At 37.0% G+C, this 144,179-nt stretch overlaps 7 protein-coding genes across 21 annotated transcripts in view; 5 read left to right on the top strand and 2 right to left on the bottom strand.

The window, feature by feature from the left end:
* The window catches only part of tspan12 (tetraspanin 12), a 16,322-nt gene extending 15,045 nt beyond the window's left edge, over positions 1-1,277 (bottom strand). Inside the window, exon 1 of one of the 2 annotated variants that reach the window (XM_084111068.1) lies at positions 743-1,277. The gene's annotated coding sequence lies outside the window, so the exon portion shown is untranslated. The remainder of the gene's footprint in view (positions 1-742) is intronic. The other variant, XM_084111069.1, reaches the window with a different exon arrangement.
* Positions 1,278-5,519: 4,242 nt separating this feature from the next.
* On the top strand, positions 5,520-14,462 carry ing3 (inhibitor of growth family, member 3). Its single transcript, XM_084112704.1, has 12 exons — positions 5,520-5,650; positions 5,783-5,854; positions 7,185-7,285; positions 8,595-8,660; positions 8,909-9,005; positions 9,238-9,309; positions 9,391-9,507; positions 10,556-10,716; positions 11,313-11,503; positions 11,693-11,879; positions 13,062-13,100; positions 13,569-14,462. Exons 1-12 carry the CDS (start codon positions 5,623-5,625, stop codon positions 13,683-13,685), a joined length of 1,248 nt encoding a protein of 415 aa, XP_083968830.1. The 5' UTR covers positions 5,520-5,622; the 3' UTR covers positions 13,686-14,462.
* Positions 14,463-15,413: 951 nt separating this feature from the next.
* On the top strand, positions 15,414-66,576 carry cped1 (cadherin-like and PC-esterase domain containing 1). Its single transcript, XM_084112702.1, has 21 exons — positions 15,414-16,046; positions 22,623-22,794; positions 26,925-27,019; positions 27,615-27,696; positions 31,794-31,878; positions 31,956-32,106; positions 36,025-36,155; positions 36,778-36,850; positions 36,943-37,098; positions 37,605-37,709; positions 37,935-38,086; positions 38,884-38,933; positions 39,847-40,033; positions 41,433-41,601; positions 56,327-56,444; positions 57,549-57,685; positions 60,772-60,992; positions 61,596-61,697; positions 62,684-62,771; positions 62,870-63,016; positions 64,994-66,576. Exons 1-21 carry the CDS (start codon positions 15,762-15,764, stop codon positions 65,231-65,233), a joined length of 2,946 nt encoding a protein of 981 aa, XP_083968828.1. The 5' UTR covers positions 15,414-15,761; the 3' UTR covers positions 65,234-66,576.
* Positions 66,577-67,604: 1,028 nt separating this feature from the next.
* Positions 67,605-72,574, top strand: wnt16 (wingless-type MMTV integration site family, member 16). The gene is made up of 4 exons (XM_084113112.1): positions 67,605-67,891; positions 68,055-68,281; positions 69,634-69,920; positions 71,541-72,574. Exons 1-4 carry the CDS (start codon positions 67,800-67,802, stop codon positions 72,003-72,005), a joined length of 1,071 nt encoding a protein of 356 aa, XP_083969238.1. The 5' UTR covers positions 67,605-67,799; the 3' UTR covers positions 72,006-72,574.
* A 4,599-nt stretch (positions 72,575-77,173) lies between these two features.
* On the top strand, positions 77,174-108,011 carry stab2 (stabilin 2). The gene is made up of 68 exons (XM_084110922.1): positions 77,174-77,330; positions 78,064-78,191; positions 79,048-79,154; positions 81,593-81,678; positions 81,769-81,835; positions 81,937-82,032; positions 82,125-82,247; positions 82,870-83,066; positions 83,184-83,314; positions 83,411-83,544; positions 84,328-84,410; positions 84,497-84,640; positions 84,848-84,991; positions 85,126-85,188; positions 85,629-85,745; positions 85,832-85,885; positions 85,974-86,054; positions 86,574-86,726; positions 87,466-87,525; positions 87,701-87,796; positions 87,918-88,004; positions 88,091-88,202; positions 88,289-88,466; positions 89,270-89,363; positions 89,441-89,599; positions 90,043-90,138; positions 90,248-90,343; positions 90,563-90,610; positions 91,372-91,508; positions 91,630-91,738; positions 91,850-91,927; positions 92,183-92,272; positions 92,383-92,490; positions 92,603-92,734; positions 92,834-92,962; positions 93,044-93,106; positions 93,517-93,612; positions 93,742-93,937; positions 94,016-94,111; positions 94,459-94,504; positions 95,102-95,181; positions 95,280-95,405; positions 95,592-95,668; positions 96,350-96,421; positions 96,706-96,825; positions 96,905-96,949; positions 97,036-97,113; positions 99,138-99,290; positions 99,364-99,504; positions 99,645-99,704; positions 99,895-100,071; positions 100,214-100,303; positions 100,414-100,560; positions 101,180-101,239; positions 102,151-102,274; positions 102,460-102,609; positions 102,698-102,802; positions 102,920-103,027; positions 103,106-103,299; positions 103,404-103,545; positions 104,504-104,637; positions 104,729-104,894; positions 104,987-105,093; positions 105,313-105,429; positions 105,600-105,749; positions 105,840-106,088; positions 106,638-106,751; positions 107,326-108,011. Exons 1-68 carry the CDS (start codon positions 77,256-77,258, stop codon positions 107,383-107,385), a joined length of 7,635 nt encoding a protein of 2,544 aa, XP_083967048.1. The 5' UTR covers positions 77,174-77,255; the 3' UTR covers positions 107,386-108,011.
* Positions 108,012-109,789: 1,778 nt separating this feature from the next.
* On the top strand, positions 109,790-130,081 carry LOC311081338 (uncharacterized protein). 14 transcript variants are annotated; one of them, XR_014605857.1, is made up of 12 exons: positions 109,790-109,903; positions 110,964-111,030; positions 112,143-112,206; positions 112,955-113,032; positions 115,709-115,806; positions 117,208-117,271; positions 117,661-117,734; positions 120,804-120,901; positions 125,810-125,906; positions 126,835-126,929; positions 127,570-127,639; positions 127,708-127,855. XR_014605857.1 is itself a non-coding variant. In XM_084111879.1 (5 exons), exons 1-4 carry the CDS (start codon positions 119,808-119,810, stop codon positions 126,923-126,925), a joined length of 306 nt encoding a protein of 101 aa, XP_083968005.1. In that variant the 5' UTR covers positions 119,459-119,807; the 3' UTR covers positions 126,926-126,929; positions 127,570-127,846. The 14 variants fall into 14 exon arrangements, 1 of the variants encoding a protein (XP_083968005.1); XR_014605858.1 differs by having other exon boundaries at positions 110,964-111,046; XR_014605859.1 differs by having other exon boundaries at positions 110,964-111,422; positions 112,955-113,025.
* ppfibp1a (PPFIA binding protein 1a) lies at positions 126,938-143,733 on the bottom strand. Its single transcript, XM_084111878.1, has 25 exons — positions 143,590-143,733; positions 137,889-137,970; positions 136,673-136,878; positions 135,589-135,678; positions 135,298-135,411; positions 135,045-135,155; positions 134,367-134,459; positions 133,804-133,921; positions 132,855-132,916; positions 132,552-132,636; positions 131,788-131,864; positions 131,405-131,481; positions 131,057-131,108; positions 130,344-130,500; positions 130,077-130,206; positions 129,851-129,982; positions 129,610-129,760; positions 129,383-129,491; positions 129,129-129,217; positions 128,615-128,734; positions 128,390-128,515; positions 128,122-128,310; positions 127,849-128,007; positions 127,706-127,771; positions 126,938-127,618 (listed from the first exon to the last, which is right to left on the bottom strand). The coding sequence occupies exons 2-25, from the start codon at positions 137,950-137,952 to the stop codon at positions 127,541-127,543; spliced, it is 2,655 nt and encodes an 884-aa protein (XP_083968004.1). The 5' UTR covers positions 137,953-137,970; positions 143,590-143,733; the 3' UTR covers positions 126,938-127,540.
* Between the last annotated feature and the right edge of the window lie 446 nt (positions 143,734-144,179).

The raw sequence follows: 144,179 nt of genomic DNA, 5'->3' as shown, positions 1-144,179 counted from the left end.
CTGCTGGAGAAACCATTCAAAGTTGGTTGCTGGTCTTTGTTGGTCTCATAGCCTGGTGAGGCTGGGCTCTTGGTTGGTTGTAAATGGGTTTTGGCCTCCTCATCACATTACAACCTGCTAAACTACCTAAATACCAGTTTGATCACACCGGGAAACCATCTCAAACCACCCAAGGCCAGCTGGCCAGGTGGGGAGACCATCCTAAACCACCAAAGAAAAGTTTCTTCCCCCAGGCAATCTACATCACAAACAGTTAAATGTTCTCCCCACTGTGCAATGATAACTAAATGCAAAATCACTTATTTATTTGACAATATTTTACCTTTAATACTTGACAATTCCATAAAGACAATACTTTAATGGAATTTTTTATTCCATTCCCTGTTAATTCTACTTTATTTTATTTGTATATAGCACACCTGCACATACAAATTTGTCTATTTTGTATACGTATGTCTTATCCACGTATATCTTTTTTTTAATTATCTGTGCACTGTTGTTGTCTCTGTTTACTGGAAGCTTATCCTGTCACCGAAACAAATTCCCTGTGTGTGCAAACTTGGCAATAAAACTTTTTCTGATTCTGAAGACCAGCTTGGTCAGGCTGGGAGACCATCATAGATCAGCTAAGTGCATCTTAAACCAGCTAAAACCATCTGAAGACCACTTTGGACAGGCTGGGGGACCAGTAAATGATCTAAGGCTATTTAAGGTGTTTTTAGGGAGGTTTTTGAAATCCTACCATGTCATAAGTCCTTGTGCGTGTTCAGTGCGCATCCAGAATGTCTTGATATAAGGTTGTAAATATCCGTGGGAGGTTTAAAAAGCAACATGTGATTTTAAAAAGACCAACAGGTTGCAACTTTCTTTACTTGAAGGGTGATTAAATTAACCTGGATCACTCAGGACACTTTTCTACACCAAAAAATAAAAAAATAAAAAAAAAAAGAAAGAAAAAATAGTCTCCAAAAGAGAACAAGAAAAACAAGTTTGGAAAGTACTGCACAGACAAGCCCTTTATATTCTGTCCAGCATGAAGTTGTAGGAAACTCCTCAAACTTAGTTGCGCCTGCAATGTAAAATCATATTGATATTCCTAACGGAGCTGCGCGCAACAGTCGGGCGTGTTCGCTGCGATCCATTCACTGCTACTGTCATTCCAGGCGTTATATGCTCCATTCAGGACCAGCTGTGTGCACCTCGCCTTTCCACAAGTGTTTAACTTCTGCATGTAAGAGACTTTCACTCCAAACGCGCTGAGTGTCATCCGGAGCAGCGGTGCCTCCGGGTCCTAAAGGCAAACTCTGGGTCATCCCGATTATGGCAAGCCAATTAAACATTTATTTATTTTTATGTTTTTATTATTTATTTAAATGACTAATGTCTATGTTGATACTACATGGCACAATAAACTTGTGCCATGTAGTTAACTATGTAAATGTCATAAGGTTGCGTAAAGGACCATCATCTCGCGCCATCTGTTTCATGACAGAACTTGGTATTTTTACTAATATTACATAGTAGCGCACTAGAATCTATTCTAGTGTTTATATGAAAATGACATTTAAAATGATTATGCCATTTCAAATAAATAAATATTTAGTTATTTGTGCTGAACAGAGTATATCTGAGAAGAAAACAAATCCCTGGATGTCTTTGTCTTATTGGATACACTTGTACATTACAAAGTAATTTAGGATCTTTACGTCGTATCTGACCGGTTAGGGTCAACCCCTGGGTCGGCTAATTTTTGGGTGCCTCATATCATGGGCGAGGCTAGCCCCTTTTTAGGGGTGCTTCAGCACCCCTAAAAAGGAGCTCAGCACCCCTAAAACTTGGAGTAAGAAATGTTGTTATTCTAAAAAAAAATATATATATTTTTTTTGTCTTTGACAAGGTTAAATAATGTTCTTCATCTTCAATCCGCAGCAGCGCCAAGCAGAGCGCAGGTCAGAAACAGAGGCGCGCGTGTGTGTGTGTGTGTGTGTTTGTTCATCTGAGCCTCATTGGTCTTTCACTTCTCGTCAATGTCAGAATATTTGAGATGACCAATCAAATCAAAGTAGGCGGGCTTTATGTTCACAGAAGCTGCTGAGCGCGAATTTTATCAGCACGACTGACGCTTCAGTTTACGGTCAAGTGCGAGTTAAGAAGATGTAAGTAGCTAAACTAAACATTTTATATTTGACAGTTTTTTAGGTCATAAATGTTAAACGAATGACAAAAATAATTAGAAAACTAATAAACCTTTGTCTAATTTCGCCATTTTGAGCTGAAAATAGGCCTATAACGTGTAATTATGTCATTGTGAGGGGACAAGAAACATTAACAAAGCCGTTTTCATAGGCACAAGATTAATAATGCATGTGTACATGTTGAGAATTAATATAATACAATTTGTAGCCTTCAGTAAATTAAAAAAGTTCAGCTTTAGAGGGGAAGAGACAGGGCAAGATGAGGAGACTGAGAGAAAAAGACAGAGTAATGGAGATGAGGAGAGAGCAGGTTTTAAATCTATTTCTTATCCTTTTTTGGCCTCAAACGTCTTGAAATGCACATATCAGAGAAATAAAAATGTTTAACCCCATAACAACCTCAAATTTATGACCTCTTTGATTATAAAGCCCTGTCTACGGCCATGTATTAGGCCTAGATCAATAATGAATGTGTACATATTGTGAATGAATTTAATAAACTTAGTTATCTAGCTTTCCTGGTAGCTTTGTCTGAGAAAATGATTCATGAATCAACCTATCAGTTGACCCTATGTTTACTTTCTTCACTGACAGACAAAAATGAAAAGCCTATATCAGTCAAAGCTCAGCTTTAGGAGGGGAAAAGACAGAGCAAGAGAAAAACAAAGAGAAAAAGAGTGTGATGCTGATGAGGTGAGAAAAATAAACAGCTGCCCGCACATGGTTTTAAAGCTGTTGTTATTCAATTTTTTTGGCCTTCAAAACATCTTAAAATGCACATATGTAGATCAGAGAAATCAAAATTTTCTCGGGGGAGCATGCCCCCGAACCCCCCTAAATACCTCACATTCGGTACCTCAGTGATTATAAAACCCTGCCATATCCATGTTAATGGATGAATGAATGAAACTAGTTAATAATGCGCATTAGACCATAAACTAACTTTTTTTTTTTTTTAAATCATACCCTCATTGGGGGCTGAGCACCCCTAAAATGAAAATCCTAGAATCGCCCCTGCCTCATATTATTAGCCATTCTACCTGCTTAACCAGTTTCTGTGGTCATTACATGCTTCCCAATCGCATGCATCAACAGTGCTTGGCATGTATCCAGATCCCCGCCCCTGAGATATCGTATGCCCGGGTGAAGAGGTCACATCTGATGGACGTATTATTGTCTTGAGAGAGACCCAATCTGCTGTTATCTGGGAATGTGTGTTGATTAATTTTACTGTGCTGCAGCTGTCCTGGTCATTTATATTGGCTACAAGTATGTTACACAGGCAAATATTAATTTACAAAAGCAGTAATAATTACAACAGTTTTTTAAGTTGTAATATGAGTCCATATTAATCATCCAGTCATGTAATGACTTTGAGCAAGGAAAAGACAGAAATTAAAGTGATTCCTTTAAGTGATTTTGCTTGCAAAAAATAATAGACTTGCTCACTTGCATGCAATATTACTTAATATTATTACTCAACTCCCTCATTTAATTATCTTACATCAGAGCGGCCTGTTCTAACACTTATTTTAAATATTTCATTTTGTTAATAGTTGGTTTTTTAAATATATTTATTGTTCAGCACTAAAAGAAAAAAGAAAAGAAAAATCAAAACAAAATTATTATTATTTTTTAGAAAACTGTTCAGAAAAATACATAGGTTGCTACAGTATGCATATATGCAAAACCAATATGCTATATGCAAAACCAATATTGCACTGATTTATTTTGAGCATCCTAACTGTTTACTGACTGATATTATTTGATATTCTACTGTGCAAATATAGCACCAGGAAACTCGAGAATAAATATAAAGACAACTAGCTTTCAAACGGCCACAATGGATGGAACAGTCATCAGAAAAGCCACATTTCCTGTTTATGTTCTCAGGCATATTTTTATTTGATCCAAATTGAGAGCTGAGGTGCATTGTCACTTTGCAGAACATTTCATGTCTACAGCTGTGAGGTAATTTTGTCTTGGAAATAAAATATTTTAATGGGATGTTTTATAAAAGCCTCTTCCACCACAACTGCACCAAATCATAACTGTCTACAATAAACGTGGGGTCAAGCTGAGGTTTCTTCCTCTCAAGAGACAGCTGGGTAGTTACATTGTCTTCCACTGGCAAATTTCTAGCGGTATGTTTTACAAAAGCCTCTTACACACAGACAGCGCCAAAATTGCAACTGTCTAGAGCAAACGTCTGAATTGTCATCCCACATTACAGTCAGTGCTGCCCTCCAAAGGCCAAAACTGCATAAAACCTGCTGTCTACTAAAAGCTTATGTGTGACTGTACATTGTGTGTGTCTCACAGGGGCGCCACCAGAAATTTTGGGCCCTATGAAAAAATATGAGGTCGGGATCCATACCTCACCCATTCCGTTAATAAAATCGATCTCTGGGGCCTCTAAAAGTGTGTGGGCCCTTAGAATCGTCCTAACTTTAGCGGCGCCCCTGGTCTCTCATAACCATGATGATGTCAAATTTAAAGAAACTAAGGGTAATTTTCATACTATTTTTCATTTTAAGTTTTAATTTTATTTAGTAACTGAATAAAACAGACAATTTCAAAGACAAACTTCACAGATAAAAAAATAAATAAATCAAATTAAACTGAGCAGGAGAAAGATGTAATAGTCTCTCTCTCTCTCTCTCTCTCTCTCTCTCTATATATATATATATACAATTATGTTGTCATAAAATAGTTTTATATAATTTTACATTTCAATTTATTATTATACACACAAATTATGTATATATATGATTATATATATATGACATGTATATACATGTATATATGTTTATGATATACATGATTATATGGTACAATATGGACAAAATGCAAATGTCCTGTTAAACAAAAATGTGTTTTATTTATAAGTGTTTATGTTGATGTCAAGCACATATTTTTGTGAACTCTTCCCTCAAAGGTGTGAGGAAAGGGGGTATTTGAAATTCAAAAGAAGGACGACGTTCCAGTTCAAAATGTAAAGCTTTCCATTCTATTCATTCATATATATATATATATATATTTATTTTTAGGGCAGAATTCACAAAAAAATATTTGCTTGACACCAATATAAACACTTCCAGAGAAAACACTCATTTGTGTAACTGGACATTTGCATATTGTCCATATGTAACACACATAAATAATCCATATTACATCCCACAATTTGCAGCGGTGGATGTAGTTTCAAATAGCGCAATTACAGAACTACAAATCCCATGAAAGCAATCACAAAAAGTCAACTTCCGCGCAACTCCATCAGCGTCCAATCAAATCCCACGTCCTTCACGTAAGCCCCTCCCCTATCAACTTGTGTTTTTTCCTCCCCTTCAGTTCTCCGCTGTCTCCGACGCCATATTGACGAAAAACACCCTTTCTCTAAAACGCCTGAAACACTCTCTCCGCCAGAATGTTGTACCTTGAGGACTACCTCGAGAGTGAGTATATGAATTCTTTTAATGGTTCACGTTCGAATGAAAGCGTTTAAGTGTCTGGGAGGTCTGTTTTCGGACGTGTGAAGGCGTCGCAGCCGTTAGCTTGTAACGCGTTTCTGTTCTTCTCCCCGGCAGTGATCGAGCAGCTACCCATGGATCTCCGCGACAGGTTTACGGAAATGAGAGAGATGGACCTGCAAGTGCAGAGTACGAATACAGTTTAAACTCACTCTTCTCCCGTAAAACATCACATCTGACCTTGACTAATGCAGAAAATCCTTCATAACAGTGGGGATTTGTTTGGTTATTTTGCATGCATAATGAGCATGTACGTGTTTGTGTTATGATGTTGCATACTGATGTGAAGTGCATAAAATCATGTGGAAGTTGAGCAACATGAGTGTAACTCAGATAAGGAAAAACTTATGATTAGCGATAGCATGCATTATTAATTTTAATGCTTTTTATTTTTTACCCTTCACAAACTCTGTTGACATCGTCAATGTCCTTGCTGATATGAATATTCTCCTAATATTCTTCATCACTCTGATCATATGTAAGGGTTATAGTACATGCATTTATTTGTTGACCATTATAGGTTTTGCAAGGAGCATAAACCATCAGCATTTGACATACCCAGTAACTCATTTTATTTAGTAATTTGAACTACTTATTTAGCCATGTTTACAGTAGAACTATTACAGCGACACAAGGTTAGAGAAATATGTCCATTTCACACCAATATCAAAAGAAAAACTTTTAATTTTAACTTTAACATTTATAAAGTAAAGTAAACCTAAATAACAACTGTAAAAGGAAATATATATATATATATATATATATATCATTTTTATTGTTCAGATAAAAACACTGATGTCTACAGTAGTGGCCAAAATACAGTAAATCACTATTTGCAAGTAGCTTGACTCTTCAAATAAAGATTGTATAATTTATATCGATAGACCAGTAGGTGGCGATAAGTGACTGTTAAAAATCTGTTGTCATTAAGAGTTTTGTTCAAAAACGCGATTCATCCAGTAATGATTAATGATGACTCTATGAGTGAGTCATTTTTTTTTATTTTTTTTATTTTTTTTTAAATGAAATTACATAAAATAAAAATTAGCCTACTTGTTTTAAATAAATTGCAGAAATTAACATTTTGTCAGAACCTCTAGTAAATGACTCATTATTTTGTTTAGTTGTCTATTCAGAATTGTGGGAGAATCTCTGTTTTAAACAACAACAAAGTCATGATTCTCAATTTATCCAGAATTGTGCAGCTCTATTTTGAGGTGAATGTGACCAGGACATTTTTTTTTCTTCCTTCAAATGTGATGGTTCATGGATCACCCTTTGTGGGGGTTGAACCTACAACCTTTTAATGATCTTACCCAAATCACTAGGCTACACCACCTCCTCCATCAAAAGATTTATTTTAGTGATCTGACCATAGACTTCCACAGTAGCCAATCAGTGTGAGTGTGAACTGAGTGTTGGGCTCTTGACTTACTCCTGCCTCTGTTCCTTTGTTCAGATGCGATGGATCAGCTAGAGCAGCGGGTTAATGAGTTCTTTACTAATGCCAAGAAGAACAAGCCTGAATGGAGGGAAGAACAGATGGAAATCATTAAAAAGGTAAAGAACAGATGCTATGCACCTCAGTTGTTCCAAGTAATGCAAATTGTATTCAGAATAATATTGATACTGACAGGTCTTTTTGTCCTAGTAGGAAATACAAATGTGAAAATTCAGTATTTTCAACAAGAGACATAAAATGAATGTAAAAAGACACTAAATTAGCATTTGTTTTAACATGATAACAGAGATATCAAGAGAAGATCAGACAAAAGTATTTCTTACTCACTTAATTTGGTCACAAAGTACAATTATTTACGCTCACTCCAAGACAAACAATTATATCAATTATATATCTTCGGTCAAAGATGTCCATTTACAACATGTTTGTCCCATCAATGGTATAAAAGCCGAAGTGCGTCCAGACTTGGCTGGGGCATCTATTATTTTACTCACATCCCTTTAAAAACCTCTTTGTTTTAGGTTAGTTAACTTATGTTCACTTTTTTCTCGTGGAGCCATGAAGTAGCGACGCTGGGAGCCAGGAAATCTATTTAGAGCGCCTTATATTATTAATGAAAATATCGATATCTGGCGCCAGCGCATCGATTCTCGTATCGCATGGAGAAGGACAGCGATATATCGCCTTATCGATATTTTGTCGATATTTATTATTTTCAGGTATATTAGGCTTCTGTCACTTTAAGACCTGAAGCACGGATCCATTATACTGTTACACATGCGTTTTCTTTCTCAACTGTTTACAATCACTTAAAACATAACTGACTGTTTACTTTTTGACTTCATTTTGTCTGTATTTGACTGTTTAAGCGCAATAAGCAGTGAAAAAGAACTCAATTTAGTACTGAGAGACGGATTTATGTGTAAGTACAAAGTATGCAGGAGGGAGTAAAATTATGCACAATCCCACGCCGAAATTCAAGCCCTGTAACACCAACAATATTCATCCGGAGCAAATGAAACGAGTGAGTGAGGAGAGGCAGGTTTGTGTGTCAACTCGCTGTCGGAGAGATGAGCGAGAAAGCGCAGCTGGTATCGTGTATATTTTCTGTGGAAAATGATTATTGGAAGCGTTTAAGATATTTCAGTATCGATATGTAATGAAAAATCTATATTTTTGACAACACTACATTGCACTTTGTTCATTATTTCACATGCCTTTTTAAAGACTACAATTGACACTGTATGTATTTAATAACAATAGTAACATAAATACTGAGAATGAAGAGTGAAGCAAATGAAAGAGAGAGAGAAGAAAAATAAAAAAAACAGTATTTTTTGATGGATAAGTTCCCAGTGGGGGATCATATGCACAGTTTTTAAAAAACAATCTCTTTCTCTTTATCAGGACTACTATAAGGCTTTGGAAGATGCAGATGAAAAGGTCCAATTAGCCAATCAAATTTATGATCTGGTGAGTACCACTACAGAATGAGATGTGATGGTACTTTGTGTCAATACTTCATGTTTCCAGTAGGTGGCGGCACATCATTGATAGTGAATGTGCAGTGACTCACAGGGCTGCCGTTTACTTCATTGATCAACACTGATGCCTTTTCAAGTGCTTTAATTCAAGTCTGTCTTGATTTACCCTGGAGAGGGTTTATGGGAAACCTGCTGCCTGAGGCTTGAAGTTTTTGTGATGTTGGGGTCTCTATGTAGGTTGATAGACACTTGCGGAAGTTGGATCAGGAGTTGGCGAAGTTCAAAATGGAGTTGGAGGCGGATAATGCTGGTATCACAGAGATCCTGGAGAGACGTGGGTGGCACCTGTCAATCACCTTCTTTGTAGTTTTAATTAAAGGGCTAATTTAAAATAAATAAATAATAATTGGTAGAAATTCAATTTCTACTTCCTAAGTCTTTGTAAAGGTACCTGATAGGAAAAATAAAGCTAGTCTGAAAATGTTTGGACACATTTAGTAAACTGACCATGTTGTGGTTTTGTGCTGATTTGAAATTGTTTGTAAAGTCAGTTTTACCTGTTCTAGGGTCGCTGGAGATGGACAGTCCCTCCCAACCTGTCAATAACCACCATGTACATTCACACGCCACTGTGGAGAGTAAGCCTGCTTCAAGAGACTGTCCGATTTCCATTTTTCTGTTCCAGTCTACTGACCTGCTTTGTGTGTTTTTTTTGACAGAGAGGAAGTACAGTGCGCCAGCCCATCACACTACTGAACACGTACCAGAAAAGAAGTTTAAGTCAGAGGCCCTGCTCTCCACACTCACGTCAGACGCTTCTAAAGAAAACACACCAGGTAAAACACACACTCTCACTCCTCTTGAGTCGCCCTATAAAAACGTCAGGCACAAACATACACTGACATTCTTTAGAGAAAAGAAACCGTTTCAGCTGATATTCAGTATATATTTCAACAAAGCTGAATTTTCAGCATCATTACTCCAGTTCTCAGTGTCACATGATCCTTCAGAAATCATTCTAATATGTTGATTTGGTGCTCAAGATACATTTCTTCTTATTATTATTATTAATGGTGAAAACCTACTATTTTTATAACGTTTTTTTGTTGTTGTTGAAACTCATAAAACAATTTTTTAGTGTTCTTTGACGAATAAAAAGAACAGCATTTATTTTAAATAGATATCTTTTGTAACATTGTATGTACTTACTGTCACTTTTGATCAATTAAATGCATCCTTGCTATTTAAAAAAAAAAAAAATCCTAATGACCCCAAACCTATTAATCTTAGTGTGTTTGGTTTTAAATTACTTAAAAGGGTGATTTATTTCTTTATTTATTTTTCCTGTCAGAGGAACCTTCATTAAAGCTGAAAAGCCATTGTTTCCAAATGCCAGTTCAAAATTATTTCTGTGAGAACTAAAACAATCTAAAAATGTCTAGTTAAAAAAAACTGTTCATAGTTGTTTTTTTGTTTTTTTTTTCATAAAAAAACCCCCACAAGAAATAATCAATATTTCATTTTTTTTTTTTTTTTTGTATTCCTCTATATTTTTATGTAAACGTTTTGACAATGTGTAGGGAACATAATGGCTAAATAAAAAGTGTGTTAAAGTCATTTGTAATGTTATATTGCCAACAAAATGATTGCAAAGCATCAGTATAACTGCAGCCCTAATCCGAATGACAGTGTCAAGGGAAATAAACAACAGTTATGATTTGTCATAATCATGCCACCCTACGGGCACATATATATTTGTGATAACTATTGAATGGTTCAGAAGAAATATTTTTTATGATGTAATGAGATAACTTATCACTTATGTTGTACTGTTCCTCACAAGTGTTTCTGGTTATAAAGTTAATGTGATTTTGTGTGTTTCAGGCTGCAGAGTGAACAGCACGTCCACCTCTAACAGCATGTATAACGTAAACTCCTCCCAATCGCTTTCCTCATACAACCTGAGCCCACTTCCTGCCGGGCCGGCTGCAGGGGCGGGGGCTATTTCCATGGCAGCAGCACAGGCAGTGCAAGCCACCGCACAGGTAAAACCACCATCCTCCCTCTAAATCTGGAGCTATTTGTCCCCCGCTCTCCTCCCTTCACTTCCTGTTTCAACTATTTTTGGCTTCTTGGGGGTCTTTCTCATACTTTTCTTCCCCTTTCTGTTATTTCTGTGTAAGATTGTTATCCTGGCACTCAGCCCTTGTTAATTGCAGCGTTCACTACTCAGAGGCACTTTGATATTGTTCTTCGAGGGAAGTCACGTCACCACACCCTGTCCTGTAATTTTGGGTTTATCATTAAGCTTATTTAGGTCCAGTGAAACTGCATCAGTTATTGTTTATATATATATCAGGATACAATTCTGAGAAAAAAATAAAATTTCTCACTTTTTTTCTTGCAATTGTGACTTTATATATATCGCATTTCAGTCTTTTTTTTCTCAGAATTGTAAGATATAAACTTAGAAATTGTGAGTTATAAAGTTGAAATTGTGTAATATAAACAATGTTTTATCACAACAATGCGTTATCTTAATTCTGAGGGAATAAAAGGTGAAATTAGTGAGGGGAAAAAAACATTCTTCATTCTGGTTTCTTCATTCTCTTTAATGTGTGTGTGTGTGTCTGTTTTTCAGATGAAAGAGGGCAGGAGAACGTCCAGTCTCAAGGCCAGTTATGAAGCGGTCAAGAACAACGATTTCTTGGGACGGGAGTTTGCTCTGAGTCGGGACTCCAGCGCTTACTCTTCTTCTGCGCTGGCTAACACGCTCACACAGCCCCTCACGTCCAGCAACAGCTCAGACTCCCGCACAGGGCGCAAGACCAAGTAAGCATCACACTTGTTTCTGTACTCACCTAAATGGTTCCTGAATGAACCCACCAAAGATATGTTTGTTGCTTTTGTTCATTGTTTCCTCCGCTATAAGCACAAAATCCCTTCCCAATTCATATACATTGGATTTTGTTTAATTTTGTTTAACCGCTTTCTTGCTGTTTGTCTTTTTTTTTTTTTCAGAGGCAACACTAAGTCTTCCAACCACCAGTCCTCTTCATCCTCCTCTTCCTCTTCACTGTCATCCTGCTCGTCGTCTTCAGCATTAGCTCATGAGCTGGTGCAGACCACAGTCACAGAAACTGACACCAGCAGTCAGGTGGACTGGACCTACGACCCCAACGAACCCAGATACTGCATTTGCAACCAGGTGTGTTCACGTCACACCTCTCTCATGCAGCGTACTGATTCTAGTGTCACTACTATTAGTGATTCTAATATTGGATTGAGCTACCATTGCATTGATTGGCTCGTACTAATTAATTGGTACCACTATCTGCTAATTTCAAAGCTTTGGTATGGCAGTAAAGATCCACACATTAAAGCTGTTGTATGTCTCCTTTTATTCGTCACTGTTTCTAATTAATGGAAAAAGCCTAAAAATAAAAGAAACAAATATTTTTAAATGGAAAAAAAAAAATTACACTGATTAAAAATTTTTTTTTTATATATATATATATATATATATATATATATATATATATATATATATATATATATATATATATATATATATATATATAAATACTACTAAAAAATCCTATTACACCCAGTATCATATTTTGTAGATTTTTTTCAGTTTTGTAGTTATTTATATTTATTATTATTATTATTATTATTATTATTCATCTAATTTATCAGTTTAGTCACTTAAAATTAAAATCTCTTCTTTTTTTTTTTTTACACAATTTTACACAATAGATTTTTAAGCACAGCGATGATGTTTTGTGGGCGGAGCCTACCTGGTGTCTCTAAATTACAGTAAATTCTTCTCACAATTCTGAGAAGAAAAATCTGAAATTCAAGTTTATATCCCACATTGCTGACCTTTTTTTCCTCAAAATTGTGTTAAAAAGCTTATAGTTCTAAATATTTTTTGACATCTGTTCCTAAATGGTCTATAAAACAAGCATTAAACAATTGACAAATATGACCAGAACAAGGAAAAACATCTCTTTTGAGCCATTTTTAATCATTGCCACTAGAGCGAGATCATACAGGAAAGTCAAAGATCTTGTCTGGGAGGTGAGGTGTGTGACTCCAATAACAGTTTGCAGAAGGAGTGTGTGTGTGTGTGTGTTTTTAGGTTATGTATGAGTGCAAAAGAATTGTCTCCCCCTGAATGCATTTGTTTTATGGCCTCAGTAATATTGCTTTTGTAAGAGTATATCAAAAATAGAATGTGTGTGTGCGTGTCTCTGAATAGACATCAAAGACCAAACTTGCACATTCTTTGTTCGCAGGTGCACGCATTGGTGACACTCGGCTGCAGGTGTGCGTGTGCGCGTTTGTCCCTAATGCTCTGTCTCATTCTCTCTCTGTCTTTGTGCAGGTGTCATACGGAGAGATGGTCGGCTGTGATAACCAAGATGTAAGTCAACCCTTCATCTCCAGAGATATACAGACACATTTCCTCTTCAAACAACACACTATCTGTGCTCTGACAGCTATTGTGACCCTTGGGCAGCCACGATTTTATAGAGATGACAGCAAACAATAATCAGTATTATTTTTTCAGGGATCAGCGGTACACTGTTATTGATATCAGAGTTGTATCATGATGATAAAAAAAAAAAAATAAAAAAAAATAATATATATATATATATATATATATATATATATATATATATATAATTTTTTTTTATTTTTTTTTATTATTTATTTATCATCATGATATGTATGTATAATGATGTGTATATGTATTTTTTTATCATTATTATTTTTATTTTTTCTATTTTATTATTTTTTCATATATCATTATTTGTTGATTGATTTTATGATGTTTTAAATGATGCACAGTTGGAGAAATTGTTCATTTGACCCTCGTCTCTTCCTTCAGTGTCCGATCGAGTGGTTCCACTACGGCTGTGTGGGTTTGACCGAGGCACCCAAAGGGAAGTGGTATTGCCCACAGTGTACAGCAGCCATGAAGAGGAGGGGAAGCCGGCACAAATAAATGCCAGATCACCTGGGCCACCCTCTCTGAAATGACTGTCCCCCTCGACTGAGAGTGTACATGTTACATCACCATGTGATCGGGGTGTGTAGATGTGAGAGAGAGAGATCTTTGCCTGAAAGATGGTGTGGCTGCTGTGTGTGTGTGTTTGTGTAAATCACAACCAAGTTGAGTGTTTTTAGCTGGTGAATCTTAAGCACACACTGCCCTCAACTTTTCCTATTTTATGTTTTTCTCTTCATCTCCATTAATCTTTATGGAGGCGGATGGGCAAGATGATATTGGAAGGCCCATTTATTTTATCATTCAAGACATTCCTCGGCTTGCCATGCGTGATGACCCTTCGCATCTGGCAGCTCCTGCTAATCCATATCAGCATAGTATGGATTGACATGATGCAGACTGGGAATTGTAGTGCTGAACTGTTTGATGAACTACACATTCAGCTCTATAAAAAAAAAAAATCTTAAAGGATCCTGATATGAACAGATTACAACGGCAACAGTGACGCCCCTTTGCTTGACCAGTGAAAATGTTGTTTTGCTGGATTATTTGTGTGTAATGGATAGATGATGTATTTTGCTCCGCTTAAAGGACATGACTTTTTTTTATTTTAGCGAGGAGCTCTTAAGATATATAATAGAACAAATGAACAACTGTGACCTGTGTGTATGTTTGTGTGTCTGTGTTTCTAGCCTGTACTGCACTGATGTGGTGATACATTTTGAGAGATGTGGGGGGGTGGGGGAACAATAAAATGATCAAGAACTTTTGGTACACGCTGTCTTAAAGTGCATTGTCGATGATCGAATACATTTTACAGTTTATTTTCTGGATCAATGACCTTTCAGTCCTGGAACAACACTCCTATCAACCAATCAGTGCCCTCTGGTTTTAGTTAGGGCGAGAAAGATGCTGTTCTCTTCATATGGCCTAATTTAATTTGTGGACAACATTTACTTTGTTATTGTGAACTTTAAAGTTCAGACTTGTGAACATTTAGCATGGCAAGTGTAAATTATAAAAAATATTTAAGGGTCCTTTTTAATTTATTTATTATTAAAATTGCTGTCTCATAAATCATGACCACAATACATGTAATCATGTCAGCGGTCACTAATTTTTTTTTTTTTTGTAAATGGTAAATTGGAGTGTTGCTCCTTTAAATAAAATAAAAATAAACATTCCTATTTGCACACAACTGAGATGTGTGTGTATATACATATATATATATCAGAATAGCAATGTATTTTGTTTCATTAAGCTATTCAAAGAGTAAAATGCATGTGCACACTTATCTGGGAAAATGTTGGGAATAAATGGGTTAACGCAAACCAGGTGTGCACTTAACAAATCAAAAGGAAAAACACAAACACTCTTTTTTTCTTTTTTTTTTTGCTGGATTTAACTTTAACAGTATCTCCTACCGTTGTTTCCATTTCAACAGCTGGATGAAAATGTGATCATGAGACGCGTTTTTAAAAGTTAGGGTGATTTAACTATTTTTTAAAAACCGTATGCGCGCGCGAGACCTAAAAATAGTGAGAAGCGACGCAACGGTCATTGATGTCAGTAAGACGCTCGTCTACACTGACCAACAATTAAAAAAAAAAACATACTGTAAAATGACCGTTTACACACGTCCAGGAACGGATAGGCCTTTAAGTTCAATATGTTTGAGACACCTATTCGAAGTTTAATTACAGCGGTTTGGTAAAGGAAGGCAATAAGGCAGGCGCGCGCTCAGCGTGAAGGAGGCGTATCATTACTCCCAGTCATGAGGTTCCGCTGCTCGGGAGTGTTTTTAATCAACCGTGGGGCTACGCAGCTTTGAGAAGAAAAAAAAAGAAGACTTCAGAGAAACTTTTCACTGCCTGGACACCCGGACCGTTGAAACGAGACTTTACCACCAGCTCTGACGCGCGTCGAATTAGTTCAAGATTTTCCATGATCATGTCATGAAGCGTCTTCAGATAATGCGCGCTTCGGATTCCTGAACTGCGCGTTTGAGCGCTTGTCGTTTGACAGCGCACCGTGATCCTTAAGGATGATGAGGGGACCAAACGCACATTCCCAATGGTATGTCTCTTGACTCTATCCAGGAACGTTTGTGCAGAAGTGGGAATGCTTTTCCGTGGGATCTGGACGCTCCGCCGGAGGTGCTGCACGGGTCCCGTTCTGCTGTTGGGGATAGCGGTCGGGCTGTTTTACCACACTGTGACTATGGACCGGGACAGATCCGAGTTCAAGTCCAGTCAACGGGACCAAAGGAACAAATCAGCGGTGTTTGAGTATAAACTACTACTCAAAAACCCGGAGAGACTCATATCTCTACTAGAAGCATCACAGACAAATGGTTTTGTAAGTAAACCAAAAGTTCATTATTTCATCATTGCCTATAATAAAAGCAACAGCAACAATATTATTAGTATTATTATTATTATGTAATTAAGATTACAAAATAATTTTACAAAATATAAAAATACAAATATTTAAGATAGCCTATAATTCTTAATAATACTGAAAATATTTATATTATGTAGTATTACTGCATTGTTTTTAAATGTATTGTATTATTCATGTATTGAATTTTTTTTTAATCGTTAATCATTTATAATAGCCTACAGAAAAAAATACTCATAACAGCATTTAAATGTAATTCTTTAATGTATTATTTATGTATTTAAAATGTGATATTTTTTAATTAGCCTTTTTTCATACTGGATGCATTTAGTTTGATATATAGCCTTGAAATATAGAAACTTGAAATTTTATTTCCAGTGCTGTTGAATGGATGTCACTGGACTTCAGCTGTGTTACAAATGTTGTTCAAATCAAAAACTTTACTTCAAAGATCTCATCACTAGCAGCAAAGCTGTTGCATTGGGATACTTGTCTTCCCCACTGAAACCCCTGGTTAAAAATAATCAGTGGGTATTGTTTATTTATGATGGGTGTCTTTGTTGGTGGTATTTTAGGAGGAGAAACTCAAGGCTGGACATTCATTGGTTTAAGAGAGCTCATGAAGGAGGGGTTATTTATGAGTGCATTCATGCTTTTTGTCCAAGCAGGGATGATTGACTTGTGCGGGGAAGTGTTACGTCAGTATGGGATAGAAAGATCTGAGGAGAGATGCCAGGAATAAAGAACGTCTGTCATGTTGGATGCCCAGCCAGTGGTTTATTTATGACTTTTGTATTATGAGGAAGAGGGTGGAGCATTTGTGCATGAGAGAGAGAAAGAATGCGCAAAACATGGAAAAGTGTGTGAGAGAGAGAAAATAGGGTCAGTGAGGCAGAAGATGAGGGCAGGAAAGCAATGAGAGGTGAGAGAGGTTTAGTTTTAAGCCATGGATGCGGGAGTATGCCTTCCGATAATCCCGCACTAACTAACTCCGAGCAGGAAGTATACACTGAGAACCATGACAGCTGTCCTCAATGTGTGTGTGTGTGTGTGTGTGTCTTCAGTCAGATAGAGTTATCAGTTTGTCTTGTCGAATTAAGGATTCTGGGCATTTGTTTTGTGTTTAGAAGTTTTTACACAAGAATAAGCAACACTATAATGTTTGTATGAATGACCATAATGTCATATTACATTATTCATAATGTTCATTTGAACTAAGTGCCTATTCCCATGGTTGCTGTGCATACTCTGAAAAGTGAAAAATTCCCATCCCATAAACCACTGCTGTCTCGTCGCCCCTAGAAACTAATGGCGGACGGACATTCATGTAAGCGAAGTCACTTCTGTCTGTGCTTTTGGACCGGAGTCCGCCTGGTTGTGATCCAGAATCGCACAATTGCATTCACTCTCTGCTGATTAACTCCTAGTGTTTACACACACACACACACACACACACACACACACACACACACACACACATACACACACACACACACATACAGAGTGAATGTGAATAACTGCTTTGACTGCTGCCATATGTCAGGATAATATGAACCACACTATGTAGTGTTTAGACATCACACTTTAGCAGCCAGTTGGACGGTTGTAATCACATAATAATCACATAGAATGTACACTTTATTTTTTATATAAAATAAAATATAATATAATAATAGTCATATAATAAAATAATATAATATAATATAATATAATATAATATAATATAATATAATATAATATAATATAATATAATATAATATAATATAAATACAGCATTATTTATTTTAAATATTTAATTTTTTAATGTATTATTCAAAATGTAATTTTAAATTTAATGCATAATTAAAATATGTAATACTGAAAAATATTTAGAATATTTAATACTCATTATTTTACAGCGTTAATGTATATCAATTGAATGAATTACTAATATATTATTCATGAATGCAGTATAAAAGGCACAAGTCAAACCTCTGCTGTGACTTTGCTGTCAGGAGACAGTGTTAACCTACTGTCTAGCACATGCTATTCATGTTATAGTCTATATTAGGCCTGTGGTTTGCACGAACAACTGCACTCCATCTCTGTTGGCCTGAATGCTCCCCAAAGAGACCGTGTAAGTGCGCGTTCAAGTATGTTGAGAGTTTATTGTCTGCCTTTTTGACTGTGTGGGGAGAGGACAAGTACAGGAGGTCAGCAAGTAGCGCGCACTTCTTTTCTACACCATGCGTCGCATTGTTTTGAGGGTCTTGATGTGGCATAGAGGCGTGTTTGGTATGTCATGTGTTTGATGTGGTTTGCGTTCGAATACGTTTCTAGGAGAGAGAGTAAAAAAGGGTTATTTTTATATATAGGGGCCTCTCGACAGCCATGATTAACCTCTGAACCTTATCCACGGAGCCAGTGGTAACAGAAACCCTCATCCAGAGTGGCACAGAGAGAGAGAGAGAGGTATTTGTGGAGGGGGAGGAAGAAACGAGGAAAGCGCAGAAAAACAGGGAGAAGTAGTTTGTGGTCGGGGGGGGAAGCTTGAATAAAATCTTGAGCCAATGCCAAATGTTTAGCCAAGTAAACCATTCACTTTGCATGGACAAGCAGAGTTTGAGGTCTCCTTTGAATACTAACAGAACCCACATTTTGTTTTCTCTCTCCTTTCCACATCTCAAGCGGCCTCTTGAAGTCTAGGACACGTTAACCCAACCCAGCTGGGCTTCGCACTGTTTATAAATATTGAATATGGATTACGGGGGCTTTTTCTCTGTAGAAAGTTTTTTAGAAGAATAAAAGTAACACTAACACTAATAAGGTAATACTTAATTTCAATAGTCCACTTTAGACATTCTACTGACTATAAGTAACTTTGCAACTACATGTCAACTTGTTCTACTAACCCGAACCCTAAACCTAACAGTCCACTAGCAGTGTACTAGTCTAATACTCCAATGAGAGTTAGTTGACATGTAGATGCAAAGTTACTTGTAGTTAGTAGAGTGTCTGTGTAACCAAAAATAACATTGAATCCAAATGTGACATCCAATCGGATTTTTATAGGCATGATTACAGATAATTTTCTATTTCGACATAAATGTTTACATACTACAGTTTATTGTGAGAAAACCACTGTTTGTGCAAGTTAATTTTTGAAATGCCATTGCTCTGATGCGTGTGAGCACTTTAATAATGATAAAATGGCAATTTTGTTTGGCTTGCCTGTCCACATTGAGTATAAGGAAACAGAGAAGAGTTTGAGATGATGATGGTATTTTGGCAAGGACATTAACTCCCAAAGTGTTATCCTGACCACTCAAAAACGTTTGGGTGATTTACTCTGGCTTGACTACACTGGTTGTCTTCACAACTAAAAATGTAGCATCTGATACCGTCAGTAGTACCAGCACACTTTCGTGTAAGGGTCATGTGTTGGATTTCTGCATAGTATCTATCAGGGTGGTCTGTTCTTTATCATGTTTATTGTGTCAGGGGGCATGTGCGGATTGAGTTGTTTGAATTTGAGTGCAGATGTTGAGCTGCTTAGATTTGCTTCTTTGTAGTGTACACAGCACTTGTGACCCTTTTGCATAAGTGTGAGCATACATGTGATTTGTTTCAGCATTGCATGTGTGCACGCATGTCTTTGCGTGTTTTTCTGCATGTGGGCCATAAAAGTCGTGACCCTTTGGAGACAGTAGGATGGCCTCTAAAGATAGAAGCATTATTTTTAGTCCAAACACTTTTGGAGTTTAGTTGCACATACCAACAACACCATCCCACATATGATATCCCTTAAAAAATAAAACCTCTCATACGTTTTCATTCAAGACTCGTGGACTTGTCTGGTTCCTGTTTAAAATGACCTCTGCTTGTTCATCATCTCCAAGTTAGCAAGCAAAAGCGGATGCTTTCCCACGAAAGAGCAATTTCAGCTGTGACTGTGTTTTCACAGATCCCTGCACCAGAGGACTAAATTAATATTTATGTGTATATTCATCTCCTGTTTTTATGTGGAGGGAATTAAAGCAAGATTTCCCTGAGAGGATTTAATGTTTTGTGTATAGCTGATTTAATTTCAGATCTTATTAAAGTTAATGTATCATTCTGCTCTCTCAGCTCTTTGGTTTATATATATATATATATATATATATATATATATATATATATATATATATATATATATATATATATATATATATATATATATATATATATATATATATAATATATATATTCATTTCCCTCCCAGCTTCCTTCTTATTTCCCTCTTTCTTCATGAGACGTTTCTTATTGGTTGTTATTACTTCCTTTGAGCGCTGGGCTGTTTTAGGCAGCGCTTTAATGAAGTAATGATGTTTGTGTCTTGGGCCGCAGACACGGTGGGTGAAATGAATGCAGTCCAGTAATTGCATGTTTTAGATTAGCGTCTGCAGCCTGAGGTCTCACAGAGGGGGAAGAGAGAGGGAGCAGATTGGAGGAGGAGAGACAGACTGGGAGACGTGGGGAAGAAAGAGTAGGAAACTAAGTATGAATGGAAATGAGGTGCCTCTTGTTTCTTTTAAGTTAATGATGAAGTTGGAATTCTAGTGGGTGAAATAAAATAAAAAAACTCGATTTAGTGGTGTCGTCCCATGCAAAACTAGCGTGTTCAGTTATTAGGCATTTGCCTGGGTGTGTTTTTTTTTTTAGATGGTTAGCCTACTTAATGGTCAAAGTCTCTAGATATGGCATAGTGTAAATATGGATTTTTTTCACTATTTTTGTTCACCAGGTGTCTAATTGCTTAAAATAATATTATCCAATATATTGCATAAAATAATATGTGAAGGTGAAAAATTAATAAATAATGAATAATTTAAATGAAAAAAAATAATAAAAAAAAATAAAAAAAAAAATATATATATATATATATATATATATATATATATAAATATATAAATAATAAATATATTACTATAGAAATGTATAACTTTAATTTAATTATTATTAATATTTTTATTTTTATTTATTATTATTAGTAGTAGTAGTAGTAATATTGTTGAAAAAAGGGTTAGTTATACATTTCTAGTTATTATAATTATAAGCATTGTATTTACAAATAATAATAATAATATAAAAATAATAACAATAATGTTATTGTTATTATGATTATATGTAAATATAATTCTTCAATCTAATTAGAACATATTAAATTTTTAAATATTACTTAATGTATAACTAACTCTTTTATATTATTATTATTATTATTATACACAATATTCTCCTATAATGATTTGTCAAGGTTGTTTAGGGTTTTTTATTTAATCCTTAATTTGTGCATGAGCAATAGTAAACTAAATGAGCAAATAATGGGGTGCAGGGTTTGACTTGGCCATTTAGGACCCTTTCATTAATGTGGCTGAGCTCCCAGATGGAAACAGTTACAAGCAGAGGAGGAGTGGACCACTGAGAGAGAGCGAGAAAGATCAGCACAGCACGACTGCAGAAAAAGATGAACACATACGGAGAGCAAAGAAAAGGAATCGGTATCATCCATGCTGAAGGAGAGGAAACGCTCCCCTCCCTTCCTCAGTCACACACTCTGCTGAAGCTCTGCCCAAATAACGCTGTGTTCCTCTGAATCTGTTACGCAACATGGAACTAGATGATCGTGTGCTATGTTTAATGACATTTAATCAGACTCATGCTGTCAAACTTTCCTCTGATGCTAAACTAAACTGAATGCCACAGTTCTCCCGTGCAGTTGCCATCACCTGAAATCTGTCCTTCACATGTCCAGGCATCTAAAGTCTTCTCTGATCTAATCCTGCTCTCAGAGAAAACAGGGTTCAGCCCTCCTCCCTACCTGACGGCCCACAGAGGTCATTACCACGCTACACTGCATTATGGGTACTTTTGAAATGCTCGGCTGCCTTTCTGATTAGCCCCTGGGGTTGTGATCCTCACATGTGACACTGTTGAGACCTGTTATATGGAGTAAAATCCATGCCACAAAGATTTGCGAAACAATAAAGTTCTGCAAAAGAAAAATAAAGTATCGAGATAAAAAAGTCTTTAATTTAAAAGTTTTGCGAACAAAAATAAAGATTCACAAAATAAAAATAAAACAGAGCACAATTAAAGATATAATTAATTGCAAAAATCAATGACAGCTATAAAAGAAGCTTAAGAACTTTGTTCCAATTTTATCTCCGCAACAGATTTTGCAACACAGATTTTCCATGGCCATATCTACTAAAACATTTTCAGTGCTCCTTTTATTCTGCATTTCAGTTAAGTGTGAGCTCTTGAGACCCTCGAGGTTATGTCTTCAGATCCAGATGCAGATCACAACAGATCAAGGCACCATACTTTGCAATGCTTTAGTTTTTTGCAAATATATGTAGCATGGATTTGACTCCATACTGTTATGAACTTCATGGAGAATTTGTAACTTACAAATCAAGTTTATTGTACATTTTACAAGTTGTAAAGGAAGTAACCATATATATTCAAATGTAAAAGTGTAGTTGCTAATCGGCTCCTCTTTTCTTTCTCTCCCAGGTGCATCATTCTAAACACAGCTGTGCGGGAAAAGCCATTATTCTGACAGGCCAGCACGCTCCGACGGACACTGAGGTCCAGTTGTACCAGAGAGTCCTACAGCAGCAGGGTTATCGAGTGGATCAGGCCCGTTATGCAGAGACCAGCGCCTCTCTCAGACAGGACAGAAGAGGTGAGAGAGCGACATCCTGCCCTTTTGTGTGTAAATCCAGACACAGTAAACAGTACACTGAATGCTGCCTAGTTTTGTCTTCTAGTGCAACAGTGAATACCTCAAACTATAGTAATCTACATGGTTGTCACATGACCTCATTTAGCTAGTAACATCTATTTGTCATCTCTAATATGCTGTTCTGTAAATATGTAAATGTAGCATTTTTAATTCAATTGTCTGTTAAATCGTGGCTGAATGTACTTGTTTTTTTTTGCCGACCTGAAAATGTAAGCTTAAGAAAGTGCATTTGCATTATGGGATATATTATTCTATTGAGTTTATTGTCACATATATGTAATAGGATATCTATGTTTAATTATGCATACTGAACATCTTGTGCATATTATGCACAGAATACATAATGCTTACTTAAAATGGTAAGAGTATGATGTTAATATGCTGTTCAGAACATATGCATGCATAAACTGTATGGGCTCAGGACAGATTGGGTATGTTTGGACTGGCATGCTACCAGCTTCTATTTTTGAACCTCGTGTGACAGTATGCAAATTTTGTGGATGCATGGAATGTCTGCAGTGAACAACTACATTCACAAATATGTGTAGTATACAACCAAAACACGATACAAAAGCAATGCACTTGACTTTTTCCATTTCTAATGTGAAGAATGAACTGGAATTAATGTCAATTGTTTTGTTTTTTTATTATATATATATATATATATATTTTTTTTTAAATATAATCAATTGTTGTTGTCTTACTTTCTTTGATTGAACTGAATATTTGTTTTACGCAAAAAAATGAAAAGTAATTGTACATTTTCAAGATTGACACTTGTCATGTGACAACAATTGCTACTGTTTGAAATGTTTATTTTTGAATACTGCATAGTGTTTAAATTTTTTTTTAGTACGCAGTGCACAGCACATATTGTATAGTATGTAGTATGCGAGTATTCCAACCTAGCCAACCGTCACTTGACTGCTGTGTGTGTGTCTTCATGTTGTGTGTTTATTGTGTTGAGGTATCATTGATTGGTATCCAGGGACACAGTCAAATATAGTTAAGTGGTCATTATACAAAAATATTTGACCGCAGAATGCTACGATTGACCAATCAGAATCAAGTATTCCAGAGAGTCATGTAATAAACTGCACTGTTGTATGAGCTGCTAGCTCATGATCATAATCTCAGAGGTTTGTTGTTCCCGTCCACCATCAGGTGATTCAGGGGTTAATTTGGTCTCTTTATGTTCCCAGCTGGGGTCCTAAAACCCTCCTCTCCATCTCCTCCAGGCCATGGCCGCACACAGAGAGGTGATTGAGATGGAGGCCTCTCTAGCGAACTGAGCCGTTTCGTTTCTGTAAATGTCTTTCACGTACATAGCGTCGACCATTGATACTTGGTTATGTCATAATTCATCCTGATGTTTATATTGATGCATAAACTAGTATTATGCAACTTTATTAACACAAATTGAGGTAGTTAAATGTGATTTCGAGCCCTTTCTTAAAAAATAAATAATATTTTTTTTTACATAACTGTTTTTTAAGTCCTTTCGAAAACCACATTTGCTGAATGAATGATGTAATGACACATTATTGTGGGTGAATAAATACAAACAATATACAGGGAGGCCCAAATGTCAGTCTACTAATGAAAATGCCTCTATTTTCCATTTTTCCAATTTAGTTTACATTATATGTTATACTTTGAATTATGGTATCAGCATGAATGAGATGTTTTGCCTAGACCTAGAATTTTTACAGGATTCTTTGATTTATAGAAAGTTCAAAGGAACAGCATTTATTTGATAGAGAAATCTTTTGTAACGTTATAAATGCATTTACCTTTATTATTCAAACTTTATTTTTTTGGATGCCACTTCATTATTTTATTTTATTTTATTTTATTTTATTTTATTTTATTTTATTTTATTTTATTTTATTTTATTTTATTTTATTTTATTTTATTTTATTTTATTTTATTTTATTTTATTTTATTTTATTTATTTTATTTTATTTTATTTTATTTTATTTTATTTTATTTTATTTTATTTTATGAGGCCATGCAAGTACATGTGTATTATGTGAGGAACTGAGCAGGTGTTTGTTTGCCGCTGTGGACTAAGACAGGTTGTCAGCAGCTGTCAGTGAGATTTACGGCCAGGCCTGCCAACCACATCAAAAACTTTGAGGTCATCAGGCCAACAGCTCCACCCAAACAACTTTACCAGAAACATACACAGATGTGCTACTGATACATACACTCATCTTAATGCCAAGAACGCTGGAGGCATCAGTGTCCTTTCCAGTGCTATTCCATTACTGGCACATTAAACATCTAAGATAGTGTATGTGTGCAAAGTGTCTGATCATAGATTCACATGTGGTGACAGTTATATAGTCACTACAGTTATATAGTCAGTACAGTTATATAGTCAGTACAGATTAACGGAGATGCTAATTTAACTATAGGCTGTTTAGTATGCAGCAGCCACAGGCTGTTGTCTAGGCTTTGGCCTGGAACTCCACTGGAAACCATGGGAAAACCGTGAAGCAGAAGAATTCAAATGTATGGAATTGATTAGAAATGATGTGTTGTTAACAGCATTATTTGTATAGAATGAGCTGAAATTATCATGATCATATCAGGAGGGACAAGAGGGCTGATTTGGCTATAAACAGTACTTCCTGTTGTTTGGGCTGGGACGGCACTCAGGCACAAATGTTTGGACTTTATGCCAAATACACACCAGCCCATTTCCTGGAGCACTGCTGACTACCACAATAACTACCAGATGTGCTTTTTCCAGTCTCTCTCTTAAAGAATTTAAAGAAGTTTTATTAGCTCAATAAACAATGGTTCAAATTTCTAAAGCATTTATAAACATTACAAATGCACAATCGACTTGATTTAACCAAGTTGAAGGTTCCTGGATCAACATCCTTTTGGACTTGGAACAACATTCCTATTAATCAGTCCTATCCCTATAATTGTTCGTAATCCTAACATTAACCCTTAATCTGATTGGTTGGTTTCAATTTATTATTATTATTATTATTATTATTATTAACAATAACAACAATAATAATTATATATATATTTATTTTATTTATTTATTTTTGGTCGGTTCATTAAGCTGTAATGTAATGAAGCTCAGGATATGACCCATTATGTGCCTTAATATATCCTGTTTCAAATGGACCGACCATGTTGTGCTTTCTAGATGGCTAATTGGACATCTGAACCTCTGGTCTAGCATTTGGTGAATTAAAAACGCCACTCATAAATCATATATGTTTGCATGCAGAGAGATTGCGTACACCGTATTTGGGGGCTACATGTCTTTGATGTCTTGATCGAAACCATGAGCGTCCCTCTTTTCATTCAAAGCTGTACAAAAGAAATAAAAAAGTTAAAAGAATGTCAAGTATACACAAAGGCAATCTTATTCCAAATGGAAAATTGGCTGTCTCATTTTGTTCCTGACTGCGCTTAGTGTTGCCACAGCGTTATGTAATCCACTTTTGTCCTCATTTTTAAGACTGCAAAAGGACTTCACAACTATTGGCCGCCTTTATTATTAGAACGAAGATTTTTCCAAGCCTTAAGCTTTCTTCCTTATCTCAATATTACGAAAATACAGACAGCTTCACTTAAGTTTTTGTGTTCTCTTTCAGTGTTTACTCAGCTATACTTGGGGGACCATTGTCCCTAGAAGTGAGCTAAATATGACAAAACCTCCCTTTAGGGACATTCAGGGATGTTCTCTTTCCTCAATAAAATTATGGTATTTCGACATTTTACTGTTGAAACAGAAATGTATAAATTGGGCCACACAATTTTGAATTCATGGCCTTTAAATTATAATAAAAAGTTGTTTAGGAATAGGGTTTGGATTCATCTACAGTAGTGATAAATGATAATATTGAACTTTATTTTAAAAAACAATAGAAATGTACGTCCTTATTTAGATTTAGCCAAAAAAAAGTGTGTGCTGAACTGCCTTAATCATATCTTTTTGGCAAACTGTCATCAGCATATATCAGTGCTGATCTTACCATTTTTTTTTTCTTACTTCATTTCTTCATCTAAATGCTAAATACACTCTCTCTTGAACACAGATGGAAGAGACTGGTCTGTCTTGATATGTCTAAAGGGCTCTGAAAAAAGTTGCCTGCGAAAAATCAACTTTGCCCATCCGCATCACCACCAGAGGGTAAGACCACCCACTCCCTATAGCTGACCGAAATCACATCCAGCGCTCTTCAAGAGATTCCTGTTTATGATCAAATGTAATGCACAATCATTTAAAAAATATGGCCTGTTATAGATCTGAAACTGAGAAGGAAAATCAAACACAAAAGCCAAGTGCTTATGCCAAATGCTTTTTGTTTGAAATGCATGTGAAATAAGATCTGGTCCAGAGGTTCAAAGGGAATGTTTATAGAAACCAGGACGCAGTAAAATATTCCAACATCTCGACGACTCTGAGCTCACTCTCTAAATGCAGAAAATATAAGAGCTTGAGCTATTCTTGTATTTTTACTTACAATTCATTTTAAACCTGTATTTAGTAATGCTAATATAATGATCAGATTTGCTTAAATATCCCAGCTGTTGCGAGTTTCTTGGGTCAGTTACAGTTCTGGAATTGATCCAAGAACAACTGCTACTTACTGTGTCAGTTATTAAATCTCTCTCACTCGTAGGCCATTAGTCATCTCGCAGGATCTTAAGGCATTACAGAAAGACTGTTTTAAATGTTTTTAAACTCAGGGTGGTCTTGGTTAAACTCTGACCTCTTCACACAGGTTAACATAATACCAGCCTTTGCCGGAGCGTTTCTGGACATGGGCGGAGTCTGCCGTTTTTTGACGGACAGCCAGTTGTCAGGTGAGCTGGAATGTTCCAGGCATTTTAGTTTTTAACACTGATACTGAGACATTAATATTCGCAGCCACAACATGATATGAGTAGTTTTTAAAGTGTTGACTGAGTTTGTTCTGTGGAACACAAAAGGAGACGTTTTGCATATTCATGTTTCTCTTTTCTGTATGACAAAAGCAGTCCAGTGATCTGGGGTTTTAAAAAAATAAATAAAATGACCATAAAAGTAGTGACATATAGTCTTCTAAAACAATATGACATATTTTTGCAAGAAGTTGACATTTTGCAAGAAACTAAAAGGGATATGTTCTCATAAAAAATAAATTTCTGTCATCATTTACTCAACTTAATGTTGTTCCAAACCTGTATGACTTTCTTTCATCTGTGGAACACAAAAAATATTTATATTTTAAAGAGTTTGAACCATTTTTTTCCATCTAAGTCAGTATTAATTATATACTATTGTTGAATTTATTTCTATTTTGAATTATATATTTTTCATCTTTTCATTTTAATTTGAATTTAAGTTTTAGTAATTGTATGTGCTTTTGTTATTTTTATAAGTTTTCGTAATATTTATTTTTACATTTAATTTAGTACTTCATCTTAAACTTATCAGTTAGTGACCAAGGCAACATTTCAATTTTTTTTTTTTTTTTTAAAGGGGTCATATAATGTATGCACTTTTACAAGTTGATTGTAATGAAATGTGTGTTGGCAGTGCCTGTACACAACCATCATAAAATGATAAAAATCCATCCAGTGTTTTTTATTTTTTTTTAATCTTCTTATATGTTTTCCCCTGTCTCAAATCAAGCCGTTCGATTTTGTGACGTCACAAAATCGACGCCCCTCCCACGATTGTTGACTGTCAATCATAGTCCGCGCGGTCATTGTTGATACGCTGGAGCACTGTCTATGAGCAGAATGGCGTCTAAGCGATTGTGGTGTTCTGTTCTTGGGTGTAATAACGAACACAGCATCATTTTGATGTTCCTAAATCCGAACCGCTGAAGACGCAGTGGCTGAGTTTTGTTTTTCGAAGGGAATATTCCCCACGATCAACGTCAATGCTTTCATGTTTGCGCGAATCATTTCACCAGACTGCTTTATAAACGAGGGTCAGTATAAAGCTGGTTTTGCTAAGAAGCTGCTCCTGAAAAAAGGATCGGTACCAACTATTCGTGTTCCTGCTGCACCTCCAGAAGAAGAAGTGAGTGTAACGTTTTATTAACCTTTATATTAATATTTATATTAATCTTTGCAAATCGCTAGCACGCTTCACGATGAATGCGGCTAAGGTTTACACTCAGGGTACATTACGGCATGTTTTCTATGTACGATGTTCTCAATATAATTCATAATCCCACGTTTATAATGAACAACGCGTTATGGTTATTGTGTTACAAACGGTGTACGCACAGAACAGAGGGGCGGGGTGAGCAAAGCTCATTATCATTTAAAGACACATGCACTTAAACGGTGTGCTGAAAACAGAGCTGTTTTTGACCAGGTAAAATTAGTGTTTTCTTACAGTACTAATGAGAATTTTTAATTAACGTATATTACAAACTTTTAATTTAGACCCTAAAGAATCATATTAGCTTGTACAAAAAATGGCATTATATTGACCCCTTTAAGTTTGTTTTTCAAATTATTATTATTTATTTTTTTGGTCATATTATGTTATATTTTTTATATTTTATTTTATTTCAGCTTTATATAAATTGCCAAAGTTAACAAAAACAACACTGGGTCAAAAACAACCCCTTTGGAGCCCTTTGGCTTTCATTAGGATTTCAAATTCCTTTATAATAAAGCTTCATCATTTAAATTGGTTGGAAAAACAAAGTCCATTCTCAATTTAACTGACATCTCTGACAGTGGTGTGTGTGTGTGTGTGTGTGTGTGTGTGTGTGTGTGTGTGTGTGTGAGTGACGCACTTCTGTCAGCAGTGTATTGGAGTGTTTTAAGGTTTTCTCTATAATTGCTTATAAAAGTCAGTGTCAAGGGTGATATGTTGCATGGCTATTAAAAGGTAAGTGCAAATAATAAATGACATTTAATTTCAGCAATAGTGAATTTTCTTAAATGTCAGAGGAACGCCGTATTTACGAAGCTCTTTGAACTTGATCATGCTTAATTTAACTACTTTAAACCAATTATGGGCATCACCACTGAAAGACCTCAAAGGAGGAGGATAACAGCCTATGTTTTGTGACAATAATGACCGATTTTTCACCCGCTGCCCCGTGGCATCAAGACCGCCCAGCTTCAGAAAAGGAGGCTTTGTCTCCGGCTCTGAAACAATATTGTCCTTCCTGTTGGCCCGTCGCCCACAGAAACAAGAACGATTGAGTCCTGGTGTTTGGGGTTTGGCTAGGCAAGGTTGTGTCCTCTTTATAATCATATCTGAAGGCAGGAGTACAGTAGGGTGCACAAATATACACATGACATGGACGGGTCAGTCATGGACGGGTCAAGTTAACTCAGCATAGCTCACACACTTGGGTTGGGAGTGACCAGGACTTTGGCAGAAGCACGAATTACAGAGATCCTGATGTTTCATAAGGGTTTGGGGTTTGAAACGGGGCCCAAGGCTGGTGTGGTGTGGGTTAACAGAACAAGGTTTGGAGATGTGTAATGTAGAGATGTTTGAGGGGCTTAAGCATTGCTTCAGTTGTGTGGTATGGTGGCATCCTTTCTCACGTGTGTGTTTCTGATTAAATGGTGACACAGGGACTGGAATCAGTGAAGGAATTTACATTCGCACAGCAGTGCCAAATCACTCTCTCACTCAGAAATGCTGAGTGCATGTGTTGATATGAAGCCTATAAACACACATTTGCACACTGCACACACTTTGATTTCTATTGGTCTTTAAGTTAGTTATAATTGCAGTCAAATGATCCTATATAATGCAAATGGCCTCACAGGACCGTGATCTGGCTCTAGCAATGAAGCCTTGTGCACCACCGCAGAAATACGAACTGAAGAGACTGACAAAATGAGCTGAGACTCATCATTTGTTGCGAATGTGGCTGCTTTGAAGAGGAAGCTTTTATCGCTAGTTGTTTTGTCGTGTCACGTCTGGTGCATGTCACTCTAAAATGCAACTTCTGGCAGTTTCAGTGAATGAAGATATGTAGTCTCTTTGTTAACAATGTTTCCATTGAGAATGTGTCCATATTGCAAAACATATACTACCGTTCAAATTCAGCAAGGATGTATTACATTTATCATAGTCTTTTGCACTGTTACAAACAACATATTTCAGATAAATGCTGCACTTTTGAACTTTTTATTCATCAAAGTATCATGAAAAAAATGTATCATGGTTTCCACAAAAATATAAAGCAGCAAAATGTTTAACATTGATAATAATAATAGGAAGAAGAAATGTTTTTTGAGCATTGAATCAGCATATTGGAATGATTTCTGAAGTTATTCATTTATTTTAAATTGTAATATTCACAGTATTACTGTTTTTACTGTATTTTTGATTGAATAAATTCAGCCTTGGTGACCATAAGAGACCTACCTTGTTTTAACCAAATTCTGAGGCAGAATTGCACACCTTTTCATGGAGAAAGGAATGCATTGCGACATTGAAAGTCATTCTAACATGGCAGATGAGGCGAGGAAAACGTCAATTACTTTTTAAAAATGAACTTTTTTACCTAATATTTGTGTGCAGTGAAATTGTATGACTAGCTTGCTGTTAGCTTAGCACCATGCTAATGTCAAATTCTATTTAAATAATCTGAGATTAAAGTCTCTTGTGCGCTTCATGTTTGTTTTGCACTTTCTGCCTATGTAGTGCGTCCAAAATCAAACACTTATGAGGTTATGAGGCTGCTTTGTGTCGACGGTTAGCAGTAAGACAGGCAGCTCAGTTTATTTATCACAGAAGCAAAACCTGCATGTGAGAAACGTGGTGAGACTCAATGATTCGCTAACGTGGGATCTCTAGACAGATGTCTGGAGGTCTTTGTGGAAAGAATTAAAGTAGTTTTGGCCTTCATGTGCTATGTGTCTTCCTCACAGAGGAAATCAATGTGCCTGACTCCATTCTCCTCTGCCTTCTGTTTTTCTTTTCTCAGGAGTGACATTACCCATACACCCTTCAGCCTGTGCTTTTTCCACATCTCCACAAGAGGGAACCCCAAACACTGCTGAAGATCAACAGTAAGTCATGCCACATCTGAGGGAAATGGCCAACCAAAAATGTTTTTCTTCAGAGTTGTTGTGATTGTGTCCTACAGGAGGCAGCCAATCACACGCTCAGACAATCAGGGCCTGAATGCTACTGTAAATGTATACGTCCTGGTTACCTCTGCAACACCGCTGACCGCTTTCGTCCACCGCACAGCCTTGGTCAAAACCCACCTGGATAAAACTAGTTATGCTATTGAGGTAAGGAAACATTTTCCTTTCCATTTTCCATTACAGTTTAAATAAAACAATATCTGCATGTCAATACTCAAATGAGCTTAGAAATCATTATTAGGTGCCTTTTGGCTATTTTGATAAACATTTATATTTTTTAAATCAGATCAGATGAGATTTCTCTAGTCTTAATATTGCAGTGTGTGTCCCTGTGCTGCAGTTTACTGATGATGAAGGCTTGGCTAAGCATTTATTCCTCATGTGATGTTTATTAGGCCTCCACGCAGCTGTGAAACACTGCTCTCATTGCTGTGTGTGTGTGTGATGCCAGATTACTTAAGAGGCTTCAATCAGAGTCTTGTAAACAGCTGGAGGGCACATTGAGATCTAATATGAGACGGATCATGTTTACTGAGTTTCAATGGTTGATAAAAGAGTCCTGACAAACAAGCAGATCACTATAAAGCCTTGGTCTGCTCGTTCCCCTCTGGTCCTGTGTGTGTGTGTCTGTGTGTGTGTGTGCACCATGTGATATAGATCACGATCTTATGCAAAACTGTGTGTGCAACAATGTGTCCTTGTGACAAAATCTCCCCTTAGTGTCATCTTCATTAAAAATAATGTTAGAGTTATGTATATGGTAGCTCCTAATTAAGATGGTTTAGTGCAGGTTTTGTGTGGTCTAGTAATGTTATTTCACAAGCATAAACAATTGTTCTTCTTCTGCCCTCTAACGGTACTGCTCTGTCATTACTCTTCAGGTGGGTTCATCAACTTCCTCTGTCTGTTGTACTGCTGTGTACAGTGGAATGGTTTCTCTCATGTCACATGTACTGTACTGAACATTTACAAAGTTAGCATGCCAAATACACATTTAAGATTTTTACTGTTCACAAAGATGTTCTTGAAAACTCTGGGATTTATTAAAGTTAATATTAAAGGGATGGTTCACCCAAAAATGAAAGTTGTCATTATTTACTCACCCTCAAGTTGTTCCAAACCTGCATGAAGTTCTTTCTTCTGTTGAATATAAAGGAAGATATTTTGAAGAATGTTGGTAAACAAACAGTTTCTGGTCCCCATTGACTTCCATAGTATTTTTATTTCTATACTATAGAAGTCAGTGGGGACCAGAATATTTGGTTACCCACATTCTTCAGAATCTTGAAATGAATATAGATTTGGAACAACTTGAGGGTGAGTAAATGATGTCAGAACTAGAGATGCGCGGTTGGCGGTTACAGCCGCGGACTCCGCGGATAAACCGCGGATCGGGCGGATGACGTGACAAAAAATAAAAATTTAATTAAATTCGGACGGCTGGCGGGCGGTTGAACCATCAAATGAAAAATATATGTAGCCTATACATTGTTAAATATTGTTATCTGACTATAGCCTACCTACATCCAAAAAAAGGCATTGTCTGATAGAGATATCAATAAAGCATGGGCGTCAGTTTGGTTTGAAATGTGCTGGGGAGTGGGGACAGAGACGCATTCGGAAGTGCATTTTCAGAAGTGCTGGGTACAATGATGCATTCATTTTTTTTTCTCTTTCGCGCAGGTTATGTTTTAAAAGACGATGTCCTGTAGCTCAGGCATGGCTCCGCTTTTCAACAGGCCCACCCAAAACTAAAAAGAAAAAAAAAACTTTACTAGGCTATATTCTAATTTTGTCAATAATTATAAAAAATCGCCAATAAGCTCATAATTTGTGCTAAAATAGTGTTTAGTTTTTAAAAAACATTTTAAAAAGCTGGTTATATTTTGATGTTCTGCGCAAGTTCAGCAGACAGTGAGGTTTGGGTTTGTTCCGATCAGAGCTCGTAAATGGAGAGCGCATTTCTGAATATTTCGCTCGTTCATTCCGCAGGGTCGCTCTCTCAAACCAGATGTCCTGATGCCTGGCCCTGGTTCGAAAATATGTGGAATAAGGGCTGCTTCCGACCAAAAGTTTTTTTTTTTTTCTAGTCGACTAGAAGGCTGTTAATTTAAGTCATTCGTTGAGAAATCGCCCCTTTACTTATATAGCCTACAGGATAATGAACGTTTACGTATAGCCGCACTCAAGCGCACGACCACACGCATAAAGCTTGCCACAAAGAACCGGTAAAAGTAATGATTATGAATGCGTCTAAATGTGTCTATACGCCGTGAATGTGAATGTGCATTAGGCTATACGCTGAGTTTCGGTTCATTTATATTCGTTTATATTTTGGGGATATTTAATTTTATTTTATCAATCAATAAATTCCAGAAACAAACCTTGTTGTATTATTTTATTTTAATTTAATACTGTGAAGCTGCTTTGATACAATCTGTATTGTGAAAAGCGCTATACAAATATACTTGATTTGATTTGATTTATGAGACTAACTCCAGTTCACTCGCCGGCGCCTCCATGTCGTGATTATCTATTGTCTGATATTTACTTCTTATTTAGGCTATTAAATCCAGGCAATTGGTTCATTAAACATTGATTAAAATTAAGATATAATTAATACAAAACGAAATTCAATTTAAAGAAAGGCAGCTGTTCTGTTTGAGGTCTCTGTGAAAGTTTTAAAGCAGTCATGCCGCTTTCAGAGCGCTCACGTCCGTTTTGGGGTTGTTATGGACAATTAGCCACATGTGAACGTGCACTGTTGTGCGGTGGAATTTAATCGAATTTCGGAATGAATAGAGTCGGCGTTTCTTTAATATCGAGGCTCTATAGTTTACTATATGATTGTTAGGTCTGTTGTTGGTATATAAAATGAATTGCACTGTGCCTGAAAAAGACGCCCTCTCTCTTCCCGTGCATTCAAAATTAACGGGAGTCTTCAGAGCAGGCTAGTCCTAGTCGTCACCCTGACATGAAAGTGCATAGAGTTAATTAGCCTATAATGTAAATGACTTATTTTATTCGAGCTTTCTATCTATTTGCTAAAAAATAAAGTGAAATAGGCATTCATTAGTAGACTAAATAGCAGCATGTTGAAATGATGTGCAAAAATGCGTTTTCTATTAGGCTACATACAATGAAAATATTGTAGGCTACAGTAGCCTATCAGATAAGGTCAGGTTCACAGCTGATATTCTGAGGTAAGAGCTTTCTAGTCTCGCGGCTGTCATCAGCAGCGCCTTGCATCGCCCAATCAGCGGATGGCGGGCGGGTGCGGTTTTGAAAATTGGTTAGAAACGTTAGTGCGGATGGATGGCGGACGGATGATGAGTTTTGTGATGCGGTTGCGGATGAAATAATAGCCCATCCGCGCATCTCTAGTCAGAACTTTCATTTTTGGGTGAACTATCCCTTTAACTGCATAGGCTAAACACTATGCAACATTATAAAAAAATGACACAAGCTGAATTGGTTCACCCAGAAAAATGAATTTGTACTGTAAATATCCTTTATAACTCGATCTCCACTAGGTGGTGACAACTCGTACTAAAACTTGTTGACAGTTAAAGGGATATTTCACTGGTTTTTATCGTGAGATCCCATCCCCTATGGGCGGATTGAAAACATGTGGAACGAGCTCCTACTACTGGCTGTAGTCTCTAGCTTCTGGCCAAAAAAGCATCCGATGACGCAAAATTACGATTTTTGCATCATCTGAGGTTTTTTCCAGACACACAATACAGAAATCTCTCGTCTCAGGGGGATATGAGGGAGGAAAGCATGGTCATTTGAAAATACTACCGGGTTTCTACTGATACAAAGCTTAATGATAATCGATGAAAGTCTGTTTTCCACGTGGGGGAGTTTTTGTCTTAGTTGCTGTGGCAGTTATGCATGTCACTGGTAAATCAGTATTGATGAACAGGTTTTGTAGTGTAGAATTTGCAGTGTTCTGCTCAATTTGTTTAGAGAGACTGAACGACTGAATGAGATCTCTCTCTGTTATTGATGCTCTTCATCTTTGGGTTTATGTACTGTGTCAGACCTCTCTCTCTCTTTCAGTTGCAGGTATTCTTTAGAGAAAGACTGGGTCTTTTGCTCTCTCTTCAAGCCATTGATCACATGAATCATGTTATCAGCGACATCCTGAAAGCTGCTCTATTATCCACAAAGGAGAGCAGCTCTTCACCAAGGTCATAAACACACATCATCCAGAAAGTGCCCACATAGGCTACTTTAATCTTAAAAAAGTGTCTTTTGTTGTTATATAACAACAGATTATGAAAATACTGGTTACACTTTACAGTAATAAAATAAAATCATATAATGCGTTGGGCAATATATTTGTTATCAGTGTTGAGGAAAGTTACATTTAAAATGACCTAGTTTCTTTTTATGGAAGGTAATGTTGCTTTACTTTTGCATTACTTTTTCTCATCTGGGCTGGGCATGCTTGTTAGTTTTTAATAAACTAATAAATAATATTAAAATAATAATAAAAAGCCTCAGGTTGAAGGAACTGTAAATTCACACCTACAGTAGAGGGCACAGCTCAAACAAACCTGGATTGCAGAAGAATAGGACAAATACTGATGTTGACCTTATTTTAAAGCGTTACCAAAATATTTCAACCTGATAAATGTTTTTTTAATGCATGACTAAAACTGTGTTTTTCCTGTATTTAACTTAAAAACCATTGATTTAATCATTTGTTTTATTAATAATACCTTTGGCTATACTGTATATATCATTTTATAATATATATGTTGATCAGCTCAATGTATAAAATCTTGATTATTTATTTTTTTCTTATAGGTGTAAGCTGTGTTTTCAGTTAATGACCTTCTCATTGTACTATAACGCTTCTCTTCGTCCAGTGGTGGTGAAGGTAAGAATGAACACCCATCCATGATCTCCCATGCAAGCTCTCGATATGACCACTAGATGGCAGCATATCAACACACACACTTTCTGTCACAGCTTCAGACTGATCTACACTTTGATGGAATGAAGGACCCTCACTTTGACGGACAGATAGCCAAAGAGTATATGCTGGAGGATGTGCTGAAACTGCTTTTCCCAGTATGCAACAGTGAGCCCAGTTCACCTCTTAGAATGCAGGAAGAGACCCAAAAGGTAAAACGGACATCCGTGTGTCCTTATGTTTTCAAAGTTAATTAATAAACACAGTTCTCTTCTTTTTATGTGTCCTGACTCACTCCTTTTGGAGTGGATGTAGGCACATCCAAAAAATGTTTTCAGAACATTTATTCTGTGAGAGGAAATAAAATGTCCAATAACAGGTTTTACCATATTTTTCTTAAAACCGCCACTGAGTTTGTGATTTTAAACATATGTATGTATGTATTTATGAACCCATTCTTGCAAAAATCAGTGCATTCAGTTCAGTCCAAAATATTTTTTTTCTGCTTGTGTTTCATGAATGAGGCCTATTTAATAAAAAGGGAATTAAAATATCAAATAAGTCATTTCCCATGCCTTACAAACAGTCAATTTTTTATTTAGTTAAATTTCCTTGTCGTCTTTGTTGCTTTGTAAAAAAATCTTTTTTCCCCATGCACATCAATAGTTTTTATCATTAATCATTAATTGTGGCCTAATTATTTGAACTCGTGCTGCAGTACGGTGACTGTGAGGGGCCAAACGGTCTGTGTCTGCCTCCAGATGAGATGCATTTACTGCGGCAGTTTAATCAGCACCTCAAAAGAACAGGACCCTTCCAGCTGGTAAAGACACATTTTATGTACTTTTAAATATGCTCATATTAGCTATAGTATGTATGCTTATTAATATGGACTAACAGGCATAAATGTAATTGAATTTGACATGCAAACATGCATAATGTTTGAAGGAGCTTTCCATGTAAACTTATCGCATAATAAACCTGTATGTCCCTGTTGTGCATTTTTGTCTGTTAAATAAATCAAGTGTGTGTGTGTGTGTGTTGGCAGCTGTACCCTATATCTTCTCCTCCTGATGATCTCCACCATGATCTAATCCAGGGAGAGTCCCTCTGCGCACATGATTATGGATGGAGACCAGCTCTCATGGCCCTGCTCCAAGAACTCAGTCTTTACTACATGAGAAGACATCAGACTGAAAGGTTACACACATACTTGCACATCATGACACATTTGCAGATTCCCCGGGTTATATCATCAAGACTTATCCTTTCTCCAACGATGAGATGAGTTATGCTGCAGACGTGCAAAATTCTGCAAGGGTCCGGAGATAATTTGTATTCAATCATTCTTAGTGATGTCCTGTTTTAAGCCTGTGGTGCATTAGGTCATCTGCAGTCAAGTCAAAATATTTGTTTTTACAGTATTTCTCACACAATATCTCCCAAACCTCCTTATGTCTTACTTTTATATATTCCCTTTTTTTCCTTTTAATTTACTCACTCTCGCACACCATCTGTCACTGTAAAGAAACTTGAGAAAATCCAAAGCCCTATTGAGTGAATTATTCTCTTTTAGTTAATATTATTATTATTATGTAATGGCAATAATTCATTTGAAATGGTTTACAATAAAAAAAAAACTGTCAAATACACTTTTGCATTTTCAGAATAGCATAATTTCACATATTCCTTCATTTAAAAATGGTTAAAAAAATCTCTATTGTACAAAGTTATAACAGTCTTTGAGCATCTTACTACATTGAGGAATAATTGCAGCAATGTCATGTCCTTCAAACAAGTTAAGACACTTTTTCTGAACACTGATTGTTTTTATATGTTAAAATGAGGAGGGGAAGTCATAAAATGCTTGCTTTTGCTATTCCTGGAAAACAATCTGCTAACGTTCCATTCTTCCAATCACCTGCATTAATAAAGCATTTTAGAGCACTTGTTGAGTTTTCTACTTAAAATCGCTGTACTTTCTATAATTCCAACAGCTTGGATGAGCCAAAGAGCCCAGAGGCATCAGATTCACTGTCAAGAAAAGGCAAGTACCATGTGGTAACATATTAACCTGACTATAAGAATTACAAATAAACATTTGTTTTTATAAAGCACCTACTGTTTTTACTTAATAAATATAATTTTTTTTACAACTGCACTGTAAACCCGAAGTTGGCAAAACTGAAAAAAAAAAGGCAATCAGTTACATCAAAATTTTAAGTGAAGAAATTAAAAGTTTAAGTAAGCAGAACTGGCAGATTTTTATTTTGTATTCTTACATTTTATTTGCTCTTAACTTGAAATATTTGAGTAAGTTAAATCATACATTTAATACATACATGTCTCAACTTAAATATTTTCAGTAGTAGCAATGTGGCTACTAGCTTTAATTATTATTCAGTAAATTCTAACTTTCTAATTGGTACCACAATACTTTGATAGTATTGGCATGGCATAGCAATTGCTAGAGTACAGCGAAAGAGAACAATTATCATATTTCTGTTCTCAAACTAAGCTCATGTTCCACTCGTCAACATGATGCTAACCCCCACCCCTGAAAAAATTAGCATAGCAAAAAAATAAACACTACTAAAACTCCCACTTAACATTAATCTTGAAAAAAAAAAATATATAACACTTAATTTTAGCATTTACTCACCCTTTCGAGTGTCATGGCAAAGCATGCTGGGAAATAGAAATCCCCAGCCCTGTTTCAGTCATATTTAACTGTCTAAATTAAATGAAACAATTAATGTGTTAAAATGTGTTAGTTTTGTGGACTTAAAAGAAAAAGAAAGTGTTAAATACTCATAAAAGTTAATTTGATTGAACTAATTTGTTTAATTGAAGTTTACCCTACTCAAAACAATTAATTATTTTGACATTATTTTTACAGTTATTTTTTACAGTGCACTGGTAATCAGTATAAAACCATTAAATGCGTCTTCTGTTTTAAGGGAGGTGTGTTGATCCTCACCTGAGGCAGTTGTACACAGACCCTCCGATGGCCCTGATGCCGACGTTTAACGCATGGATGAAGGAATATCGAGCCGAGGTTCCATTTGATGTGATCACCATTCATATCCGGCCAGAACCAGTCAGCCCACACTGTCACATTCACCTGGACGAACATCGTGGACCCAGGTAGACCAAACCTATATGGCATAACCACAAACTCAATGGCCAGATTGTAGAATTAATTATTGTGGCATTCAAATGTACATTTAAGAGATTAATTTTATGTGCATAAATTCACGGAAACTTTACTGTGTGGACTGAGCAGCCATGCAGTCAGTGTTGTAAAACACAGCAGCTTGAGCTGGGAAACAATGAACAAAGGGTATGCGGTACGGTTAGTGCCGTCGCTGCTTTTTTCTTGGTAATCAGATCTAGCTTCTTATGTGTCAGCTCAAACTCACTTCACCGTTTGATTGATTTATCAGATTAATTTCTGAATTTGCTTTCCCATGCATGGCGAGTCACACACACACACACACACACACACACACACACATTTAAATTCCCTGATTACTGTCTACTGGACTCCATTACAGCCTGTAATCTCTAATACCCACAGAGGGGGAAAAAGTGCTTTTACACATTTAAAGCTGACCCTGACCCAAGATTATAATAAGTAGCTATTGGGCTTTTAATTGGTATTTAATAAAGAAATGTTTAATGATAATAATAAATAACACAGTCAACAAATAACATGGATATGAATGCTTTTTATAATGTTCAATAATGTATATTTTAATAATAATGTTTATGTAATATTTTATATATATATATATATATATACACACACACACACACACACACACACAGTAGTCAACATTTGAAGTGCATCAAAAAAGTTCATCAAAGTTGTCCTAAGACAAGAACGGTTATTGTTCAAAATTAATGTATAACTTTGATGAAAGGTTTTGATCCACTTCAAATGTTGACTACTGTGTGTGTGTGTATATATATATATATATATACATACATATGAACAATATATGAACCATATATATATATGAACAATATATATATGAACAATAACCGTTCTTGTCTTAGGACAACTTTGATTAACTTTTTTGATGCACTTCAAATGTTGACTACTGTGTGTGTGTATACATATATATCTCAACCTGACTTCATTAGATTATATCAATGAAAATAATTCTATTGGTTAGATTACATATAAATAACTTCTTAATATAATAACTGCAAGTTCCCACTTTTTACAGTGAAGCCTTTCGGAGAAAGACTCAATTGTAAGGTTATTAGTTCTACTCATAGAAAGCAAAGGGTTGATGGATCCGTCTGAAAGCAGTCTGGGCTGTCTCTTTTCTCAAGGTTTTGTGAAAGCACAGACTTATTTGTCCACGAGTGAGGGGTCACCTGTTGACTGGGACCTAGTTTTAATCCACAGTAATCCTCCTCCCCTGTCGCAGCAAGAATAACCCCAAAAGTGAAGGGTGTGTGTGTTTGTGAGTGTGTGTGCGCATAAGTGATCGGGTACACTGAGTTCCTCTGAACTTTCCTCTGTTTCCTTCAGAATGGCAAACTATCCAGTTGGCCTGGGCAACAGCAGAATCAACATTCTGGTGATGGACGAATCAGAGGCCGAGCCTGTCGTCATGACGATATACACTCTGCACATATACCGCGAAAGCAGGCCCAGTCTGCCAATGTTTGATGAGTATGTGATGTGCAGCTTTGTGCAGGTATGCAGGACAAACACACACACTCTCACCAACTCCTGCCCTAAACTCAGCAGCAGACACTAATACACACATCTGTCTAAGCGGAATTTGTCGGCTTACATTCCTACACTCTCAGAAAAAAGGTACTGTCACTGGGGTGGTACCCTTTCAAAAGGTACACCTTTGTTCCATATTTACCCCTAAACGGTGCATATTAGTATCTTAAAGGTACATATTAGTACCTAAATGGTACATACCGCCCCAGTGACAGATTTTATACCTTTTTTTCAGTAGTCTTGAATCTTTAGAACTGGTTTTCAACTAAGAAACTCTCAATTTGAGGATGTTTACTTCCATCTTGGATTCAGTCCATCCAACACTCAGTCACTTTCTTTCTTGTGGATGTTCAGGTTTCAGTGCAAGCTGATAGTGCTGATCGTAGACTCAGTTATACTGGATCACAGCAGGTTTCTGTCACACAGTGTTGACTCATGCTTGTGTGTGCGTGTGTGTGTGTGTGTGTGTGTGTGTGGGGGGGGGGGTATTAACACATCGATAAATTATTTAATCATTGCTATTTATATGCAACAACATTAACCTACATGTATTATTTTTTTTACCAAATTATTGTAAAATGTAAAAGCCCACACAGCGAAATCTATGAACATTTTGAGTGGGATGCAACAATAAAACACTATTTTTGTTACTGAATTAGATATGTTTTAAATATTATTCCAAAATGTGTTTTAAATCGTCACTACTTCTCAATGGTTTCTTTGTATGTCATGCTTCTCTGGATCAAAGTGATGCAACAGAATGGGGGAAAAAAGCCAAATGAGTGAAGAAGAAAGAAAAAGAGAGAGCGACAGTGTTCGTGACTCTGTGGATCTCTAGCTCATTATGAAAGTGTTTTATGGTGTATGTCTAGTGATAATGAGCTGATGACAGCATAATCCTTAGGGATTCCTGTTTGGTTGGAGCTTCAGTGAGCATCAACCACTTTCGGATTCAGGCATCATAAGTTAAGCGTAAGTTCTCTGAAAAGATTCAGGACTTCAAAACTTACCAAGTGATGAGCTGTGAGTTTTCTTAATGGGTCAATCTCATTCTCTAGCTGTGTTTTTGTAAAATTAACATAGGAGATTAAACAAATTCCTCTGTATGTTCTCAATACTTCAGTTCTATTCTATCCAACTATTGAACACCAGAGACTTGATGTTAACATGCACAAAGTGTGCATAATGTGTTTGGGCTGACCACTTGTGATCGGATCAGCCAAGACTAATATTATTGTCAGGTGTAAACCGGGCTTTTGACTGAATATTTGGGATAGTTGTTACCAATCGGACCAATTGGTAAGACTGTGTCCTGTGTTGGAGGACTTATTTTGATCTCCGATCTTCAGTGTGTATGAGAATTGCAACAGCTCCTTTCTTACATATGACATTCCTTCATTTATCCCTTTATCCCTGGAGGGGAGAATGGGCTGGAAATCGAGCATTTTATCACTTTCCCCTTCAAAGACAAATCAAAAGGTTGTCTGAGGCTTTATTTACAGCGAGACAAACATATTCATAACTCTTCTCTTTGTGTGTCAGGGACACAATCCTAAAACCATAAGCAGCATCAGAATTTACTGACTAGCGTTCACATGGGTGTATTCAGAAAACAACATTCTGTTGATGGAGTGACCAAAAGATATCCATATGTGTCAAAAGATAATTCACCATGTGTACCTCATTAATACGCACATGACTTCCTGACCTCATCCAGCATATAAATACGAGCACTAAGCTTGATGAATTGTCTGCTGTTTTACATCCAGCTGGAAAAGTTTGGTTTGCAACACATCATCTCCTTTATTCATTCACTTATTTAAGGGTGACATGAAGCATTACCCAACATCCCTGATGATGATTTAGGGTTTTAGGAAATTTATGTAGTATAGTTTTCATTAAAATGAACAAAAGTTGTTTGTGTGTGTGTGAAAACTGAACCTTTTCTTCACTGTAAAAAAAATCCTGTTGTTTTTACGGAAAAAAACTGGCAGCTGTGGTTACCAGAACAATACTGTAAAAAACACATCAACAATCACAGCAGCAATGAGAGTCACATGATTAATCAAAGTTCATCACAAGCAGTTAATATTAATATATAAAGAAGCTGCACAGTGTCATTCACAAAAACATTAAACACCATCATGGTAACACGCATGACATTTTAAAAATACAATAAACATTAATTTAACAACATTAAATGTAACATAAAACCCTAATGTACATAACTGATTATAAAAAAACGAAGAAAACTATGACGAAACATAGTTATTTCAACAAAAATACATCAAATGTGAAGTGTCACGCAGGGAATTGTGGGAATGTCAATTTACGTTTTTTCACTGTAAATTCTACAATGACTATGTAAATTTAAATTTAACGGTATTTTACAGTAAAATTACATTAAATGTACCATTAGATCTATCACAGTTATTTACCGTATATAGTACGGAAACTATCTGTTAACCAATTAACAGTTTTTCACTGTAGCATTTTTACAGTCTTTTACTGTTAAAATCACGATCATTTTTTACAGTGTTCAATAAAACTTAATTGTGTGGTTTGTAAAATATTACAGACATTAGTTTCTTCAGCACAAATTAAAGACACAGTTCACCCAAAACTACAAATCGTTATTTACTCTCCTTGTCATTCCAAAACGATGACTTTCTTTCTTCTGTTGAACAGAAAGGAACATATTTTAATAATGTTTAATAGTGTTTTTGTCTCTGTTTGTCTCTGTCTCTCTCATCATTAGTCTAAACTGTTAAAAGCGATTTTTTTAAATGAAAGTGGGTGCTGTTTTCTGACTTTCAGGGAACGCTCTCCCCATCTCTGTGTTGACATATGGCTTGTGATTGAATGGGTTTTGACTAGGAAGCATTTTTTTTTCTGAGCAGAAGCCACAATGTGGTTTTATAATTCTGGAGCTGTTCCCCTGCATATGATGGGTGTTTTTCAAGCTTCGAGGTGACATTCAGACATAACGGATAAGATTGGCTTGTTGGCGTCTGTTCTGTTGATTTACATCGATATTTTTATTTATGAACTTTTCAAATGTTGGCACAATCTAAAGTCAACTCTTTCGTTTTCCATTTTTTTTGTATTTGTATCTCACGCCAAGACACATAGGGTGGTCTTGAGGGAAAACGATGCAAGAGATTTTAATTCTTTCCAACTGCATATGCGCATCTTTTTACACCACAATCCTTCTATGGAGCGGTTCACACAAGCGTTAAGACAGCAGTGGAACAGAACGCATGGGTCTCGTTTTAACTTGACACGCCGTCATATAAACATGCCGCGAGATGTTACACAACTGCAAAGACATTCGTATTCAGACACTCAGAGCGTCTCTTTGTCCTGCTTTAGGTGGATTACTGTGGAAAACATTAGCGCAGAAGGGACAGGGGAGGCAAGGTGGCAGCGCACAGGAATTCTTTTGAAGCTACAGCATGTCGACATCCACGTCCACCATCTGCCCTCCCTCTCCTCTTCTCAACGCTCTCTCTGTTTGTCATTACAACCCTCATCATCCATCAAAGCTCTGCGGTGGCAAAAAATCACCCCTTTTTGACTCTGATGCTAAAGCAATTAGTTTAGCATAGATTGGACTAGTAAAGGAAAATTTCACTCAAAAAAGGGAAATCATTTGCTAATCCTCTTGTCTTTAAAACCCAAGCCCAAAGTCTTTTGTTGTTGTTGTTGTTGTTGTTGTTGTCGGTCATATAATGAAAGTCAATGGGGTCCAAAGTTTTTTGACTTCAAGATGTCATCTTTTGTGTTCTGAAGAAGAAAGAAAGAGTCGTACAGGTTTGGAGCAATAAGGGTGAGTAAATGATGCCACAATTTTTATTTTTGGGTGATCTATCCCATTAAATTATTGACCCTATATTCCAAATTCTTCAGAATACTTGAAAATCCATTACATGTGGATGACCTTTATGATACATTTATGGTGTTTTTGAAACCATATTTAAATCTTGAAACCTTCTGAAGATCTCTTCTCTGAAACATGAACCTCGGCTTATTAGATATGGTGGATTGTTACTTCATTCTCTCCATTCTGTGGCAGTTAAAGTGAGTTTGTCTGTCTCTCGTTCCTTCGTCTGGTGTTGTCGTTAGTCAACTGACCCTTGCTTCCTAAAGCCCACTCCAGCTGAGAAGTGTACCACAGTGTGTTTGGCACACTGGTGTGTGTATGGAGTCTTCTGGGTTTATGGAGTCGGTAATTAGGAGAAGGGACGTATTCTGTGTCACCCTGGCACTGTAAACATACAGATGAGGTCTTTTTAAAATAGTGTGACCTTTTCAATGCTGTATGGCTTATAAAACCAATGAAGTGCTAAAGAATGTAATGGTCTGTTAGGAGTGAGATTATTTCTGTAGGGAAACTGGCATGTGTTGGACAATCAGATGAATGTGTTTTTTTTTTAAACCATGATTTGTCTGACTTCAACTTAAGGATGAAGAGAAAACCAGTAAAAATGTGTTTATAGTTTAAATTTTCGGTAGGGATCCCGAGTTAGGACGTTCAATTACGAAATTATCAAAAAAGCAAACTTTTTAGCACATTTATCTGATTTATATCATACAATCATTTGAATCTCTCTTGTTAGTATAAGATGTTGAAATGAGATGTTCTTTGCAGATCATTTGTCTAAATCAAATTCAGTGCAGCTTTTAACGTAAATAATTTGAGGTCTTTGTATGGAGGAATTTATTAATCATTTTGGTTCACCTATTCATACCTGGTGATTTAGGAAACAAAAACACTCATCTATGTACCTATGTTTTTTTATTTACCTGTTTTTACATTTCCTTAAAGGAGATACTGAATAAATTGTTTAATATATATATTAACATATAGCATATACACAACAGTTCAATGGTTTTATTAACATCTTACTGGCCCAAAAACAGTCTGGGAACTGAATTTTCAGTGTATGAATGTTGCTTCAGTCCATTTAACTAACTCCCCAAAAACCACCTGGACTCTTTTCCTATACCAAGTGCTCTCTCATCTGTTCTCTTTTCATGTTTTTCTCTCATTTCTTCCCCCTTCACCTCAATGGGTCAGCGAGAGTACCATGATGGTCATAGCTGGATGTCTGTAAAATGGGCGGGGGGTTTGAGGACCACCAGCACCCCCTACCAAACACAAGCTCCATTCACCCTGCTGGGCTTTGAAGTCCTCTCGAGTGTCTCTGGCCACTGTATTGTCAGGCTAATGCAGAATGCTGCCCGATTGTTGGGGCAATTTGATTTTTAATTAGTTGAAGATGACACAGGCAGGATGGCAGGTATGCAAACAGTTATTACTCCCACCCACAATGGGTTGCATCAATGTATCGACTCCCATATACACGCATCTTCCTCCTCAGGCTTCCTTTATTTCTGTGTGAACACCTGCTTTCATCTTGTAGTGAAAACAAACACACCAAAGACAATTATGAAGCACTATTGTAATGGTGCCAGTGAACATGAACATAGACGTTTTATTCTCAAAACCCAAAGGAGCCATAGGTTAATCTGCCTTGTTAATATTTTCTCCTTTTGTTTTGTTTAGTTTTTTTGTTCAAATACTTGCACAATCCTGCAGTAATACCGAAAGGAACTGTAGCCTAGCGGTTAATGCATGTGTCCCAGACGTGGTTCTCTCACCTTTTTTATCGTCCACTAGGGGAAAATATGTGAAAGTGTGAATAAAGCAGTTTAAAACCCAGGTTAGCACTACTAATAAAATGTGGTAACGTGTTTTCAGCTACCTTTGACCCAAGTGTGAGTCATTTTAAACCGCATTTAAACCAGTCTTTAGCGCTGTCCACTTATAAACAGATCACCCGAAACTGATCTTAATGCCAGCTGTAAAGAGACTCAAGGAACAGTTAATGAGGCATGGATGATTTCCTAGGCTTTTTTGTAATGTAGTATTTTTATACTTGGCCATCTTGTTTCTCACAGATTGTGTCTGACCGCCAGTTCACCTGCTAATGTGACGCTGCCCTCCTCACTTCAAAACTCAAAATAAAAAATACTCATTCCACATGCTTTGCCGGTCGGTATGGCGATATAGAGTAATGTGCTCATTTCTTTAAATTGTCAGGAGCTCTTAATCCTTTTTGAAGTGCAGCAGCTTGGAGGATCCTCCACCGGGAGCCTCAATCCTATTTCTTAGAGAAAACTGCCTCTTGTTTGCCCAGAGAGAGCTATTGGCTTGCTTACCCGCAGTCTGTTCGCGCACATCTGGACTGGCCAGCTCACCACAGAGAGCGAATGACCACAATGACAGACTTCATTGGCCTTATTAGTGCCGGACTGAGTTAGAACCAGACAGGGGAAATGCCAATTTGACACAGTGTGCCACATTCACACAATCTTAATAAGATACAGCTGTTTTCTTGCTGATCTGATTAGGGTAAGACGTCTTATTTTTTTGTCTGAGGGTCACAAACAGCTGTTGGTCATATGCGACTTAGCAAAATTCAGGTGATGATGTTTTACATTTTATTTACCAAGCTAGCTATGGTGTATGCCAATTACATTAAAATGACAAAAGATTTACGTTAGCTATATTGATAACATTGTTGTTTTAATGTAGTGACAATAAATGTCCTTTGAAAAAAACTTTTTTGGCTGAAACTTCTATGGTAAATGTTTTTAAGGGCTAAAATGTGTCCTGATTCATCAATACTTGTTATTCTAAAGAAAAAAAAGTTAGAAGTCCTGTTTTTTTTTTAATCTTTTCATTTATTTATTTTTATTTTATATTATATTTTGTATTTTTATTTTTACAGTTTATTTTCATTGAATATTCTGTTTAACAATGAAATACATCACTTTTTTTTTTCATTTCAAAAGCAGATTTTGTTACCATTTTATAGTCATTCTTAGTCGTGTATTCATAAAGAAGGCTATTTATTATTATTTATTTATTTATTTATTTTTATACTTGCAGAATCCTGAGCTGTGGCCTATAGATGTTAGTGTGCATGATCCATATATATATATATATATATAAGGATTCTAACTAAATATCCTGTTCCACAAAAGTAAAACTCCTGCTATGTCTTTCTAATCCTACACTCCTAGAACAAACTTGCTCTTTTTTTTCTAATCCTTCATCCTTCAGTTTTTCTTCTGCATTATTGGTCTTGAGTTTCAATCAGGTGATGACAGAAGGGTTTGATTGGGATGATTGACGGAGGTAGATATATGGAGAGAGACAGGAGAGACCTCCTGAACCCCCCCACACCTTTCATCTTTCTCTTTCCCTCTCCTGCACTATAACCTCTTCTTTTTTTCACTCTCTCCAGCTCAGGCTCTCACAGTGGGTCTTGAGGCATTTATTTGCCCCATCAGGATCCGTGGTTGAATCGAAGCGATTATGTAGCGGTCCACATGCGCGCGTGATCGGGAGCTCTGCTTTTGAAGTCTGTCAGATCAGACCCACTCACACACGGATTAAGCTCTTACAGCACCGTCTGGGTCAGAGCGGGGCGCAGGACAGTGAATGCGCATGCATGGTCTCCCACCGGTGCACTTCTCCAAAATGTTGGTTTCAATGCTACTTCTTACTTCTGTGTGTGTGAGAGAAAAATAGCTGGATTTTAGGCCAGGGATAAATCAGAAAACAAGCCTCCTGACAATTGATACAGATAATTATGTTTGGTCATTTACATCTGGTATCTGATCGCTGAGTCAGGGCGTTTTTTAAATCAAGGAGAAAAGAAAGACTTTTTAACACTTGCAGTGCCTGTTCTCCCCCCTTTTTGTTATACACCTGTGTAAGCATGAGGGGAATTGACTTCATTCATCCACTTAAAATTGGTTAAAAGTCAATGCAGAAGTGGTTCAGTTAGTTCTGGGAAAAAACAACAACTCTACACTATTAAAAAAATAAAGGTTCCAAAAGGCCAATGTTATAGAAGAACCACTTTTGGGTTCCCCAAAGAACCTTTCAGGGAACCATTTTTTCTTAATGTAAAGAAAATTTTAAAGAACCTATTTCCACTATAAAGAAACGTTTGTGCAACAGTTTCCATGAATGTGAAAGTTTTTTTATGGAACCTTCAATGCCAATAAAATCACCTTATTTTTAAGTGTTTAGCATCATTTCTTTGCAGATGCCTCATTGATTAATGTTTTATTATCTAATGCTATTGCATTCAGACATGTTTAAGTTTAACTTAAGTGTCCAAATACAGTTGTGAGCAGTAGAAGTCTGGTAACAGAAACGAGCAAGATGGGGGAAACTGGTTTAGGGTCTGAGAAATATTCCCCATGCATTCTACATTATAACAGAAATATGAACCCATGTGGTAACTTTATGACCTGACTGCTGGTTTTCATTGAACATTTCTGCGGTCTGGCCATAGCCCACTTTTTGCTTTGTACCTAATCAGCTCACTTGTACCAGAGAATTGAGTAAATGTATCCGTTCTGTTCTTAATCAGTCCCTGTTAAAGAAGGGATCGAGCTAAAAGCTGTTTGCCGAACACTCAGAAGCTGACTGCTTCCTGCTCTGCCTTGTGTTTTTGTGGTCCAGCAGTACAATTATTTCACAATAACAATATGCTGGTGGTCCACTATTAGCAGTCAGGCTTCGGCATATGCTTCAGTCAGTTTGTGTGCTGTGTCATGGATTATACAGTGTTGACTGTACATTGTTTTTTCATATTTTATTATATATATATATATTTTTTTTTTTTTTGCTTGCTTATTGTTGCTTTTTTGAAAGGAAATTGTGCTACACTTTATTTTTAATAGTCCACTTTAGACATTCTAACTATAAGTAACTTCACAACTATGTCAACTAACTGTCATTAATTTGCAAATACACGTCAACTAACTCATTGAATTTGTAGACAGGTTAGAGTTCGGGTTATTAGAATAAGTTGAAATCCTGGAAAAAAAAGATTACCATTCCACAAAAATTTTAAGCAACTGTTTTCAACATTGATAATAAAAAAATTTCTTGAGCAGCAAATCAGAAGGGTTTCTGAAGGATCATGTGACTCTGACGACTGGAGTAATGATGCTGAAAATTCAGCTTTGTTAAAACACTTGTTAAATATATTAAAACAGAAAATCATACACTAAATTTTTATAATATTTCACAATATTACTGTTTTTACTGTATTTTTTATCAAATAATTGTAGCCTTGGTGAGCATAAAAACATTTTGAACAAACTTTTGAATGGTAGCGTATATGCATATTTATTTTTTTGTATATAGATGTGTATTTATATGCACAAAAAAGCATGCATGGATGTATTCTGTGAAATTCCTGCCATTGAGATGAATGAGAATGCTGACAGATAGCTCAAGTTTTACAGACCTCCTTGCCCCAGGCAGTTAAAGAAAGATCTGCTTTGGCGGTGCTTCATTCTGGCCAAAGTAAAGATGCAACATTTTTGACCTCAGTCCAGTTTGTCTTCAAGAAATGGAAATTTAGTGCTGTTAAATCTCACACTTACGTTCCTGAATGACTCAGGCCTGTTTTCATTCTTCAGCTCTCCTACAGAGAGACCGATCAGGGAAGTAAGAGCAGCTGTGAGTGAGTGTGTCCAACTGAGTCTTTTTGCCTCTGCTTCTAACAGGACTGGAAGATCTCTTGATTAAAGCCAAGCTGTGTGCTTTTGACTTTAATGCCCGTGTGTGTGTTTGGTGGGGAAACGAGGGCCATGAGTGTGTATCACAGGTGGTACAGGGCTGTATCGTATTACAGAGGAAGTTAGTGTGTGTGTTCTGAAAAGATGAGACTGGCAGCTTTGACTTCTGCTCATTTCCTCACTGTAATTAGTAAATGCTTATCTGATGCCATGTTTAGCCTGGGAAAGAGAAAAAGAAGGGAGACATGCATGCAGCAAACTCGGGGCAGACCGGGGCAATTGTAATGGACACAATTATAACACTACATTTCAGTAATATACAGAGTAAGTGTCATGACTCAGTGTAATTAGCAAGAAATTAATAAAAAATATTATTATTATTATTCAGCTATTTTATTGCATATAATATTATTATTATTATTATTATTAATAATAATAATAATAATAATAATAATAAAGAAATATAAATATATATTTATTCTTGTTAATGATTTATAAATTATATTGATAAAAATAATAATAGTAACAAGGAAATAAAAATAAATAAAAATACTATTATCATTATTTATATATTTTATAAAAAAATAACTGAATAATAATAATAATGGTATTTGTATATTTATATTTCTTTGCTATTATTACTATTATTATTAATAATATATTTTATAAAAATAACTGAATAATATAAATAGTATTTACATATTTGTATTTTGTTGTTATTATTATTATTATTCATATATTTTTATATAGATATATTAATAAAAATAACAATAATAACACTAAAAATAAATATAAATAACTATTATTCAGTTATATATTCAGTTATTTTTATAAAACGTATAATTAATAATGTTAATAATAAAAACAATAACAGTAACAAAGAAATATAAATATAACATTTATAAATGGCAAAAATTATATTACACATGCATGTTTAATTAATGTTTAAGAAAAAGATTTTTGAGGTTTCTATTTTATATTATTTTATTCCATTTGTGTGTGTGTGCGCGTGTGTGCATGCATGTGTGTGTGTGTGTGTGTTTTGCAAAGTCCGTTGTCTTCCTGCAGAATTGGGCAACTTTTAGATTGTTGCCGCAATTTGATTTAAAAAAAAGAATCCAGAGGTTAAAAGACGTACAAATTCGGCTTTCCGACCCATGCTCTGGCTGGTATAGCCAGTAGATTTGTATTAGTTGGAGTTTGTACAAGAATTTTTTTAAAAAAATGCTTCCTTTGCCCCCAATCCCAAGACTCGTCATGCCATCAGTTATTATGACTGACACAAAAAGGAAAGGAAGAGATACAGAATTTTACTTTCTTCTCATTGCATCCTGGTTGTATTTTCTAGATGATGGATCCCTATTTGTATTGCTCAGATCCTTTTATAGAGCTTGACTAGACAACAGATTCCATCTGTCATCTTCCATTACAGCTAAAATTTGTCAGAACCGCAGCTGTCGAACACCACTTCAGTATGACTCAGAAAAAAACCAAGCCTGCGATGGCAGCGTTCAAACACGTGAACTCCAAAGCAAACCATGTGAGCTTAGATCGGACCCCCACAACAGATGATGCTATCAGAGGTCATGAACCCCTGAACCCAGCATGTACAGTGAGCATACCAAATAAGTATTCGGAAGATTGTTACAAATATCAGTAGATATACTGTATGTTTGTGTGTGTACTCATGTGGTTTGTATTAACAGTCCACAGATCTCATGTCAGATACAGACTTATTCACTATTAGCAGTGGCATTGGGTCTTAGACCAATATTAAATGGATCACCAGAGGTTCGCAGGAAAAGGCTATGGCTGTTTGCAAATGTAATACCTGTATATTACTCATTTTGTACTGTGCATTACTTTTTATATTGCAAATATTTTTTTTTATTTGCTCTTTATTAATTTATATGGCTATTATTTATTTATTTATTTTCCAATTTTGTTTAAAAGTTAGGATGTATTAATTTTCACACAGACAAACACTGTGCTGCTGTATGAAAAAATGTGCATGCTCTGCTCTTTATAGCACAATACTAAAATATTATGAGTACTGTTAGTAGTATAGTGTCATGCCACTTTATTTTTATTAATTGAATGCAAAGAGAAGGACATGAGCAGACTTCCGTGGATCTGAGTAACATCCTCCTGCTTTTTTATGTTGCCTCAGATTTATCTGCTCAAGTGTGCGTGTTTGTTGCGTGTTTTAGTGTATAGCTGGCAGTAGCTCTGCATTCATCTCTAATAGAGATCTACTGTATGAAAACAGAGAACAGATGTGGCGTAAAGCTCCTCTTCAGATAACCTGACCTTATAAGAGCAAGTCTATAACTTTTTTCCAAAAGCTTATATGAGCTTTTTGGCTTGGGCCGGCTACAGATGATTGCATCCATGTGTTTGTTCATGTATGTTGTGTAATTATGTTTGGAGACAAAGAACTTCAGAACAGAGACAGTTTGACAAACAATCATATACTATGAATATAAAGTATATCAAATTGCTTCTTGATTCTGTTTCTTAGTAAATGATTAAGTGACTGTTCATCTATGACTAAGACACATTCCGAGGAAACCATGCGATTTATTTATTATTTTCCTACTCTTTTCTTATTCCTTCATCCAGAATATTCTCCCTCGTAGTCTGTGATCTTTCACTTGCTAAATGCGAATGCTAGAATTGAACTTTCAAAGTTACTCTAACTAAAACCTCTCTTTCTGTTCTCTTAGCCGATTAAAGGATTCAGACAGAATACCTCTTTTATATTCTTTCAGATAAAACTTTTTGATGCCTGCTGCATATGCTACTTCTGTTTTCACCACCCTAATTGAAAAGAAACCCAATAGCCCATCTTATAGTGTGAGGGATTTTCTGACAGCATGACAGTTCTATATAGGATTACAATCCACAATCCACAGGATTACATTAAACACTCTCAGTAAAGCCACTTCAGGCTTTCATAACAAAGGCCGTATTTCATTGAGCAGATGGGACATCTGTACGGCACTTCTCACAATGCACCCAGTTTAATTACACTTTCCTTTTCGCATTGATCAGTGGTGAAGAAAGCATGGCACAAATGCATCAGCTTATCTGCCACTTCTAAGTCTCTTTGTTGGTTGGACACTCACACTGACCTGTAATACAACATCTGTTCTCATCTGACAAAACATCATGTTTTTTTCAGGCCAACAGAAGAAAGGGATATATTTGAGAAGAGCCTTTAAAAGTGGACTTATTTGCAAGGTTTCACAATAATAAATGTTTTTAAGAAAAGTAAATAAATTCCTCATGATGCAGTCTATGCTACTAATATCTAATGAATAAAATGGGCAAATTGTTAGATAAACTTTCTTTTATCTCAACTTTTTCTGTCAAAGTTTCATTTTGATTGTCAACTGCTTTACTTTCATCCAATATAGAGCGAGACTTGATCCCGCTGGAATGGTTTTACATGTTTGATCCTCTACAGAAAGCTGCTAATCTCCTGCTTGTAATTTTTTATGTCTTTTAGTGCACTACAGCTGAGGGCTTTGTCTCCAATGTCGGCTTATTAAAACAGCCCTGTTAAGTATGTGTCTTTCCTCTCAAAGGGCTTAAGACTCTCACTTGAAACAAACTTTTAATGATAAAAGCTAAGCAGAGAGTTCTTGTGGAATCTGAAAGGGTTTGTCAGAGCCGGTATAAGGCGGAGACTTGACCGTGTTGGTCGCTGAGAGTAGGATCTGATTTACGGCAATAATCCTGGCTTTTCTATCAGCGCGGGTTATTCACTTTGATCAGCGGAGATTACACTGCCGTTTCTGTTGGTCTCTCTGCACTTTGTAACCAACACTAATGGTTCAGTAAAGCTTTCAAGCTTAAATGTTCACACACTCCCTGAAAACATGCACACATGCAGTGCATGCATGGCAAAATTATATAGCAATACCACTTACATCCCTACATTTGAAGTATAATTTATCTGTAACATAAATGGTGCACACAAATTTTAATTCGAAGAGTTAGGTGTCTCTGGGTATGAAATATCACCAATGAGTTTCACAGAACCTGTAAAATGACTTAAGAGAATGAATAAATACTGTCAAATTCCCTTTCATCGACTTTAAATTGTTCTCATTTTTATTCTACTCCCCAGTTCCTCATGTTCCTCTCATTCATTCTGGTTTTGTGAAATCGTTATTAACCAGGTCTCTGGTGATATGAAGGCAGAAGGATTCACCCACTGACTCCCCTGCTAAACCATCACTGTAAAATCCTGAGAGTACCTGACCTTGGAAGAAACTCTTTAGTCCATCATTTTCTTCTCCAGGGAATGGAAAAATGACAGATGAGAGAGATAAAATGAAGGGTTTTTGTTCTTTCATGTTTTCTTTGCCCTCCGAATGTGAATTAATTACACGCATTTTCCTTTCCGGAGGGATGCTACATTTTCGCCGGCTCTGATGCATAAAGCGCTAGATGGTTTCCGCCAGGCTCGGATGAGCCTTCTGATTTATGCTGGGCTGCTCAGAATCAAAAGCCCGCTCGTGTTTGCACGCACGCACTGTGTGCAGGTACGAACAAGAAAATCCCTGTTAAGTTGTCTTGTGGCACTTTGTCGAGAACAGCGGCAGGAACTTGGGGAATGTTACGTGGCCTCGAGAAGCCCCTGTGCAAAGTGTTAAGGAAGGGGGCAAGCAAAAGAGTCAACAGAGAGCCGGTCTTCTGAAGTGGAGCCAGACCCGATGGCTCCCGTGAGGGACTTCAGGGGTCGGCGGAGCAGGCTCGCTGCTGTCATTTAGCCTGTTTGGTTTGTTCGACCCTTGACCCATAACAAGGGGCAAGGCCGCAGGGCAGGCGTCAGGCGGCGCGCCTGCTTTAATTTGTCCATGAGGAACCTTGTGTATGCAGACACATGAAAGCGAAGGGGAAAGCTATGGAAACTTCAAAACAACTCAATCTTTATCCATCAAAGGATGATTTTATTGTCTTGAGTGCTTACATTTTTAACACAGGAGTGCAACCAGCATCTCAGAATATCTTTCCAGACTCAAAACTCACCTGTTTCTCTTTCTTTTTCCACTGTATTTCTGCAGGACTGTGGCCTGGTGGTCAGACCAGATCAGCCCTGCGGTTTGGAGCCCATTCCAGGGTCGAGATCTTCAGGAGAGGCCCAGGTCTCGCCTCGGCCTTGCCTCTCAGGAGATGAACCTGGTAGGTTTCTTCCAGGTTTTGAACATTGGGCTTGTAGTAAAGTATCTGAAATTTGAATCCGAAACTTGCTGTAAGATTTACAGTCCTGTTTTTTACATATAAGGTAGTAACTCAAAAACTCATACCGGTCGCAGATTGTCTGTTTTGTTGACAGATGATTCATTTTCCACCTATTTTTCCTCTGAATGACAGTGTTGGCCCTAAAACCACATAGTTAATCGTGTGTTTGGCCATATAAGCACGAGATTCACGGTTTATTAGCCGCTCCACTCGAGGATGGGAAAGGTTTGCTAGTGAACTCAGCGTTTGGTAATTTATGTCTGCTTTTACAGTGTGATAATGTGATTCATTGCTTGAGTTGAATCATAGCTCAATTATAAGGTTAGGGCCTCAATGATGACTTTATGGGGGAAAATAATCGTTTCATACAGGTTTTTTGAGTGAGCTGTCCTTCTGCAGGTTTCGCTTCAGTGAGTGTATGTTCAGCTGCTAGGCCTTTTAGATGTAAAGCCACCAGGTTAGAGTTCAGAGGAGGTTTTCAGTCAGTGCTATAAAAGTAAAAAGACCGTCCTCAGCAGGGTAGTGCATCAAAGACAGCGGGGAACTACTTTAACTAACTGTTCGAGATGGAGTTATAAACTTTGTTTGTGTGTGAGAACCCATCTAATTACATTTTCTTCTGAAACTAAAGTTAAAGTTTTTAAATCACTTTTTCTGAAATTAATTTGCACACTGAAGTTAAATCAAGGTGTATTTATCAAATGCACAACAATACAGAATGCAACCGTAATCTCCAAATAAATGACAATGAAATTATGCGAGCTAAATACATTTTATGGATAAAAGGTCCAATGAAAAAGAGCAATTAAAGAGAAAAATATGTGATTTATATAACCGGCACAATGAAGTAATCATGTCTATCTGCAAAGTTTCCCACCTAATTCAGCATTTTATGGTCAACTTTTGATATGCAGCTGTAGAAGACTTAAAACTTCAAAGAGATTCACTCCACTGTGAATCACATGCGAACACTGTAATTTGAGTAGATGTTGTCATAGAAATTTAGTATAGTGCACTATAAAGAATGTTTTACATCTCTGTCAGGTCGTTGGGTCGTCCCTTGCCTGAGCTGCTCCGATAACAGGACTTGTGATTGGAGAGAGGTTGCCTGGCAACCCGACAGATGTTATCACCCCTTGCTGGACCAACTTCAGTTGCAAACCTGCATGATGGACCGGAAGGTGAGGAACCAGGAACCAAAAACAGATTTGTGTGTGTGTGTGTTTGAAAGAAGTCTCTTATTCTCACCAATGCTACATTTATTTGATCATAGTACAGTAATATTGGGAAATATTATTACAATTTAAAATAACTGTTTTCTGTTTTAATATAATTGAAAATATAATGTATTTCTGTGATGGCAACGCTGAATTTTCAGCATCATTACTCCAGTCTTCAGTGTCACATGATCCTTCAGAAATCATTCTAATACGCTGATTTGCTGCTCAATAAACATTTCTTATTATTATCCATGTTGAAAACGAATATTTCTGTGGAAACCATGATACATTTTTTTCAGGATTCTTTTTCAGGATGAAAAAAAGTTCAAATGAACAGCATTTATTTGAAATAATAGAATTTGAAATCTTTTCTAACATTATAAATGTCTTTACAGTCATTTTTGATAATTTAACAATTTCTTAAAAAAATAAAATAAAAAATCTTACTGACCCCAAAATACCCCGGTAGTGTAAAGGCCCATTCACACCAAGGATGATAACTATAAAGATTACGATAAATATATATTCTAAATATCGTTCTCAGTATTGAAGAATAGCAGAATTCACACCACAGCTATAGCGATAACACCACAAATAAACAATATTGTTGGAATCACTTTTAGAACGATTTTATCTAGCCGATGAACAATAAAAACTTTGACAGCCAATCAGAGCTCAAGCATTTAAAGTGGCAGACAAGCATGCGCTTAGAATAAACAGAATGGTATCATCCGCAGGAATGGATGCTTCTATAGTTATTGTTATAGTTATCGTTGTTGGTGTAAACGGGACAATATTTGAATGAGTCGTTAATGGAAGTTATTATAAAGTGTTTACAGTGCTCAGTTTAAATCAACTGTTTGAAATTGCTCTCTTTCTTGATGTTAAAATACATTTCACTGGTTCTTCTGCAGCTGACAGCTTTGCCATATGTGTGTATATACCGTACTGAAGAATAAATTGTGGAAGGCAAATAGCATTGAAGTTCCATTGGCAGAGAGCAGCTGTTTATCAGAGACTAACAGCAGGTGCTGAGCTCACATCAGCCGCATGATTCAATTACACTGCTGCTTTTAAATATGTGTGTATAAGTATGCTGTAAATTCCTCAGAAAGAAGAGGGGAAAGGATTCTGGGAAAGAAAACCATACTCTCTTGTGTTCTACATTTTATTTTTATTTTTTATTTTATTTTTTAGCTTAATGTGATCTGCTCACCTCCTGTGTTTTGGGTTGTTTTTTTTTAAATTATTGCCTAAAGCCCAGCAGGGGTTTTCAGAGCCGTGAGCCAAACCTACAGTCTGTTCCCCCTTCAAACACTCCCTCAGCGCTCATCTTGACAGCATGACTCTTTCCACTTTTCTCGATATAAGACTCACAAGATCAGATCTGACACAAGAAATAGCCACATTACACAAGGGCCCAAGCTCTCGCTATACAGACAAACCACAACCTTCTGACTGCGAGCCCTTCCAACAGGAAAACAGTGACTCTTCAGGAAAGATTGTTTCAAATAAAAGAGCTTTAGATTGTCAAGGACTAGAGTTATACTCATGAATTTGTTTCATGTTAAATCCATTTCTGCAGTCTCAAGGCAGCCCTGTGCTTCGTTTTGAGTTCACAGTGTCATTTCAAATTTGTATGCTATTCATTTTCCTGTACAAAATGCATTTATCTTATTTACAGCCTATGGACACTGTTTGAACTGTTGTTGTATGCCACAAGTGAAAAAAACAACTTCTTATTTTGTATTCCACTGGGGAAAAAATACAGAATACAGGTTTGCAACTTCTGACTTCTTGCTGAAAGTATTTGTCCTTAATCTTGTAAGTATGTCTCCAATGCCCGCTCCCTGAGATCTTGTGATTTAGACTGGCATTCCTGCCAACTTCACTCCAGAAGCGCACACACAGACGAACATCCAAGCTTATCAGACTCTTTTGAAGTGCTTTGTGGCGACTGTGATGCTCAGCAGAGCATATTGTAATTATTACCCTTATAATGACATTATTTATTCACTTCCTTGCATTTGGGTTGGTTGACTGCAGTCTGGTGCTCACAAGGGACTTTTTAATCATTTTAATAATCATAATTATGTAGGCCTATTTATTTAGCATTCATTAAATAATATATATTTTTTTATTTTGCATTAATCCTTTCTTTCAATGATTTAAATTAAATAAAAAAATCAGTTTTTGAATTGGTAAGATTTATGCCAGTCTAATACTATAAATATGCCGTATTCATTACACAAATATACTTGAAGTACTTGAAGCTTCCTGAAAAAAGAAGTTAGTAATATGTTGGACCAATGTGTTTGGAAACATAAATCCTCACGTGAGATAAAGAGACTAAAATCAGTGGCTTAGAAAAAGCTGTTTCATTTTTACACAGGAGTGGGCCCAGTGTTGGGTGTAATTACTGTAATTTAATGCAATACTTTTTAGAATAGAATAGAATAGAATAGAATAGAATAGGTCTTTATTGTCATTGTCACAGGTACAACAAAATTTAAAGTGCTCTCCAGTCAGTGCATCATTGATTGAGTCTATAAAAATATAATTTAAGTGCTAGTGCTAGTTATAAGAACATTTAACAGCATTAGCAGCATACATAAACACACACAGTCATACACACCCAGTCATAGCATAAAAGAGAGAGATACTAGAGAGACTAATAAAGAGACTTTAGAGAGACTAATTAACACAGTAATCAAATTGCATTGTTGAATATTCAATTAGTAGCTAGTAATTAATTACTTTTTTAGAGTAACTTACCCAACACTGGACCCCTCTTGGAGGCAGCCATGTTGAGATCACATGACCAGCAGAATAATAATTTGGTAACCCCGCTATTATGTTTTGAAAACCTTTTGGAAAGATCTATTGTAAAAGAAGATGCATAGTAAAACACTGAAAGACTGACTTGTGCCTTTTAAATGGAGGATTGTGTGTATTGTGCAGTCTATTTTTTGACTTGACAAGATCTGGGTTTAAAGAAGTCAGTCCATGTTTTAAAACATCTGACGTATGTGCATGTTTTCACCCAGGTCCTGTTTATCGGTGACTCCACCAATCGAGGGATGATGTACTACCTGATGGAAAGGGTGAACACCACGCTGGAGGACTGGGACAAGGCCCACGACACCATCGTCTACCACAATCTGAACCAGGGCCGAACTATCGTCAGCTACTCCTACTACCCACAATTCTGGCTGCCAAAGTCCCAGAGACCCACCTTTCAAAGAGCTCTGCAGCAACTTCTAGAAAGGTGTGTGTGTGTGTGTGTACGTGCACGCTGGAGGACGTTTGTGGCTGTGGCTGTGGCTCCATGTGGCTGTGGATTGCACCCATTAAGCTGTGAATGTGAGGGTTTGGTGTCGGTGGTAAAGGCCTTGTTAACACACTGAATGACTCTGGCAGTGTGTTTGATGGTGGGATGTGGGCTGTATGTGGTTGGCAGTCTGTGTGTCAGATCAGAGTATCTCAGCAGGAACGGTAACCGCTGCTGGCTCAGCGCGCTGTTGATCTCGCACAGCTACTGATGTGGGCAGAAGGGTGGGATATGCAGCACAGATGTGATTGTGTTTGTGTTTGAGTGTGTTTTAGTGTGCATCTGTTAGGGACGTGTTTTGGGAGCTGCTTGAATGATCTGACACTTTTTGTTTTTGCAAAATGAAATTAATAAGCAGGATTTCGATTTGTTTTAGTGGTGGAAAACGAAACATTTTGCAGTTTGAATACATTTTTTGTTTTGTTTTTACTTGGAATTGTGGGTCAGTTCTTGGCATCAATGGCATGGATCGTTGGTTATGTTTTCAGAACGTGGTGCTGATCTTTAACCTCTTCTTTAAAACCACTTCCACCGGGACAGGTCACAACCCCTGGAGAACTCACCTCAGACAGTGCTGGTCGCTGGAGGGGTGCAGTGGCTGAACCTGAACCATTTGAGGACCATTCAACAGGTTTTACAGAGGTAAACATGAACCCAAATGCCACACAAATGCCACAGACTGTTCATTATTAGCTTGAGTTGACCACATTTTAATTAATAAAGTTCCAATGGCAAATACTTTTCTTCCTTTTTAAGTTTGCTGGTTTTGCTTTGTGTGGTTTACTACCAATCTGACTGTGTGGCTTTTAATACTTAAAGGGTTAGTTCACCCAAAAATGAAAATTCTGTCAGTAATTACTCACCCTCATGTTGTTCCAACCGCGTAAGACCTTCGTTCATCTTCGGAACATAAATTAAGATTTTTTTGATGAAATCTGAGTGCTGGATCACTTCTCCATAGGCTGCTACGTGACCGAAACTTGCTGGCCCAGAAAAGTTATTAAAGAGATCGTTAATATAGTCCAAGTGACTACAGTGGCTCAATCTTAAGTATATCAAGCGACGAGAATACTTTTTGTGCGCAAAAACAAACAAAAATAACGACTTTATTCCACTATTCATTTCCATCTCTCTGGGCCTCGTAGTGTTTTTGCGCTGCGCGTCTGTTACACGTCATCACGCATCACACACATGACCAGCGTCGGCCAATAGTGAGCCTACGTGGTGACGTGTAACACAGACGCGCTGCGCAAAAACACTACGTGAACCAACTAGAGGCCCAGAGAGAAGGAAATGAATAGTGGAATAAAGTCGTTATTTTTGTTTGTTTGTGCGCACAAAAAGTATCCTCGTCGCTTTATATACTTAAGATTGAGCCACTGTAGTCACTTGGACTATATTAACGATCTCTTTAATAACTTTTCTGGGCCAGCAAGTTTCGGTCACCTAGCAGCCTATGGAGCAGTGATCCAGCACTCAGATTTCATCAAAAATATCTTAATTTGTGTTCCGAAGATGAACGAAGGTCTTACGCGGTTGGAACAACATGAGGGTGAGTAATTACTGACAGAATTTTCATTTTTGGCTGAACTAACCCTTTAACATCATATCTCTAATTTATCTCCAAGGGAGGGTCTTGAGAACATCATGGTGGTGGTGAAGTCTTTAGGAATGGGTTTCCATCTGCCTGTGGATGGTATTCGCTCCCTTCCACTGGTAAGGACCACTGGAGACCATGAGAGGTCCTTGCATGGATCTCGTCTGTATTCATTAATTTATTGACGTTCTTTATAATCTTCATTCATTTGTTCTAGAATGGAGTGCAAGAACTCTATAATGTGAACAAGAATATTCTGGAAAGTGCCAAGGATCTTGGATTTGAGGTCATTGACACTCTCAGCATCACTATGGGTCGTTATAAGGAGTTCCTGCAGGGACGATGTGCCTGCCATTTTCATGAGGTAAAATCAAAAAGAGATTAACACTACCGTTCAAAAGTTTGGGGTAGAAATGAATATTTTTATAAACCGAGAACTCATTATAAAAGGATGCATTTATAATATTACAAAATATATTTATTTCAAATAAATTCTGTTCTTTTGAAGTGCTGTTCTTTCTAATCACTAATAATCTTTTCAAGGATCAATGGACACTGATTACACAATCTTACAGGCCCCAAACTGTTCAATAGTAATTCTGTACTACAGTAAAAAGTGTTATACAATGATTTAAAATGAATGAAAGTCCAGTTATGCTGAATAAAGACCTGCCTCGCATAGACACTTCTATTCATTTAAAGCCATTTTAAATTTTAAAGCCAACTTATTTTAATAACCATGTTGTTGAACTTGGGTCTCTGTGCTAATTCTATAAATTTGTATCTGTAGTTATATTATTATGGATGTAATTCACTGCGCAGAAGGCACATCTAATTGACATTGTGTTTTTTAGATCCACACATACATGTGTGTGAATGAAACAGTTCTACCAATCGCACTCCCAGATCCTGCTAGAAACACTTTTCCAGCCTTCCAGTCCCATAAATCTTTTACAAGAGAAGCCATTCCTTTTTTTACTTCACCCTAAATGTGATTTGCGGATCAGTTAATAAGTAATTAGCAATTAGGCAGGTTTTTATTAGCCAATAAAGAGCAGGTTGGGAACAGATGTATTAGCTCACTAAGTGTGTGAAGTGGTGGTAGAAACACCAAACCTGCTCACATATGGGACTGATATCACTGTAGAGCGGCCACATCTGACAACAGGCCAGCAGATTTAGACCAGACAAACTTAACGACACATAAGGGTCTTTTTAGCTTAAGTTTTAAAGGAGCCGTTGTTTGGTTTTTGATTACTTTTTTTTTTTTTTTGTTATTTAGTGCTCAGAGGAAACAAGTTCTTAACTGTTAAGTATTTTGTAGAGCAGGGAGCTAATAAGAATTGGCCATTTAAAGAGGATATAAAACTGAAAGGGGATAAAGACTAGATTCCTAATTTAAAAAATGTGTCCCATGTCAGAGAACGGAGCCACACACGCAGATAGGTTATTTGCTTACATGATCAAAATCTCTCATTCCCTGTGTATTGGGTGCAGCAGTCGGGTTCTGGAAGTAAAAACTGACCATTTTCTCCATTAGGAAGTAGATTTTTAACAATAACTTATGATGAACCATTAAAGACAGACCTAATGTGAGCTTCAAAGTTGTTAACCAATGCTAGATGCTTTTGTTGAAGCCATCAAACGCATTGTTTCAACTTATTTTTTAAATAATTGTTTAACAGCTGAATTTGTGGGGGAAAACTACATTGTCCATGATGAAAATCCCACCAATCAGGGAGTCGTAACCAGGCTATTTTTTCTATAGATATATTCATCAATTGTAAATGAATACTTTTATATTTCTCCATTTTTAATTTGATTGTTGTTCGCAATGCTTCATGGGATTGTAGCTTTTTTTCCCCCTCATTAAAGCCATTAAGTACACAGCCTTGTACCTTTGTCTTTTTGTCCCATTTTCAAATACTTTTTTGCTTCAAATAAACTTTGCGTTGTTGTGATTTTGTGATTCACCTTGTTGCTGGTTGGCTTGGTTCCTGACTTATAAATCTTTAACAAAGACTTTTTTAAATTCCCAAAGGGAAAAATACTTCTCAATACTGCTGAAAAAGTGGATGGGCACTAATGCTTTAATATGGCAAAGATCAACCTGTGTTGGAGCACCCCACTGCACATTTTGTATGTCAACTCCTCATCTCATTAGTAGAGACACCAAGACCTGAATTGGGTGTAGATAAGGGAGACGTACAAAATGCGCAGTGCTCCGGGACAGGGACAGGTTTGAAACCCCCTGGCATAGATCATCGATTAGCTCAGATGATTCTAAAGAAATCAGATTGACCAAGAAATGTCTTTGAAGATCATTTTACTTTGTTTGCAGGTCTATAAGCTTCCATTTCCAACCGCTGCTTCCCAAAGAAATGTGAAGATCTTGAAGTTTGGTGGAGAAAGTGGGAACCCGGCCAACGAGCAAACGGGGCTTCAACAGCACGAGGATCCATCGTCTCCACCTGACGTGTCCTACCACGTAAAGGGACCAGTGAACGCGGTGTACTCGGAGATCTTCCTCAGCAGGATATGTGTGAATCACGCCGTCAACGGGACCATTCGCCAACAGTGACAAAAAGACATTTAGCGGCTGGTGACGCTAACCTGTGCTTGTTGTTCAGGTGTGTGTGTGTCTGAATGAGCTATGTATGTATGTGTGTGTGTGTGTGTGTGTGTGTGTGTATGTGTTGAGAAAGGGCTAAACTGTGCACACCGCTTGGTCTAAATCAGTGGTTCTCAAACTTTTTTCGTCGTAAACCTTAAACCTTTAAAAAAATCCCTGGGGGGCGCGCCCCACACTTTGAGAACCACTGGTGTAAATCTACTAAACCATATGCTGTATCAAAGTGGTAAATTGGAGGGCGAGTTAGGTAGGTGTCTGTTTGTGCATGTGTGTTTCTGTGTAGAGCGATCCAGATGGAAAAGGGGTGTGGAGGGTTCAATGAGACCCCCTGAAGCCCTGTCAAATGACTTTGGCAGCTGTGGCTTAAGGGCAGGCAGTGGCTGCAGTGCGAAGCTGATGAAAAAACTGTGAAGACAGTCTTCAAACAGCCTTTCAAAAACGTTCCTACAACGCTCATGCAACATTCCCACAATGCTGCTACTGCTGAACCATGGGCTGAAATGTTCCCAATATGTTTTGGGAACGTTTTGCAGCTGCTATGGAGTGCCTTTGATGTCACCCCTGCCTCACATTGTCACTTTTATGGAAGCTCGGGCAATGTTTTGAAGTCTAGCTTTACACCCCCTTTCCTTCACATGCCAGGTTCATCAAGTATTTATGAAGTATGTTCTATGCCAAAGGTCTTATGAAGTATATTTTATGTTGTAGTATTACTGTCTTATGTTCCTCACACATATTTCTATGTTTATTTTCTATTTCTACATTTATTTTTCTACCAGTGTTTTCTAGTGCCTTTAATAATAATCTGTGTAAAATGTTATAAATGCTGTTTACAAAGAAGAGGTTATTTATACTTTTTTGATGGTAAGAATTTTTATATTGTTGCTGGATTTACTCTAAATTGCTGGAATGCATGATGTTTCAGTTGTCCATAATTTACGTTAAACAGGAAGTGGTTCATGGAGAGAAAAATAGCAGGATTTATTTGAAATATCTTATAAAATAACTTATCTTCCCACCAGTTACTTGAAGTAATATAAATGAACCCATGAACCCGCATGAGGTGACACGTAAAGATTCCGCAGCGCGTGATTACTCTCTTATTGACATGAGTTTTAGGGTCAATTTATTACATATGTTTTGAATTTTATAAAGGGCTGTGCCAAGGTATCTGTCTTTTTGTAACCTACATGAAATGTGTGATTCCAACAGTCAACATGAAATGTAACTTAACATCACAAACAATTAAAAATGTATATTTTCATAATTTAAAACAAATTGGTTCTTGAATTTATCAAATGTTTTTTTTTCTTCTTCTTCTTATATTTAATTTGATTCTACCATTTAGGTCACAGGCTATTTTAGCAGAAAAATAATTTGACGTGTAGTGTAGTTCATGCAAATATAAAACTTTTGCTGAAAAAGAACCCTTTTTATTAAAATGTATTCAAAAAGCCTTTTTATAGCATTATCATAGTCCTTTTTATGATATAATTACATATCAACTTTTTACTTTTACTTTTTTTTATTATTGATTATCTAAGGCAGTTTTCCCCAACTTTTTTTTGTACCCCCATAGTAAGACGTAAGTCTCCCTTAATCGACTCCAAATCAGAAATGTATGGTGGTTTCGACTAATATATTGGAAATCATTATTAAAGTTGATTATCAATAACTATAGGTGAAAACAAAGTAGCACGTCAAAGTAGAAAATATACTCTGTGCTCGTCGTTTTAGTTATTTATGTTTTATAAGCAAAATCGAAATCCTTAGTTCCCCCATTTGGGAAGATCCACTTTAACGTTTATGTATGTATATATAAGTTTCACTAATAATAAAAGATAGATTTAAATGATTAATTTACTTAAGTTATTTTATAATAGTCGACGCTTTTGAAAGTTATTATATTATTTGAACACTGTGGGCAGTTATTAAATCTCAACATTTTTTATTTTAAATGGTTTTACCCTGTCTAAGCGTCAGCGTTTCTGCTGTTCTACCTTTTATGTTAACCTTTTAAAAAACAATGTTTTAAGTCTATGTTAAATATGCTCAGTTAAATACTAAAGTCCTTTTTATTCTTAACACAGTCCTTTCAATCTCACAAAAACCCGAGTGTACTTGATTCTTTCTCGCTTTGCTCTCTCACAGAGCTCCAAGCCAACATCGCTTTGTCCAATCAGTGTTAACAACGGTCGTACCTTCTGAATATTAATGAAGCTTTCCAACCAATCACGATGTGGGAGCGCTGCACATGAGAGTGTTTAGTTGCGCGCTTTCCAACAGCAGTATATAACTGTTTGTGTCTATTTGAGTTCGCAGTGATGGCGAAGGTGACTTCTTGGTGGTTAGATGGTTTTTTTTCGTACCTGCGACTTCATGGATACATGAAAGGAGACTTGTGAATTTTAAAGCACCGTTTGTGGATTACATACGCTAGATATTAGATGTAGTGGACCGGTATGAGTCGTCTTTGTCCTAACGTTCAGTTCGGGACTTGTTAAATGAAGTGGACATGGATAAAATCGGTTGTGGAATACATGCAATTTGCAATTTATTCATTATATGGCTCTCAGTTTGCCCTCTGTGCTCTCAAGGGAGTTGGATGTAAGTAAAAAAGTGCTGTGTCGTTTTTGCTGTCAAATATTGTTTGAATAAAATGTTTGAAAATTGTCTCCTTTTCCTCGGGCCTGGTTATGGCATTTCAATCCAGGCCGACAGGAGAGGAGAACCGCTTCTGATCTTTGTGTCACACTGCTCCGCATCACAGGTGGTTGGGCATCACATCTGTAGGAGTGCCCGAGAAGTTGGGTTGCGCGCATTTGCCCCTGTCGCACAAGCAGAAGGAGCTGTGCGCGCGCAAACCTCACCTTCTACCGAGCGTTAAAGAGGGCGCGCGCCTGGGCATCACCGAGTGCCAAACGCAGTTCAAACACGAACGCTGGAACTGCTCGACCCGACGGGACCCGAACGTGTTCGGCTACGAGCTCACCAGTGGTATGCATGCAATGTCACATTGAAATAGATTTAATTTGAATGTCCATTAATTATTATTATTTTTTTTAACTATGCAGTTTACTTTATCAATGAAAGTAAATAATATAAATTTTGACCAGCATAAAGTAGGCCTACTAAAACTTGGGGGGACAGAGATGATTTTTTTTTACGCTTAAAAAAAGTGGGAATGAAAATTTATATTAAAAACATTCATAAAAATCATTACATCGATATAATGATTGATACATTGAAAAAGGTAGAAATATCGTCAAACTTTAAACGTTTGATGATCACTGTATTGCTAGTATATTATTTCTTTCAATATTAGTCTCGTAAAGCAGGTTATTCACCTTCAGATGTCAATGATAAAATTATGTGTAAAAGCAGAATATTATTATTTTTTTTAAATATGTTATGCATATAACGTTATGTGGTTACTGGACACTTAAAATAATCAGTATCTTCAATTGACATAAGAAAAACAAGTTTCTGTCGTATAATGAGAGATTATCACTTTGCAATTGTTTAAAGCATCTGAATGTTTTTAATTGACTGTCAACCCTATGTTTGACCACTTAATGACTGATTTGAAATGCTGATTCATGTGTTGATCAGAGATTTTATTTAGGAAACAGCTGTGAACCCACATCTGTTTTAGGTTAACAATCTCTATACTAAATTTACTATGGTCTTCAGCTGGCCCTGAATTTAATGCATACAGGATTAGCATGATTACAAAACAAAGAGTCCAACTGACATGCTAGAACGTGTTTCTTGATTTTTGTGAATTCATATAAGATTTACCCCAAGTTTCTGTCTCAGAGCATTTCAAATCCAAGCAAATAACCTTTAAACACAATCCATCCATGAAATGTATATCAGAGATATTTACTTAATGTGCAAAACAGTGACTTTAAAAACCACATCTTTTCAATAGGCTGTTCAGAATTTGGTTACACTTTATTTTAGTGTCCTTGTACACATGTAGTTAACTGTAAATTTTGCATAATTACGTGCAGCTAACCCTAAACCAAACCCTAAATGTATAATTGCATTCTAACAAGGACACCTTAAATATAGTGTAACCCCGAATTTTTATAGCATCATCTGTTCTCACAATAATAAATTAAAAAATAAAAACTTCAGCCAAACATTTTTGCTCATTTTTATAGTGGGAAATCAGTGTTTCTCTGTATGAATGTAAGTAACATTCCCAGACTCCTCTGCTCTGATACTGCTGCACTGAGATGTCCTGCTGGATATCTCACATTCCCATATTTTCTGGTTGTTTCAACATTTGTAAGTACTAGATCGGCATCTTGCTTACATTCTCTTTTTTTTTTTTTTTTAAGGGACAAAAGAGACAGCATTTATCTACTCGGTAATGGCTGCCGGGCTGGTTCACGCAGTCACGCGTTCTTGCAGTGCAGGCAATATGACAGAGTGTTCGTGTGATACGAGTCTGTTGGGCAGCGGTTCGCCTACAGAGGGCTGGCACTGGGGAGGGTGCTCCGATGACATCGCCTTTGGGACTTTGTTCAGCCGCCGCTTCATCGAAAATGCGGTAAAGAACACATCAGCCCGTGGTGAGGACGCCCTGCTCACTATGAACCAGCATAACAGCGAGGCTGGGAGACAGGTGGGTGACACACAACTAACCTTTCTATTGTGCATTGTTCACTAGTTAGAATAATGTTGAAAGAAATGAGATACACAACAGTGACTGCTCGCTTATTTTTTCCCTTAATATTCTCCTTAGAGACTTTAATAAAGGCTTTAATAAGAAGTCATGGACTTAAACCAACCAACCCTGAGAGAAATAATAACATTCCAAACTTTATTTGTAACAAAAACGTATATTAATTTAACAAATCGACAAAGGTACAAGACTTAATGTACTTAATGTCTTTTATGAAGGCATAAACTAAAATCCCAAAAGTATTGCAAATTATGTAATCAATTCACTGCTTCATGGGAGTGTGTGGTCGTTGCTTTTGCCGTAATTTCGGTTTCCATCAGGACTTTTTTGATCTCTTTTGAGATTTTTAAGTTGAAATCACACTGACTTGCAGCTTTTACAGAAGCATATGTCATTGCTTTATATAGTTATCATCAAATGATAATCGTGGAGAAAATGGGATTTTTAATTCGGAATCGTGGTGGTTGCCCTTCATTGACATACTGAGAAAATTTCTTGCCTTTCCATTCACATTTTGAGTGACATATGTCAAGTTGAAGCATCAATGTGCATGTGACTTTGCTTGCCTGCTTTAAAAAGACAGCAAAAGACCTAGCGAGCTTTCATAGTTCAGGGCTATACAGGGTTTCCCTGTATAGATGCTAATTCACTCTAATTGGAGAAAATATGAAAAGTGTGATAGTGGAGGAAATGTCCACCCTCATACAGCATTCTTGCAACATTCATAAAGCATTCAAGGTTGTCTTAAAGCCTCGTTTATAAACGGCCTTGTATCATCTTTAAAATTCGATACTGATGGTCCAACACAAGGTTTCCTCAATCACCTCAAGGTTTTATGCAAGACGACAAACTTGTATGTATTTACCATTTAAAATATGACCGTTTTCTCCAGCAAATGAATCTTTGACTTGTTCTAACTGACAATAGAAACTATTTCAAAACAACCAAATAAGAACAGAAATAGTAATGGGCTGCTCCAGCTCTGGCAATTTATCGCTCAAATGAGTTACATCTCCCCACATGTTCTTGATTAATCTAAGAAGCTGATGATTTGCACGGAATTCCACAGCCTTGACTGAAGAACACTTGTAAGTGTTTGGAGAGCCTAAACCACAGCTCTGGTTGGAAACCACCAAGGAGCGTTCAAGCGAGACAAAATTCCCCTCAAGTCAGTGAAGGGCCCCTGTAATCCTTCACCCAAACGAATGCTCCTATTTTATGAAAGTCGTCAGCTCACAAAATACTCCTTCCACTTACATGGTGCGGAACATGAAGGGAAGGAAGGACATAAAATCTCCATCTTTAAAAATTATATAGTCCTTGGAAATGTGGTTTATAGTCAACCAGGGTTAACTCTCCCGGAGATTTACATTAGTTCCGCGTTTTTGCCTGAAGTCCAGAAAGTCTGTCAAAATAAATTGCGAAAATGTTGGAAGGCTGAAATTGAATCAGTTCACATGTCTGCATGCTTGCATAGAAAAACAAGCTGCTCTCCTGATCTCAGCTTCTTTCTATTGTCGATCAGATATATAATGCTCTCCTTATCCTATTCCTCTACAGGCGGTGGCCAAAACAATGTTGACAGACTGCCGCTGTCATGGCGTGTCGGGTTCGTGTGCGGTAAAGACGTGTTGGCGCACAATGGCCGCGTTTGAGCGTGTGGGTGCCTACCTGAAGGAGCGCTACGAGACCAGCGTTCAGGTGGTGGAGCGTTCCAAACGTAAGGTGCGACGTAAGGACAAAGACCAACGCCACGTGCCTATCGCCAAAGAGGAGTTAATATTCCTCAACAAATCGCCAAATTACTGCTTGGAGGACCGACGGTTGGGCGTGACGGGGACCAGGGGCCGCAGGTGTAACAGGACTTCAGTCGGGCCGGACGGCTGCAACCTGCTGTGCTGTGGGCGGGGCTACAACACACACGTGGTACGACACGTAGAGCGCTGCGAGTGTAAGTTCGTCTGGTGCTGTTACGTTCGGTGTCGGCGCTGTGAGACGATGAACGACATGCACACTTGCAAGTAGAGCAACTACTTGGGGAGGGTTGGAAAGATCTCCTGAGACAAGGCCTTGTGAGAGGAAGCGGACCTTCTTTTCGCCGTTGGGCCTATCAAACAAGTATGTTGACAAAATATCCATGGCAACCAGCAATCCACAGCAAAAACCAGGGAGAAATGGTATAATCCCCTTTAAGTACACATGCGTAACTCTTGGGCTTCAAATGGGAATCAAGCCATTTTGTATATAATGACTGTGGAATATAACTGGAACATAAAGGGAACTGAAATACTGAACTGCAGAGAAAAGTGTAAATAGATTATTTTTTGGGGGGGGTTATATTGAGGGCTCCTTCAGTTAATGATGAATTATAATGGGAATTATGTAGATAATATGCCAGGATATTTTTGATATGTAGGTTCCAATTGAGAATCCCTTAATAAATAATTCCCAAAGGATGTATTCTGCAATTTTAGCTTTGTTTTCTGCATTTAAATGTATATATTAAATTATGAACAATCGACATATGCGATTACAATTACACCTCGTTTTTGAGTTTGAAAAACTTAAATAAAATTAGTTTTTTAGAGACCATGAACATTCTTTTTGCTTGTGACTGTTGATGTTTCTCCCTCTGCTCCTTCCATCCTAAACAAATAAACGCGAATAATTCCCGAAAGTGTACAGTAGATAACGGGGGTGTTCTGCAGTTGCGGCTTTATCGATTTACAATTTAAATGTATATTCCAAAGTACAAATCATGGTTGTCGTTTTTCTAGTTCTTATTTCTTGTGACTGATGTTTGTGTCTCATTCGTTTCCTCTTAAGCTGTAATCCCACACACACACACATCTCTGAAAAAGTAGTGCTTTGCTAGAAGTAACAGAGTTGTGCCAAATACCATGGTTGCATTCTCTTAAAAGGCTCTTAAATGCTAATGCGAATGGCCCTTTTATGTAGCCACATTCCAAGCAACGGGACGGTGACAATTTACGGCTGCATACGCAGAACATATCAGAGATCTTCTGTCCAGTGACAGAAAGAAAAATTCCTGTGAGTTCTTGCACATGCTGGCAAATCTATTAAAGTCGGTGGAAAATCTCGCTCACGTTGCATTTCGTGATTTCACTCTGAATGCCTTCTTGTTCATTCTCATGTGGTTGTATTTACCGCTGAGTGGAAGTTGCATCAAGCTTTCTTAAAAACTGTAAAATCACTTAAGACTATTCTCCACAGTGATTTTCACAAAGACTTTCAACCCAATTCCATCCAGTAAATGAATCCCTTTTGGAAATGTTGCCTTTTCACACACTGTTTTAACAAAGTATGTTCCCCATAGAACATATTTATGGAAATCTGTAAAAATCTCTTCATTCTTCTTTCCAAGAAAAAACACATTGTTCTTTGTAAGTTCTAGTTACGAAACTTGTCATAATTTCGGCGAATTCTTCGCATTGTGGGCGACACGCTGACCAATCGCAGACAGCATCCATTGAAATCTTGCATTAATCACTGCAACTCTCCAGGTACATTTTCAGGAGCAGCGCTGAGACCTTCAGCCCTGGAAACTTGGTGGCAACCCATTCTGGAGAGAGACATCATGCAGACGAAAGGAGTCCACGTGTACGCATCTGTTCTCTCTGACGTAGCCAACAACTCAGGTGGCTGCCAGACTTTCGGTGCCTTCTTTCACCCCTCTCATTCTTTTTAGTATGTGTTTAATGGTTAAATCATGATTTGTCAAATCAAATCTGCTGTTCTTCAATATTGCCTTTTCAGGGTTTGTTCCGCCATTGCTAATGAGCTGAAACTGTTTCTTAATGTTCTGGTGAGGAAAAAGCAGCTCCACAACTGTTAAAACAAAGACAAATATTTCTGCAGATGAAATTCAGTAATAATCAGTAATTGAAGAATATCCGTATACTTTATTATAATTATTCAGCCTTTTTTACTGTTTGCTGAGCCCCAGAGGTTTTTGAGGCATGTCCATGCAATATTTTACATTTCTTTAATGTAAGATGAATATACATTTTGTTTTCTGAATATTATTTTATTTTTTTCTGTGTGTGCTGTTGAGTAGAGACTGAAAGCAACACAGTGGGTGGTGCGACCACATGCACACACGCACAATATATTTTGGATGTAAGTTTGATCCACGCTGCCCTGTGGAGACCGGGGTCATTGCTGTCTTCCTGATCATCGTTCATCTTTTGTCTCATGTGTGAATGATCAGTTATGTCCATCCAAGCATAGCATTACATCCGAAGCCAAGAGTCACGCTTTTTCCACTGGCCCATTCCTGCACGCTCTATGGGTGGTGCCATGCTCTATACGCCTTCCCAGAAGTCTGTAGGGGCTCGTGGCTGTGTCTGGTTGTGTTGGTTAAGGCCTGAGGGGTTTTGGATTGGCGGCACCGTTTTCCTGCCAATAACTGTTGCTTGAATGTCGAAAATTCCCACAACAACTGCTGTAGTCAATGTTAAGATTCTACACACGTCCTTTAGTGCTTGCTCTGCCTTAATTCATTCTGTATGTTTTCTTTGTTTCTTTTTTTCTTACTATATCTCACCCTACTGCTATGAAGTGATTGTTTAAAGCAATTCATCAGTCATTCTGATCATATATGAAATGGGTTAACTTTTCTTGTCTTGTATACGTATGGGAGGAATATGAACAGAATGGATCTATCCATCAGTGACATAATGGTATCTGCCTCCATCTGGTGGATCACATAGTCTTGCCAGAGAAGACCACAAGAGGGGGAGATGAAGATCATTATTTCAGCACACTCACTCTTGGTTAACTTTAGGCTATACTCAAATATATTTAACTTTGTTTTGGATTTGTTCAGAATACTGCCTTAAATAGATGAGGCAAAAAGTTAATGAAAACATGCAAAACACACGCAATTTTTCTTTTGCATTATTATTTTACAAATCATGTAAAGGAGCTATATGTATGACGTTAGTTAGCACACATGACGTTGCCCTATATATGACAATTTTTACATTGAAATTCATGTAAAAATGTAGCCTTTTACATTTGCTTATATATTTTTGAAAGGAGGTAATTTAGTAGCAGGCGATTCACAGTATCATCACACGCAGATGGTGCTTATGTTTTTCCAACATCATTCACCAACTGCATAAAATGGTGCCTCCTGGGTATTTTAATTTTCCAAAATATTCTCAGACAACGGACTTCAAGTGCTCATATGCGGTTCGCACATCTGGCTTCTGAAGTTGAGTGAAAAAAGAGAAAGTCGCAATTTACAGAATATATTCCTATTTATACCACGGGCCCGGGGCTGTTGAATAAATGCTTGAATATGATTGGTGGTCGGTGGATAAACGTTTTCACGGTTGCAATTATAAAAAAATATATATTACACGTTAAAAATGTTCGCCTTAACATAGTAACAATTATGTTCGTGCCTACATATAGGCCTACTAAAGAAACACGTTCAAAATTGTTGCCTTAACACGGCCAGAACTATACTCTTTCTAAAGAAACTCGTTAAAAATTGCCGCCTTTGACACAACAAACAGATTATTTCAAACGTTCGCGTTCCCTATTCGGAGTTATTGTCCCCATTCGCACCTCGAATTAGCACATTTTGCCACTAAAAACAACACAAGGAATTTGGAAACAGCAACAACAACAAAAAATGGAGATCAGAAGGGTCCCTGCGTTTTTACATGGTAAAGTATCATATCTCTTAAAAACCCAAATTTAGCTTTCTAATAAATCTGGCATTGTGCACTCTCGCTATTATTATTGGCTCGTTGGCAAATTGCTTTTGTCCCTCTATTGTTTGTAAGCGTCTTTATGAACAGTAATAAACTGACTTGGTCGAATATTTGGTTAGCAGGCCTGGCCTATAGGTTCATTGATGCCATATTGTATAGCACATTGTGTTCTTGTGCCGGGGTGTCAATTAAAATATCTTTTGGATGGTAGGCTTCTAGAGACAATTGAGTGGGTGGTCATGAAGGTTTTAATTTGTTTTCATAAGCAGCTGAAAAACAACAAGCAACACATGCATACGTTGAAAAGCATTGTATATGCACACTCACGATTATAAAACACTAACCTCCCTATATCCAAATATATGCAGTGCACATGCACGTAATTCCTATGAAAGTTCTGGAACTATGAAAGGAAAGTCATGATGCAGCATTACATACAGGAAGTGTGTGTGTGACAGGGTATCTTCACCTGACCACTTGGCTTATTTATGAGTGAGGACATCCTGTCATTCTTCTGCCTTCAGCTTTATTTGTTCAGTTCATATAAACATACGTTTTTCAATGCTTCTGGAAATCGACCAGGTTCTTCCCAGCCTTCTGCTTGGTCAACTGGAATTCTATAAACTATTCAGCAAAAAGTTGTCATTTTGTATTCAGAATCGTAAATGTGTTGCACCAATGCTAAAATCATGGTGTTTCTCTCTTCTTGATGAGACCAAGATTTCATGCTGCAAAAATCATGTTGTTAATTGGCATGTTTTTTCCCCCGGCATTTTCTGGTTTTCCAGTAAAAATATGTAGACATCTTTCAAATTAGATTAATTTACTTCAAAGTCATAAATGTGTATTTCTTGAACTAATTTTATTTGTATTCCCCTATTGTTTTTTTTCTCTCTCTCTCTTTTTTTATCATAAGCCTCACTACATTTAGCTAGATTATGTTAGAAAAACAATATTCTTAAAAAAAAAAAAAAAAAAAAAAAAACTATTTACAACAAACATTAAACCATTCAAAATAAACTTAAGACCAACACATTAATAATTTAGAGGGAAACAGATACCAACAACAACAAAAAATAAACTCCTCAAAGAACTGCATAAATAGGCTATTGATGCGGATGCATCAGAAATGAGAGTATGAAGAGTATGAGTATGAGTAGATAGTTGTTCTGAAAAATAAAAAATAAAAAAATATGATTTTCTTTTCTTTTCTTCTTCATCTGCAGTGCACTTGTCATCTTAACACAACATCATATAAAATCTTTCTCTATTTAATGTCTTTCTCTGGTCTACATGTTAATGAAAGAGTGAAGGATTTATGTGTAATATTAAATGGATTTAGGTATGTGTCCGAATTTTTAGGGGAAGGTGTCGCCCTCTGACTCTCGTGTTGCTGTAGTACAGGAAAGAGAGAGGGAGGGATTGTTGAAAAGGCAGAAGGCCAGCTTGTGTGGCCACAGTCTGGTGAAGGACCCCAGAGAGACAGAAAGAAAGAGTGAGTGAGACAGAAATAGAAAGTATTATTACCATGAAGTTCATCTGTGGAGGTCTGATCCTACTGCTGGGGTCTGAGATACTCTGGGTGACTGGTGCAACATCACAGGTGAGATTCACACACATACTCGTGCAACATGCGTATAATATGTGATTGCTTGTAAAAAATCTTAGTGTAATGTAACATTTTTTTAACAATTTTTTTTGAAAATCAAGTATTTTGAATAGGAAATATAATTAGTTTGTTTTGGACTACTTCCTGTTGGACAATTTGTACTTGTACATATGCTTTCCAGGGTTAATCGGTAGAAATCTGTCTCGTTTGGGAATATCAGCTCATTCTATTACCATTTCCTGTTTACAGATACCACTCAGTCTACAAGCTGGCAGAACAACATAAACATGCAGTTTGCTTTGATATTAATGTTCATATCCGTTTCCAGGGATACTTTCTCTATATTTAGTAAGAGAATGTTTACATTTCTGTGGTTGCAGTTGAAAAATGTAGTACATGTATTGCTTTAAGATGCATGAACTATAAGCAAATCTTCAGTTAGAAATTCCCTGATTTGACATGTATCGTTTGACATGTCCCGTGGAATGCTGGTTAAAATAATCCTGAGAATGTCATTGGCCAGCTGTAAAGTCATGAACGAATCAGGTAAATCTCCTTGGAAAATCAGTGACAGGTGTTAAGATCCAGTGTGTTTTCCAATTCATATGATATACCATATGAATTGTTGCCTTTCTGTAAGAGTCGGCACTGAAGACGCTTTTTTGTGAAAACTAATGTGCTATGGATGTGTGTGTGTGTGTGTGATTGTGTTGGTGTCTGTGGTCAGAACCGTTGTGATAAGAGCATCCAGGTGGTGACTAAATCGACCTGTCATTCCTGCTCGATAACGCTTTTGGTGAAATGTCCCACTGGCTACACCAAGAAACCACCAGGGAAAAGCACAAAAGACTGCAGGTACAGTATATATGTTTCAATCATGACAACTTTTTGAGTGAGTTATTTAACCTGCATTTATTGGCATGGGGAATGGAATGTCCATATGCTTGATTTTGGTGGACGAGATCATGACTGAACTATTTATTTGTGTGTGTCTGTCAGGTTTTGCTTACATTTTGGGAACCAAATGTGTCCACAAGGACAGTATAACCTGAAATCAGCTACATTGTGGGGACCAGCCAGTCACTATGAGGAAAAAGACACTATAATAACTAAATAATGTCATTATCTCAGCTATAGAGCTAATGGAAAGTTTGGACTTCTTAAGGTCGACATGAAACGGAAGTGGCGATAGTCTTTTATTCCCTATTATAACGTATATATGAGTGAAACAGCTTCTCGAAGAAAAAAATATAGGGCGGGGCTTGATTTTGTCCTTTGGGACTTGATTGGATCATTGGACCGTAAAGGAGTAAAAAGTCTTTGAATTATCCTAAATTTTTTAATTCTAATTTTTAAATGTAATTAATTTGTGATTATAAAGATTTTAATGTAAGTATCTTATGCTTACCAAAGCTGCATTTTTTTTAACTAAAAAATACAGTAAAAACGGTAATATTGGGAAATATTAATATAATTGTATTATTTAAAAAAAATATTGCCATCAGAGATCCAGACAAAGAATATTCTGCAATTTGTTTAAAATCTTTTTAAGTTATCCTGAATTAAATACCATACTTTGATATCAGACCAAAAAAAAAAACATCTTTCATGACAAGATTAGGTGTTTCCCTTGTGCATAAACAAAGGGTTATGCTATATAGCATGAATACAAAGGCAATAATTACATAATAATCTCTCTATTTGTGTCTAGGTATGAAATCCCACCTAATTTGTCTGTGGAGGGCTGTTCGTATGAATGCTACAAAGACACAGTGGAACCCCAGTGCTGTCCAGGTTACTGGGGCAATGACTGTATTGGTGAGTTTCAGGTCATTGAAGAGGAATTCTGTTTTTGTGTAGAATTGTGTTTGAATTCTGTTCCATAGAAGATCTATGACGTCAATAACCTCTTAAACCACATAAATATGGCCCAAAAGTGATTGTTGTGTTCTTATCTGATTATCTAACACATTTTAAATGGCATTTGTCATTTCCGTCATTCTGTGAGGGAAGATGCACTGAGGGAATATTTTGAACGGAAGAGTTAGACAGGAACTATCTTTATGTGACCGCAAAAGCCTGAAACGCAAGTAAGGGGAAAGAAATGGAAAAACATAACTTTAATATAATCATTCCTACTTCAAAAAATCCTATAGGAATGCCAATAAATGTTTATCATAATTCATAATTGTTTTTTACGACGATTCATCATAATTCTGTCAAAACCAATCCAAATGTGTTGTAATGAGATGAAATTACCATTAAAAGCAACCATCCTCTAAAAATAAAATACGATCCCACTGGATTAACTGAACTTCCGGAAGAAATAAACTAGAGAGTAGGAATTTTAGTTAATCCAGCTGGATCTTATGTGACTCTTGAAGAATTCTTATTTGATCCCAATAATACCCTTTAGGATTGCTTCCAGATTATGATAGGAATTCTATTAGCATTTTTTTGGGGAATTTTTGACTAGGGATATAAATCCTATATGCATGAATGTGACCTTCCACAGTTGTTGATATTTTGGAGTCACACTTTATCCATTTTTAACATTTTATGTGGTTATGAGACCATGACGGTCTTGTTTCTCACAGTTGTTTTTGCTGTGGGAGCTGTACAGTCATTAAGTATAAACTGACATGTGACATATTATTGTGTGTCTTGTCACACACTATGAGAGGAAGTTTTGAGCCGCTGTGGAACAAGGGATTTGTGTACTTCCTTCCCTCTGTGAGGGATATGGCAGATCTGTGCCTCCGTACCACTGGAATGTGCTGACCAACAAGCTGTGGAGGTCTCATTTCCAGTATTTCCTCTGCCTGTCAGCACTCACACAGATCCCACAATGAGTTCGCTGAGTCAAACACTTAAGTTAACATGCGTTGTCTTGGTTTCTTTGGTCTCTTATCAGCAGAACTTCCTGCATTGTTCTTTGAAAGTTAAATGATTTGACCTTTGCGTCTATGAGACGGGTCAGCATTATGAAAGCTTGGTGAAGCATTATGAGAGGAAATGCATTTTTCCCTGTATCTGATTTCATATTTAACAAATCCAGAACTAAATTTATCTGAATGGCAGAAAGCATATTTATATTGAACCTGTTTATTTGAAGATCGGTACTTAGATCTATCAACACAATCTCATGGTTCACCATTGGTAGCTAATTCCTATGAATTTGTACGAGCTCATTTTTACTTTTTTGTTCGATCTGCTGCTTCCCAGTGGTTTACGGGTGAGGTTTGGGGAGGACCTTCATGCTTATCTTTTGCTAAAAATCATGCATTTTCGTCCGATTCACATTGTATGAATTCATACAAAATCACCACCTCGTAAAATAGTTATGTTTTCCAGTGAGATTGCATTGGATCCACCCACAATTCCTCAAAATGTCTGTTAACAAATGGGACCTTATTGTAAAGTGTTACCAATTTTTCTTCAGAGTAAGTGCAGAAAATGTAAAGAATGTGCTGAAAGTGAGCCTGCTCGTGAGGCACTGTCTGCATATGCTGCTAGTGGGATTTTTCTATTTGTGTTGACACATCTGTGCATGGAGTGTCAATGTTTGTGATGTGCCGGGAAGGATCTGATCCGATGAAGGCCTAAGTGGTCAAACTTACAATGGCGGGAAGGAAAAGAAGAGTGAGGGTCAGTGGAAGAGACGAGGGGCTGTTTGAAGAACAGAGGAACTCTGCTAACTCATATCCTCTTGTAGAGACCCTACCACCCCAAACCCACTGACCCCAGATCAGTCCTAGAAAACAGAATGATCTCAAATCCGTCTCACTCAAACTGAACACAGAACAGTCATGGCAAACATTTGCCCTCAAATCAGGCTCACGCAAACTCGCTGATCTCAAATCAGCCTCAACAAAGCTCAAAACTAAGATGAACTACATTAGATAAATACTACTTCTACAGCATTTATTAATCTTAGTTAATGTTAAGCTCTACATTTATAATATATTTTTTAAATCAAAAGTTGTATGTTAACATTAACTAATGCACTGTGAACTATAAATGAAGAATTGTTTACAATAACTACTGTTAACAAATGAGACCTTATTGACCTAAGTGTTAAACATTTTTTCAAATCAAATTCAAATCCATGATCTATGAGTTGTTAATGCCATGCTCAACTGGTAAATGTGTGATTGACATCTCCAAATTGGCCATTTTATCTGATTGAAACAGAAGTTAAAAGAGATACCTTCACTTTAAACGTCATGAAATCTAATCCTTTATTCTTTCAATAGAGTGTCCAGGATCAGCGGCGAACCCATGCAGCAATAATGGAGTCTGCTCTGATGGTATAGGGGGCAATGGGACATGCACATGTGCAGTAAGTTTAATTTCCTTCTCTTGCTCTGTCTGAATCAAGCACATAGTTATTGAGCACCCATTGAGACTTTTTTTTGACTGGTTTTTGCAGCCAGGGTTTAAAGGAACAGCTTGCGAAGAGTGTAAAGAGAACTTATATGGACCCACATGCAACAATGGTAAGAAGCCCCGCCCCCTTTTATTCTGTAGCAGGATTCATTGATTTGTTGGTTTTTTTTGGTGTTGATACCATGCTCTGACTGCCTCATGTGCTATTCAGTGTGTAGCTGCAAGAACGGCTGGTGTGACAGCGGCATGAAAGGCATAGGACAGTGCACATGTCTGTCTGGGTACACTGGCATAGACTGCGACCGAGGTAAGGCCTTGGATTATTATTCTGGGTGTATACAATACATGTGACATTGGATATTAAAGCAGCATGAGTGAATGTTTTTTTTCTCTCTTCAGAGCTCCCAGCATGTGCTGCTTTGCGGTGTGGGCCAGATTCGCGTTGTGTTGAGGACATGTCCATAGGGAAGCTTATGTGCAGATGCAAACCTGGTTATCAAGGTGATGGAGTCCAATGTACATGTAAGTACTGCACAAGCAAACAAAGGTTTGTAAAGCTAAGCTTGATTTAGGATTGGGTTAGATGTGACATTTTATTGATAGTAAGTTTTCTATAAAGACCATTTGAAATTATATATATATATATATATACATATATATTCAAAAGTTTGAGTCGGAACGATTTTTATGTTTTCAAAAGTCTCTTATGCTTACCAAGGCTGCATTTATTTGATTAAAAATAAAGTTAAACAGTAACATTGTGAAATACTATTTAAAATAACTGTTTTCTATTTTCTATTTTAATATATTTCAAAATGTAATTTATTCTTATGATGGCAAAGCTGAATTTTCAGCATCATTACTCTAGTCTTCATTGTCACATGATCCATAAGAAACCATTGTAATTTGATGATTTGGTGCTTGGTTTATTTGGTTAACAGGCTACTAAAAGCAACAAAATTCTAAAACTCTTTATTTTGCACTAAACTCAAATATATTTTGCACTAAACCGGCAGTAAACACTATAAATCTCAGTCCAGCATAGAAATGTATTCTGTACTGGTTTAATCTGTTCAATTTCAGCAGATGAGGCCTTGTGATCTCACAAAATCTATTGTTTTCCTTTGTTGCATTGTCTATGCAGCAATTAACCCCTGCTTGAGAGGTGTGTGCCATGAAAACGCAGTGTGTGCGCATACTGGGCCTAACAAGCATGCCTGCACGTGTACAGAAGGTTACAGTGGAGACGGCCGTGTCTGCATGCCCATCGACCCCTGCCAGACTAACCTGGGCAACTGCACATCTCGTTCTACGCGCTGTGTGTATGACGGCCCTGGAAAGGTGTGTTCGTGTGTGTGTAAACATTGTAACACGCTTTGCACTTATCTGAGCCACTTAAATGTACAGATTGCTTTGATTATGGTTTGCCCATCTTCACAATCCTGCTGTTTTCCACAGGCTCACTGTGAGTGTTTGGAGGGGTTTGTGAAGTTTGTTGAAGGGGTGGGCTGCAGCATAAAAGATATATGCAAACCAGACTCTTGCCATAAATATGCCGCCTGTGCCACAGTGGAACCAGGAAGAGTCGAGTAGGTGAAAATTTCCAATTGCTTTATTTTTTATGGATTTTGTTCACACTCTTTTTCACAAATTCAAAACCACGGCTTCAATTCCAAACATTTTAGATGTAAGTGCCTTGAAGGTTACCTTGGAAATGGAAATATATGCTTTGGGAACATACTTCAGCAGTTGCAAGACTTGAATTCAAAGCCAGGAGGGGAGTGGACGGGTCAGCTCTCCAGTGCCATCACACTGTTCAGTGAGTGACTTATTGTGTTTTCACCATTTTTTTAAAGATATTAGGTGTGTTCGACTTCATGCAGCATTGCACAGAACAATCAGCTTCTGACTTGAAGCGGTGCATGCCGCTTATAAACTTTTTCCGAATTGAGATGCCACTGATGCCATGTTACTGGGACATATGAAATCAAAGTATCGCAAGAGCAAATGAAGAGCAGTAAGCTGGCTCAGTCAGCACCGCTTATTCAGAGTAGCTGCACGAGCTCCGATGACAACACACTGTTTCACGATTGGCTGGATTCACCAATGAGAACACTGACGTGTGTTTCATATTTATTCTGACACTGTTAGTTCTGCTAATGCACACAAATCCGTGCTTTTATAACAGTAAAGACTCTTTTCATGTAATCCGAATGTTATATTGTGTCATGGTTATCAAAACAAAACTGACAAAAAATATATACCCCATTTTATTGGTATTTAAATAATATAGGCTTATGTTGAACTTTATTCTTTTTATATATATCTTTGGGGATTTAAGAAACACTGCATAAATGCCATTGCATTAGATAATGAAATATTTATCAAAGTGGGATTCATTTGGAAGACTTAGATTTAAGCATCTAATCCACTTCATTTGGGATAAAGTATGCAAACACTGCATAAGCAGAAAGTATTCGACTTGGCGAAATCTCGCAGATCGGTTAAATGTAGTCGAAGTCGAACACACCTAGAGTATCAAAATGACCTGAGAATTAGGTAGACATACAGTATCTTGCTAATTTTATTTCTGCTGTTTCAGATAAAGTAATGGTGTGGCCCCTGACCTCCCTTGGACCGTTTACTGTGTTCGTGCCAGTGAACAAGGCTTTTAAAGGCACATCTGTGAGTTAGACAGCACAAACACACCCACATATGATACATCCATCTAATACATTCAAACAAATGCTAAAAGCACGCTTTTGTTCCAGGTGAGAACCCTGCTGGCTAACGAGATGAGAGCTCGCTATCTTGCTAAGCTGCACATGGTTGCGGGAGAGGTGAACTCTGACTCTCTGAAGAAGGGAATCCTCTTCTATACTCTGACCGGCATGGCTGCCGAATCAATGACAGATGTAGGTGATTGAATCCAGGTTGTGTGTGTGCGTGTCCCAATTGTTTTCAAGGATGTGCAAATGCAGGATACAAGAGCGGAATCATCATATCCTGTTTCTTCCCTAAACTCTTTCCTGCTCAGATCTGTGTGTGTGTGTGTGTGTGTGTGTAATGATGACAGAGAATCATTAGATTGTGTCTCAAACTGGCAAACTTTTATTATAAAGGCAGAGCAGGTAAAGATCCGTCTCCATGGTAGCCGTAAGAAAGGAACGCTTGTGGAGCCAGACATCTTTGCCTCAAATGGAATAATTCATTTGGTTGATAAGCTGATGGATGCAGTTCCTTCTACTGTGATAAGCGAGAAAGAGGTTTGTGAAGCTGAAGGATTTCTTGGAAATTTGTGCTATATAAATGTCATACACTGATATAACATGCAAATGGGAGTTGTTTATATTTTATGTTGTTTGTTAGGATTGCCAATTTGTTTATCTCTTATTTTCAGGAAAACCTGTTGCAGATTCTCTCAAAAAATGGAAAGTTCTCTCAGTTTAAGTCTCTCCTTGAGGTAACAGAGTTTTAAAGTCGATTAAACCCTAAATTCATGCACTTTAAGACATTTGATATTTTGTATTGCCTTTATTATAGGGCAAATATTTGCTCACAAGATTTTTGTAATGTTTTCGAAAGAGGTCTCATAAACTCTCAAAGGTTGCATTTATTTGATTAAAAATACAGTAGAAACAGTAATGTTGTGAAATATTATTACAATTTAAAGTAAGTGCTTTCTATTTGAATATATTTTAAAATGTAATTCATTCCTTTGATAGCAAAGCTGAGTTTTTAGAAGCCATTACTCCAGTCTTCAGTCACATGATCCTTCAGAACATTTCTTATTATTATAGGTGTTGAAAACCGTTGTACTGATTAATATTTTTGCGAAAACATTTTTGATTCTTTATTTAGTTTTTATTTATTTCTGACCCCTTTGATATTTCTGTTTCTCAGAAAACCAATGTGGCAAAAGTTTTAGAAGAAGAAGGACCTTATACACTATTTGCCCCAACAAATATAGCCTTTACGTTCCTAAAGCCTGGCTATTTAGACTTTCTTACTTCTGCGGAGGTACAGTGCAAATATATCATTTAATTGTGTTCTGTCCAGTCACAAAACCATCACTTTACATTTTCTTTTCATTTCTCCCAATTTAGGGTAAGACAAAATTACTTGAACTGATGCGCAACCACATAGTGTCCACTTCTCAGGTTTGTGTGTGGATGTCTACGAATATATGTGTTCAAATCCATTTCTAGATCATCATTGATTGGGTACTGTCTGTTTTATCGTGTGCAGCTGAGTGCCAGCTTCATTGTGTCGAACCCTCGTGCTGTGACCATGGCCGACCAGGTCCTGACATTTAATGTGACGACTGCTGTGAGTAGTGATCATTTATTAAAAAGAAAATATTTGTGCATTGCTCAGACATACTCCTAAATCCACATGTGTCTTTAATGAAGTAATAGCATATTTCAGCAAGTTTATTTCAGGGGCCATCAAAAGTATTTGTGCATTTAAGAAACACTGCATGAATTCCATTGCATTTGATAATAAAATGTGAATCAAAGTGGGATTCATTTGGAAGACAGACAGCACAAACACACTGTTTAAGCAAAACAAATGTGTTGCAAAATAAAATTGTACTGAACTATTACTAAAGGTAACACAAACATTTTGCCTATTTGTACACATTCTAGTGGTCAAACGTTAATGTTCATAGTTAATGTGATGAACTACACCTGTAGTTACTCTAATAGGACACCTGTGTGAATTTGAGAGTAAATGACCACTGAAAATAATGTTACTGAAAACAATGCAATGAAATTGAGACATTTTAATTGTGATTTAGGGGTCAAAATGCTTGGATTATAAAACCACTGATTCTGTCACACATAGGGGCAGATCCTGGTCAATGGGGAAGCTGTGCTGGAACTGGATGTTGAAGCAAAGAATGGCCGTCTCCATTCAGTGGAGGGGCTGCTGATCCCTCCGTCCATAGAGCCCATCCTACCTCACAGGTGTGACACCAAAGAAACCAATATTTACAAGGTAAGCCGTATCTCCACTTGTGTTGACCAACCATAGCTGTAACAATACACCTTTCTGTCTTAAAGGTATTTCTATGTCAGAAATCCACCTACTGTCCCAGTTTTATGTATAAAGACAACTACAAATAAGCCATTCAAAGGATGATTTGCTGTGAACGCTGTGGTGCTAATTGAACAATGGCAGTGGGGGATAGTGTTCAAAACACCTCTTAGGAAACAACAGAAATTACACACTACATCTTTAAAGTTGTTGTTTGCACTTTTACATATAGACCTTTCGTTTGCAAGAAGTGATTGGCTGCATCCAAAATCACATACTTCCTTATAATACAAAAGGCAAAAAACATTATGTGACTAGAGTAGGAAGTCTGAATTCACAGTACTCATAAAAGAGTAGGCAAAAAGTACCTAGATGACTTTCTTCTTCATGAGAGATTCTGAAGTGTGCATACAATGGACACTTTACTATCCTTTGAGACCACGGGAGAGTTTGTGAATTGCAGTGAAGTGACGTAACGGACACTGGTTGGTCACATGACAATGACAACATGGTGAATGTAGTATGTCTGAATTACATTCATACTACACACATTCATACTATATAGTACATACCCTTTTTAACGGTCGCAAAGTAATTACTTATTCAAAATAAGTACCTACTCGAGAGTATTGAATTTTGGACGCAGCTCTAGTTACCATACTGACACGAGAGTGTGTGTCTTCTCTTCTCTTTGTCACAGGGTTCATGCGTTAGCTGTACACTTGTCTCCAAAACTACCTGTCCAACTGGTGAATCACTGGTAACCTGTTACATATAATACTATTAGTGCATGCTATCATTTAATACAGTAAAGCTTAAGTTAAAATATGTAACCTTACCTTTAAGTCTCAGTAGAACTCAGTAGTAAATTGAAGTGAAATTGTACACTGATTTTTTTGTTTTTGTTGCTCCTTTTTTGGACTTCTCATACTCAGGAAATATTCTCCAGAGGCTGTGTGTTCAGAAAGAGTGCTTTTGGCATGACCATACCCACCCATGGCTGTGCCCTCTTCTGCAATGAAACAAAGACTGTGAGTATTTGTTTCTCTATATTTAATACATTCAAACCAGGAAATGACATCATTTGCAACTGCATCTAGTTTTGCTGGTCAATTTGATCCGGTCAAATTAGCCATTATTTGTCTTAACCAGACCCCTCGCTGCTGTAAAGGTTTTTTTGGACCAGACTGTTCCCCATGCCCCGGTGGTTTCACTGCCCCCTGTTCCTCTCATGGGAAGGTAAACCGCATGCACATAATGCTCATACTGTTACAGTATGCTACTTTTTAGGTGTCAAAACTTTTTCGTTTTTTCTTTTGTTGCAGTGCTCGGAAGGCATCGATGGAAATGGCACGTGCCAGTGTGAGCCCAATTTCAAAGGATCACACTGCCAATACTGTGCTGACTCCAACAAATATGGCCCGTTTTGTGACAAAAGTATGAATTTATTTTACACCACTAAGTTTGGGAATAATTCAAATGTTTAATAACAATATTTACTTTGCGTCCCTCTCATATACCAGCTTGTGGATGCATCCACGGAGTGTGTGATAACCGTCCAGAAGGCAGCGGTAAATGTAAGCAGGACTCCTGTAAAGACGGTTATGCCGGAGAGTTCTGTGAGCTGCAGACCCAGTCGTGTGGGCCCAATCAGCCTTGCCATGCCCATGCCAACTGTGTGTCCAATAGGGAAGCGCTTATGTGAGTGTTCTATCTCCTTCCATGTTTTATAGGGAGACAGCGACAGAAATCACCTGTGCTTAATTTATTTATTACATTTTATACTTTAGGCATAGGGATTTCATACTGGGGTTTGGAGAAGTTTCAAAATTCCAAAATTTCAAAGAAGAAAATATAAAAAAAATGTAAAGAAAATGCAGTTTAGACTGATATTTATTGTTAAAAAGTGCTATACAAAAAAAAAAGAAAAAGAAATTATAATTATAATTATTATTATGTCCAGATTTAATTATTCCATTATTAATATTACTAAAACATTGAGTTTTTCAAATAAAAAAATATTAAAAATGTAAAAAAGGAAAAAGACCAACATTTATTGTGAAAAGTTCTATACAAATAAATGTGAATGATAATAATAATTATTAATCATAATAAAATTAAAAATTTTATGTAGATATTTAATTATTTCATTTTTAATATTACACTGTTTTTCTAACACATTATGAGTCTTTTAAAGAAAAATGTAAAAAAGAAGAAAAAGTTACTTTAGACCAATATTTATTGGGAAAAGTGCTATACAAATACAATGAATTGGAATTATTACAAATATTATGAATTAATATTATTTCCAGACTTTATTATTTAATTTTTATCATCACACATTGAGTCTTACATGTATAGCTGTTTTTTTAATTGTGGGAAGGAAGTCCTTTACAAAGGGGCCATCATATTTAAGTTTTTTTTGCAGAAAAAAGACAAAACATTTTAAGAAAGGGGAATGCATATGATATATGGCTTGTACTTGTTACATTGTTTTATTTTAGGTGTGTATGTAAGCCTGGTTACCAAGGGGATGGATACATGTGCATTGAAAGTGATCCTTGCGCTTTACCACATCGCGGAAGCTGCAGCGTCAATGTAAGTCAAATGCATCTGTGTGCTTGTGTTTTATGTAAGCATGCCATGATAACATGTTTATTCTCGCTTACTCTCAGGCCAAATGCATAAAGACCGGTCCAGGCACACACACATGCCAGTGTCTGAGTGGCTGGAGGGAGGATGGAGATGAGTGCCAGGCCATCAATAACTGTCTGGATCCATCCAGAGGAGGGTGTCACCCCAATGCCACCTGTATCTATGTGGGCCCAGGACAGGTGAGGGGGTCGTTGTGATTTCCAAACCCCGTCTTCCTAGATTTAGTCAAGTCACCTTTGTTTATATAGCACTTTATACAATACAGATTGTCTCAAAGCAGCTTTACAGTGATAACAGGAATTATGCATTTATGCATTTCGGCTGTTGTTCAGCTGTGTTGATTCAATTCCGTTGTAAAGATCATCAATAATTAAATTAGTTCAGTTCAGTCAGATCAATAATATTGTTGAATATTAAGTGTCCCCAACTAAGCAAGCCAGATGCGACAATGGCAAGGAAATCAAACTCCACTGGTGACAGAAAGGAGAAAAAAAACCATGGGAGAAACCAGGCTCAGTCAGGGGTCCAGTTCTCCTCTGGCCAACGAATGAACACAGTGTGATCATGATTCAGGCTGCATCAAGATATTTACAGTATTTTTGATGATTGATATTCTCCCTAGAGTGATTGTGCTTGCAAAAGTGGTTACCACGGAAACGGGAATCAATGTGAACCTGTCAATCAGTGTGTGGATCAGAATGGTGGATGCCATTTCCTGGTCAGTGTTCGAACAAGTCATCACACACCTGCACAGATCTTTACATGCAATATACTGTATACATGTATGCACATCAGCTGCTTCCTTTCATTTTGACGTTTTCTCATAGGGTACATGCAAGTTCCTGACCCCAGGTGGATGGCAGTGTGTGTGTGAGGACGGCTACGATGGTGATGGAAAAATTTGTTATGGTACACTAGCAAAGGTATCGTATATGACTGACTATATGTTAAAGGTATATTTGTGGTATATATGTGGTTATGCAGAGGCACAACTAAATAAAAAATTAAATGCAATTTTTTTAACTGCTAATACTTCAAACTGTATTTGTATAACCTATTTACTTGTTATTAGTAGAACCTATTTGTATTTATGATTTGTATTATCATAATATTCTTAAAGTTGTTTAATTTTGTTTTTGTAGGAGGTGGCAACAAACCCAAATCTTCAAGAATTCAACCTCTGGATTGCTGTAAGTTTTAAATTTTAGTGTTCTGAAAGTATTTATGCAACAGCTAGTTCGACTTTAATTAGTCAAGCAGGGACTGCTGATATTCAGTCTTCGGATATTTTTTTTTTTTTACTTGTATCACTCCACTTGTCTGTGTTTGCACATTCCTGACAGGCTGTTTACATTTAGTGATGGGGAGTTTTTCTGCAGGTTACATCGTACACCAGTAGGTGGCGACAAATGACTCTTTATTAGTGAGTCAATAAATCATTCATTCAAGGGTTAGGGTTAGGCTCAAAAAACACTGCCTGCTTCTGAAATCGCATACTCTCTTGAGTAGGTAGTTATATAAAAAATACTTGCTAAAAAAGTATGTTATTTATAGTGTGAATGTAATCCAGATGTAATACGTTCGCCATGTTCTCATTGTTAGTTGTCCCTTCACTGCCATTCACTAATCCTCTCCCATGGCCTTATGGGATAGTAAAGTGTCCACCATATGCCCACTTTAGAATCTCGCCGGAAGTAGTAGGTCATCCGGGTACTTTTTGTCTATTTTGAAGGCAACCAACCACTGATTCATTCAGAACCTAAATGAGTGAGTCATTGAATCATTCAGTCCTTCGATTCATTTAGATAAAAAAAAAAACACTGTTTCATTCAGTAATGTCACTACTAAATGTGCAACAGTTCTGTTGTGGCTTCGTTTTGGAGCAAAAATAGAGCAAAAATGTATAAATGTTGTTTTTTGAGTTCCTAATAAGTTCTGGAATATTCCATAGCGAGCGGATCTTTCTCAGCTACTGTCAGAGGCAAACAATTTCACGCTCTTCGTGCCATCGGCTCAAGCCACAGAGAAAATAAATAAAGAAGACAAAGACTTCTGGATGACCCGCAGTAATCTTCCTAGTCTTGTAAAGTAAGTGTGGTCATGCAACCACATCAGCTAATTTGTCAGATTGCAATATTTTTGGTAACAATTAATTCTTGTTTCACTCCTTTACTTTAATACAACTTGCTGGGGTTTTTTTCTCTCACAGAAATCACATAGTTTCTGGGATATTTGCTCTAAACGATCTTTGTACCTCCCCATCCCCACGACTGGTTTCCCTTTTGAAAAGGACACTTCCTGTTTACACAACCAATGATGTGAGAGGGAAACATCTTATCTTTACCATTAGCCCCAGTGCAATTTTGTCTGTATTTGAACTTTGCTATGAGATTTTGTTTATCATTCTGTGTTTCTCTCTTTTTATCCAGACAACCAATGTTGCAGGAGGAAATATAACTTTTGGAGATATGGCAGCAAAGAATGGAGTTATACATCTTATTGACAAAGTAAGCAACTAGAGTCTTTCAATATTGTTCTCAAATAAAAACACATACAACTTTGGTTGTCATTTTCTACAAATTGTATACAGGTTGCCTAATTATGTTGTTGTGCAAAAAGTGTGTGGTTTCACATTTTTATCCTAAATTTAAAATAAAGGGCAAACTTATTGATGTAATGATTTTGTGTGAATATGCACACACAAATGCAGAACAAATACATATGCACAGATTGAAGAAATATGCCACTGTTGTCCTCTCCAGGTGTTGATTCCTGAGCGACAGATGAGTGAAGGTTTGCTGGAGGTGTTGAGTCAGAGGTCTGATCTCTCTCTCTACCGCAGCTCTCTTTTGGTGAGTGTCTAGTCCTATAGGCCTGCCACACCTCAAATGACAATAATCGTACTCTGCATATGGCTTGGACTGCTGTGAATTGTGTTTTTGAATTGTACTTATTTTGCCAGAAATATAACCTGACTAACGAAATGGAGGAGTCTACGGGCTATACGGTGTTTGCTCCGACAGACAGCGCAATCCAAGAATACCTCAGAAGAACTGGCAAGGAGTCACTGGTATCATACAAACACAAATACACAAAGCCTTAGTGGTTACAAGTGATATTAAGTATATAGTATCTCATTCTTGTGTAATGGATTTTGTGTGTGTGTGTGTGTTTGTTCCCAGGGGTTAAATGTGACCCAGTATCACATTATACTGAATGAGACTTTAAAAGATGGAGATTTGGTGGATGGACTATATAAAGATACTATGCTTGGCTTCTCGTACCAACTGGGAATTTTCCGACAAGAAAAGAAAGTAAGTAATGGGTAAATTTTCAACCTGACTTTAAAAGTCAACCTGTTACAGTAAATTAAATGTTTAGTCATGGATATATAATGGATTTCTCTGCCTTAGTTGCTTGTAAATGAGGCTGAGGTGAACGTGACCGATATAGAGACCAGTAAAGGGGTAATCCACACAGTGTCTGCTGTCCTGAACATCCCCAACAACCGCTGTGACAGAGCTACCTCCAAAGTGTTCCGGGTGCAGTATATCTATTTAGCCTGGTCATTTTCTTCTTTATCCTTTGAATATCCATTTTAAATATGTATATTGTGTCTGTAGGGACAGTGCATGGAATGCATCCGACCAACTAAGAACCCTTGCCCTTCAGGAACAAAAAGACTGGTGTGTGCACACATAAAGTGGTCCCAAAAATGCTTATGTCAAGATTTCATTTTAAGATATGGTCATTTTCACGATTCACTTTTGTACTCAAACTTTAAAAATATCAAATCTGTTATTTTTAAAAATGCATTTATAATGTCTGATATCAGTTTGATTGGCTGAGACATTCAAGCAAATTGATAAATTACACATTTAGATTTTTCCACATAAATGAATATAATTTTATCAGATTATTTAATTTTATTTGATCAATTGTAATCTTTATTGATATTTTAAAAATGAAAATTATTTTCAAGTAACTTCTGTTTGATAGATTTAGCAAAGCGGTAGAAATCTGTCCACATTCCCCTTTGTGCTGCACTTACTGGGTTGGGTAAAAATAATGTTTCCTATTAATTGTTTATTCTCAGATGAGGCCAAAGACAAGATGCATGTACAGTCGAGTATATCATGAAGAGACACTGCTGGCCATTGGATGTAAACATTTTTGTGAGAAAGTCAACATTGTATGTACATTATACATTCTCTTTTCACATTTATTCTTGCATTTTTCATAAGCGGCAGGAGCTTTCTGGATTTCAGAATGGAGGAAATGTTAGTTTCAGTATGAAATTACTTTTTCTCTCTGTTTGCAGGAAAGAAAGTGTTGTGAAGGGTATTATGGTATCAACTGCGAGAAGTGTCCGGGGTCAGAAGGTCAGCCCTGCTTTGGCAATGGTGTGTGTGTAGACGGGATCAACGGCACAGGGGTCTGTCAGTGCAACCAGGGTTTTAACGGCACTGCATGCGAATCTTGCCAGGATGGCAAATATGGAATTCACTGTGATCAAGGTATCAGAGATTTAAAAGCACATCCTGCATACTCTGTGAACAGTGATCTCATACAATATGCACTTTCTTTCTGTTTAGAGTGTAAGTGTGTCAACGGACGCTGCAAAGACAATGTGGATGGAGACGGCAGCTGTGCCTGTGATCTGGGCTGGAGAGGAATAAACTGTGCCATTGGTATGATTCTTATCTTTTGCACCCATATATTCACTGGCTCAAAGTATTTGGATGCCTTTCAACATTAAAGAATATATGAAGAGTTCAGATGCAAAAGCCTCTAAGTGCCATCTGAAATTTTCTTCTAAAATGATCATTTTTATCAAGCTCGTATATTTAAATTCAGTAATTTCACTTAAATGGCAATGAAAATTACCTATTAATTGTCATTTAAGTGAAAAATGATCATTCTAGAAGAAAATTTCAGATGGCACTTAGAGGCTTTTGCATCTGAACTCTTCATATACAGTATATATAAATATATTGTAATCTGTAAATAAAAATGAAGATATGTTAACTATTTTCAGCTATTACATCAGATAAGTGCGGAGGAAAGTGCCACAGCAGTGCAAAGTAAGTTTGCTTTCAAAATACCCACTACCAAACAGGTAGCATGTTACCTTTTATAGACCATAGTGTAGGAATATGGTAATCATTCAGTACCATAGTTTAAATCAAAGTTCTACAGTACTACCATCTGTATCACAGAAATGGCACAGTCCCAAAGCATTCTTGGGTGAATCTCATGAAATCTATGAATAACATGAGCTTTACTCATGAAACTTGAGCTTTAAAATTGTTTCAGCCACCTTCAAGGCCTTAACATCAAGAGCTTCTTAGGCAAAAAGTGTCTTTTAAGAGGAATCTATACAATTAGCAACAGGTACACCCTCTAACTGAGGGAGTGGTTTGAAATTAGTCAAATTGGTAAATAAATTATAATTGGTTTCTTGGGAACAATGTATCTAGAAAAAAAAAAAAGGTTTTCTAGACCTGCTTCAGAAGAGGCGTACACCTGTTGCTAATTTTCTCATCTACAGTTGGTTGAGCACTTGCTTTTTAATGTTTTGTGAAATGTTCCACCATGTTTTTGTGACCCATACATTCTATGGTTTTTAAATATTGTATTTACAGTCATTGATCTTGAGTTGACTTGTTTGTGTGTTGTAGCTGCTTGCTGAACGTAGTGGACAGCACATATTACTGTAGTTGTGCTGCAGGATTTCAGGGCAATGGCACATATTGTACAGGTAAGCATCTCAAGAAACCTTCAAACACTTAAATAACTGTTGTAGCCAATGATTTAGAATGATGATTTTACAATATATGGTGTTATCTCCAACTCAAGCGGTAGATGCATGTGCAGAGAAAAATGGTGGTTGTTCAGACCATGCCGTGTGCAAGCGTACTGTCCCAGGACGGAGAATATGTATGTGTCTTCCCGGTTATGCAGGCGATGGAAAAGTATGCGTTTGTAAGTGTGCGTTTAATACTCAATTTGAAGGCTAATGTACTCACAACACCACTGTCCTAGGTTTAAATGTCCAGGAAACACAATTTATATTTAAACACAAATATATTATGAAAGTACTGTTGTGCATTTTGTTGTGCAGAAAGGTAAACAATTGTATTTGTAATGTGTTACTGTGTGTGTCTGAAGCCATCAATCCATGCCTGGATGTTAATAACGGGGAATGCCATGCAGATAGTGACTGCATTCATACAGGCCCTAATAAGGTAGGAGGCTAACATACAGACCATCCACAAAGCCAGGAAACAATCAAATACAATTGTATAAGTGAATCTCACAAAACCATGTCCACAGCACATTTCACTCAAATACAAAAAAACCCTGCCCTTTGAAGGCCACAGTGCTGAAGAGTTTAGCACTAACACACGTGCCTGTAGTTTAAATCAAATGTTTTGATTGTCTGGTTTGAGTGCGTTTAATTCAAGTTGTTCAATGAATACAAAACTACAATACAAAGATTTTAAATCAGCATAAAAGGCAGCACAAATACTACCATACTGTATAAACTTAAAGCGATAGTTCACCCAAAAATGCGATAGTTCACCCAAAAATGAAGATATGTTTGTTGAAAAGTTCGACTTCAAAAAGTTCATGTTTGGGTGAAGATACAATGATTTGATTCAGCTTGAAATAATGGCTGTACTAATACTACCATGATGTATAAACAATAAATTTTCATTACTTTAATTGCATTAGTGAAGAGAACTGGACAAAGTCTGCATTAGTATGAAAGTGACAAGATGAAACATGATAATTAAGACCATTAACAAACAAAATATTACATTTGATTTTGGATTGTATAATGATCTGGACATGATTTTGAAAGACTCACCCTAAGAATAACTTTGAATTGATGCAAAGATTTTTTTTTTTTTTTCCTCTCCCAGTCAGCATGCTACTGCAAACCAGGCTTTTCTGGGAATGGAAAGCAATGTGAAGCCATCAACGTCTGTAAAGAGGTACATGATTTTTTGATAGCTGTATTACAATGACTACATTAGTTCTCAACTGGTTTCACTGCACAACCTTAAACCATAATCGTCCTTTAAGTCAAAAGACTCAATCTATCATTGGTTACTAAAGGTTTAGGAATGTCAATGGTTTGACTCAAACAGGCCCACTTCTACATTAATTTCGGAGTCAGAACCCGCCAGTTGACAACCACTGTATTACATTAACTTGACATTGTGGCAGCTTAAATAATAGCATGAATAACATGGTACACAATTACTTGTTTTGTCAGAAAAATGGAGGATGCGACAGTTATGCCTACTGTACCATGACAGGGCCCCTGGAGAGGAACTGCACTTGTAGGCTTGGCTTTATTGGTGATGGAGAGAGTTGCAAAGGCACCCTGCAGAGGGTTAGAAGTACAGAAAACAAACAGGCACACAAGTGAAACAATACCTTAACAGTCAGTTCAACTCATTTTTCCTTTTTAGGAGATCCTAAGAAGAAATGCTGAAAATATTTACGCGGGACTGTTGGTAAGCTGAATTTTAGTCATTTACACAATCTTGTTTTTTACCCTGAGATTGTGATCTGACTGAGGATTCTTTTTTTTTTTAAACAGAGGATTAATCCTGAACTCGGAAATCGTGGCCCTTTCACAGTCTTTTTACCCAGTTCAAAAGCTTACAAACCACCAGAGGTAAGACTTGAGTGCTGCACTATAATGGAAAGAAAGTTAGTGAACCCTTTGAAAATCTGACTTCTGCATTGATCACTCAAATGTGGTCTGATCCAATTAAGTTTAAGACGAACACAATCTCACTTAACTTACGCACAAACAGTTGTACTCTATTCTGTTGAAGACGTTGACAGACTGGAAAGTGTTACAACTTCACCAAAAGCGAAGTGGATTCAATTAAGGAGATGAGATTGGACATGTGGGTCACCCTGCCCTTTAAATAAAGGCACACAGAGCCTGGTTACTTGCAGATCTGCTCTTAAAGATCGGTTAGAGGGAATCATACAGTGATCACAAATGCTTTCACAGGATCTCTAGACCTTGATGGGACAATGACCCAAAGCACACAAGTAAATCAAAAGAACGTCTGAAAAAGATGTGTCCTTAACCTGAAAAAGAAGAGAAAAGAAGTCCTGACCTTAAGCCAGTTGAGATGCTGTGGCATAATCTAGAGAGTTGTGCCATTTAGACAACCCCGAAATATTGAAAACTAAACACTTGTGGGGAGGGGCGGTCCAAAAATAGTTGAAACTGCTAAAAAAAAAGATATAATTTGGTCTAAGTTTTGCTGTTTAAAAGTGATTTACAATCACTAAATTCAAGAGCTCACATACTTAAGAGGTGTCCAATCCTGAAGAGTTTCTCCAACCCCAATTAATCAAGGTCTTCTGGATTAAGTGTGTTAGGGCAAGTTAAAGCTAAACTCTGCATGACATTGGCATCCTCCAGGAGGACCAAAGTGTTTTTCTATAATTTACAGAATAAAATAATCAGACCACATTTTAGGAGTAATCAATGCAGAAATCCAGATTCACAGGGTTCACAAACCAATGAGACCATGTGAATGTTGGGAGCTTAGTTTGATGACCATTTTAAAAATATTTACTATTAATTAATATAATACACTGCACAAAATATAGTATAATATAGCATAACTAACTAATTGACTTGCAATGTGTCTGGCCGCTAAACCAAGTAGCTTAAATAGAGTTTATTTAATTAAAGGGATAGTTGAACAGATGATATTTTAAAGAATGTCAGTAACCAGACAGTTGTCGGCAGACTCGGCACCATTGACTTCCATAGTTGAAAAAAAATATATATACTATGAAGTCAATGGGTGCCATCAACTGTCAGGTTACCAACATTATTCAAAATATCATCTTTTGTGTTCAACAGAAGAAAGAAACTCATGCAGGTTTGAAAACTTGAGGTTGAGTAAGTAAAGACAATTTTTATTTTTAGGTGAACTAGCCCTTTAAAAGGACTAGTAAGAAACACTTCTATACAACATTAAAAAGGCCAAAGCTTACCATTAGAAAGTGCAGGGTATCGCAAGCTAAAAAAGATAAGAGAAAAATTAACTCCTACAAAACAAAAACAGGAAAACATATTGAGCTTTATTGATTGATTCAACATTTTAAAATAGAGTGGGGAAAAATCCACTTACTTGAAGCCGGTCCATGAGCAAGAAAACTGCTCACACACTGCAGTGAACCATCTTACAGCAAATGCCTGAAGCTAATTACTTAAATGGTAGCAGTATTAGGAGCATGCATGCTCATTGGCTGACAAATGACATGCCTATTAGCTCATTTGCACAGGATGCAAGCTGATTAGCTGGCAGATTACAAGTAGATGACCTATCAGCTTGTGCCATGACTGGCTGGAAGATTATACATCAAGTGATATGTCAAAGAATGTTGTGGTCAAAGAATCCAATTAGATTGTCACTGAGCCAAACTCGAGAATAGAAAAGGAAAATATGGTTAATTGTCATTTAAAAAAATGTCCCAATGCTCTTAAAAATTCTTCAGACTTTAAACAATATGACCTGGTCATGGACAGGTTTTCTGAGATTCACCTAAATAGCCTTTGACTGTACATTATATCTGTCTCTTAATAAGTGTCAAGAATAGTAAGAGGATGTTGTGATGTGATAGTGGGTTTCTTTAATGTTACTGATTAGTCCTGCTTTTATTTAGTTGCCGGACTTTGAAAAGATGGTTCGCTCTAAAAGCGCCCAAATCCTGAGGTACCACATAGTGGCCTGCCGTGCCCTCCTGCCAGAAGAGCTAATGCAGCCTCGTAACCTGACCACACTTACTGGTGACATCCTCACCATTACGTACTCAGAGGTACAGTGTACCTGATGCACACTCAGTATGATGACTGCATAAGATAAGTATTTAACTTATTATTTGTTTTCAGGACACTATTTACATCAATAACAAAGCCAAGGTGGTGTTCAGTGATCTCGAAAGTAGCAATGGGATTTTCCATGAGATTGATAGTGTCCTAGTGCCTCCCAGTTTCCAGATTCTGAGAGACAGGGATCAAGACAGCTCACCGGTATGTCCCCACAGAATAACTTTGACAATATTCATAATTTATTTTTTGATTCATGCCAGTGGTAATAAAGCAAGCATAAAATAGTGAAATAATAATGATAGATTTTTATTGTCATTTTCCTTTTTTTTTTCTTCTGAAAGCGTAACCTCTCAGAAGTGGTCAATATCCATGGCTTCAAGACATTCTACAAGCTTCTCGAGGTAAAATAAGCAAAAATATAAATGCTAATTTTCTAAATGCTCTCCAGTCTACACAAAACTTGGCTTATCCTTTGTATGCCTTTTTTGAAATATTATATTACATGAATTGTTATTTTTAAGAAGAACCCTGTATTTTCTAATGAAATCCACCAAGTTTCCAAGTTTTATATAAAGCTTTGTTTGTTTAAAGGACACAGATACATTGAAGTTGGTGATGGACCCAATTCATCAGCCTGTCACCCTGTTCATGCCCACGGACACTGCAATGGCCGCCCTGGCCCAAGAGCAGAAAGATTACCTGTATGCGATGCATAACCGTGATCAGCTTGCCGAGTATCTTAGATACCACATCCTGCGTGACACAAAGGTTGGTCTCTATCCAGTCAGTGCATTTAATTTTTTTTGGCAAGGCCATGGCGGTACAAGACTAACTCACCATTACAGGAAATTCAGTGTTGACTCACTAATGCATCATTTAAATGTATTACAATTTATTGTGTGTCCACTAGCTCCTGCCGGCAAAGCTCATGCATGCCAGCTCTTTAAAAACACAACAGGGCTCAGATCTGTCAGTGGCCTGCATGGGGGAAGAGCATATAGTGAGTATCTTTTGAGATAAAAAGATTTGCCTTTGGGTATTCACATTTCTATTTTAGTTTATTTATTTTTTAATTAACCATGCATCATGTTGTGTATATTTATTATTCAGGGGGAGCTTTATGTGAACGATAAAAGCTGTCGGATTGTAAAGAGAAACATTGATTTCAATGGAGGCATGATTTATGGCATTAACTGTCTTCTGAATCCTCCAAGCCTTGGGGGGCGCTGTGATTATAAGCACACACTTGATTTCACTGTGAGTCCTAAAAAAGTTCAAATTATTTTTACTGTTTACATCTAACTACATTGGCTGCATTTAACTCCACTTTTAGACATGCACTTGCAAACATACAGAGCCCGGGAAGTCAATTTGTGGCCCCTCCCCCAGTCTGTGCCGACTGTCCTGGCATTTAATTTACCCCCAACCACATAATACTTTTAGCTACAGTACCTTAAGATGACCTTTTTTTACACAATTTTCTTTTCAATTGTGTAATTTTTAATATTTTCCCCAACAGCCTAAGCATACATACAGGCCAATATAGTGCATAAAACAAATTCATAAGGGACAATAAACGTAAATAATAAAATCAGCTCCACGGCGGATTCCAAGTGATCAAGGGCGTTACATTTAAACACATTGCAAGAGTTCTGCCAGTAGTGGTCACTCGTGCAACGTGAGCAATACATACGAGTGATCGAGATATAGGGAAGTTAACAAGGGAGAGCATAAAAAATGGACTTAAATCCAGCCATCGTAGTGCATTGTATGATTTGCATAATATGTACTGTCCAATTTGCATCAATGCTAAAGTGATCAGTTCAAATCAATCTACCTTTTTGGTTTCTTGAAAAACATTTTTTTTTTTTTTTAGTTGGCTTGCAGGTATTGTGGTCGCACTTACTCGGAGTGCCCGTTTGGAAGCAAGCCACAGGTAATTTTCATCTTCATCTGAAGCTAAACCTTAAATTAGTATATTATGTAAAGAATATTAAGAATATGTTTACCGTATATGGTAAACCATAATTTACCATATACGGTATCTAGTCAGCTCTTATTAGTTGTCATGGATTTAGGACATACTGAAGGGCTAGTCCCATATTTTTTTTAAACAGCCAATAGCCTTTAGTTTTGTCACAACTATGATCCATGATTTGCTACTATCGGACACAGGTGGGATTTGGGGAGGGACATTCTCAGTCTGGAGAGCGTTTCTTTTTCTTTTTTTCTGACTAAAATGAGATATTTTTACTAAACTAAAAATCATGAGTAATCAGTGTTTTTGTCTCATAAGACTGTCCATTATAAATGGATATACACTACCAGTTAAAAGTATGGGGTCAGTAAGATACATTACTTCTATTCAGAAAAGGATGCATTAAATTGATCAGTGACAGTAAAGAAAAGACATTTATTTACAATGTTTATAATGTTACAAAATATTTCTGCTTCAAATAAATGCTGTTATTTTGGAGTTTCTATTCATCAAAGAATCGTGAAAAAAAATGCATTACCACAAAAATATTGAGAAGCACAACTGTTTTCAGCATTGATAATACTTTCTTGAGCAGCAAATCAGCATATTAGAATGATTTCTGATGGATCATGTGACACTGAAGACTGCAGTAATGATGCTGAATATTCAGCTTTGCCATCACAGGCACAAATTACATTTTAAAATAAATTAAATAGAAAGCAGTTCATAATGTTTCACAATATTACTGTTTTTACTGTACTTTTTAGTGAATGTGGCCTTTGTGAACATAAGAGACAAAAATAAAAAATCAAATTCAGTTAATCAGATAATGCTTTTTTAAATCCAGTTCAATTGTGCTTTCAATCTAGGGGCAACAAAAGTGTGTCCTTCCAGATGTTTTGATGTCTAGGTATCCAGGATGTCAGTCAACATGTAGAATGTTCGTATGGAAGCCTAAGTGCTGTACAGGGTACTACGGCAGGGACTGTCTTGGTAAGCAGTGTCTCGCTGTACTATTCACAGTAAATTGTTGTCATATATCCCAGTTCGAACTATTGCTATATGCAGATTTTACATCTCAAAAACCTAATTTTAACTGGGTGTGTAGACTTTTTCTAGACACTGTATTTAGAAAAACAGTTATTTTGCCAGTTGATGAGCATTATCCTGTTCTGTAGCATGTCCTGGGGGTCCAGGATCCCCTTGCAGTAACCATGGCAAGTGTGACGAGGATCATTTAGGCAATGGCACCTGCACTTGCGATGCTGGATTTATAGGTATAGCCTGTGAACTTTGTGTGGATGGCCATTTTGGACCGGATTGCAAAGGTAAACTTTTTTTCAAAACAATTATATGTATATGTGTGTGCGTATGTATGCATGTGCGTATAGTTGGTTTATTTCCTCTCTTCATTAGCCTGCAACTGCACAGAACATGGGTCATGTGATGAGGGTCCTAAAGGTACCGGTTCATGTTTTTGTGAAGAGGGCTGGACTGGTCCACAGTGTGAGAACAAATTAGGTACAGATCTTCTCATTAATCTTTTTGTTTTGGGGTTATTTAACAGACTACAGAAAGACAAGCATTACTTTATACTGGCAAGTCCGGTTCACTCTGCATGTATTTCTGATGTTACAGCTGATGGTCCTGTTTGCAATCCGGCTTGCCATGAGAAGGGCGTCTGCATGGAGAATAATACCTGTGTCTGTCAACCCTTCTATGAAGGAGATGGTATCACCTGTACAGGTACATACAGTACATGATGATCTCAATAGCAATGAGACAAGAGCAGAAACTGTCCACTAACTTCTATCTGTTCTGCAGCGGCCAATATGTGCAAGTACTGGAACGGCGGCTGTTCTAAGGATGCTAAGTGCAGTCAGAAGGGGGAGAAGGTCAGCTGCACGTGTTTCAAAGGTTACTCCGGCGATGGGTTTGTGTGCACACCCGTTGACCTCTGTGCGGATGGTGAAAATGGCGGGTGTCACGAACACGCTACCTGCACCATGACCGGAGCTGTAAGCAGAACTTTCTCTTTCATTATAGCTCTTTAAACTGAATGTGGTCTTTATAAGTTGGGTTTACACATCGATAAGCATATGTAATGCGTGTTGGTCACCAGGGCAAGAGGAAATGTGAGTGTAAAGACAACTACATCGGCGATGGGACTGATTGCGAAGCAAAGCTGTTGCCAGTCAATCGTTGTCTACAAGATAACGGACAGTGCGAATCAAATGCTAAGTGCACGGACCTGCACTATGAGGGTGTGTATTCTGCATATAACTCCTGCTTTTATAAAAGTTACTTTATTTTTCATTTCAAAAACTAAATTAAAAAAGTAATTCATTCATGTGATGGCAAAGCTTAATTTTAAGCATTATTGCTCCAGTCTTCAGTGTCACATGACCCCTTAGAAATCATTCTAATATGCTGATTTTGGAATAATATTATTGTTTTTGCTGCTTAATATTTTTGTGAAACCTGTGATACACTACCATTCAAAAGTTTGGGGTACGTGTTTATTCTTTTTTTTAAAGAAATTAATACTTTTATTCACCTAGGACGCTTTAAATTGATCAAAAGTGACAGTAAAGATATTTATTTCAGAAGATTTCTATTTCAAATAAATGCTGGTCTTTTGAACTTTCTATTAATAAAAGATCTTGAAAAAAAATATTTCATGGTTTGTACAAACAATATTAAGCAGCAAAAACTTTTCAACATTGATAATAATAATCATTATTAATAACTTAATCAATCAATTAATTTATTTAATCAATCAATTAATGTATGTCTTTAATTTATTCATTACTTGAAATTAAATGTAATAAATTTGAATTATTTTATATTTAAAAATAGTAATTTTTACTGAATGAAATATTTATAAGCAACAATTCTCTCAACCTGTATACCATATTCTCGACCAAGAATACATGCAGTGATGTCCATCTATGAAATTAGCCTAAACAAAGTACCTTATGTTTGTGGAATAGACTTAACTGGGTGTGTAGACTTTTTCAAGCCACTGTAATAGAGCCACCGATCTATAACTAAATATAGAAAACAGTTATTTTGCCTGTTGAAGAACATTATCCTGTTCTCCAGCATGTCCTGGGGGCCCAGGATGCAGTAACCATGGCAAATGTGATGATAATGCCTGTTGTCTATGTAGGCAGCTCACTAGGTTTTGAAAGAAAGTTAACGACTTTTTCCTTTGTTTAGATAAAACATTAGGGGTTTTCCATTATCGTCCCTCAAAGGGAATATACAAACTCAACTACACGATGGCGCAGGAGGCCTGCAAAGAGGCAGGAGGAACTATCGCTACCTACACACAGCTGTTATATGCCCAGCAGGTGCCGCTCCTAACGTAACACAAACATTTTAGGCTGCTGTACATTTGTCTGAATGTTAACGTGTGTCTTTTCTCTTACGCTTGTCCTGCAGGCAGGTTATAACTTGTGCGCAGCAGGCTGGCTTGACAAAGCGAGGGTAGCGTATCCCATGAGCTTCTCTAACCCAAAATGTGGCTTTGGACATGTGGGTATTGTGGACTACGGCATTCGCAATAACCTGAGTGAGACGTGGGACACGTTCTGCTATAGAGTGAGAGGTAAAAGTCCTCATGGGATATTTGTGAAGCTGTTCTATCAGTGTATACAGGCAGGGACAAGCTTGGGTTTAGACTGATTGTGTGTGTTTCAGATGTGAAGTGTGAGTGTAAAACTGGCTACATTGGTGACGGATACTCCTGTACAGGAAACTTGCTGCAGGTTCTCTCAGCCAGACCAACCCTGTCTAACTTCATGTCTGTGAGTAGAGCTTCAGCTATTGACAGAATTACCGGCGATCGTTTTGACTCGACCCTCAGTATGTTAAAAAAATGGACTTACAATGGAAGTCGATGGGGCAAAGCTTTCTCGAGGGTTGAAATGTGAAGCTTGTTTTTTTGTTAAAGAATAGAAATGATTTATTTTTGGGCATAGTGAATCTTCTAGGGTGTAGCTATCTGACTGCTCTGTCTTTTTCAGCAAATCCTGAATTATTCAACTTCTGCATCAGGAAAAAAGTTTGTGAATCGCTTAAGTAATATTACTATCCAGTCCACTCTGTTTGTACCTGATAATGATGGCCTCTATACCAACCAGGTGACTCACACATCCACCAATTATACTTTTATTTTTTGTTGCCATTTGTTGTAAATTTAAAGTTAAATGTAAAATAAACTTTGTACAAAATATGTAGTGTAAATGTAAAAATGTCAACTCCAAAATTTTCTGCCAACCCTCTTGGTTAATGTCCCTTATGTGTTCAACAGACTTTGAGCGGCAGAGACATAGAGCACCATCTACTGGATGGGAGGGCTTTGGTACTGCAGGCACTTATTAACATCACTCATGTCCGAACACGACTGGGACAAAGCCTGACCATCACCAGCATCCCGGATCTCCAGAACCCTCAAGTAATGGTGAGGATATAAGTTACTTCATTACTTAATTTGAGTTATATGGACACACTCTCTTTGATCTGCTTGTCATCACTCTCTTGCCTTCTTTAGACCTCCTCAGGATACATCAACGACCGTTATGTCATAGACTCCGACATTTTTGCATCCAATGGAGTCATCCATGTTCTCCAGGGCCCATTAAAAGCACCTCCCCCTCCACCTCCATCCATCCACCCGGCTCATAAGGCCGGGATGGGCATCGGCGTCCTGGGGCTCATCATCCTCATCGTAGCAGCTGGATTTGTGGGATATAATTTCTACACACATAAAACCAAGCCATTCCAGTTCCACTACTTCAAGGTAATCCTTGTTTATGCATCTTGTTTGTGTTCACGTCTGTATTATATTATATTAGGGCTGTCAAAGTTCACTATTTATGGAAAAAAATAAATCGCAAGGTTTAATAAAATTCTTCTTCTGTAGTGATGGGAAATTCGGATAATTTTACTGACTCTCTTGTTCGATCTCATTCATCAAAACGAACGAATCTTTATTCAAGTCATTTCGTTCAAGTGGCTTTAATTGTTAACCTTTTAACAGGCAAATTCCCTGAACACATCCACCTTTGCCATGTTCATAATATAATATAATGCAGTCAAAAATAATTTACAGGGAACATAAATAATTACTTTACCTTCCGAGTCTTTCGTTCATTTGTCACGTGACATACGAATGAATCATGAATCACCCATCACTATTTTTCTGAACATTATCCACACAAATTATTTTGTGTATTAGATTTGTGTATTAATAAATATTTTAATTGATTGACAGCCCTATTACATATACATCCTTTTTGTCTAAATGTGGTGTGTTTATATATAATTATTTGATTTATTATAATGTTAGGAGGATGAAGAGGAAGATGTGAACCCATCAGAATCCAGTCCAAACATCAGTAATCCTCTATATGACTCTGTACCTGCCGCAAAAGAACAAACTCCGACGGTCAGTGATTCAAACGTGAGTAAAGCAGCTTTTTACCCAGAAAAAAAACAGAACCAGAAACCAAAACGTTTCCCATATGGTTCCTGTGTTTGGGGACAATATGGGAGTGTTCAGGAAACATTCTCTGTAGGCTAGAAAGTAGCAGGGAGTTTTTATTTTATTTTATTTTATTTATATATATATATATATATATATATATATACATATATACATATCCTAAAATTAACCTATACAACTTTCTCTAATGGTTTTTAGGTTTTATTTTTATGACCATAAACTAACCTCCCCAGAACCTTGCAGGGAGTTTGTGTGTGTGTAAAAATTCTCAAAAGAATCTATACAGAACATTCTATACTTATTGTTTTTTAAAAAGAACATTTACAGAACGTTCTCTAGTGGTTATTTTAAGGTTGAAAATTATGTTTCCAGAACATTTTGGGAACCAAAAATTGTTCGCTGGCTATAAGTTTATGGTTGGTTAAATGCAGGTAATTTTTATCAGGTTTTACAAGAATATACTCTTTCCTTGAATACATGTGTTCACATTGATGTTCATTAAAAAATGGATCTGTTTCGTCTTTTGCAAAAGGGTGAAGACAAGCATCAAGTGATTTCCAGTGGATCCTATGACCTTCTACAGGACAGCTGAAATCTCAAAGCCAAACATGTGCTATGTAATTATTTAAATCTCCAGCAACAAAGCAGTCAGACATTCCTGGTGCAGTTCTCTTTGAGAACACGAGAGGACACTGTGAGTCATGGGACAGTGAAGTGCTAACATAGATGATCAATCAATTCAGAAATCAAGTCTGAATCTACTGAGGTTGTGTATGCATGTTTACTTTTGCAAGACAGGAATTGAATGTGTAAATGTTTTGAACTTGTTTACTAGCAGTCTCTAAATTCTTTTGTACTACAGGCATTAATAATGTCCAACACACAATGTTTTAAATAAAAAGCATAAATGAAAAAAAAAATGAAAAAAAAAATTCACCAAAAAATTCACAAATGAAATAAAACAAAAACTGTGAAGGTTCTTTCTATGTACTATTTGAAAAAAGTATTTTGGGGTTACAATCTTTGACACATGCTTAATTATCCAAAGCACCTTAAAGTACATGCACCTGAAAATCATTTTCTGTTAAGAAAAATGCTAAGAACTTACATGCTTAGGATATTGCCTGTGTGAAAAGTTTGTTCAGTTTGCACTCTTGACAAAAGTTGTACACTTTTAAAATAAAAAGTGCATATTACAATAAAAAAAAATCTCAAAAATCATTGCCTTTTGGAATTTGAACCAGAAGCCTTGGAAGAAGGTAAGAGTATGCTTTAAGAATTGTGTGAAGATTGTCTGTTATTTGCCATGTAACTAGTGTATTTTTACCTTTCCTTTTATGACAATGCCGGCCTCTTTACTCACTCTTTTCTTTCTCAAAATGCTTTAAGGAAAAAATTTATACTTAATAATTTTGTCTTCACATACATGAATTTAAATCTCAATCCTCTCACCTGACTGACCACCTTGGTTTTGTCGTTTAATTTAATGATGGTGATAAGTTAATTGACCACAAGAGGGAGCTGACGACCACCTATTTGTTAATTGCCTTAAACACGTGTAACATAATGAATATGGACTTTTACTTGAGTATGAAAATGTTAACGTATGTATGTGTCGTTTCGGAATATAGTCAATGAGCCCAATTGAAGCAACTTAAGTCGGTTGGTAGTAGCCTACTATACGACTCATGGTAGAAACTTATATCTGTAGTTTATCATCCGCTCCACTAGGCGACAGAAGCCGGATTCACTTTAACCCAGAGTCCATTCGAATCACTGTCTATGATTCGAATCAGATGTAGTAGATTAGAACCATTAGAACCTTCAAATGCCACACACCGATCATGTCCATGTGAGTCATGAAAGCACTACATTTCCACATAACACGTTTATCGAAAATGCGATGTGTTAAAGACGTGTGTGTCACATTAATCGGAATGTGGTTTCACCCTCGTTAACAACCAAACTGTGTGTTTGTACCGGTTTGTACGTAGCCTAGAGCAGCAGTTCCTCGCTTTGAAATGTTTGATGAAGGCTGTTTCAACTCGTATTGACAGTAATTATGCCTCAAACATTTATAAAATTATAAATAAGAAGCATCGTAAATATTCAAGATGAATATATCAATGTATTTATTTTGGCAGGCAAAGAAAACTTGTCATTGTGCACATGTGATCTAAAGTAAGCACAAAACGCAAAGACAGTTATATTTTAATCCACTTTGTGATGCAGAGGAATGTTTTGTAAATCAAGCAATGAAAAGCTGGTTTTGGTGGGTGTGTTCATAGATATCATATATAAACCTATTTTTTTTACAGTCTATGATATAAACGCTTATGATATCTATGGGTGTGTTTACGTGCTTGTCAAACAATGTGATCGATTGCATATCTGGCCAATGAGAGTTGAGAATGGCAACGCCTCTCGTTCCGGATTCGTTTGTTTTTCCCTAAAGGGCGTGACATATTTTTTTAACCAATGGCAACGCAGAAAAGAGAAAGAAGGGAGTGTTCGTTTAACAGGTCGCTTTCTCTGATCCAAAACCAGATATTTTTCTTGTCCATTTTGATATATTTATTATTTTGCACATATTTGATTAAATGTATACATTTAGATAAACCATATAATGTGCTTTTTAGAATCCTCTACTATAATTTTCTTGTCACTTTTTCCCCACAATTTTGTTTGCAAAAAGTTTGCAACTTTCTGTAAATAAACAAAAAAATATAAAAGTATAAATATTATGTCAAAGTACTACCCCCTTAATTTAAGAATTTCAGCTTTTTTTCCACCTATATATTTTTTTTTACCACCACAGGACAACGAGTGTCATATCATTAAAATACACAAATGTCAGTCGTCTAATATCACTGTTTTTAAATCTATCTTTAACATATATATTGCCCTATTTTTTTTGCATCTAAATGATATACATTTATTTAATGTATATTATGTTTTATTATTGAAACTGTACATATACTATATGAAGTAATAACTTATGTTTCCTCTACAGAATACGGGATGTGTTTGGAGCGTCCAGTCATCAGAAGCAGAGCTCTGGGCGTGTGGACAGACATTCACTGTAATGATGGACTTCTGCTGATGGACGGGTAAGACTTCTAATGTGTGAATGTTGTTGTTTGGCGCTAAACATGTAGGTTAGCATCATTTTCTTTTTGGAGGGTCACACCTTTACAAAGCAAATGATGGGAACCTAAATAGGTGGGAAAGGGACGGCAGTTAACGGAAGGTTAACTCTGAAACATGAAATGTGGAGTTATCTGCTTTTGCCACAAAAAAAAAAAAAAAAAAAAAAAACTTTCAATGAACTTTAAATTTATAAGTTACCTATATTTTTTGTTTGTTATTGTTACTTAATCAAAACAACCCAGCTGCAGTTTGATTGATATTCAAATGCACAATATATATATATAAAAAAAAAACATGATATATGAAAATGAACAAGAACGGAGTTATCTGTTTTTGCAAATTAACTCTTCTGTTATAGATAACTCCGTTCTTGTTCATTAACAAACAACTTGTTTAAATAAACTCGACTATATGTCCCAATTGGGAGAGGGTGTGCAATTTTCAAAGAGTTTAATTAAGCTTTCATGTTATATATTTTTGCATGTATTAGTGTGAGTTAATAAACGTAACTGGTTGTGTACACTTGGCACATAATATCTAAATATCGTTTAATCGATCAATATAGCCCTGAATCGAATCGTAATCGTATCGTAGAATTTTCTATCGGCAAATATCGTATCGCTGGCTGAGAGAATCGATATCGTATCGTGATTAACTGTCCGATTTACACCCCTATAATTTAATAGCATCATCAGAACTAAACTAGGATGAAGAGTATATTGAATTATTACAGTATTACTGAGGTTTAATATAATCTGTCATTTGACACTGCACAGCTTTAGGAATTCAAGTTTTGTAGTCAATTTACATTATTTAGACTTACATTATTAAATTATTTTAGGTATAAAAAATGGTGTTTTTTGGGGCAATAAGTATGTAAATGAAAATTGTTTGTGGTATTCTAAAAGTGGTGTATATTGGTCTATATTGTATATTTTCTATACAATATAGAGCGACGTCTTTGTTAATTTCTATCAGTATGGAGTAACCTCTTTGTTGATTTATGTGTTTGCCCCACAGAATAAGAGATGCGTTTGGACCGTTACACCCAGTGACGTGTATTTGACGGACATCCGCTCAGGCACAGGTCATGCTTCTAACATGTCAGTGTGTGTTGTTGGCATGTAAATGTGTAGGTTAACATCATTTTCTTTTTGAAGGGCCACGGCGGACGGGGGACGGCGGAGGGCGGAGGATTTTTTTTTTTATTACCCATTTTCATTTTTTTCCAGTCAAAAGCATAACCCCTGCTGGACATCGTGCGGGAGCTTAGGGAGGGCGACATGATCCCCCACACCTTCTCACTCGCACCACAGCATTCATTCATATCGCAGAGATCTGGCTGGACTCGAACCAGCAACCTCTGAAACCGTGAGGCAGCGCTCTTACCTGTGAGCCACAGATCTCTTGCTGAGACATGTGCTGGAACTTATATTTCACCTGGATGAGGCCTGAGATTTTACAATAAATCATGCTGAGGTGGGGATTGAACCCATACCGCCAGCACAACCTTGTCCACAACTAACGTGTGTTAAGCCACTTGCACCACTGTGGCTTTCACACTGAGAGCTGGTGTTTTGGCCACTTTCTTTGATATAATCACAACAATTCAACATAAGCTAGAATGGGATTTGAACTCGGGTCTCCTTGATTAAACCCCAATGCTTTATCAACTGAACCACTGAGTCTGTGGAGTTGAAGGGTGTTATGGATGGATTTTTATTGATAGCTTTGTTTTATTTGAAGGAAAAAGTCAGTTTGGGATTTGAACCAAGCGTCTCATGTTTGAAGGCAAATGATCATCCTCTGCACCACAGAAGTTCTGATGAGGCACGGCTTGTTTTTTGTTTCTGTGATTTAAGGGTGGAGGTTTCACATAGAGTGGAGGTATTTGAGGTATTTTGTATGATTTAATAACAACAAAACATTACAAGCTTTAATGGGGTTTGGATTCCTGTTTCCTATATGGAAGCACATCTCTTTATCACTCCCACTGATGTCTGCATGTTTGTTTTTGCTTTTTAAAGACATAGATCACTAAATTTCCTTGATGTTTACATTTTTAGCAATATGATTTTTTAGTAATTTATAAATATGAATCACCTAATCATTTCTAGCATTATTTTGTGTTTATTTGTATGAAATAATTTCATTGTTTCGACTGTATTTGAGCAACTTTTTAATGTTTTTTATTCATAGGACAGCAGAGCAGAGATGGGAAAGTAAGGGAGTGTGATCAAGACATGTCGGGACTCTGACACCGGTGAGTCTACAGCTCTTATATGTAACACTGCTTCATGCAGCTTTGAAACTTTTACCAATCATTTGTTTGAATCAGAAGTTCAGAGCACATGTCAAACTGGCATTTGATTGCTGCAAAACAATGCTTCGCCATTTCATACTGTTTAGAAACATTTGTTTCACCACTAGGTGGCGTTAACCTGGTAAACTCATGAACCAGCAGCTAATATAGAGTTTTAACTGATCTCAGGTCACTTTTATAGTTTAGGTTCAGTTTTAATGACAAACGTGTGTAGAAAAATGGAGTGTGAAAGTTAATTGTATCTTACTGGCCTGATTAACCAAGCCCTCTTAAAAACTTACAAATTAATAAAACACTTCACACTTCATATTTAATGTGATTTAAAGGAGAAGTTCACTTTTAAAATGAAAATTCTGTCATCATATACTCACCCTCATGTTGTTTCAAACCTGTATGAATTTCTTTCTTCTGCTGAACAGAAAGGAAGATATTTAGAAGAATGTCAGTCCCATTGACTTCCATAGTATATTTTTTTCCTACTATGGAAGTCAATAGGACCCAAAAACTGCCTGGTTACTGACATTCTTCTAAATATCTTCCTTTCTGTTCAGCAGAAGAAAGAAATTCATACAGGTTTGAAACAACATGAGGGTGATTATATGATGACAGAATTTTCATTTTAAAAGTGAACTTCTCCTTTAATGATACCCACTTTCCCACTCACTACCTTTTTTGTGTTCTCGAACAGACAGAAAAAGACATTCTCCTACGCTCCGGGATAAAAGAGGTCATGGACAATCACCCGACACATTCTAAACTGTGAGCGGTAAGAGCGTCTTGTTTTCCCACATGCTGTTTAGGCAAATAAACCTCAGTTTAGGTGACTGTGGTTCCCAGGACTGGAGTTGAGCACTACAAACAGTCATCACTGTAGATCCATTCCAACAGAAGTCATCTAATAAGAAAAAAAATTAAGAGGTTATTTACCAGATGTTGCATTGATTTGAAAGTGCATGATCCCATTAATGCTGTATTTAGTCAGTAAAAACAAATTGTAGGACAAATAATTGATCATTCATGACCTGTTTGCAGATTACTTGTCTCCATGGCCAAACATTTCTGCAATAATTTGCATTGACCGATATTATACTTCACTTAACGGTGTTTAAATGTTGTCTAAAATCAGCTCTGGCTCATAGAGACACATTCTCTGCCTGCAATGGCTAAATGAATCATGTTTTGAACAAATCAGTTGAATGAATGATTCTTGAGTCACTCACTTGTTTCGTTACTGAATGAATGTCACTTTATCGCCAACTACTGGCGTCTCGATGTAACCTTTAGAAAGAGTCGGTGTAAAATCTCCACAATAATCTGACAGTCTGTCTGGAACTCAGACACAAAAGTCCCAATGCTGTTGGACTGAATATCAACTTCTGAACTTACTGATGTATTACTATATCTTATCTGCTGTGTGTAAATGTATATATGTCTGTGGATTTCTACCCTTAGGAGGGCAATTTAGGTGCATTCCCAATGAAATTAATTCTCTACTACACGACGTGAAAGCGACATAGAGCTTTTACCATGTGCAGGTGTTTAAAACCCATGTCCTCCTACATCTGCTGTTTTCATATATCATTGCAGACACACTTATTGTCCACAAGAGGGAGCAGCTGACACACTATTCTGGTCTGATCTCAGCCTGTGTCTGTTTAATCAGTAAATACACTATTAGACACAACACTTTAGTCGTAATATTAGCAGTTGCATTGGTTTATAGATTTAGACAGTCATTTTGATAAGTAATGATTTGTCTTGATCTGTCCTATGTTTCAAATACCCAATCATGCTTTATTATAAAAAACTGCTTAAACCTACTTGAACTGACACAACAACACGAGGGCATTGTTTAACTGTGAACAAACATGATGTATATCATTATAAATAACTATAGACAGACAAACAGCTACTTAAAACAAACAAACAAACAAACAAACAAACAAAAAACTTTCAAACAGAAGAACATCGAACCGTATTTTATATCTTTACACTTTGAGCACGTGCCTTTGAGTTCAACACATTTCATCTTTTCACCCCATCAGTTGAGAGCTGATCTGGTTCATTTTCTAAAACTGTTCTCTATTCTCTAAATCCATGTTGCTCTGCTGGTCGAGACCGTGACAAAATCATAGATATTTCGGAAAATATATGAAATGGATATTTCAGCCTCACCTGCAACTGGCCGCCGCCTCGATCATGTCGTTTCAAACTGAAGTGCAGTTTTCCATCCGCTCCTCTAGGCGGCGTCAGCGAGTTTCAGGTTCAGTCTGACAGCTTCTGATGCTTGACAACATGACGCTTGTTACAGTGGCCACAACACGTGCACACCGTTTAAACTACATAAACTGCAGATGACAGTGTTTTAATGTCACTCAACGACACATATTTCAGACCATAAACAAACAAATCCGACACACGCTGCGATAAAGTTCAGGAGGCAAAGATGTCACGCGAGCGACTCAACTGTCATGTAAGTAAACTCTACAGATAAAGTGCTTTTCTCTTGCATTATCTTATTATTAACACTTTGGGTCATTATTCTGTGCTCTTAAATCATTATTTAAGTTTTAAGTAGTTATTTGTTGTTGCTTTCTTCTGATATTTCATAGCAGGGCTCATGTGAGTTTATTTAGATTCATATTGTGATGATTGAATGTTGCATTTATTGTGACTATAAAATGAACGAACATGAACTAAAACGCACTAAACGTTCATTTTGTTGTGGTCTTTAACGTTAAGTCTTGTTATTTGACAGTTATGAAGGCTATAATGAAGGTCATCCTCTATGAAGGTTTATCACAGACTTTGTAGAGCATTCTGCTCTCTTGTTGAACTCACTGTCAGACTTTTAGAATAACGAATGAATTGTTGTTTTGTAATGGCTTTATAATCTTTGAATGAATCGTCCTCTGATATTCATATTATGAAGCATGAATCATGTTTTTTTCTGTCATTGCAGTCTAACCTTAGGTAAAAATCTATTACCTATAATCTATTAAATAACTACCTATGACCCGTTAACACTTAGATTTGTGATCTTATTTTTCTTTATTAATTGTTTATGGTGAATTAAACCTCATCATGACCTTAAAAGTTCCGAATAATGTAGAAATTGCAATAAACAAAAAAAAAAGTTTTTTTTTTTTGTTTTTTTTGTTTTTTGGTCAGCATTCACAACTGAAGGGTGTTTGTTTCTATTTCTTATGTTCCTGTAGTTCTGTGGCCTGTAAGACAGTGACTTAATTAAAAGAACAGTAGATTAAACCAAAATATTATTATTGATTCAGCATTCATACTATGTATTATATTTTTTTACACTGTACAGCTTTAGGACTTTAAATTATGTAACCGATAACATTTAACCATTGTTTAGACATTAAATTGTGATGTTTTAGTTATTCAGCATGTAGTAATGTGTGTGTTTATGTTTCCTCTACAGAATACAGGATGTGTTTGGAGCGTCCAGTCATCAGAAGCAGAGCTCTGGGGCGTGTGGACAGACATTCACTGTAATGATGGACTTCTGCTGATGGACGGGTAAGACTTCTAACGTGTGAATGTTGTTGTTTGGCGCTAAACATGTAGGTTAGCATCATTTTCTTTTTGGAGGGTCACCCCTTTACAAAGCAAATGATGGGAACCTAAATAGGTGGGGAAGGGACGGCGGGCCAAAATTTTTAGTCAGCTAAATTTTTTTTCATTGTATCAAGAAGCATAACCCCTGCTGGACATCGTGGCGTGGTTCGGGGGGGACCCGAAACATCCCCGCCCCTTCACACATACACCATTCACTCGTATCGCGGAGATCTGGCTGGGATCGAACCAGCAACCTCTGAAACCGTGAGGCAGCGCTCTTACCTGTGAGCCACAGATCTCTTGCTGAGACATGTGCTGGAACTTATATTTCACTTTTCGCCTGGATGAGGATCTCTGTGATTTTACAATAAATCATGCTGAGGTGGGCATTGAACTCGCGTCTCCAGCGCAACCTATCAGCCAAGAACGTGTGTTTAGCCACTTGCACCACTGTGGCTTTCACATTGAGAGTTGGTGTTTTTGGCCATTTTGTTCGATATAATCACAACAGTTTAACGCAAGCAAGAATGGGATTTGAACTCAGATCTCCTTGTTTAAAGCCCAACACTCTATCAACTGAACCACTGAGTCTGTTTAGTTAAAGGTTGCTCTGGATGAATTTTTATTGAGAGTTTTGTTTTATTTAATGGAAAAGGCAGCAATTGTGTGATTGGCTGGGATTGAACCAGCAACCTCTGAACCCGTGAGGCAGCGCTCTTACCTGTGAGCCACAGATCTCTTGCTGAGACGTGCTGGAACTTATATTACTTTTCTTTGATATAACTATCGATAACAATTTAATTTAAATTGCTGGGAGCACAAACTGAGGTGGGATTTGAACCTTTACTTCAGCGCACTCTTACTTTTGGCCACTTTGTTTTATATAATCACAACAATTTAACACAAGCAAGAATGGTTTTTGAACTCGGGTCTCCTTGTTTAAAGCCCACCGCTTTATCAATGGAGCCACTGAGTCTGTTGAGATGAAGGGTGTTATGGATGGGTTTTTATTGACAGTTTTGTTTTATTTGATGGAAAAGTCAGTACTTTTGGATTTGAACCAAGACTCTCATGTTTGAAGGCAATTGATTGTCCTCTGCACCACAGAAGTTCTGATGAGGCACGGCTTGTTTTTGGGTCAAGTGTGAATTTGAATTATTAAGAAAGGTAAACAATTTTTGTCTAGACATTTCTTAGACGTTTTAAATTTTTTGCATCTTTGTTTTCCAAGCTGTCAATTTTTGCAGGTTTATAAATATGATTCACCTAATCATTTCTAGCATTATTTTGTGTTTATTTGTATGAAATATTTTCAATGTTTTGACTGTATTTGAGCAACTTTTTAATGTTTTTTATTCATAGGACAGCAGAGCAGAGATGGGAAAGTAAGGGAGTGTGATCAAGACATGTCGGGACTCTGACACCGGTGAGTCTACAGCTCTTATATGTAACACTGCTTCATGCAGCTTTGAAACTTTTACCAATCAGTTTGTTTGATCGTGTGTAGAAAAATGGACAGTTAAAGTTAATTGTATTTTACTGGCCTGATTAGCCAAGCCCTCTTAAAAACACACAAAACAAGCCTTACAAATTAATACAACACTTCACACTTCATATTTAATGGGATTTAATGATTTGTACATTTATTTAATAACAATGGAAACATCTGCAATCGGTTTGTAAAAGGTGTCAATACATGTTTGCATTGCATTCTTATTATATTTACCTGACCAGCAGGTGTCGTCAACTTAATTATTTAAAACAAAGAATTATACCCACTTTCCCACTCACTACCTTTTTTGTGTTCTCGAACAGACAGAAAAAGACATTCTCCTACGCTCCGGGTTTGAAGAGGTCATGGACAATCACCCGACACATTCTAAACTGCGGTAAGAGCGTCTTGTTTTCCCACATGCTGTTTAGGCAAATAAACCTCAGTTTAGGTGACTTAAGTTCAAACAGACATCATCAGAAGGTGACATACTAAAATAGGGCCTGTCCCAATACCAACACTGGAGTCTGATGTATTTCCTGTATTTGGCCCAAGTGTTCAAGTGTTTGTGAAGATCGTGTGTGTGGAATTTTTCTTATTCAATGGGGCACACTTACATCATAGTGGTGTAAAGTTTTTACAGAGCTTTAACAACATTTGCAATACTTAGCACTTTTAAAATAAACTTTTAAATGTCTGTTCAGTCGTCCCTATGTAACAGAAAACACATTTAGTAATTGTGATGCTTCTAGTATTAAAAAGCAGTTGCAGATGTTTAAAAAAACACCAACAAAATGTGCATTTTACCAAAGCAAATTTTATGTAACATCTAATTAAAGTTTTTCTCAACATCTTGAGATTTTGGGCTATTGAGTTCCATGATGAATGATGGGATACGCTTTAAATATCGCTCTAATGTGGTATTAGAGATAATGTGTATTTAGTGTCCATTAAGGGCAATGAGCTTTGGCATTTATTAGACCCAGGACAGTCTTGTACATTTAACTTCCTGTCAAGTGGCCAAGACTGTAAGTGTGGGTATTGGGACAGGCCAATAATCAACTTCATGAGGTTGTGAGTACAAGCAAGGCTTCATCAGAGAGGATATGGTGAAGAACCACCTTCCTCCACCCAGAGATGACACACTCATCCTCCTCCCATGATTCAGTTCTCATGCAAACCTGTATTTCTCGATCCTGCTCCAGCACTGCACATTTTTGTCTCTCTTATTTAATACATCTGATCTGATTCAAATCATCAACACGTTTTCAGAGCTGCATGAACTAAAACTGCTATTAAATAAGAGAGACAAAACAAAATGTGCAGCACTGTGGTTCCCAGGACTGGAGTTGAGCTCTACAAACAATCATCACTGTAGATCCATTCCAACAGAAGTCATCTAATACGAAAAAAAATCAAGAGGTTATTTACCAGATGTTGCATTGATTTGAAAGTGCATGATCCCATTAATGCTGTATTTAGTCAGTAAAACAAATTGTAGGACAAATAATTGATCATCCATGACCTGTTTGCAGACTACTTGTCTCCATGGCCAAACATTTCTGCAATAATTTGCATTGACCGATATTATACTTCACTTAACGGTGTTTAAATGCTGTCTAAAATCAGCTCTGGCTCATAGAGACACATTCTCTGCCTGCAATGGCTGAATGAATCATGTTTTGAACAAATCAGTTGAATGAATGATTCTTGAGTCACTCACTTGTTTCGTTAATGAATGAATGTCACTTTATCGCCAACTACTGGTGTCTCGATGTAACCTGCAGAAAGAGTCGGTGTAAAATCTCCACAATAATCTGACAGTCTGTCTGGAACTCAGACACAAAAGTCCCAATGCTGTTGGACTGAATATCAACTTCTGAACTTACTGATGTATTACTATATCTTATCTGCTGTGTGTAAATGTATATATGTCTGTAGATTTATACCCTTAGGGGGGCAATTTAGGTACCTTCCGAGTTAGCTACTTTAAACATACAAAAAAAAACTTACAAAAAGAAGAAAAGCACTTTGAGCACATGTTTGAGTTCAACACATTTCATCTTTTTACCCTATCAGTTGAGAGCTGATCTGGTTCATTTTCTAAAACTGGTAGATATATGTTGCTCTGCTGGTCGAGACCGTGACAAAATCATTGATTTTTCGGAAAATATTTGAAAATGGATATTTCAGCCTCACCTACAACTGGCCGCCGCCTCGATCATGTCGTTTCAAACTGAAGTGCAGTTTTCCATCCGCTCCTCTAGGCGGCGTCAGCGAGTTTCAGGTTCAGTCTGACAGCTTCTGATGCTTGACAACATGACGCTTGTTACAGTGGCCACAACACGTGCACACCGTTTAAACTATATAAACTGCAGATGACAGTGTTTTAATGTCACTCAACGACACATATTTCAGCCCATAAACAAACAAATCCGACACACGCTGCGATAAAGTTCAGGAAGCAAAGATGTCACGCGAGCGACTCAACTGTCATGTAAGTAAACTACAGATAAAGTGTTTTTCTCTTGCATTATCTTATTATTAAGACTTTAAGTCATTATTCTGTGCTCTTAAATCATTATTTAAGTTTTAAGTAGTTATGTGTTGTTGCTTTCTTCTGATATTTCATAGCAGGGCTCATGTCAGTTTATTTAGATTCATATTGTGATGATTGAATGTTGCATTTATTGTGACTATAAAATGAACGAACATGAACTAAAACGCACTAAACGTTCATTTTGTTGTGGTCTTTAACGTTAAGTCTTGTTATTTGACAGTTATGAAGGCTATAATGAAGGTCATCCTCTATGAAGGTTTATCACAGACTTTGTAGAGCATTCTGCTCTCTTGTTGAACTCACTGTCAGACTTTTAGAATAACGAATGAATTGTTGTTTTGCAATGGCTTTATAATCTTTGAATGAATCGTCCTCTGGTATTCATATTATGAAGCATGAATCTTGTTTTTTTTTCTGTTGTTGCAGTCTAACCTTAGATAAAAATCTATAATTTAGCTATTAAATAACTACCTATGACCCGTTAACACTTATATTTGTAATCTTATTTTTCTTTATTAATTGTTTATGGTGAATTAAACCTCATCATGACCTTAAAAGTTCCAAATAATGTAAAAATTGCATTGAACAAAAAAAAAACATCTGTTCGTTCTTTTTTGGTCAGCACTCACAACTGAAGGGTGTTTGTTTCTATTTCTTTCTTATGTTCCTGTAGTTCTGTGGCCTGTAAGACAGTAGCTTAATTATAAGGACAGTAGATTGAACCAAAATATTATTATTGATTCAGCATTCATACTATGTATTATATATTTTACACTGTACAGCTTTAGGACTTAAATTTATGTAGTCAATTACATTTAGCCTAACTATTATATAGACTAACTTTTAGATTGTGATGTTTTAGTTATTCAGTATGTAGTAATGTGTGTGTTTATGTTTCCTCTACAGAATACAGGATGTGTTTGGAGCGTCCAGTCATCAGAAGCAGAGCTCTGGGGCGTGTGGACAGACATTCACTGTAATGATGGACTTCTGCTGATGGACGGGTAAGACTTCTAACGTGTGAATGTTGTTGTTTGGCGCTAAACATGTAGGTTAGCATCATTTTCTTTTTGGAGGGTCGCCCCTTTACAAAGCAAATGATGGGAACCTAAATAGGTGGGGAAGGGACGGTGGGCCAAAATTTTTAGTCAGCTAATTTTTTTTTTCATTGTATCAAGAAGCATAACCCCTGCTGGACATTGTGGCGGGGTTCGGGGGGGGACCCGAAACATCCCCGCCCCTTCACACATACACCATTCACTCGTATCGCGGAGATCTGGCTGGGATCGAACCAGCAACCTCTGAACCCGTGAGGCAGCGCTCTTACCTGTGAGCCACAGATCTCTTGCTGAGACATGTGCTGGAACTTATATTTCACTTTTCACCTGAATGAGGATCTCTGTGATTTAAAAGCTGAACTGGGGTTTGAACCCTCGCCTCTATCACAGCCTCATCACCAGAGTGTGTGTTTAACCACTGCACCACTTTGGCTTTCACACTCAAGGCTGGCGTTTCGGGCACTTTGTTGGTTATAATGACAACAGTTTAATGTAAACAATAGTGGGGTTTGAAACCATTGTCTTTATCTCAGCCTCAACACCAGAGTGTGTGTTTAACCACTGCACCACTTTGGCTTTCACACTCAAGGCAGGCGTTTCAGGCACTTTCTTGGTTATAATGACAACAGTTTAATGTAAACAATAGCAGGGTTTGAACCCTCGCCTCTATCTCAGCTTCACCAGCAGAGAACGTGTGTTTAACCACTGCACCACTGTGGCTTTCACACTGAGAGGTGTGTTTCACTCATATTAATGGGATTAGAAACTGGACTTTCATGAATGATAGTTCATTAAATAATCCACTGAGCCAGTGTGGTTTTAGCATTGGTGTTTAGATTAGCAAAAGCATCAATAACAATTTAACATGGGATCATGATCTCTCAAGATTGAAACGCAGGACTTTGTCTCCTGACATGTGACTTAAGTTGTCTTTTGAAAGATAGACAAGCATCAACCACTGAGCCACAGAACTTGTAATGTTTAGTTTCACTGGAGCATCAATATCAATTCAACACAAGCAATAGTGGGATTAGAATCAAGGCTTTAATGAATGAACGATTATCCACTAAGTTTGTAGTAGTGTGATAATGTAATGTGATAAATTTTGTGTCTCTTAGACGTTCAGTTTAATTTAAATTCATGTTTAAACGCGTCAACATTTCTGTCTTTCTCATGGAAACAGATTTGCTTTGTTAAAACTACCTTCTGTGATTTCAAGAACTAAAAATATTCTAAACTAGGTGCTGATATCAAATGAGTTTTGTCAAAAATTCCTTAGTGGAAATTGTCTCAAAATAAACTGCTGTGGTAAAAAGTGGAGGAAAATGTTCAATGTATCAGCAAACCACAAAGTCAGAGATCAGTCATGCAATTAAACGCATGAAACTGAGATATTGAAACAAATCTACAATCATAATTGTCACTGAGAACTTTATTAATTCTTCAAACTCAAACTGATAAACACATAACATGTAAATAAATAACCTTATTTGCTTATTCAAACAGTTTTTATTTCATTTAGAAAGAGTCCATCAAACCTGCCTGGAAGTCTCGAGTAACCCTGAAGACCTTGATTAGCTGCTTCAGGTGTTTTTGATCAGGCTGGAGCTAAACTCAGGAAAGTGGCTCATCAGGAGCAGGATTAGACACAATTTCAGTCTCTTTGCACCTACTGATATTTTCAAATGTAAATGCAGAAACACTTATTGTCCACAAGGGGGAGCAGCTGACACACTGATCAGATCTCACTCGGGTGGGGTGGGGTGAGGTGTAGAGCCCTGCACGGGCCTCAAATCTAGGCCCGAGCCCGGCCCTGGCCCGAGACGCTCAGGCCCTAGCCCGACCCGTGTCCGACAGCTCATCAGAATTATCAGCCCGAGTCCGACCCGAGCCCGTTTTTTTTTTTTTTTTTTTTTTTTTCACAGCGGCAGACTGCCATTAAAATATGTCCGTTTTGTTAGTTATGTTTCTTTTCTTTTCATTTCTTTATTAAGTTAATTTAGACAAATGTTTGGAGCATTTAAAAAAAATAAAAAAAAATAACCAGCAAGCCGAGCCAACAGCGAGTAAAACATGTTTGATCAATTTAGCCTCTCAAATCAACGCTAATACTTTACTGAGCTACAATAAAATCCATAGATATAAAAACACTTCAATCATATCACACAGACAGTTAGTTTAATGTTTATTTATTAAACCACAGTGAGTAAATTTTTTTGAAATACTGAGGCAGGCTCACAGGCTGCTCGCAACAGCGCTCGCAAACGAAATGAGCAGCAGCCTACAATCTAAACAAATTAAATTAAATAAATCAAAAACAAACTTGCAAGTTATCTTACCTCAAAAATGCACCACAGAACATGGCCATTCTTTTTTCCAGTAGTTTCCAACAGTTAAACGAAAAAAAAGTCCAATTAAAGGAAAAACGAAAAACATCAGTAGTTTCCAACAGTTAAACGAAAACCAAACGAAAAGTTAGAACAGTCTCTTACAGAGCATCGTGGAGAAAAAGAATAGCATCCACAGTGGAAGATTTTAACCCAGTCCTCTTGTATCACTCGCGATTTTTCTCTTAATATTCTCCATTATTTGCACATGAGGTGAATCGTGGGTCGCGCTGACGGGAAACCTTCCGGCGTGCGTGCGTGCGTGCGACTGTCATGTCAATCATATGTCAGTGTAATTATAAGATTATGAAAGTTATGAGGTTATTAAACGTCTTTCTATGTTTGTTTTTCTATCGTCGACGTCAACTTCTCATATTTTTTTAATTAATGTCTAAAAATATAAAAAGAAGGATATCCCAAAAAAGGCCCGAGGCCCGGCCCGCATGTGAACTATGACGTGAAAATTGGCCCGAAGCCCGGCCCTAGGGGCGTAAAAAAGTCGGGGCCCGTCGGGCTCGGGCTGAAATGCAGGGCTTTAGTGAGGTGAGGTGAGGGGTGAGGTGAGGTGAGGTGAGGTGAGGTGAGGTGAGGTGAGGTGAGGTGAGGTGAGGGGGGGGGGGATCACAAGTTTTAGTTGTTATAGCAGTGATTAGTTTGTAGATTACATATAATGTATGTCAACTGTCATTTTGATACAGGCTTTAATCAAGTATATTTATTTAATCAAATAACCAATAAATGCTTGAAGAGTGATCAATCCCTCCGACCAGGACAGCAACGGTTTAACATTTGTTTAAAAAAACTCACATTTGTCTTTCTATAGATCAGTTAGGCTGACTTAACCCCCTAACATCCAAGTGGTGAATATATTCCCCTGCTCACTGTCGCCCTCCTCCAGCCATAATAAGCCAGAGCTTCAGATAGAGACATTGAGAACCGCTCAGGATCAGATTCTCCTCAAGGAGGAGCCGGTGAATCCATCTGATCTCCTGCTGTGATAACCAGTTACAAGATTTAACAGGAGACACCTTTAAAACACATTAGCATTATGATATGATAATATGTGTCGTTTTATGTCATTTAACAGTCATTTTGATGCACATTCATTTACATAAACAAAAACAAATTCACATCTACTTTGCCCAACCAAAAGAGTTTTGGAAGATCTTTAGTCCTGTGTTTTCTCTGTGTTTACCTTTGAGCATGTGCTTGAGTTCAACACAACAGTTTTACCCTATCAGTTGAGAGCTGATCTGGTTCATCTGCTGAAACTCATAGACCCGTGTTTCTCTGCTGGTCGAAGCCATGACAAACCGATACATTTGTTGTAAAATACATTAAATTAAATCTCACTCTCACCTTCGACTGGCCGCCTTGTTCGTCGACTCGTTTCATTTATTAATGTTGATACACTTGTTGACCACAAGAGGGAGCCTTTGGTCATTTGCCTTATACACATTTAACACAATAAATGAGGACTTTTGCTTGAGTATGAATATGTTAAAGTATGCATGACTTTTTTTATTTTTTATTCGAAACAACTTTGAAACTGCTGGCATTATAATTCTAACACGATTTGTGTGGCAGAAACTGAAGCGCAGTTTTCCCCCGCTCCACTAGGCGGCGTAAGCGGCTTCACGTTCAGTATGACACCTGCGGATGTTTGACGACATGATGTTGTTTTGTTGCAACACGTGGAGTATTAGACCGTTTTAAATACATATCCTGAGGATGACAGCTCTGTGATAGTGTTTTAATGCTACTAAACCAGCCCATCAACAAATAAAACCGACACACGCTGCGATAAAGCTGCAGGAATCGAGTGACACGCGACCTGTAAGTAACTACACACAGTGCACTGCATGTCCCTTGCATTATCCTTATTAAGTCCTTATTCTTTGCATTTGCACTTGCACTTGCACTTGTTATTTAGTTTTAGTTAAGTAAGCATACTTCATTCTGTCTTGTGAGATGTTATTGCAGGCCTCTGTGCGTTTATTCATGCTATGACAAATTCAGTGTGTTGTTGTTGTTAATGCGTTTCCACGCGAACACTAAAAGCCAGATTTCCAGATAACCCCGATGCTGTCTTTTACCTAAAATCGTGTTTTAAAAGGCAGTCGCATCTTCTATTAAGTTTATCAGACTTTGTTTACATGCTGCTCTCTTGCTGAACTCACTGACAGCTTTAGAAGAAGAAATCAATTGTTGCTTTAACTTTATAAGTGTTCAAATAATCACCCGCTGATGTTCATGCTATAAAATAGATCTTTAATGTTCCTGCTGTTTGTTGCTGTGTGCAAGATATTTAAATATGTCTATTAGGCAGTGATAACATACATGTCATCTTATATTTATCAACTATAATTTAGACTAACATTAAAATTCTGTTTTCTTAAAAATTCTTAAAATTCAAAACTTCGATATACTATATGAAGTAATAACTATGTTTATGTTTCCTCTACAGAATACGGGATGTGTTTGGAGCGTCCAGTCATCAGAAGCAGAGCTCTGGGCGTGTGGACAGACATTCACTGTAATGATGGACTTCTGCTGATGGACGGGTAAGACTTCTAACGTGTGAATGTTGTTGTTTGGCGCTAAACATGTAGGTTCCCATAATTTTCTTTTTGGAGGGTCGCCCCTTTACAAAGCAAATGATGGGAACCTAAATAGGTGGGGAAGGGACGGCGGGCCAAAATTTTTAGTCAGCTAAATTTTTTTTTTTTTCATTGTATCAAGAAGCATAACCCCTGCTGGACATTGTGGCGGGGTTCGGGGGGGGACCTGAAACATCCCCGCCCCTTCACACATACACCATTCACTCGTATCACGGAGATCTGGCTGGACTCGAACCAGCAACCTCTGAACCCGTGAGGCAGCGCTCTTACCTGTGAGCCACAGATCTCTTGCTGAGACATGTGCTGGAACTTATATTTCACTTTTCACCTGGATGAGGATCTCTGTGATTTAAAAGCTGAACTGGGGTTTGAACCCTCGCCTCTATCACAAGCCTCATCACCAGAGTGTGTGTTTAACCACTGCACCACTGTGGCTTTCACACTTGAGGCTGGCGTTTCAGGCACTTTGTTGGTTATAATGACAACAATTTAATGTGAACAATAGTGGGGTTTGAACTCAGGTCTCTGTGATTGCAACGCTTTATCCACTGAGTCTGTGTTGGAGGATGTTTTTTTAATGATAGCTTTGTGATGCTATGATAAACTAAAGCAGTTGTAGGATATGACCCAAAACTTTCACTTAGATCACTTAGATTTATTTCCTGTTGGCTATCAGCCTAACAATGTACAGGTTAAACTAATAATTTAATCTACATGTACATGGAATAACTTTCTATTCTGCATATAATTAATTGAAAAACATTCTTGACCCACTGAGCCAGAGATGACAATGTTATTTTATGCATGTATTGGTAAAGGAGGCTACAGCATCTGGTCCCTATATTCTCTGTGTGACCTTTTTTTTTCTCAGGTCTGCATTGCCGTGGACCTCCCTCCAGTGGGAAAGCGGTTTGAAGAATGGATTGATGGATGTTTCTCTTACATCCTGGCTTAACACTTAGACAGGTATAGCAGTTTCACATATCTTTTTTTTTTAGATTCTCACAGATTGTTTTTGGCACATAAGCTGTGCAAATGGCAGAGATCCATAGATAATATTCTTCCATTTGAGTGAACTTAAGACAAACTAACTTGCATCATCTAAAAAACAGAGATTGGATTTGGAAAAAAAATATTTTAATTGAATTTCTTTGACACTCACACACAAACACACACATGCATAAAACAGTACATAGTACATGGTATTCACTGATATGGTTATAGCATAACAATATCAAGAGTTTGCAGGCAAAATAAACTTTTCCCTCCCAATAAAATGATGTAACCACATAGAAAAATGGTGAAAACATGCAGCAAATGGTCACATAATAATAGCCTAGAGTATAAAAGACAACATTTTTTTAAGACCTAACAGCTGATTTTCTATGTAGTCTTTGGTCTTAGCTTGGTGAAACACTTATAAATACTGTTTGAGTTACGGTATATTTATGGTGTAACTCTTCTGAGTTTCACTGTGAGTGGAGCTTATTGCTTTCATTGTAAAATCAGTGTCTTGCTGGAGAGTTTCAGCTTGTCGGGAAATTTCACAGCTACAGACTTGAGTGATGATTGTTATGTTAGTCTTCATCATAGGTGCTCATTTCAGGTGAACGGGAGGATGCTTCCCTGAAGGATTCTTCCTCTTTTAGCATACTCTGGAGAACACAGGAACTGAGGTAAGGGCAACTGAGAGAACAGCGGTACTCGTACAGTAAGCTGGAGTATTAATGTGATTGTCTTACAGTCAGGTTGTTGATTCCCTCCGAGAAGGCACCAATCTGACGCACTGTGCCCTCAGAGTCCTCCATCTGCACAGAGATACACAACATCATTTAAACAACAGCAACAACATACATTGTATCCTGGTCAATGGAATTGCCTATACCTGCTCCAGCTGATCCAAGCTGCCCTCGTATACGCAGAGGCCTTTATGAAAACTGCTGCTCTGAGGCATCTGCACATCCATGGGGCAAACATACTCTTCTGTCTCCTCATGTCGCTTCCTCCTCAATGTCCCGAAACCTCCAAATGACAGACGTCTTGGCTAAAAGAGGATGGGAAAGGACAGGTAAAACTTCACAAGGTATCAAACAGGTATTTAGTGTTGTATTACATATATAAGGGAAGTTCAGAGGCAGCCTCGCTTACGGTTACTTGCCTTAACTTTGGCTGTGGCTGTGAGGACGGCGTAATCTGGGTTTTCGAGATGCTCCTGTTTCAGGTTTTGTGCCTCTGAGCCGATCAGGAGATGGAAGTGAGTCGCAAGGTGACGTCTCAGCAGTGTTTTGCTTGGTGGGATGTTAAGAAGCAGAGCCATTGTCTCAACATTGAAACGAGGCTCTAAAACCTGAGAAATGCAAGTTAAAAAAAACAGGTATAAAGGAACTTTATGTACCATCATGTACCATGTTCCCCACTGTATGTACCATTAGGCCTCCGTGGACTCCGCTTCCTCTCAGGTTGGGTGCGTACTCTGCCAGATCCACTGAACGAAGCCACTCCATCACTCTGTGATTGGTCCATTGACAGATTTCCGCTGGTGTGGCATTATTCTAACCAAAAAGGAAATAAATGGAGCAAAAGTCAAAGTCATAATATTGTAAGCGAATGGAGCCAAGTGTGCATGGTAGCATGATGTCAGGGTGTGCTACCTCTGTCGGTCTGCGCCGGAGACAGTCGGGGTCGTAGCAGTTGATGCGTAGCACCTGGATGGCCCTCTTAATACTGAGATGGTGAAGCACACTGCCTACTTTCAGACCCAGCAGGTCATCCTAACCCAAGAAATGTTAAGAACCTTAGAATTGCTGGTTCCACAAAAATGTTAAGCAGTAAAAACGGTTTTCAACATTAGTAATAAGAGTTTCTTGAGGCACCAAATCAGCATATTAAAATTATTTCTGATCATGTGACACTGAAGACTAGCATAATGTCTGCTAAAAATTCAGCTTTGCCATCATAGGAATAAAATTAAAATATATAAAATAACAGTATATTTAATAAATATATTTAAATAAAAAAAAAGTTAAATAATATTCCTATATTTATCATCAAATAAATGTCGCCTTGGTAACACTAAACAAGAGATTTCTTACAAAAACATTAAAAATATTCATTTAAAAAATGATTCCAAACATACACACACACACATATATATCTGACACCTACCACAGTCATATAGTGAAGCATGCGCCCGTCCACTCTGCCCTCGTCAAACTGAGATTTATACTGAGGCAGGCCGATGTCATCCAGCCATCCTTTTACAATAATAATGTTAGTACTTGCACTCTGTAATAAAATGTTATTGGTGCATCCCTACTACCAGGTCTATCAGTCCTAAATAGCATTTGTAATTAACTGCATTCAAAGACATAAGGCTTAATCTTTTTAGTTACAGCAAATGACTGATTGTTGTAACTTACGCGTAACCCAGTTGTAGTCCAGTTTACCCATGGCATCTTCCTCTGAGCCCAGCGAATGAAGAGCCAGTTGCAGTTTCTTCCTGTGTAGAGGATTTCTGATGGCCAGTTCCTGAAGCACAGAGACAAATATCATTCAGCACACAGAATAAACTGAAGTTATATAAAGAAATATTGACAAAAAAAGTCAAGTATGTGCAAATTTAAAAATGTAGGGCTGTTAAGGAGACCTTTTCCAAATCATGCTGAGACGCCTTGAGTAAGGTCTGTCCAGAGCTGATCCACTGCTGAGCATGATTTATGTACAAGCCCAGTCCCTGTTCCTGCAGCCACTCGCACACCTGCTCTTTACTCCAGCGTGAAAATGGGCTGTCCAGCTCGCTGAGAGAGACGTCAACAATACATGTTATCCTGCCTCGTGAACAAAAGAAAAAACTCCAACGATAACTTCCTTAAACAAACTGTATGTACTTGTTATTGCTTCGCTGCAGATCACGTGACCACCCCAGCCTGGGTCCCGCTGTAGCTCGGACTCCACCTCTCCTAAACTCTGACTCTGGAGACTCGTCCAGGTCAGAGGACGTGGACTGGCTTCTCTTCATCCTGATGCAGGGATTAAGCATGTGCATAAGAGTTAATATCTTCATAACCAGTGCAGCTTATTGTTAGCATATTAACAAAGACATTAAAAAAAGACCTTCCAAGAAACTTCATGATCCCCTTTGATTTCTTCTTCCCTTCAGGAGAGAGTGTCTCTAATGCTTTCGGCTTATGAGTTTGTGCTCCTGCCAAATCCAAGTGCTCCGTCCCCTTGCGCTCTCCTTCAACTGCCAATAATTCATGAATAGGGTTAATATTACAAAAACAGTGCCAAGAAAGGTGCACAAGTTTACTGTAATATGAAAAAAATTGCTATATTATTTCAATTATTCAAGGAAAACTTTATATAACGCTTTATACTCACCCAGATTGGGGGTGCTGGTTGTCTTGTTTCCTCTGCTCTTGAAAAAGCCACGTCCAAAAGAGGAACGTATTTTTTTAGAGCCAAAACTCTCACTCCCCCCTGAGCCGGGCTGAGTCGGGGAGACAGACGGAGAGCCTCCATTTTTACTGGTTTCATCCTAAAATATTACAAGCAAAAGTTTAAAGGTCTTGGTTAAGATGGTGTACGTTTTGACAATTGATTTTATAAACCTCCTAAGTGATTATTGTACATAAACACAAATTAGATGCTTCGTAATCAGCATCATTCATAAAATGTGTCCAATGCAGTCAAGTGGCATATTTATTGTAAATATCTGTTTTTGTCAGACTCATGTTGATCTAATTTCACAATGACCTACAGTAGTCAACATTTGAAGTGGATAAAAGAAGCTAATCAAAGTTGTCCTAAGACAAGAACGGGTATTGTTCAAAATTCATGTATCATTATGTTGAAAGGTTTTGATCCACTTCAAATGTTGACGACTGTAGTTAATTACACTTGCTTGTGTCATGTATGGCGAGATGTTGTAGGGGGAGCCGTTGTGCTCACCATGAGGACAGTGATGCTTTTGTGTGCAAAAAAGAGTTTTAAACAACAGGGGGCGCCAGAAAGCTGAATATGCAGTCTACAACATTTTTACAGAACCTCGTAAAATATACATTTTATAATTTCTAAAATAATTAAGTTAGTACCTCATTATTGCTTGTCAAACGAGAACTTTCAGGCTGCTGTACTGCAGAGACACTGAAAAAGAAAAATGGCAAAAAATAAATCAGTCACAAACATTAATTATATAGTAATTCATGTAATACAAATACATACATAAAATAAGAATAGAGTGCAAAAAGGTATCCCGTTACTCTTTGAATAAAGGCACTAATTCTCCCTGAAGATCATACTGTAATAGGATGAATTTTTTAATTGGCTAATTTTAAATTCTTATATTTACCTTAGATGTATTTTTATTATTATTTATGTTTCAGTCAACATATTAATACAACACACTTTGAATAAAAGATGTGTACAGTAAGTAAACACACCTGTCTGTGGGTCCGAGTGCGGTCACTCCGATGAGGTGGACTTCAGGGAGCAGCTCTGAACATGGAATGAGCTGAGGCTGTGAGAGAGACAACAACACTGATGCACAAGAGAACAGCAGCCAGGAGGATTTTCCCTGAGGACTCAAATTTCAATGAACAAGGAGCAGGCAGGGTTGAAATGGCCTGGAATCACAGGATGCTGCTCCCAAACAAAAACAACAGAGACGTTCCCCGTCAAAGGGTTATGGTTAAATTGTTATTCTCTGTCAGACCATCACAATGAAAGTACTGCAAGAAGGGGCTTTAAAAGGAAGTCTGAGGAACATCCTGTGATCATAACTGTCTGTGTGTGTGTGTGTGTGTGTGTGTAAGACCCTTCATACTTCATCAGTTTCCTCTGTGCCTCCTGTGGAGACCGTCTCGGTGTCGCACTCTCTTGTGTCCTCTTCCCTGGGTTTGTCTGGGAAAACAGCAAAGTCATGAGACAGAGTAAGTCAGACAAGCTATTAGACTGGGATGTAAACAAAAGCTTTCTGAGAAATATTCTGAATAGCTAAATAATCTTTTGCCTAAACGTCATAGACACAAGAAAAGTAGATGCGAGTGATACAAACTGAGCAATTTCACATCACTCTAGACAAGTGGTTCTCAACCAGAGGGCCTCAAGTTTTCTTAAAATTAGTTGAAATAAGACAAAACAAGCATTAAAATAAACTACAAATGAGTAAAAAATAAAGATATTTATCTTTCTTTTTTTTTGGTGTTTTTATAATGAATATACATCTTTATGTTATTTCAAGCTCCAAAACATTTTACTGGATGGAAATTGTGAGGGGGGTATGTTTAAATATTGCTGTGGACAATGGGGGGTTCCTTGAAGTCAACAAGGTTGAGATCCACTGTTATAGATGACCTCGAAGACTGCATATATTTTCTTTGTCAACAAGCAGTTTGTTTCATGACAACGGCTGAGTAACACTACAATATCAAAGAAAATATAAAAGAGCTGATGTACCTTTTTTAAAATATTACTAACAGCAAGTAACTTGCAAATGGTAACAGGAGATTCACCCACTGAAGACCAGTGGTTTTACATTATAGCAGAAGGAAATCATGTATAATCAAAAGAAAGCTATGGAAACCTCACCTTTCGAAACCTGCAGAGACATCACCATATCCTGAACTCTATTGTAACGGATCAGAGACTGGTGCAGCTCTTTTATCTTAAGATCCTAAAAAGATTCAGATTAAAACACCATGAAACTTAATATCAAATATTACTATTAAATGATAGTGTATATAACATCTTCTACATACATGCATCTAAACAAAGATTTTTTAATTAGAAAGAACGTGGACATGGTTTAATTAGAAATGAAGTAATCTGTGTGCTGGCAGGTGGTTGATGTGATCGTCACAGCAAAATAGCAGGACATTATATTGTTTCTACCTTCTCTTCATTCGCTGCCTTCAAAGACTCAACAGTACTCCTCATTCTCTGCACCTCCATTTCTGAACACACAAAAACAACATCTTATGTCATTCAACATGCTAAACATTTCAGAAGACGACTGAAGCCTTTGACAACATCGTTATGCCTCTGGAAGCACTAAAATAAATACCCCAGAGACTGCACTGTTGTTCTACCCAGCCTGCTGGAAGTAAAAATTATTTGCAGTGTTGAATAAATATTGTGAGACAATACAAGCACATCCAGCAAAGCACAGTTAATAGAGCAGGAGAGTCTGCAGCCAAAATCAGGTCACCATCAATCAAAAAGCATGTCTGGACATGCGTTATACAAACCTTCATACTTCATACATTCCAACACAATGTGTTTTTCTTTCTTACAACATGCAGGGATTGTTTCTCCATTACGCTAAAATGTTTTTGTTTCTGTGTCATCCATTTAAAGTGTATAGCCTCAGCTGCAAATGGATTTATTAGCTGTAAAATGCATCTGTGCAAGGCTCAATTTATATAGCGTATACAGTGGACTCCAAAAGTCTGAGACCACGCTTTTAATTTACTTTATCTGCTTTGGTCATGTGACTTTTTTTGTACATCCACTATATTTGTGTCCATCAGCAGGTCAAAATAATGATTAAGAATACAAAAATCATGAACAGAGACAGTAAACAAATATGTCGATCATTGGATTTGATTCATACCGATCACAATTTAGCACAGAATCTCTCTCTCTATATATATATATATATATATAAAAATGCATCTCTGTATACAGAAGAAAGTGCATTATTGGACTCTCCATTGTATATGGAGATTAAATATTTATTATTCATCTTCCCATTCAGGGTTAAATTTGATTTTGAATCCACTCTAGTTACATTGCAAATGAACGTTAACATGTTGATGATAGCAGTATGGTCATATTGTACCTTTTTCTCTGCTTTGTGACTGTTCTGTGTTTGGGTTTTCTGGGAAGGCCTGGTCCTGAAGTCTTCTAAGTGCCTGCTCTTTCTCTTCCAACTGCATTTGTAGTGATTTCAGCTCCACCTGATCAATCAAAACCCAAATTAACATCTCTCAGCACATCCAATTTAAGAACTAAAAATAAGCTCACTCTGTGCCAAAGCCAAATTGACTTAGTTCTTGATTTAAAACGCAGCACAGAAAATGCATTAACTAGAAAACAATGGGTAACTATAATGTAGTGTGAACAAATGCCATTTAAAGGGTCTAAGAAAAAAAAAGACACTGAGTGGCAAAAAAAAAAATTGAGCAAGAGACATGATTTTATATGAATTTGTCCAGCTTTGAGCATAAGGATAACGTTCATTAGATTGATACATTCCAGTGGCAACTCTGTTAGGTCAGGGTGAACTACACAAGGATTTCTCTTATGTGGTTAAGTGATTCATGAACAAGTGCTAGCTGTTACACTTCAGTGCTGTTAATCTTATGTTGTATAAATTATCACCTGACCATGAGGCACTCTTACTTTGGTAGAGTTGAGGCTTCTCTCATGTTCCTGTCTCTCGTTCTCCATTGAAGTCAACTTAAAATGCATGTCTTTCACATCCTGATAAAGACCCTGAAGAGAGAAGTCAAAGAGTCAAGAAGAGTTTTGTACACAAATGGAAAAGCTAAAAGACATGCAATGCTAGATGCTTTGAGTTTTGTTTGAACGATAGACAAAATACGAAAAAACAAACGGAGAACTTCATAAAGCATACTTAAAATGAAATCTATATTTTCATCTAACGTGGAGGAAACCTATCCCATTCTTTTGGTCCACAGTGAATTTCTGGTTTCTGAAACTGAATCTCCCCCTGGGCTCATGCAAGTAAAAGAAAGCTGAATGGAGACCAGTGTAGTCTGGACTCAAACGGGCAAAAAAGTTTTATAACAGGAAATGGCTCTGGCACTTAAGAGTTTCACTCTCACCCTGAAGCTGGAGGCTTAAGCAGCAATGATAGCCACTATGGAAACCACAGGGTGGTCAAACCATAATAGCCAGGTTTAATTTCATTAAATGTTCAGGTTGTCAGTACAGTTCATTCTGTTTTGCATTGAGTGCACTTTTAAGGTTCTGATTAATTACTGGAGACTGTAATTTATTAGGCCAGTGGGTCCCTGAAATTTCACAGTGGCGAAGGTACTAATGTGTGCTCATTACCTCACTTTCTCTGCAATCCCCTTCTGCAGCGGCTAGCTTTAGTTTCAGACTCGATACCTCGGTCAGCAGTTCCAATTTTTCCGTCTCTAAAGCACTCCTACTAAGCAGCTCCTACACAATACAAGTTAGATATTAGTTTTCTGGGAAATGCATTTCTTCAATACTGATCACCCCTACAAGAAATTGCTTAAATGCTGTGCACTTTTGTTATTGGACATAGGTTGTTATTGCATAAGATTATAAACCCACACACCTGCTGCAATAACTCTTCTGTAGCACTCAGTTTCATGCGGTGTTCCTCAAGGCTCGAGTCTAGGTCCCTTATTTTTTCTCCTTGAACTTCCACCTGGTCAGTCAGAACACTTACCTGAGGGATAAGAGTGTATATTTATTGAGTTTTGTGTAATGATGTGTGACATTTAGAAACCAAAATGGCTGTATTCAGACTGACAGCCAATAGGAAAGCAGCAGTGCACAACTTCAAATCCGACAAGAAAATCCCACACAACCCATAAAGTCTCTCGACTTGGTTTTGACAACACACCTGGAGCACTAGACATTCTTTGTCGCTTTCCAAGCGAGAAAGTCGCTCCTGGTAGACCAAATCCCCTGCTGCAGATCCATGGCCATTGGTCTGGAAACATAAATGCTTAGTGTTAGAAATAGATTTATTCTACATAAAACATGTAGAAACGCACTCCCAAATAAGGTCTGGTGTGCATCCTTGAATTAGCAGGCTCTGTTTAGAGTCTAAACAGTCAACAAAACACAGTCAAATGAACTGAAATGACCATATACAGGAAAATGCCAGTGGGACCTGGAAGAGAAATCACATGCTGCCATCTGTGAGTCATGTGGGGTTCATACGGATGATACTCTGCTATATGAGATGCATGTGAAAGGTTTTCACATAGCAAGATTTTGAAGCCCAGGAGTGGAAATTTTGTAAAGCAAGCACGCTTCAGGTTGGAAATGGAAAAAGGGGCTGGGGAGCTACAATGTGCTTAATCCCAATGAATCATGGCTGGAATAAAGGACGGAAAATGCAAAGGGAGAAAAACGTCAGACATACAGACGAATACATTTTATATTTACAAAAAAGAGAGTCATTGGTATTGTTCTTTTCAGAGCAAGTTTTTGCATCAAACAGGTAGAGTTTACAAAACTACTGCCAAAAATTGCAATGCTTATTCTTAAAATTAAATAAATAAAAATACTCTATTAAAGATTTTTATGTTAGGTCATCTCATTTGGATGCAAATAAAAGACTCACAAGTAACAGATCACTGAAGCCTTCAGGCTGACAAATCAGCACTGACTTTGTTTGTACCACACAGGTTATCTCTGGGTCAGCTTATATCAATGAGTCCAAATTTACTCAAACTAGTTATGAAAAGAGGAGTGAGGGAGAATATTAAAAATATAATATGTGGAGTCTTCAATATCCAGGTCGGGTCCCGGTTTGAGAGAGATTTGAAGAGGATTTTGATACAGTACATGATTTTTGTTTCCACTTAAACCTAAATTAAATTGTGTATTAAAACATACAGGTCAACATAACTGATAAGGACTATATTTGTAGTAGCACCTAACAGATGCATCTTTAACAAAATCTGATGGAAACCCACCAGTTGTCCTTGCAGCCACTCCATCAGACCCTCAGCTGTGGTTTCGGAAACCTGACTGCGCAGACTCTGCTTTTCCTCTGGATCCATAAGGTCCAAAGCAGCCCTCAGGTCCTCCAGGAGATGCAGCACCCGAAGGCTGCCCAGGAACGGCGAAGTTGGTGACTGACAATCAAACAGGCCGTTGGTGTAGTTCATGGCCTTAGAACCTGAGACAAGTGCAGGAATGAGGATCAGTAAAGGGATTTAGGGATGAGTGAAATTTCTTGGGCAGTTAATGATAAAAATTAATCTTTACCCAGCAATGAATGACCCTCATCTTATTTTATTATGGGAAATTTGAATAATCAAACAAACAAAAATTCTAACATTTTAAATTCTAAAGAAACATCACTGGCCCTAACCGAACGTCATGATGTCAGAATGTCAAACCTGCAGTATTAGAATAATACTAGATGAAGATTATCAGTGATTAATGACTGAAATTTGTTGGTTCATCACACAGAGCTTTTGTTAGAATGTGATTTGTGCGTGTCCTTTTTGGAATGTATTCAATCAATAAAGTGGAAAAACAAATGTAAAACCTGGGGGAAAACCAGCTTATTTGTTTGAAACAAAAAAAATAGAGTGAGTAAATAACTGAAATTATTTTATTTTAAATGCAATTTTTGGGAGAATTCACCTTTAAATCTATATGTTTTGCTGTCGCCACTTTTAGCACTTTTCCCCAGAAAATAAAAATAATACTACACAGCTTGGATGACTGTGACCGCACAACTCGGATGGCTTATCGCAAGATGATGAAAACAGAGGGACGTCCGCTGCCATAATTATAGAGTGAATGGGAAAGCATAAAGTTCAAGGTTGCTCCAAGCAAAGACATTCATTTTCTCTGAAGTTCCCAGAGATGGACAGTATTGTGGTCGCATACTGAATAAGCATTAGATTTCATCAGTGCTGAAATAGTGGAAAAAGCTTGTAATGTAGCAATAATCTCGCTCTTACAAATCTGCAGAAACACTCACAGTGCAAATGCATTCCCTTCGTGGGTTTATGTGCATTGTTCTTAAAATTCATTCAAATAATTTGTTTCTCTGTCTATTGTAGTATAAACATGATCACAGTTGATTTCTGTGTAAAGCTGCAAATAGTACACATAAGAAAGAAGAGAAAGAATATTTTTTGTGCATAGTATTTTTTTCCATTTATTTAGTTGTACCTGCAATGATGCCATCCATCTGCTCCAGAGCAGCTGCCAACATTTCACTGGCATCACACATCATGATCACCTTCTTTGAAACCTACAAATGAGACATTCAGAGGTAAGCAAGGACACGACTCTTCAAATGGCATTAGTGGTGCAGACATTTGATATACAGAATATATATATATATATATATATATATATATATATATATATATATATATATATATATATATATATATATATATATATATATATATATATATATATATATATATATTTGATCTACAGAATATATATACATATATACAGTACCAGTCAAAAGTTTGGAAACACTACTATTTTTTATGCTTTTGCAAGAAGTCTCTTATGCTCATCAAGCCTGCAGTTAAAAACAAAAAAAAAACAGTAATATTATGAAATATTATTACAATTTAAAATAATGGTTCTCTTTTTTAATATACTTTAAAATGTAATTTATTTTTGTGATGCAAAGCTGAATTTTCATCAGCAAGTACTCCAGTCTTTGGTGTCTTATGATCCTTCAGAAATCATTCTAATATGATGATTTGATACTCAGTTATTATCAATGATGGAAACAGTTGTGCTGTTTAATATATTTTTTTGGAATACTTTTTTCAGGATTCATTGATGAGTAAAACGTTAACAGCATTTATTCATAAAAACAGCATTTATTCAAAATAAAAACATTTCTAACAATATAAATCGTTACCATCACCTTTTATCAATTTAACGCATTCTTGTTGAATTAAAGTACTAATTTCTTTAAAAAAAAAAAGTTATTGTTCCCAAACTTTTGAACGGTAGTGTATATTGTTACAAAAGATTTCTATTCTAAATAAATACAGTTCTTTTTAACTTTTTATTCATCAAATAATCCTGAAAAAGTATCTCAGGTTATAAAAAAATATTAAGCAGCACAACTGTTTCCAACATTGATCATAAATCAGCATATTAGAATGATTTCTGAAGGATCATAAGACACCAAAGACTGGAGTACTTGCTGATGAAAATTCAGCTTTGCATCACAAAAATAAATTACATTTTAAAGTATATTAAAAAAGAGAACCATTATTTTAAATTGTAATAATATTTCATAATATTACTGTTTTTTTTTTTGTTTTGTTTTTTAACTGCAGGCTTGATGAGCATAAGAGACTTCTTTCAAAAGCATTAAAAATAGTAGTGTTTCCAAACTTTTGACTGGTACTGTATATATATATATATATATATATATATATATATATATATATATATATATATATATATATATATATATATATATATATCTGATCAAAAAGTTGATCCATAATCCAATTTTAGTAAAAGATAAGGGAACAAATCCATCTATCTGATGTTCTCTCTCCTCCCTGGCACTAATATGATGAGTTGCTGTCTTACTACGCAGAATGGGGGGACTAAGTGTGTGTGGGATAATGGCACAATTCTCCCAGGACTTTCTGCACTGTGTGTTGGAATGCTTGGAATTCCAGACCATCAAAGTCCCACAGCCTTCATGACCAACATGCTCGTGCCATTGGCTCACAGGCCAAGAGAAGCTTCACTACTCCGCCCAAGAGGTTAGATCCCTGAATGAATCATGGAATCACCATTCCAAAAGGAATTTATATTAGCAAGGCAAATTAAAACGAATAGATGGATATGCCTCACTTATGATGAATCTAAAAATTTGTAGCAACAAATGTCAAAACATGCATGTGCAGCTGCTCACATGTGCTAACAAGTACTAAACCATACTACGATTCTTAAGGTATGCAGGACAGTGTCATTATTGTTGTCTAAAACTATTCAGTCATTTTCATTAAATTGAAATACAGCTGGAAAAAAAATATGTAAAAAAAATCTAATTAAAAAAACTAAGTTTGAAATGTTGCCTTGGCAAATAAACTGAAATAACCTGAAATATAACTAAAATTACTAAAATAAATCTGAATAGAAATACGAATAAATCAAATTAATATTGGCATAAGAATGGGTGAACTTCAGGCTTATATGACAAGGGATGTGAAAACAGATTACAGGGATCTTAAGATACTTTTTTTTTTCCATTTTATTAGTTGCATTGCATTCTTATGATCTTATGGAAGGAAACAGAGATGCAACTCTATGGCCAAAGACGTCCTTCTAAATGTGTATGGATGTTACAATGTTGATTTAAAGGTCGATGAACAACTTTTCAGAGTTTTACCGTGCAAACAGCTAAAGCTTAGCATGCTAAAACAATATAAGAGAAAAAAAAGAGAGAGAAAACTTGTTAACAACTATTAAACTATACTGACCCATCTCTATATAGGACAAGATGCTGTGCACTACTGTTCACAAAGACAAGCCAACACAGAATAGGGTAAAAGACTCCAAATTACCCTTTTAATTTTGTTACTGACTGGGCAAGAGAGCTGAAAATCTCAACAACTAAACACAGAAGTCATTGTTTGTCTGTTTACCACCAACCCCCAGAGAAAGAGAACAGATACAAGCTACATTCTCATTCTAACACGAATCTATTCAGTTATGCACTTATCTGATCAACGAGGACTGCAGAAAGGGCGAGAGCGGCCCACGTCACTCACAGTTTTTATTTAGCAAGAGAAGTTGGCCAGGGCGTTGTTTATGGATATCAGATTTTATTAAATCAATGAGTCCTTTGTTTACAATGCTTGTTCAAAATACACGACGATATGGCGAGTAGCTTTTTTCTAACCAAAGTTGTTTTAGAGCCCACATGACAAAGTCAAGCTTCTGACCACAAAGCAACAACAAGCCTAAAACCTCACCGAAACTTCACTGGTTAATATGAAAAAGTGCTAGGGTAAGTTATGATCTACTGGATTTGAACTGACATCCAGAACCCATTACCACCTGTAGAAACACTGGCCAAGGTAAAGGTCCGTCTCAACTTGAAATCCACGGCTTTTCAAGTTACTTTTGGCTAACGGAAAACATTCTTCACATCCCTGGAGGGAAAAGGAGCTGTATTTAGTCAGCTGCCTGCATCACTTCCTATGGGGAAGCCCTGGACTTCTGGCAGCTTCTCCAAATAGTGCAAGGAGAAACTCTAAAAAACTGATTCTCTGCTTTAGAAGTGTAAAAAATATATATCAGGGATGTAATTTGGCTAGTTTAAGAATACACAATAATAATTCAACACTATATGAAACCCAGATGCGTTGCACAGTATTTTTTTTACTTACAATAGTGTTAGGTATCCTCTTTACCTTCTCTGCATTCACATTCTGACCCAAGTATGACCACATATATTGTGTTTCCATCTCTGATGAGAACCAGCTCCATTCTGTTCATCTCATGGATATTTTGATTTTCCATTTTACAAAGCTTGGACGGAAAATCATATGGATAAAAGCGAGCCCCTCATGATAGTGTGGAGAGATCTTTGGCTCCACACAACCTTTTGAACAATACTTTCCAGTAGTGAACGCAGCAGATTTTAATCACGCACAAATGGAGTGAGGAATTACATTTCCATGCGGAAAGAAGGAAAAAAAAAAAAAAAGTCGGATTGACTTAATTGGCCATAGCACTAAATGTTTTGTTTCAGCTTCTTAACAGATCGGGTTCACCACTCTCTATACGAGTGCCATGCACCAATCGCTCCATGACCCAGATGACCAGCTCCATCGAGACCCTGACCCTCCCCCCTTCTCCCTATGCCTGAAAAACTCCTCCAGATGTGCGCTCCCTCTCACATACCTTCACAATCAGCGCTTCCTCTAAACATAGATACCGTACAGTCCGCCCTCAGGCCAAATTACTGTCAGATTAATTCACATGTTTTGCTAGTAAATCAGCAGACCACATATTCCCTTAAAGGGTTGTTAACCAAAGCACTGTAGGAGGGACAACTAATGATTGGCTCAGTGCCCAGACAGCCCTACGCGTACAAAGGTAGAAGTCGTTTTTATTTATTTACATACTCTGACGTTGGCCAGATGTGGAGATAGGGGATGGAGTGGGGGTAGTCTGAAAGAAAAACAACCCACTGCCCGTGCCGTTATCCAGGCTGAGCCTAGTCCTAAATACAACCAACCCCTCAGATGGGTCGTGCTACTGAGCTATACAAACACACTGATGTGACATGTATTTGGCCTTCAGCATTAAAAAAGCTCCTAGTGTTGAGATCCCATTCGCTACTAATCATTGACTGGATGTGGGAGTGTGGGAGTTTAGATTTCCACATAGAAAATCCTATGCTTTGAGTTCCTGATTGTAAGTAAAATCTTAGCCCATCTCTTATCACTTGGTTTGATAAAGTGCTTTAAAGGTAAGGAATGTTAGCAGCATCCCTCTTAAAGAGACGTGAGCTGTCGGCTGATGAAGAGCAGAGACACCTCACTCACCGTACATCAACCATTTAGGTCTTATCCAACCCACAGTCCCGTCAGTAAAGCCCTTATTCGACAATACAGAAATGCATTCTTATTCAATACGGGAACATTTAGCATTATCATTAATATTATTAAAAATAGAATGGATTATGGAGGTAAAAAACTCATCCAAATTTATAAAACGTTATGTGAATTTAATAAAAATGTATACTACCCTTAACTTCACACACACTGCGCTTCTGTGACTTGGACAAGTGATCATATGTGTGATCATGATGGTCAACAGAGCTTTCTTTCAATCACTCACAACAGCAAAGATTTTGAACATTACATATGGCTTTGATTCTGACATTTTGTAGCTGGTCTGTCATTTGTTCAAATGAATACAAGGAAACATGTGGAGGACAAGATAGGAAACATCTGACCCACACTTCAAGCCTACATGGGAGCAATTTGGGGTCTTTTATTTGAAGAATAAAAAAATAAAAAAAAGTCCCTGATGTCATAGCTGACCTTTTTTCGCTGTGAAAGGCCACAGTTCCACCCTGGAAGTCACAGTAAACACAGGATATACACAGACTCCAGGTTTAGTTTTTACAGTACTACCCAGACAGCGCTTTACTTTACTGTGTGCACAACCAAGAGTCACACCCACAAGCAAATTCTGCTCTGCAAATCAATGTCTACATTCACAAGTTTTTTAAAAAGAGTTCCTCTGGCCCCTTCACTCTCAGAAAAAAAAAAAAAAAAAAAAAAAAGTTAAAAAATAAAATCATACCTTTATGGGTACAACAGCTTGTCAGTGAAGTAGCCATAAAAGAACATCACTGTACCTTATTTACCCCTAAGAAGCCCATAGTAGTACCTTAAGGTAAATATTGCTACTCTAAAAGGTACTAATATGCAACTTTTAGGGGTAAAAAAGGTACAAAGACGTTATTTAAGGGTACTGCCCCAGTGATAAGCTGTTGTAGGCTTCCCATAAAGATCCAATTTTTACACTTTTTTTTCTTTTTCTGAGAGTGATAGCATTAACTCACAAAAAAGTGGAAGACCTCTAGTGATCACTAAGATCTTCAAATGTGAATAGGTAAAAACAGACATTACAATTTTGAGTTTTGTACGAATGCTTTTATAAAATAAGTGCATTTAAAATGTTTGCAACCCATAATTAGGTAAGATAAAAAGAAGACAAAGAGTAAGTAAACAAATGAAAGCCTAAAAACATCATTCTAACTTATCTTAAAACGAGCAAATGACTCTCAGGTGCGATACTGATGAAGTGCGTTATTATTATTTAATCGCTTTTTCAAATATCATAAATGACTTACCTTCAAATGTAACGAGGGTCCTAAAGTTATTTGAAATTATAAACTTTCTTCAACAGATGTATGTGTCCGAAATCAACAGATATTCCCCAGCGTCCCTCATATTAATGTGTTCATCTGAGTTGAACCCGCGTCTCCTCTCAAAAAGCAGAAGTGGAACTTTCGGACTTGATTTTAGAGTTGTGCGCTCGAGTGCGCATGCGCCAGGACAACCAATCACAACCATAAACGACCCAACCGTTGTTAATTACCTCCAGAGCTATGTGGCTCTGATTACCTCGAGAAAATGTTCATGTCGATGAACGGTTTTTTATTTATTTTTATTTTTAGATAAATTAAATTATTGCTGCTGAAGCAGTAAGCAGTCGTCTTATCACGTGGTATCTGTTTCCAGAGCTTCTCAGGCTTGTCCAATAAGGTTTTAGTTTTAGTACAATAGGCTACCTTCAACAAGACAAATAAGCGTACTGAGATTTAAATGGAGCTTAATGGAGGGTAGAGATTGAGTTCAAATTAATTATCCTTACATTATTATCCTTATCCATTTCGTTTGTTATAAACAGATTGATATTTTTGATAGCCTAAATAAATAA

Source organism: Abramis brama (genome assembly GCF_963993115.1).
Source record: "Abramis brama genome assembly, chromosome: 4".
Classification (NCBI taxonomy): domain Eukaryota; kingdom Metazoa; phylum Chordata; class Actinopteri; order Cypriniformes; family Leuciscidae; genus Abramis; species Abramis brama.
Note: the sequence above shows the minus strand (reverse complement) of the source record. Positions and strands in the feature narration are given on the sequence as shown.

Bases quoted from the DNA above. Each gene is read 5' to 3' on its own strand.
- ing3 (XM_084112704.1), top strand. From the start codon at position 5,623: ATGTTGTACCTTGAGGACTACCTCGAGA. The intron at 8,661-8,908 runs GTGAGTACCACT...GTCTCTATGTAG, and splicing joins CCAATCAAATTTATGATCTG to GTTGATAGACACTTGCGGAA. The intron at 11,504-11,692 runs GTAAGCATCACA...TTTTTTTTTCAG, and splicing joins CGCACAGGGCGCAAGACCAA to AGGCAACACTAAGTCTTCCA.
- cped1 (XM_084112702.1), top strand. From the start codon at position 15,762: ATGGTATGTCTCTTGACTCTATCCAGGAACGTTTGTGCAGAAGTGGGA. The intron at 38,934-39,846 runs GCAAGTACCATG...TTCTGTTTTAAG, and splicing joins AGATTCACTGTCAAGAAAAG to GGAGGTGTGTTGATCCTCAC. The intron at 40,034-41,432 runs GTAGACCAAACC...TGTTTCCTTCAG, and splicing joins GACGAACATCGTGGACCCAG to AATGGCAAACTATCCAGTTG.
- wnt16 (XM_084113112.1), top strand. From the start codon at position 67,800: ATGGATAAAATCGGTTGTGGAATACATGCAATTTGCAATTTATTCATT. The intron at 67,892-68,054 runs GTAAGTAAAAAA...TCCGCATCACAG, and splicing joins TGCTCTCAAGGGAGTTGGAT to GTGGTTGGGCATCACATCTG. The intron at 68,282-69,633 runs GTATGCATGCAA...TTTTTTTTTAAG, and splicing joins CGGCTACGAGCTCACCAGTG to GGACAAAAGAGACAGCATTT.
- stab2 (XM_084110922.1), top strand. From the start codon at position 77,256: ATGAAGTTCATCTGTGGAGGTCTGATCCTACTGCTGGGGTCTGAGATA. The intron at 91,509-91,629 runs GTAAGTGTGGTC...TTTCTCTCACAG, and splicing joins AATCTTCCTAGTCTTGTAAA to AAATCACATAGTTTCTGGGA. The intron at 103,300-103,403 runs GTAAGCAGAACT...GTTGGTCACCAG, and splicing joins CCTGCACCATGACCGGAGCT to GGCAAGAGGAAATGTGAGTG.
- LOC311081338 (XM_084111879.1), top strand. From the start codon at position 119,808: ATGTCACGCGAGCGACTCAACTGTCAT. The intron at 119,835-120,803 runs GTAAGTAAACTA...TTTCCTCTACAG, and splicing joins GCGAGCGACTCAACTGTCAT to AATACAGGATGTGTTTGGAG. The intron at 120,903-125,817 runs TAAGACTTCTAA...ACAGAATACGGG, and splicing joins GACTTCTGCTGATGGACGGG to ATGTGTTTGGAGCGTCCAGT.
- ppfibp1a (XM_084111878.1), bottom strand. From the start codon at position 137,952: ATGATGTGTGATGCCAGTGAAATGTTGGCAGCTGCTCTGGAGCAGATG. The intron at 131,482-131,787 runs GTATGAAGGGTC...TCTCTCTCACAG, and splicing joins GCACAGAGGAAACTGATGAA to CCTCAGCTCATTCCATGTTC. The intron at 128,735-129,128 runs GTAGGTGTCAGA...TTCTTGGGTTAG, and splicing joins TGCTTCACTATATGACTGTG to GATGACCTGCTGGGTCTGAA.